Below are 144179 nucleotides of genomic sequence, written 5' to 3' on the forward strand. Positions count from 1 at the left end.
TCAACTTTTCTGGCTTGCACATATGAGTGAGAACATGGGGTATTTATCTTTTCTGGCAGTGATTTTAATGGGACAAGAGTCTAGTTCTAAAGAGAAATAAGTTAACGTAAACACCTGCCTTTAGAAACTGTTTTTCTTCAACCCCTTTCACAGACTGATCTGTCTCACAGAGAGCTGTTCCATAAAAAGAAAAAAAGGAAGAAATGTCTTAAAATATAATGTGCAACTTAAATGCTAAGGCAACAAAAATCCTTTTTTTTTCCTTTTTTTGAAAAACAAATTAGAGGACAAAAAAAGGTTGGATTCTTCTCACTGAATCATAACTTAGCTTGTATCAGAATCTAGAAGTCCTTGTCACCACCACCTTTTTTTTTTACAGATCATCTGCACAAGACTGCAATCCACAAAGCACTTTATCCTCTCCTGGGTTTCCTACACGACCTTGGTCAAACTGACTTCCTGCAGCCTTGACTTGGAACTAGCCAGAAACCCATCAGGAAGCATGAGGCTGGGACACTGCTGCCCATCCAACATAGCACACCCACATCCTAAATCCAAAGACTCCACTGCTTTTATTATTTGGGCAACAAAGTAGGATACATAATAATACAAACTAAAGAATAATGCTTAAGCATTATTCAGCCCAGAGGACATAGAAATGTGAGAGACTGGATCCAGTCAAATGGCATAATGCTTCTGTCACTATCCCCCTCACCCTGACATACACACACACTTTGCTTGCTTTGAAAACTTAACATTCTTGATCAATTAATTGTAAACCACAGGGAAAGAAAGGCCTCCAGAATGTCTGAAATAACTTTTTAGTGTAATACATTTACACACTATTGACAAAACCAGGCAAGATTGAGATGCCCCGAATAATATTCAGCTATATAGACAGATACATTGGAAAAAAAATGTTTAAAGAGCTTTATAGGTCAAGAGGGGGCTATCAAGTGGATGTGACTGATAGCTGATCACTAAGCAGATAATATTAGCAGTACCAGTGGTATGTTGAACTTATATGGAACTTTCTATTTAATATCATTTGTGGTAATTTATTAATAATTAAATACAAAGTGTACCTTGGTTTCCTATCTCTGTAAAATGCATGTTAAATTCATCCCAGATGTTCATCCACATTTGCCAACATACCTTCATCAATTCACATAGCAGAATAGTTTTGTTAGCAAAAGGGAAAGGGAGAAAAATATTTAAATTTTATTGTCAACCCAGTGCCAAGACATACTACGTACATTGCAACATTGAATCCCCACAATAATCATGTGAGTATTATATTACTATTTTCAATTTATAAATGAGAAGTCAGAGATTTAGAAAAGCCAAATAACATTTTTAATGTTTCACAACTAGGAAGCGCAAGAATCAGTACTTGAATTGTAGCCCATCTGGCTTCAAATCCCAGCAAGCTTTCTTTCCTCTGTGTTAAAACCCTCCCTAGTGAATGTCTTATGCAACTGTGAAGAGGTAGAATGGAAAAAATTTTTCCTATTCTCCAAATCTAACTTTGAGGATTATTTTTAATGGAGAAAAGTGACATCAGGCAGGGCGCGGTGGCTCACACTTGTAATCCCAGCACTTTGGGAGGCCGAGACGGGTGGATCACCTGAGATCAGGAGTTCGAGACCAGCCTGACCAACATGGTGAAACCCCATCTCTACTAAAAATACAAAAAATTAGCCAGACATGGTGGCCGGTGCCTGTAATCCCAGCTACTCAAGAGGCTGAGGCAGGAGAATCGCTTGAACCCGGGAGGCAGAGATTGCAGTGAGCTGAGATTGCATCATTGCACTCCAGCCTGGGCAACAAGAGTGAAACTCCGTCTCAAATAAAAAGTAAAAATAAAAATAAAACCGACATCAAGCCTCATACCAAAGGCTGCTAGTAGTGAAGGCCTTTGTGGAAACTTCTTGGAATACTAGTCCCTGTAGGTCATTAAGCAACATGGCTTTGCCTCCTACTACTAAGTCATTCACAGGAAATGCCTTTCACTAAAACGCTATTGATTGCAAGTGACTTCCAAATCCAAATATGCATTTTAGGTCTGTTTAATAGATCAATACAGTAATTCGCTCCTGGGCCCCTGAAATCATTTGTTTGGACCTGATGTCTATGTAGTCAGATTGAGGTATATATATTAGCATGTGCAGGGAATTACACAAATAACTTGCAATGAAAAATGTTAAACCAATTTAGATTGTGTGAAGGAGGGAGTACTCAACTCATTTCCAAGTGACTGGGATTAAATGGGTCATTATAAAGGCAATACCTTCAACAACCATCAAAAAGGAAAATAAACCTTTTGGCCAAAAACAAACAGACAAAAACACTCCATCATGTAGAGATGCTTTGGAGTTCAACTGAGCAGAGGTTAGAAAGAAACTAGTAAAGGAAACCTAATATAAGTTGAAGAGATTTTTTTTTCTTTTTCTTTCTTTTTAAAAAAATCACTTCCACTCAACAGTGAAAGACTTTCCCAAGGGAAATAGTAAAGGACCTGTTTCTTGATTCTCTTAAACTCAGTGGACAAAACACCAGAGGGGAACAATTTTGCCTTCACTCCCAGAGGCACAGGGTCTATGTGAAACTAATAATAATTTTCCATTTCTAATTTTGATGACACAAAAACCAGAGTTATGTGCTTATTTGATCGAGTTTTGGATTGGATTTGAGCAGCAACATTTCATAGCAACTGAAGTCTGCTCATTATGTGTGCTGGGACGCCAGCCAAAATATCGTTACAATAGTCCAAAGGGAGTAAAATAAAAAGTTTTAACATGGATCCTTCCATCAGGAACAGAGAATTGGCAGTAAAAGAAAAATTTCATTACAGTTGAGGTGTGACTCATTTGTCAGGTATTGAAATAAAAGAGGATTCTCCATAAAAGACACAAAAAGATACTTTCAAAATAGCATAAAAGGAATTTCTTTGCTGATCAATGAATGACTTGAATGTGTCCATTGATATAATGCTGTTTACACTGAAGTCATGTACACATTCGTTTATTCGATCACTCAACCAACCGTTGTTTTTACCACAAAGTACTTTTTAAGTTTTATTTTGTTTTTAATTGATGCCTAATAATCCTACATATTTATGGGGTACAATGTGATGTTTCAATTTATGTATACATTGCATAATCATCAAATCAGAATAATCAGCGTATCTATCACCTCAACATTTGTCATTTCTTTGTAGGAAGAACATTCAAAATTCTCTTTTCTAGCTATTTTTTAAATATACAGTACATTATTGTTAACTACAGTCACTGTACTGTGCAATAGAAACCAGAACTGATTCCTTCTATCTAACCGTAACTTTGTATTTGTTGATCAACTTCTTTCAATCTCCTCTCTCCTTTACCCTCCCCAGTGGTTACAGGGAACCACTGTCCCACTCTACTTCTATGAGATCAACTTTTTTAGATTCCACATATGAGTGACATTATGTGGTATTTGTCTTTCTGTGTCTGGCTTATTTCACTTAATAAAATGTCCTCTAAGTTCACCCGTGTTTTCACAAATGACAGGATTTCATCCATTTTTATGTCTGAATAGCATTTCATTGTGTATATATACCATTTTTTAAAAATCCATTCATCCATTGATGAGCACTTAGCTTAGCTACAACTACCATGTGATCCAACAATCCCACTTCTAGGTGTACATCCAAAGGAAATGAAATCAGTATGAGAGCTATCTTCATTCCCATGTTTATTGCAGCACTATTCACAATAGCTAAGATATGGAATCAATCAAAGTGTCTATCACCAGATGCCATCAATACAAAGAGGAGTAAGCCTCAGTCCATGTATGAAAAACAGAAAGAGAAAGCAAGGAAAGGAGATGTATATTGATAATTACGCTGTAATATTATGAAGCACAGGGTGTTATGGCAACACAGAGGAACAACATCTTACCTGCCACCCACTGAGACATGAGGACACCCTCCTGGAGGACAAGACCCCTGAAATAGATCTTGAAATATGAAAATAAAATTTGCCTGGCTAGAGAGGGTAATATTTATGAAATCATAGACAGCATGAGTTAAAAGAAGGAAACTAACACCAGAGTTATATTGAGAACTATGGGTAGTTCAGTGCTGATGAAGTAGAAAGAAAATTGAAGGATGAGGAACAGGCAGAGGCAGATTATGGTGGGCAGTATGAGCCTTCTCAAGGGGCATGGGCTTTATTCTGGAGACTGAGATGCTAATAGAAGACGATGGCAGCTGAGTAGAAAAGAGATTATGATGACACAAAAGTGGAGGCAAGGTGATCAGTAGAGAATCTCTTATTATAATTATAGCAAGAAATAATGATGGCCTGAATAAGGAACTGTATGGGTAGTGTAAGGAAGGGACAAGGGAACACTTCCCCTTTGCCCTTTGAAGGGTTGCTGAAGATCAACTGACAAAAGGCAGATTAAGAGGAGAAAAGGCATACACACTTATTTGATCATAGTTGTATGTGACACAGGAACCTTCAGAATGAAGCCCCAAAGATACAAAGGAAATTGTCCAGTTTTATGCTTAGATTCAACCAAGTATGAGCAGTCATGTAGAAATATGACTGGACAAACAGACTATGACCTAATGCAATAGACTGGATGGAAAACCCAGCCAGGCCTGTCTGTCTGGAATCTTCTTGGCCTCTCTGAGCATGCATTTCTTCCTTCTAGGTATGGGGCAGGAATCTATCCTGAAATGAGAGTTTTATGACCTACAATCAAAGAAAGCTTGTCAGATAATTTCTTTTTGGCCAGTTTTTTACACAGAAAGGTGGGGAGGGAAGAAGAGGGAAGTTAGAGTGATATTTTTAAGTTTTATGGCTGGTTTTGGGGAAAAGACATTCTGGTTTCTACGGCCCACCTTGGGGAGAGGGATTCTAGTTTCTATGGCTGGCCTCAGGGGATAATGAAGGGATAGAGACAGGAGAGCAGGAGAAGGTCAGAGAGAAACTTGTGCTTTTTTTTTTTTTTTTTTTTTTGAGATGGATTCTTGCTCTGTCACCAGACTGGAGTGCAGTGGTGCGATCTCGGCTCACTGCAACCTCTGCCTCCCGGGTTCAAGCGATTATCCTGCCTCAGCTTTCCGAGTAGCTGGGATTACAGGCATGTGCCACCACGCCCAGCTAATTTTTGTATTTTTAGTAGAGATGGGGTTTCACCATGTTGGCCAGGTGGTCTCGATCTCCTGACCTCATGATCTGCCCACCTTGGTCTCCCAAAATGCTGGGATTACAGGCCCGGCCCGAAACTTGTGCTTTGAAGCTGCTTCTGAGGCCTTCACGTGGAGCTATCATTGTCTGAGCCCCAAGGTAGAAAAGAGAAGGCAGTGTGAAAAATATTTAAAAATAAAATGGGTAGAGCCTGATGATTGGATGTAGAGGATGGTGAGGGAGAAGGACAAGTATCTGAAACCTCAGAATTTTAAATGAGAAAGGGGAAGGGGGTAAGAAAAGACATTAACACTTAGTCATAGGGCCAAAATGTAAGAAGCTCAAAGAAATGGTGATAAAGATGGCACCGAGAGAGATCTGAGTAATCCTTTGTAAATTATGTCATTTCCCTGGGGTAATGACCTCATTTTTACTTGGAGTACTTGATTAGATGCCTTCTAATAACATATCCAGGTCTATATTTGTTTTCTAGTTTTTATTTTTTACTAGATAACATATATCTGTATGCTATATATAAAAGTGCCTGAGTACATTTTGGTTGATTGAATTTCAATCTAAATCTGCTAGTACTGAACTGTACCATACCTACTTTAAAGTCAGTTGCCAAGCCTGTTTTATAATGCTCTCTTAGGCCCGTCATTTACTTCTCCTCATTTTTCTATCAGTGTCTTCTAAATAAAGAGGCACAACTGAAAGTTTGTGTTTCATCTGATCATCCTGAAGCACAATTCTGATATGAATCAGCATCTTCATTATATAAATCTCAATTTTCAGTTCAAACCACTAGTATATAAGGCATTACATTTTCTGCTTTTTGGAATCTCTGACTCAATCGAGTTTACCTGTAACTATGAGTTAAGAAAATGATAAAAATCAAAACATAATTTTGGTAGTTATTTGGACAGATAGAACAATGTCAACATGGCCTTTCTATTCTGATTGTTAGTAATCTGCCCTGACATATATATTTTTTTGTTCATTTAACAAATATTCGTTGATCACCATTTTGGGGCCCTTGTAAATGCTTCTGTTGGGAAAAAAATAGCAAGAATTTCTGCCATTATAGAACTTAATCCTAGTATGGGAAAATATTCAATTAAACATGTGTGTGAGTGTGTGTGTGTGTGTGTGTGTGTGTGTAAAGATAGATAGATTAGACAGATAGGTTAAAATTTGGACAGAGTAAAGGATATTGGACTGAGGGGTTTCCTGGGATGTGGGACTTTCAGTGTTAAAACCGGGAAAGTCTCAGGCAAACTAGGACAAGTTGGCCATCCTACAGTGTGGGGGAGGGAAGTGGTGAACAATTTTAAAGAGGAAGCTCGGTGTCAGCTTAATTGAGAATATATTATCTGAGCAAGTCGTGATGGAGGTGAGGAAGCTGGACATGTGGCTATCTGGGAGAAAAGCATTCTAGCTAGGGAAGGGCTAGAGAAAAGCACCTAAGGTGAGAGAACGCTTGGTGTGAATATATTAGGTCGGTGCAAAAGTAATTGTGCAAAACCACAATTACTTTTGCACCAATTTAATACATAGAAAGTAGATATTAAGAAGGATTATGTCTATAAGGCAGCAAAATAAAAAGAGTGAGGTATGAGTCAGAATAGCGTTCAAATCCAGGCTCTTCTATTTCCCAAGACTCATACTGGATTTCTCCAAATTCCTTAAGGGCACAATTATGCATTGTGAGAAATAATAAAAATAACAAGTTTGGATAGTCAGTGAATGGAAAGAGATTTAATAAAATTACATTTGTACCAAATCAACGAACCAGAAGAACTTTGGAACTAAAATTCATCGTACTTTTTCTTCAATATCCTTTGAGTCATTTAGACTTTGTCAATATAAATAAACCCAACATGAAACCAATCAATATAATTTTTTCATACATATTTCTGGCACTTAGTTTCTGCCTTGTCTTAATGACAAAATATGGGCATGAAGAATCCTGAAACGCTCAATAAATATTTGGTATGACCTTAATAACCCCGGTCTTAATCTGTACCAAGACTAAGTCAGCATTTCACAAGAAAAATAGAATCTTGCATTTTCCCAATTTTTTAATTCTTATTGACAGCTTCTCTGGATAATTCACACCAAAGAAAATCCTTAGCTGAGAAGGACTTTATTTGAATTAGTTAGAGCTATTTCAGTAAAGCATGCAATTGTATTAAATTTTAGATTCATTTTGCACATTGTGGACAGAGTGTACCTATTCAACTAGAGTGAATACTTCAAATAAAACCAGATTTACAAAGCCCAAATCTTTCCTCTTTGGTTATTTTCTACTCAAGGATACATTTTGGCCTAACATGTACCAGTTCACAACAGAAGTCCCTTTCTTTTCACTTTTTACCACATCCTAAGCAATTCCTCCAAGGACTTCCTCAGCATTATCTGCAGATGGGAAAAGCAATTCACAATGCAATAAAATTTATAGCTCATAAAATTATGAATAAGCCAAACGTTAAAAAAGAAAAGTTAAACTAGGTTTAAAATGATTTTTATAATATCAACCACATGAATTGACACAGAAAATGAATTGCAAATGGAAAAGAATGCAACAACTAAATGCTCTGTGCTCTCTGGGTGTTAAATGGAGACTGTCAGCATAGCATAAAGAGATTCAAGAAACAGTCAATGATTTCTCTCAGTAGAGGTGGCCAAAGTAAGGCCCAAAGTATATTTTTTAAAGTAGATTAACTGGATGTGACTAGATGTACACAAGCCTCAAAAAAGGAGGTATCTGGAAACGAGATGATGAAATGATGTGTCAACTCAAATCATTACTGTGGTTTTTATGTAAGAAACATAAAAATACAGCAAATAAAGAATTAAACAATCAAACCTTTTCTTCTCTCGGTAGTAGAAGAAGTTTCATTTTTAAAAGAAATATTAGACTACCTAGCAATGTTAGAACAGACTCGATTTTCCATTTCCCTTTGCTACTTACGAATACCTTTGGCCACAGTGACATCAGAATCGAAGGGTGAGTAATGAAAACTATTAGAAATATCTAACCCAAAATGTGTGGGTCTCTCACAAGGTTTCTTGTTGGTGGCCTTTCATTTCTTACTATACACATTTTTCCTGGATGACTTCACTTATTTCATTGGCTGTAATGATTATACATTGATGATTCCCAAATGAACATCATTATCATTCATATTCTTGTGCCCCAGGATGTATTTTTAACATGATCTGAATCTTTTTCAGTAACTTTAACCAGCATGCCTAAATTCAAGCTAAATATCCAACCTAAACCTGCTTTTTCCTCTGTATTCTCCATCCTGGTTAAACATCATTCACCCAAGTAAGTGTGGGATGGCAGAGGAGGCAGAGACAGGCGGAATACGCAGTCACTGTCTATACATCCCTCTGGGCCCAATATTCCTGGCCCAATCCATATAATTAGCATATTTAGACATTGATACCTACGACATGTTTGTTGAGTTTACCTTTTTCTCTTTATTTCCAGTATTACTTTCTCTCAGGTCTATTCCCAGTCTTTCCTCTACTTTGCTGTCTATAACTGGGAGGCTGACCTCTGCGAACTGATTCTGAAACTCTATTACCACTTCCTTCTACTTAACTTTGACCAATGGGGTACACATGGAAAATTGGAGGCTTGGAGAAAGGGGTAGGGTCAGGTTATTTCAAGCCAAACTTTGACTCGAATATACCACGTTTCTTAGGCTTAGGTCGTTTTTCTGGATGGAATTCACTTTTTACCTTTTCCACATAACAAATTCCCACTTTCTTCATGTCCAGCTCAAATATCACCTGATTGTCTCCTCATCTCAGGGGAATTAATCAACTTCTCCCTCTTCCTGAGTACTTTAAAAATACCTTGAGTGTAGTACTGAACGTACCAATGAAATTTATCCCTCACCAAAGACATCAATGTCCTGGTTATTATTAAATCAAATAAGTACATTTTAATTCTTATCAACCTCATGTTTGACTATTCAGTTCTTCCTAAGTCTACCTACCACTCCTGCCATTCTCATTTCTTCCTACATTCCCACATAAGCAATGCTTTTTCTGTCTTAAATATTGAAATCCTCCAAGAAGTCTTGCTTTTCCCTTGTCGTACTCTTCCCACCCTCCTTGAGTGACCTCAACCACTCTTATGGCTGGCTCCCTCTACCATCAGTAAACAGATGATTCTTATTTAATCTGTATCTCTGGCCCAGGTTGGTCTCCCCAACTTCAGACATGAACAGTATGGGCATCTCTTTCTCTGTGTCCCATAGGCTTCCCAAAGCAATATATCAACACTTGGTTCATTTTTTCCCTCACCCGCACCCAGTTTCCTACCACCCACCGTCTTCACTCATCTGCATCTCAGGGAATGGCACTGTGAAATTTCTCCAGCCAGAAATCTGGGAATCAAGATTGATTTTCCCTCCCCTAGGACAGATATTAAATCAGTCAGAAATTTTTGTAAATTTTCCCTCCTTAATGACTCACTAATCTGTACCATTTCCTATAATGCCTGTTAATAGGCTCCTATCACTTATCATTAAGATTAGTTCCATACTACCCGGTTACTATGACCTCCTGTCCATTCTTCCCATTGCTGCTAGAAAAATGTTCCCTTTGTTCTCTAGAATGTAGTTCTGACCCCATTAATCTTCAGCTGAAAACTTTTAATGGCTTCCCACTGAGCTGAGAATAAAATCTAAACTCTTCATCATGACTGGCAAGGCTCTCCACAATTTTGTCCCATCTAAATCATTTCTCACCACTCCTTCTCTTCACATTATGCTCGAGAACTAGCTAAAAGTATCTACAGTTCTCAATTTCTATTTGCTTTCACATATAATTGCCTTTGGTCCTTTCTCCCCTCTTCTTGGAATGTGCTTTACCTTCTTGTCCTAGACAACCGTTTGTTCTTCATTGAGATTTCATGCTGACATCACTTCCTCCAGAAAGTTTTTATTGTACAATCTCATTAAGGAGCACCTCATCCACTATCCCACAGTGCCCATGCGTACCTCCCTGAGAACAATTTTCACTGTTTTCTAATTGTATTTATGTGTACTTATTTCTGTCTCAACCCTGAGACTATGAATTCCTTGAAGGCAAAATCCGTGTGTTTCTCTTTGGGTCCTCCCTACTTAGTAAATTTTTTAGCATACAGCAGGTGTTAAATAAATATTTCTTGAATGAATGAAGTAATCTTATATGTATACATATGGCATATATAAAACATATAACAAACTTATTTAAATAAAATGAAAGTTAATCAGGTCTTATTCACCTTAGAAACCGCACCATCGAGCACAGGGTCTGACATAGCAGGTGCTAAAAAAATGTTGAATTTTGTTGGCTACAAATGGTTTCAATCAAAATGATTTGGTGCCTGAGTTTATTGGATAATCATGGTAGCTCTTTGCTCTCTTGTCCTATGCCAAACTATTAAGACAGTCTGTGCCTTCTGAGGACCTATACTGGGCTGAGTGAGCATGATGAAAAGCTTAAAAGTGGTACAAAGCTTGGTCTTTGTTCTCTTAGGATTTTACAATCTAAATATTTACATTCATGCATATGTAAATTTGCTGTCAGAGTCCATCATATGGATGGAATAGACAGGACCTTACTAGACCTATAAAATAGTTCACCACTCTTCCTGGCCCCCATAGATGCAGAGCCAACGTTGTTCCCATTCGTCTATGCTGTTTTACAACACACAAACTTCTCTAAAATCCATGTCAAGAGCTGGGAAATGAGTCAGAAAAAGACATCTCACTCTATGAGATAACTTACTCTAATTTCCTCATTAGTGAAAACGACATCATAAAGAGTATCTGCCAACAATCTGATATAAAAATGTACATGCATCATGGAAAATAATTGCTGTTCAATTACTACTGAATTATAAAGCTGTCGTCGTACAGGTGCAATAATGCAAGAGCCTTGAAAAGTATGAAAAATTGCTTAGCTCAGGTAATTACATGTGTGTGAATAAAGTCCCCAGAATAAAATGTGCAGAGTTTGAAGAAACAATGAAATCAGAACCAAAGAGCTATTTATAACTATATATTTTTAAATGTTCTGTTTTTTTTTTCTTCTGTATACATTTTGAAAGGCCAGGGATAATTTTTGAACTACGGGGTGCAGGAAGAGAGAAAGATGGAGTAGCTCTTCCTTTGCTTTCCTCTGTGTCCATCTCTCAAATTGGATCCACAGGGAGGGTACTACAAAGATAGAAATCTAGCGATAACCATGGTAATTGCGTCTTTCAAAATGGTTAAATCTTACTTATGTCCTGCGCATAGTTTACATATATGAAAAGTAAAATTTATAGGAAGATGATTCTATTACTACTGTGAAAAAGATTTATTTCTTGTAAATTTCCAGGGTCTTTAGAAAGGGAACTTAGAGAACTAGAGTGTTTTAAATATCATCTAATCCAAAGCCCTTAGTCACTGTATAAGAAACTGAGGTCCTATGAAGTTAATTGTGCGAATTTGTGTAGATAGTGGAAGAACTAAGTCTAAAAGCATTTCTATAGCATTATGGATTTGATTAGGCATACACTCTATTGGTCCAAGTCAATTTCTAATTTTTAAGATACTCAAACTTCAAAGCACTAGGACAGATTTTTATCCAATTACAATGTTGAGGAAAAAAATGGGATTAGCAGCCAAGGGGCGTGAATTTTATTGCAGGACAAGCTATTAATTAGTTAAGTTAGCTTAGACCAGTCAATTTACCTCTCAGGTCTTCAGCTGTATAACAATGTAACATTAAGGACTTGGCCAAAATGCCCTGTTTCAAGTCTAATGTTGTATAAATTTGAAATTAGGGGAGAATTTGTCTAAAATGATGAACTATAAAAATCAGATATCACCGTCCTAACTCTTTATCCATCTCACCAATCCTGCCCCCTTCCATGGTAAGATGCCTTCCTGAAGGTAGCCATTTCCTCAAAACATGTCTACTAACTCATATTCTAAGCAAATGATAGGTTTAAAAGTGGGGAGCTTAACATTCATCAACAATTGAATTTCCTCCTCCACATCGTCCCCAAAGTTTTTGCAAGCAAAACTCAAATCTCAGATGAATGACAAAGAATTAGTTTTATCTTGACACTAACAGTACATGATCCAAATGCTTATATTTTACTTATAATGAAAATATAATCTTGCATTAAAATAGTAGCCAAATTATTTAGTTCACTCCAAGAAATAAAAAAGACACTCAAATAAATTAAATTTGATTTAAAATTTAAATTTAATTTAGTTTAATTCAATAGCTTCTCGGTCTGTTGGCTAAGAAGAAGTGTAGAAATTAAAATTAAATTTTGATTAGTATTTTGCAATTAATTTCAAAATAACTAAAACCTGTCCATTTTCCTATTTTAATAAAAACTTTAATTTTTTCTCAAATTCATTGCTATTCTACAGTTTATGTTTAGCATTGTATAGCCTTTCCTAGGTACTTTGCAAAGGAATAGCACAGTGCCCCAGTAAATTTTCATGAAATCCAAATGGTATTCAGGAGAGGGTAATTAAATAGTAATGTTCTAAGCTGCTTTTGGCTTGGGAAGGTTTAACCTTGTTACATAAAATGTCATTTTGTTCTTTCTGCACAATGGGGGATATATTTCACCTCCACTCAAAGGAAAAAGTGACTTCCTATGAAAAAAAGAGAGGGGGAGAGAGACAGAGAGAAAGAGAGACAGAGAGAGAGAAAATGAATTTGATTCCCTTCTTTCATCAACTATTGGATATGCCCTAGGTGCCTCGAACTCAAAATGTCAAATGGTAAAGTCATGTTCCTTTGTCCTGGTCTGTTCCCTTATGTGAATAGCATCACCGTCCACCAGAATGCCTGTGCTAGAAACCTGCACAGCATTTTTGACGCTCTCACTTCTGTCATTAAGATTCTACCTCGAGGCCGGGCGTGGTGGCTCACGCCTGTAATCCCAGCACTCTGGGAGGCCAAGGGGGGTGGATCACGAGGTCAGGAGATCAAGACCATCCTGGATAACACGGTGAAACCCTGTCTCTACTAAAAACAAAAATAAATAAATAAAAATAACAAAAAACATAACAAAAAAAATTCCCGGGCGTGGTGGTGGGTGCCTGTAGTCCCAGCTACTTGGGAGGCTGAAGCAGGAGAATGGCGTGAACCCGGGAGGCAGAGCTGGCAGTGAGCTGACACCACGCCACTGCACTCCAGCCTGGGCGACAGAGCAAGACTCCATCTCAAAAAAAAAAGATTCTACCTCGAATTTTCTATCAAATTCTGGTACTTCTGCCAAATGCTAGTACGTCTGTTTCTGTACATTTTGCCTAGATGATGACAGCAGTAGAGTGGTGGTAATAGTAAAAGAAATAGCTAAAAATTATCAAATCTCACCAGTCCCTCTTAATTGGCACCCAGACTTTTGAACTTAAACAGGCAAAATTGCTTTGCATCAAAGACTTTAGCTTATTATACCTTGCCTTATTGTAGAAATTCACTCCATGTAGACAGGTCCAGGAATGACTTCAACAATGAGTCAAAATTCCGTCTTATAAAGCTGTGTATGATCTGGCTTTTCTTACTCTTCAGCCTCATTTCTCCCCCAACTCCTGCAGGTCCCTGATCCAGGATTTCCAAACCTGCTCCTGCCTTGAATCATAAAACGCTTTTTTTCTTAGATCCTTAAACAGTAACACGCTCGTTATCATAGAGAGCATACCCTCTGTTAAGAACAATCCTAGCCTTATATATCTTCCCCTAGCTGAATTCCATTCCTCCTTTAGATCCAAGCACAGATGTTATTTCCATGGAAAAGTTTATGTGGACTTTCTCAGGTTGAAATGCAAGCCTTGCTATATGCCTCCATGACATTTCCTTCTTCCTCCATCATAGCATTTAGCTCACTGGACTGTAGTTCTTGCTAATTGCTGGTATCCCTCACTAGATTGTAAGATCCATAAAACCAAGATAGGTATTTTGTCATCATAGCATTTTGGTGCCTGGCTTCTATTAGGTGGTCAATAAATATTTTTTAGTAGTCAGATACAGTCTACTTGCTGCATAGTAATACATTTACTCCATTCATAACATCCTGAGTGTCTAAACTTACACCATTCATTCATTCATTCAGAAAATCAACCAGGCATTCATTCATTCAAAATGTTTTAATATACAGGTGGCAAGTGGATTTCACCCAGTCATTAGAGTCAAGATCCTGGTAGTCAATTGGGAGGAAAACTTAGTAAGCAGCACTTCTTTAGAATTCTGTCTGAATGAAAGTAATTTATGTCTGGGTATGTCACATGGCACAGCCATGTAAGCCACTCGACGTGTACTGAAATAACTAGTTCATTCCAGGCACTGTACTAGGCTTATAAAGATAAATATGAAACTGCCCCCTGTTATCAAAAAAATTCATGGTAAGCAAGAAAAGGGGCATTCAAACTAATTAATATAATATACTATGTATTAGAAGAGAGAAATATAAGCAGTTTTAAGAGCCCAGAGAGACTATCTTTGAGAATCAAAGAAACATTTACTGAGACATGATATTTATGCTGAAGTTTAAAGAATGAAGAGAAGTTCCCAAAGTGAATGGAAAATGAAAGTGTCCCAAGAACAAGAAATAGCATGTGAAAAAGCAAGACAAGGTAAAAGAACACGGCATAGTCCTGGGACTGTGAGCATGTTATACAGCTCCATGGCAGAACAGCAAGGGAAGACTCTTATCACAAGGCAGGAACTTGATCATAAAGGGCCTTTTTTGCCAGCAAAGAATTTCTAACTTGATCTCACAGTTTAAAGGGATTATTTACAGACTGTAAGCAGGGGAGCATATTGAACAAGTTTAGATTAAACAAAAAAAAATTTCTGGAGGTTTAGGGAGGATTAAATAGAAAAATGTTTCCCAATATCTTGGAAATTGAAATGATTTTAAGTGATATGTGGTTTGGGCATTAGACAATGTAGAATCCTGCAGTAAAAAAAGTGGTTGTTTATGTACTATCTTTCAATCTTTTTCTTATATAAAGGAAAAAACATATGTTGAGTGGAGGTGGTGGCATCAGGCCACTTAAAGTCCCTGCTCTACTACTTGTAATTGACCTTGAATAAGTTATTCCCATTCTGTGCCCCAGTTTCCATAATGGTGAGATGGGGCTCATAAAAGTGGTATCTTCCTCATAAGATAGTTTCAAAGACAAATGAATTAATTCTTAGAACGGCCTGGCCAAAGAAAAGCAGTTAGTAAATGTTAATAATTATTTTTAAGTAGTAGTATTTTCTTTATCGTTACCTTCCATTTATGGCAAGTAATTTCATTTATGATAGTAAATTAAAGTTTTCTTGTTAAGGAGGTGAAAGATCTCTATAAGTAGAACTATAAAACACTGCTAAAAGGTATCACAGATGACACAAACAAATGAAAAATCATTCTATGCTCATGGTTTGAAAGAATCAATATTGTTAAAATAGCCATACTGCCCAAAGCAATCTACAGATTCAATGCTATTCCTATCAAACTATCAGTGTCATTTTTCACAGAACTAAAAAAAACTATTCTAAAATTCATATGGAACCAAAAAAGAGACCGAATATCCAAAGCAAACCTAAGCAAAAAGAACAAAGCTGAGGCACCACATTACCTGACTTCAAACTATACTATAAGCCTGCAGTAACAAAAACAGCATGGCACAGGTTTTTATATCATGGTATTAGTATAAAAACAGATACATAGACCAATGGGACAGAATAGAGAGCCCAGAAATGAAGCTACACACCTACAACCAACTTTGTTGATGTTCAATGAAGTCAACAAAAATAAGCAATGGGGAAACAACACCCTATTCAACAAATGGTGCTGGGATAACTGGCTGGCCATATGAAGAAGAATGAAACTAGACCCCTACAATTCACTATATTAAAAATGAACTCAAGATGGATTAAAGATTTAAATTTAGGACCTCGAACTATAAGAATCGTAGAAGAAAACCTAGGAAACACTATTCTGGGCATCAGCCTTGGGAAAGAATTTATGACTAAGTCCTCAAAAGCAATTGCAACAAAAACAAAAATTGACATTTGGGACCTAATTAAACCAAAGATCTTCTGCACAGCAAAATAAACTGTCAACACAGTAAACAGACAACCTACAGAATAGGAGAAAATATTCTCAAACTACGCATCTGACAAAGGTCTAGTATCCAGAATCTATAAGGAACTTAAGCAACTGAACAAGCAGAAAACAAACAACCCCATTAAAGAAAAGGCAAAAAGGCATGAACAGATACTTCTCAAAAGAAGACACACAAGTGGCCCCCCAAAAAAAACATTAAAAATGCTCATCATTAATCGTCAGATAAATGTAAATCAAAACCACAATGAGATATTTCACATGAGTCAGAATGGCTATTATTAAAAAGTCAAAAAATCAACAGCTGCTGGTGAGGCTGTGGAGAAAAGCGAATGCTTGTACACTGCTGGTGGGAATGTAAATTCATTCAGCCATTGTGGACAGCAGTTTGGAGATTCTTCAAAGAACTTAGAACTACTATTAAATCCAGCAATCTCATTACCGGGTATGTATCCAAAAGAAACCAAATCTTTCTACCAAAAAGACACATGCCCTCAGAAGTTCATCACAACACTATCCACAATAGCAAAGACATGGAATCAATCTAGGTGCCTATCAACAGTAGAGTGAATACAGAAAATGTGGTACATATATATATATCATGGAACTACGAAATCACAGTAAAGAATGAGAGCTTGGGAGGCCAAGGCAGGTGGATCACTTGAGGTCAGGAGTTCGAGACCAGTCTGGCCAACATGGTGAAATCCCATCTCTACTAAAAATACAAAAATTAGCCGGGCGTGGTGGCGCATGCCTATAATCCCAGCTACTAGGGAGGCTGAGGCAGGAGAAATGCTTGAGCCCAGGAGGTGGAGGTTGCAGTGAGCCAAGATAGCACCACTGCACTCCAGCCCGGGCAACAGAGTGAGACTTCGTCTTGGGAAAAATTAAAAATAAAAAAAAATAATGAAAGCATGTCCTTTCCAATAACATGGATGTAGCTAGAGGCCATTATCCCAAGCAAATTAACACAGAAACAGAAAACCATATACTGTGTGTTCTCGCTTGTAAGTGGGAGCTAAACACTGGGTACTCATGGATATAAAGACAGCAACAATAGAAACCGGGGACTACTGGGGAGTGGGAGGGAGAAGGCAAGGATTGAAAAACTATTGGGTACTATGCTCACTACCAGGGCAATGGGCTCATTTGTACCCCAAACCTCAGCATCATACAATATGGCCAGGTAGCAAACCAGCAGATGTGCCCCCTACATCTAAAATAAAAGTTTCCTTGTTAAATAAACTTACTTGATTTTTAAAAGTAAGCCATTTTAAATAACACTATTAAGAAAATAATATGAAATAAGGCAAAAAAAAGAAAACAATATAACATATGGCAAAAATCAGGCCAGTCAGAGGGACAAGAGGTAGGCAGCTGGGCAAACTGATGAAAATGATGTACAAGTGACTAAGGTATGAGAGAGATGGAAGCAATGCCTGAGACAGCAGTGCAAAGGAGACATGCTAAAGGACTCAAACTACAGCAGAGTAGAAGGCAAAGAAAAAGGACGGATTTGTAAAATATTAAGAATGTTGAATTGACAGCACTGCCCCTCCCTACCACCACCAAGTATAAAATAGCCTAGCACATGTTAGGAACCCAATAAATATTTTCCTGGAAAAGGTAAATATAATGGGCAAAGAAGTGACGAAAGAGCCTAGGCCATCTCAGTTTTTTACCTTGAATATGTGGATAAGTGGTGATGCCATGAACCATTAAGAGAAGGAAAACGAGGAGTAGGATCAGGCAAGAAGATGACGAGTTAAGCTTGGAACATGATGAGTTTGAATTTTCAACATGAAAGCTAGGTGGAAGTGTGTACCCACCTACGAAAAACTCAAGAAGAGCTCTCAGTTCCACACATCAATGTGAGAGCTACCAGTGTTGTATTTAAATCCTTCTTTTTCCCTTATGATCAAATAGAGAAAAAAAAAGAATGAATAATAGGGATGATATGGACAGTGTCCATATTTGTGTTCTCCAGAGAAACAACCAATAGAATATGCTTATGTGTATATATCAATGGATTTTAAGGAATTGGTTCATGTGATCGTGGAGGCTTGGCAAGTCCAAAATCTGATGTGAGTTTGACAGTATGGAGATTCAGGAAAGAGCAGCAGTTGAGTCCAAAGGCAGTCTGCTAGGAAACGAGGTAGAACTGATGTTGCAAAGGAAGTTTGCAGTCTGCTAGAGAATTTCCTCTTGCTGAAAGCGGGGGTATGGTCAGCCTCAGCCTCTTGTTCTATTCAGGCCTTCAATCAATTAGATGAGGCAATCTACTTTACTCAAAGTCCACTCACTTAAATGCAAATTTCATCCAAAAACACACAGAATCATCCAGAATAATATTTGACCAAATATATGGGCCCTATTGCCCAGCCAAGTTGATACATAAAATTAACCATTATGGTGTTCATGTGATGACTCATTCCCACTTTACTTACTTTATACTGATTTATCTTGCATGTAGAACTTAAAAAAATAGCAAGGTTTGTAATGGTCATTGCATAGTGTGGAAGGAAAAACAGGAAAAAAATATCCTTCATTCTTAGTTATCCCCAGAAAAAGGAAAAAACACAATATATTAGAGAAGAATTGAATATCTTATGTATTCTTGGGACTATATGAGTTATTTTCTGCTAGGGGCTTGCATTAGTCCATTTTCACAGTGCTACAAAAAACTACCTGAGAATGGGTAATTTATGAAGAAAAGAGATTTAATTGACTCACAGTTCTGCAGACTTAACGGGAAGCATGACTGGGAGGCCTCAGGAAACTTATAATCATGGCAGAAGGTGAAGGGGAAGCAAGCATATCTTCCCATTACAGAGTAGGAGAGAGAGAGAGAGAGAGAGAGAGAAGGGGGAAGTGCCACACTTTTAAAGCATCAGATCTCATGAGAACTCACTCACTGTCACAAGAAAGGCAAGGGGAAACCACCTCCATGATCCAATCACCTCCCAGCAGGTCCCTTCCCCAGCACTGGGGATTACAATTCAACAGAAAATTTGGATGGGAACAAAGAGCCAAACCATATCAGGGCTGAAGTAATTCTCTTTCACACTGGACAGAAGGATCAAGGTATAGATATCATACAATTGCCATAGCCTCTTTATAATGGAAGAGTAGAGGTTTACACAGAGAATATCTTCTTTACAAAGCAAAAAGGAAAGCCCAGTATGTTATCTCTTCATTTCTGCTTTATACCTTGAACAATGAAGCAAAAATTTCACTCCAAGTCTTTGATGTGCCATTTTTAACTATTAAATTCTAGGGAAGCCAATCCTCATGTTCTTGACTATGCTTCCAAACCAGCTACCAAACCTCATAGTCAATGGAATTAAATGGAATCGATAGGCCTAAAAGAATAAATATCTTCAAATGACCTTTGTGTATACCATTTACAGAGAATTATTGAGCTAGAAAAGCTCTTCCCTTAAAAATACTTACTGTTTAGAGGACCTATGAAAAGTTATTCTAAAAATACATACACAAATGGAAAAGCATTGCAGCAACCCACTGTACAAACATTTTAAAAGGCACCACCACTTTCTCAGAATTTATAATCATATTGGAGGTAGCTTATAGAGATTCTTTCTAATCCTGAATATTTAAAAATAGCCTCCTTAGAAGCAGGGCTTGCACTCCTAGTGTGTTCCCTAAACAATCCTTACAAGATCTGATGCATATATGCTCTGGGTCCTCAGAAAAAAACGTGGATGTCATCAGTTCATGAAATGAGCATCTGACTAATTTTCTCTATTAAACAAGATGCATTTGCCAACACATACAAGTATGGTCAACATTATTACTACCTATGTTTCATTTGTGACTTTGTCTTTCCAATGAAGAATTCTAGTGATAAGTATAGTCTTTGCCTTCCAACAACAATGTAGGCTTTCCAATTTTAAAAAATTTCTGAAGTTTATATTGTAATTTTGTATTATATATCAAGAAACCGAAACACTTTCTCATACTTTTAGCCAGTGACATTGCTTCTGAAAAACCAGCCTAAGGATATAATTAGGGAATGGGGAAAGCTTTATGCACAAATATTCATTTCAGCATTATTTATAAAGGTTTTCTTTTTTCTTTCAACTGTGGGTTCATGGTCAAATGTTTGAGAAAGGGTGGCTTATAACTGATCCGAAACAAATATAACTAACCAACGATGGAAGAATAGTTAAGTAAACTATGTCTGCATTAATGCAACCATAAAAAACTATGTTTACAAAGAGTTCATAATGTCACGTTAAAATGCTTTTTAACAGTACCTACAAATGGGGTAGAAAATGTATTGAACAATAATTTTATACAATTATACAATTTAAATATTATAAATCTACTAATAAAGAGAACGAGCCATGGGGAGAAAACATCCAACAAAATGCTTCAAAAACTTCCATGGTTTTTCTTCTATTTTTAGGTATTTTCCAAATTGTATCCAATTTACATACATTGCCTCTATAAAGGAGAAAAATATCACTTTATAACAGAGAGAAGAGGCAGGGACAGAGAACAAGCCTGGGTTGGAATGGGGGGGGCGGTGGTTTGCATAAAACTAAAGTATGCATAAGTCTTACTCAAGGGCCCAAGTTTGTTGATAAAGATGATGACATTCAATATTCCCTGCCAAGTATTATTCTCAAATGGAATTACTACTTGTCCTTTGAGCTCACTGTGAACTTTGTACTGAGAACTAGTAGGGATGTGACAAATAAAAAGGGGGTGGTTTCCCATTGCTTCAACTCTATTCCACATAATCCAGGCCTCCTAACGTCTGTCTCTTGTGCAAACTGGAATTTGGAAATGGTTCCATGACATTTCTTTATGGCTCATTGCTTAGAGTAGCTAGAAAATGCAGGAATATAGAAGCAAGTAATAACAAAGGCATTTCCATGTGCAATTCTTGACATTTCATAAGCCCTTTTTTATACCAAGCCTCAGAAATGATCTTCAGAGACAGGCTTTACTGTTTGTATTTTGCAGTTAATGTAATAGGCTCACAGACAGGAAGAAATTTGCCTTAAGTGATAAAGGGGCAGGAATATAACTTAGTTCTCTTAACTCCCACTTAAATGAATATCCTATTTGCTAACTATTATGTCCCTATTGAAGTCAGATTTTTTCCCCCTTACAGATAACTAAAATAAACTTTATTTCTGAGTAGGTGGCTCTCTTGGAGGGTTACCAAATATCCCCTCCAAAGGAGGCAAATGCTGTTGCTCTTACTGACTCAAGTGTCCCCAAACCTCAGGTTACCACCACCTGGAGCCTGATCTTAAGCAAGTATACAGAGAGGAGCCAAACAATTCAGATGGGATCATCATCAGGCCCTGGGAGAGAGCAGTGCTACTCTGCTTAGGAAGGAGCACTTTGTCAGGGGCTAAAGAAATCAGCCAGTGGCTAGAGAACAGCTTGCCCTTGCATCTAGGGTAAACAAAAAAGTAAAGTATCATTTAGGGTTCTTTGTAAGCCACAGAAGCCAAATGGAGCTAACTAAATCAAACCAAAATTAATGGGAATCCTTTGAGCCTTCTACAGAAGGAAAAAGTAATCGTGGCTTCAGAAGAAAAAGAACCAGGGAGGTGCTGAGTTCTCCATCAGGGCCTCATGGGCAGTCCCTTTTGGGTACTGCTGATATGATTTGACTGTGTCCCCACCCAAGTCTCATCTTGAATTGTAACTCCCATAATTCCCAAGTATTGTGGGAGGGACCTAGTGGGAGGTATTTTAATCATGGAGGCAGTTTCCCCCCATACTGTTCTCATGGTAGTAAGAAAGTCTCACTAGATCTGATGGTTTTTATAAGGGGTTTCCCTTTTCGCTTGGCTATGATTTTTCTCTCTTGCCTGCTGCCATGTAAGATATACCTTTTGCCTTGAATCATGATTGTAAGGCTGCCCCAGCCACATGAAACTGTGAGTCCATTAAACCTCTTTCCTTTATAATTACCCAGTCTCGGATGTGTCTTTATTAGCAGCGTGAAAACAGACTAACACGCTGCCATCTGAATAACCCAGCTGCCACCATGCCCATTCTTAAGTCATTCCACTCAAGATTAAAATTCCACAGGAGAAAAGTAAAAGGACTATCTTACACCAGGTGTTGACCCCCTTGGCTAGAAGAAAAGGGATAAATCCTGATCAACAGCCCCACCATGATCTCAGGTAATAGATCGGAGTCATTCTCCAAAGGTAGGGTGAACACATGTTAGAGTGTTGCCCTGGACAGCCCCAGTTTATAACTGTTTTTTTTTAGGAGTAACTATAAATAGCATCACTTTTCACCTGCACAAAACTGTCCAAGTTTGGATCATAAATTGCATGATCAATTTACACAAAGGAAGTTTAGGGCATTGTTATCAAAGTAGCAATGCTGAGCAGAGACAAATAGCTACCATTACAATGAGGCTATTAGAAGGTGTCAAAACGAGTATTTTGCCCCCAGTCTCTCAGAACCAAAAGATGAGAACCAGAGTCAAAAGTCCGTATCGGTCTTTAGGTTTTGACTCCAGCATGAACATAACATTCCTATACTCAAGTGTTGAATTATTATGACTGTGACCCAATAGTTCTGGTCCCTTTTCTTTCTATGTCCTTGCAGCTAAGCCACTAAATGTTAAGGTGTTCTCTTTCACTGCTGCTTTTTTAGCTTAATTGGCCCTCCTGCTTTCCAAAATAGAAGGCTAACACCCATTCACCCAGCTGAAGGGTCAGGGTGATACCAGATCCACTATTCCCCAAGCCTGTGTAGGCTGGTTGCTGTATCCCTGACTACTGATTAATAATAAAGGAGTCAAATAGCACCTTTTGATTCGATTTCCTCTGAGAGGCTGTTCTACAAGCATGGGGTCAACTTAAAGGAAGCAGGGTTTTGTTTAATATTTTCTCCTTTCATTAGTGCACTTAAATTACTTTCTTGTAAACTCTGCTTGTTACCTAAATGTACTAGCACTTTTGTTACCTAATTAAGTTTCTTATCAGAATTCCAACCAAAAATAACAAGAAATGTAATAATGATAAGATATCGTGCCCCCTCAAAACAGATTTTCTTTTGCGCTTTATCTCTTGGTAGTGTTCTGGCTTGTTTAATTAAAGTATCAGAAATTATTAGACTCAAATTATTTCTTGATCTAGTGCTCAAATTCTCCTGAAAAACTGCTTCTTCTGCCTCAATATTTAAACCTTTATCAGTATGAGGCAGATGAGTTTCCACATGTTTGCAACTGGATTCATGTAATTCAATATAATTTTGGAGGACAATCCTAATTTAGCCGCTAAGTAATTAAGCAAACAAATCAGATTTGGCTACCCTGAGCTGCCGTGAACATTTAAATACTCATGCTCTTGGATCAACAAAATGAACAACGTCCATGTGCAAAAAACAAATCTTATGAAATTCTAGCATGGAGATGTGAAATTCAAAGCAACGTTCTTACTTTTTCATCAGAGGGATGGGGTTCAAAATATCACCAAGTTCAAACCACTAACATAAGTTGTGTTCAAGGAGGGTAGTCATGTCTGTTACAGACTTTACCATAACTGATGAGAAAGTACAAGTACATCACAGCATTGAGAAGGAGAAAACTATAAGACACGTTGGCGATTTGTGTTCCTCACACTCTGTGAAAAAAATTCAGGTTGGAATCTGCTTGCTTCTGGTGGAGCTGTGTGAGAGGTTCACGTTCTTTGAAGTCGTCTGCAACATGATCCCCTTTTGCACTATCAAGCTTGGCTATCACAATTGCCAAGCAGCCATCTTAAACTTGTGTTTTATTGGAACTTCAATACTTACCCCTGTGTTTGTTGGATGGCTCACTGATGTCTATTTAGGAAGAAACAAACTGGTGTATATTTGCTTGTTTCTACATTTTCTAGGTGAGTGTCCTCTGCTGATTGGATAGTTTTGTGACTTAATTGGGTAGATTTTTGTTAGAATTTTTAGTTTATATTATTTTCACTCTGCTTTTAGCATAAAATGTGATAAATGAAGTAAGAATGTGGTTTCAATGTATTTCATTCTTTGTACTATTTGAAGAATGCTAGTAAGTGTGTGTGTGTGTGTGTGTGTTAGAGAATGCTTTGATGCCTATATCATTGCATTTATATTTTACAATAATTACTCCTTTACATATCTATCTTACTCCTCAGAATGCCCTCCTTTCCCAAAACCTTTTTACCTCAAGCCCAAATTCATGACAAATTCCCTCAGAAATGTGAAATGTATTTGCTTCACAACTAAGATGAAATGTGCTAAAAAAGGTTTTTGAAGTTCATGTAAAATAATTGAGAAATGTTTTTATCCAAAGGTGGTCGTTTAATTAGTCATATAGTAATTAAGATTGCATATGATGGCATGATTTCTATATTATTAACTATGATTATATGCTTTAGAAATGAGTAAATTAGACACTACAGTGTGTGTCTTTACATATGTATTAATATATATCTGCAAAAGTTTGGGACCGATTGCAAGAAATGCTGGGAAAATATCAAGATAGTTTAATAAGGAATAGAGAGCAACCTGAAGAACAGACTAGAATTTTAGACTGAAAAGTTCAAGTTATTCTTCCTAAACAACAAGAAGTCTCTGAAAATACCATGAAAACAACATTTGAGAAATGCTATTCTGCAATACAGGATGGACAACCACAGTGAGGGATTAAATAAAGAAAGATCAGAAAATCTCAGGATGATGGTTAAAGCAATAAAGTGCCAATTCAGGAGAGAACAAGTGAAAAGCTATAAGGCAACTAAATAAAGGTACAAATGTGATGGGGGTCAAAAATTAGCTCCAAGTTTCTGATCTGAGCAACTTGGGAATATAGCATGCTGTTCACCAATAATGAGAGGTGCAGCCGAAATGAGTGTTGGTAGGTGGACGGATGAGAAAGAGATGGATAGATATCAGGTACTCAACATATCACACAATCTCAGGCAGGTGGTAAATTACCATTCAGAGAATCCATTGGAGTTTCAGTAAAACCTGGAAACTTCACAGCTTTAGTTCTGTGGAATAAAAACTAAGTCACTGCATGGCAAATAATCACTCAACATTCAACAAATATTTCTTATTGACTACTCTTTACTAGACATTATTCCAGGTCTGTAAATGCAATAGAGAAGAAAGTAATCTGTTCCTGCTAAAGTTGACTTTTTGGTGCAGGGAGAGAGAAAATAAAAGAGGAAATAGGTATGATGTCATGTGGCAATGAGTTAGGATGAAAAAATAAAGCTGGGTAGGGGGACAGGATGGAATGGATGGTGATGAGGCTGCTACTTGGTACCGAGAAAAAGTTTTCTGATAAGAAGACATTTAAGCAAATCCCAGACTAATTTACTCTGCTTACCTTGGTAACAGGCCACACCAGTAGCATTTGTTGACTTCTTGTTTAACATGGTAATTTCTATCAGTCTAAATTCTGAGGTCAGTCATCAGACAGGATGGAAATCCCAACTTTGGAATTCGGCAAACAAAAGACTTAAGTCAACTCTACATCCATTCATTTTTTTACTAAAAGTTATTTCCTTGTTGCCCTCCACTTACAGCTGCCATCAAATTCCACCTGTCACTAAATGTCAGAGGTTATATATAAAAAAAGTCTTCTGTCTGAATTGCTACTACCCTAGCTGAAAAAATGCAGCTTTCTTCTTTTTGACCATTCCAATGGCCTACTTACTCGGCTGCCAGTTGTCAATCAGTCTCCAGTTCATACTCCATTCTACCAACAACACTGACTTCCTGAACAAATAAATCTCTATATTGGTTCTATTATCTAAAAAATTAAATCCAAATTTATTAATTTAGCATACAACAACCTTACCAACCTATTGTAAGTTCACCTCTCCAGACTAGTTCAACATGCAACCCCAACCTTGCTAACTTCTCCTGGCCTCCTTCCCTAGTTTTCTAATCTTATACATGTTCTTCTCTCTTTCTGAAATTGTCACCTTCCCTTATCTTTCCATCCCTTATCCATGATTGGAAAACTCCTGCTATTCTTTCAAAAACCAAATAGTGTTTGTCGCTAGCTTCTCTGTGTTCAACCACACCCATATAATGCTTATACGATTGCATCCATCACTTTATAATATAATTGTCCACCTGCATGGCTGACTTCTCTGACGGACTCAACATTTCCTGGAGAGAAGAGCCAGCGGACCCCCACCACCTGGCAGGGGGTATGACACATCATGGTGCTTCTATGGAGCTACTAAATGCAGGCATACTGATGATGAGATACACAATTGCACACATCACAGAGGAGACTTTTCTTCATGTATGTCATAGATTTGTCTCTTTACTGCGTCATTTTACAACAGATAGGGATAAAGTTTTGATTTAACACAATCAGCCTATTATGACATTTTCTCAAAAGATGGAAGTAAAGTGCCTTTCTAAGTTACACAAATATATCATTCAAACTTAAAGTGCCTTGTTCCTAAGTAAATAGTTGCTGCATGAAATAGTTGTCCTGTCCTTCCTCTTTGGACATCCCTTTGTCTAGCCAGGCCTCACATCATACCTACAGAAGAGAAGACTAAGTGGTAGAAAGAGAGCAGTTAGTTTCATATCTGGCTAACCTTAAAAGGGAACATTTCAAACTCAACAATTTAAAGGGCCCACCTCATGGTAAATGAATCTGTTGCGAAATAGCTATTAAGGACATATATTCTTTACATTGTGAAAGCCTCTGTAGGGGAGATGGAAGCATTAGACCAAATCTTTATCTGTAAGGAATTTATAATCTAATTGAGAAAACAAACCACATGAAATAACTGTATAAAAATTTATACCAAATAACATTAATGCCAAATTAATAAAATAAAGAGCAAAACGAACACGGAAGAGCCATTTTTCACTAACGGAATCATCAAAACAAAAAACTTAATGATGCTAACTAGTATGAATGAAGATCTTCTCATACAATGATGGTAGGAGATTAACTTGTTGCATTGTTAAAGAACATTTGCCAGTGGTATTAAGAAGCAATAAAAATAGGAATGCCTTTGACTGAGAACTTAGGCTAATAAAGATGTGCACAAAAATTATGTGTCAGGGTATTTTACAGTATTCATTTAAAATAACTGAAAAAGTATTTTAAAACACATTATGATTAGAATATCACATCATCACTAGAAATCATGTTGGAAAAGTATAAAGGTATTTTAAAAATCGTTCATATTATTTGGTTACATTAAAAAATCAACAGTGTAATCTCAATTTATTTAAGTAAAATAGATTTATAAAATATATTTATATATATTTAAGTAAAATATTTTTAAGTAAAATATAAATATCTATAAAATATTTTATTTTATAAAAGTAAAATATATATGGTAAAGATGATCTCTGAGTCATGAGATTATGGGCCTTTTGTATTATTCTGAGTGCTTTCCTCTATTTTTCAAATTTTCTGAAGTAAGAACGTATTACTTTTGTAATCTGATGGGGGGGGAATACTACTTCCAAAAAAAAAATTTATTTGACTACTTGATGGTAGGAGGTCCAAGAAGAGGGAGATTACAACTGGGTTACTTTATAACATTAGGCAAGCCACTTAATCTCACTGAACCTATTTCTTTAAAAAAATAAATTGAATAAGAAAATCTATCCACTCCCATCACAAAGTTTTTCCAAGATGAAACAATATAGTCCATGAACATGCTTTGCAAAATATAAAGAGCTTAGCAAAAGCATGGAATTGTATAGTAAGTTTTATTAGACAAGGAAAGTCAGCAAGTGTGGTCCCTGCAAGGTGGAAGAGAGAAGGATACTCGACCTTCTTTTGTCACTTTATGTCCCCTCTCCTTCCACTCACACTCCTCTGTCCCCAGCCTTCTCAACTCCGTTTGTGGCAAAGAAGGCTCCATCCAGCTGTGTGAGAAGTAAGAGAAATAAGAAAGACATTACAAGGAGAAACAGAAGTAGGAAAGAAAAAAAAAAAGGCTGTGTTCTCCTCTATGATAATACTCTTCTTAAAAGCTTTTAGGTAATAGGCTTCTGAGACGTCTGGGATCATGGTGTTTTCTGTCACTCGATTGATTAAGAACAAAAAACCTTTATTAACCGTGGTTTTCTCTGGAGGTGGGAATACTAACAGCTTCATTTTTTATACAATTCTTTCCTGAGCTATTTTAATTTTGGCAAAATAAACATGATTTGCTCATACATTCTGGGAGAAAACATAGCTCAAGCTTGAGGAGAAAAAAAAACCCTAAAACTCTGGATTAGTTAAGACACATATTGAAGGAAATTTTTACAATTAGAAAACATCAGGCTATCCCTGAAATTGCAATGACTACCATAAATGTTTGGATAAGACAATTACAAAATGATGCCACTGTCAGAGGAAAAACCCTGTTTAAAATGTGATTTGGTGATCCAATTGTTCTATGCTACATTTACTCTTTTTTTTTTCTCCACCTACAGGCACTGCTTTGTTATCTGTGGTGGCTTTTCCCTTGGAAGATTTCTATCTGGGCACTTACCATGCAGTTAACAACATACCAAAAACAGAGCAGCACAGGCTGTTTTATGTAGCACTGTTGACCATTTGCCTTGGCATTGGAGGCATAAGAGCCATTGTCTGTCCACTGGGTGCTTTTGGCCTTCAGGAGTATGGATCACAAAAAACAATGTCTTTTTTTAACTGGTAAGTAGCACTGGCTAGGAGAAAAAAGAGGCTTATGACCGTTCTCACTGTTTACTTTCTGATGCCATTTGGGTAGTAGTTGCTCAGTCTTTGTGATGAATTGGACTAAGTGACGACATGATGAATCTGTGATGATGATTCAGTCAGTAATCACAGGAGCTTCTAAGTCTCATGCAGACCAGTACAGCTCACCAGCACCTTCCCAACACACGCGGATACATTTATCATCCAGGTAAAAAGATTTGAAGTGCCTTGTCCTGCAGCATAGAACGTGGCTTTGGAACCAAAGAGACCTGGGTATTAGTCTGGACTCTGCTTAACACAAGCTGACTGACCTTGACCTAGTCATTTATTCTCTACTTCAGTTTATTCATTTCTGAAGAGGGATAATACCTCTTCTCCAGTTTTATTAGAGGTAACACCATGTGTATTGCTGTTAAAGAACTTGGCACATAGTAAGTGACCAAAAAATGGTAGCTGTTAGTATGTCTGTATTGTAATAGACTAATTTGGCAGAGATTATAAATTTCTAGGCCAACACAGAGAGAAGATGCAAAGATGAAAGAAGTATTTTACAATTTGTTAAAGCATCACCCAGCATCTCTGTTTCTCACCCAATTCGCTCCCAACACCTAAAAGAGTTTATATTCCATGAAAATCAAACAGCCTTCCTGTGAATCTTTGTCTCTCCCAATGAGTTCTTATGAAGTTCATCAGTTTTTGTGTTTTTTTTAGGAAACAATTTATATTACCAAATACAAATTCAAGAAAACAAATTAATATATGGATCTTAAGGGAGGGTAGTTAAGCATTTACTATAAAATTTATTTGCTATTGTTGTTATCTATCTATCAGTGGATGTCAAACAGATGTGAGCTACATTGTCCATTTTTAGAGTGAATAGTGTCTATATGTATATGTATATGTATATGTATATGTATATGTATATGTATATGTATAGGCATATGTAGCTATCCAAGGCAGTTCCTCTTTTCTCTCTCTTTCTTTTTCTTTCTCTTGCTCCCCTTTTTTCTTTCTCCAATTATATTAATATTACAAAGCACTCAGCCCTATTTTGGATTAAGTCCTAATGTCAGAGAACAATGCAGTCTTACCAAAGGTAGAAGGGACTCTTTACTTCCTTGCAGCAAATTCTGCCTCCTTGACCTGCCCAAAGGAGAAAGAAAAATCCTTCTTTTTTATTCTATTTGGAGGTTTTAATCCTTAATTAGCAACATCATTTTGATTAAATAAGACTCTGGAGGATTAAGACTGGAGAGCAATCAGTTGTTCTGAAAGATAGCTCTGGAGAATTTATTGTACTGTGGTCTTAGTCATTCAGAGTTGTGTTTAATCAAAGTGACATTTCTCAGTGTTGATTACAAAGGAGACATTATATGAATGAAATATTTCCTTTGGGAAACAGAGGGGACTCCCACTGGGTTTGTGCTTTAGGGCTTCAGGAAGGGGGATGGGGAATGGGGTGAAAATGAATTTCTGCAGCTGTAAGGAAGCAGGCCAAATTTAGGATGAACGTACTTAGATTTTTAAAAATTATTTTCTGATTTCACTAAATAGCTCAGTATTTTAAAAATTTAAAGTTAAAGCATCTAGAAATGTGTATAAAGAATCAGGCTGTTATTCTTTAATGTGATAAAAGAACTGGATGGTAAGATCCTTGAAGGCTGAATTTGGTTGTCTTACCTTTTTTTATTTTTCTAGTTTAAATACTAAACTACAGGCCAACTTTTATGAACGTTCACTTACCTTACTGCAGTTTATAGCAATGAATGCTGATTCCATTCCTGTACACAGTGCAGGAGCCAGTGACAAGATGGACAGAGACTCCACTGGGCAACCAGACAGCTGGCAGAATCCTGGCTCTGTCACTTAGGAGTTTTGTGGTCTTTGGCAAGTTCCTTAATTCCTCAGAGCCCCAGGTTCCTCATCCACGAAGTGGGAATATCTTGGAGAGCTATTGTATCACTTATATATAAAGTATCCTAGCATATTATAGGTATTCAAATTATGATAGCTATTGTTATGATTATTGCTAAATCATAGATAAGCATCAGCTGAAACCATTGTCTAAATACTGGGAAAGAGGGAACCCATTTAGGAGGAGGTCAACTTTGAAAGGAGCAGTTTATTAATGTGTAATCTATGTCTTCCAGTCAAAAATGCCTCTAGAAATTACAAGCCTGGTAAATATAATGAGTTTCAGCTGTGCCTTTAAAAAACAACATACCCCTTGAATCTGTAACCACTTGAAGGCTGCATTCAGTCCTATTTGCAGCACAGATGTCAGATGTTCATAGTTACGGGACCTTTAATGAGATGTGTCATTGCTTCTATACCACCTAAAGCTTCCCAATGATCATGTTAAGTAGCATAGACTGGAAGTCTCAGGCACTGAAAGCTCCACTTCCGAGTTAAGCTGCCAAATGTAGGTGAGAAAACCACTCCCAGCCAACATTACCATCTGGTACTGGATCTTCCTCAACTAATGCACCTCACTACAAAAATAAAGCTAAACTCCCTGAAATCAAGAGACATAATAATCTGCCAACATCCTTGTGTCATTATCCAGATCAGAGCCTGGCTTTCCACATATTGCAAAAGCTGAGGTGGACAATTAAGGATCGCCATACTGGAGATCACCTAGGTAAATACACCTGTGCAGATTCTTTTCTGGAAGCAAAAAGAAGGAGGATAATGAAGTCTGTTCCTGGCCACAATTTTAAATTCTACCACAATTAACCTCAAATCTTGCTTCTGCATTTCTCTACTTTCTTCACCTGATGATTTGCATCCTATCTGCATATCACAGTCTGTTGCTAAGGGGTTACTAGGGTGAATTATATACACAATTAAAAGCTCAAATAGAACATTGGTAAAGTTCTTGAAAAAAGTCTAGAGACTGACTTACTTCACCCCAGAATTGTTGACTATCTGGTACTCACATTGACTCTACATGGTATCTGAAATATTCTGATTTTAACACTTACTCAAATTAAATATATTTTATCTTAGGAAAGCACTAGAGGTAAAAATGTATTATCCCACAGCATTTTTCCAGAATCTATTTTAGTATTCACAAGAACATTGAGAACAATGATTGTTAATCCTAGGTGCACATTAAAGCCACCTGAGGATTCTTTTTTAAAAAGTACAAATGCCTGGGTCCTGCCACCAAAGATTCTGATTACATTGGTTAGAGGTTGGACCCAGGGACCAGGATTTTTTAAAGCTGCCCAGTTAGAGTTGAGAACCACTGTTCTAACGCAATGTTGCTGATTTTAATTATCACTTGAGAGCCTTGTTGAAAATGTTTCCCAGGTCCCACCTTGAACCTCCTGGATCAGAATTTTCTGGGAGGACAGGCGGGAAATGCATATTTTAAACAAGTATTGTCTTAGTCTATTCAGGCTGCAATAACAAATCAGCATAGATTGGCTGGCTTATAAACAATTGAAATTTATTTTTCACAGCTCTAGAGGCCAGAATTCTGAGATCAGGGTTCTGGTGGGGGTTCTCTTCCTGGCTGTAAGACTGCTGGCTTCTCACTGTGTCTTCAGAGAGTGGAAGGGGCAAAGGAGCTCTCAGAGGTCTCTTTTATAAGGGAACTAATCCCATTCAGAAGGGCTCCACCCCTATGATCAAAAGCCCCACCTCCCAAATACACTACTTCCTAATACCATTGTTACAGGAGGTATAACACTGAATACCAAGTTAAGACTTCAACATAAGAAATTTGAGGGGACACAAATATTCCTACCATATCAAGTACTTCAGGTGATTCAGAAGAACAACAAAGTTTGAAAACAATTCCAGAGCCATAAGGAAAGTCTAGTGATGCCTTTGAAAAGAAATGAAACTAATCATTGATTGAACCCACTACTGTGTTTCAGACTGCTTTGGAACTTTCTGACAATTTTATAGCAATTATCATCACATTTAGAAATCTACCTGATTGAGAAATTCAACATAATTCTGAAAAGAGAGAGGAAAAAAATACAAATCTACATATATTCTTCAATCATAAAATCATAATTTATAAGGTACATTTCAGCAAACAAAATCAAAGCAGTTCATGAAATAATCTTATTAATACTCAAAATGTCCTTTGAGTTGCATCCTGAGGAGTAATAGCTTGTAAATAGCTTTGAAAAAATCACCAGACCTTCCCAAATTCTATTTGCACTGGCTTTAGCCAAGTTTAACAAATGCTACCCTCTCACCCTAATAACAACAAGCACTTCCTTCTTTACCTTTGGTATCTGAGCTCAGTGCAACCTCCATCTCCCGGGTTCAAGCAATTCTCCTGCCTCAGCCTCCCAAGTAGCTGGGACTACAGGCGCATACCACCACACCAGCTAATTTTTTTGCATTTTTGTAGAGATAGGGTTTCACCATGTTGCCCAGGCTGGTCTTGAACCCCTGAGCTCAGGCAATCCACTCACGTTGGCCTCCAAAGTGCCGGGATTACAGGTGTGAGCCATGGCGCCCACCGCATGTTCTCTCTTAAGCTTGAAAGGTACGTAAGTCAGGACAACTGTTAAAATTAGAGCGTTGGCCAGGCACGGTGGCTCACACCTGAATCCCTAGGCTCTGGGAGGCCTAGGCAGGAGGATCACTCAAGGCCAGGGGTTTGAGACAAGCCTGAGTAACCCCATCTCTACCAAGAAAAATTTTTTTTTAATTAGCCAGGTATGGTGGGGTGAGCCTGTAGTCGCATGTACTTGAGAGGCTGAGGCAGAAGAATCGCTTGAGCTCAGGAGGCTATTACAGTGAGCTATGAACACCCTGCACCAGTTCAGCCTGGGTGACAGAGTGAGACCCTATCTCAAAAAAAAAAAAAAAAATGTGGGGGGTGAGCGGGGGTTGTTGGCAAAAGAATGAGGGAATGGGAAAGGAGGGAAAGGGAATGAAACGGGTTAAAGAGTAAGAGAGGTAGGGAGAGCTTGGGAGAGAGAGTAAAGCAGTACCCCAAATTTTTAAATTAAAAACTTCTTCAATCCTAATGTCTAGTTACCAAAATCAATATTTTATTAAATTGTCTTTAACAGCTCTGCTGGAAAAAAAAATATGTATTTACAGATAAAAAGGAACTCTAAAGTTTCTATTTTGCCCTTCTTTCTCCAAATATTTGGCTGCCAGAATATTCTTTGAAGTACTTCAGTGGCCAATGGTTATGCTAAAAGAAGCAATGATTGACAACAGCCATCCACCATGAAATCGGTGCCCAAATATTTTATTTCACTGACTCCTCTAAACAGTTCAGTTTTATCCCATTGAAGAGTCACAAATCCCCTGGAAAATTCTCTGAATATTGATCAATGTAGAATAAAATACTTTCTCTGGAATATTTAAATAGTCCACTAATGCTATGAAGACCTGAAACTTACAGAAAATTTGCCTCCTTCTTTGATACTGTCTCAGGTTAGGAAAGACCATTTTAAATAATTTCTCTTCAAATCACCAAAAGTAAACAAGAAGCACATCAAAATTGGCCAGTCTAAGAAATGACAAAATATTTGAGTAACTTAAATTTATTACTAAATTAAGTGAATGTTTAAAATAATCTCATAAGGATGGCTGAGTTTTGCAGCAACAATTTTTCTCATTTGTATTCAATACCATACAATCACGAAGACAAAAAAATTACCACTTATATATGCTCCCAATTATTTGCAGTTCCCAGTCTGTATTTAAAAGTAGACTAAAGAAACATATTTTTACTGCTGCTTTCAATTTTCCTTAATCACTGGTATTTGTTTTGCTTTAGTGCTTTGCTCTCTGACTTTTTGTGTGAGAGGTGCTTTATAAATTCAATTTTCTAGTGAGCTATGAGATGAAAGGAGTCTTAATGGTAAGTTTGAAGACTGTCGGTTTTTATTTCTTTTTTTTTATAGATGATATATATACAATTTCATCCTTAATTATCTGTGGCTTGTCCTGTCCATGGATCAACAAAGACATATATAAAACATGCCTGTACTAGGTAATTCTTTCAGAAAATTACGCAATCAAATATGTTGAGTGGCATTTGTTAAAATACATTTAGTACTTCATGTAAAATCTCTTCCTAGACATAGATATTCAGTACTATAATTTTTGGTTTCTAACTACGTTTCACAAGACTTAAGTCTTGGAATAGTTGTAATTTTCCTTGACCCTCTTTAGAGCAATGCAGTTTACATCACCATGTGGTACACTGAAGACTCACACGGTGTTCTCTGAGATTTTCTCAACAATGCTTAACATTTTGAAAAGAGTTTCCTAAAGACTGAAAGCACTGTAACAGTGCTTTTGGCTCCAGATTCTCTGTGTTGCTACAGCCACAAGTCAAGTGTACGGCTTGCAGCAGCATGAAAGGATAACCTGTGGCTGACCCTAGGGACTCCATACAGTTGTCCTAGAAAATTATAACTTTTTGTACCTCACCTACTTTATCATAAATACATTTAGTGGATCACAGTAAATCAGTTTGCTCAATGTGGTCATGTTCGATGTTCTATTACTTTCTAGGCCAATTACTGAGAGGTTTTAGTTTATTTATGTTGTGTTTGTTTGATTAATTGATTTTTATGAGATGCCATATTATTAATCTGTTATTTAATCTCCATTTATTTTGAACCTAGTACTGTGCTAGGTCTCATGGAGATAAAGAAATAAAGAATAAAATCTTACCATCAAAGAGCTTCACAATCTATAAATGAAAGGCAAAATTGATAAAAACGAAATAATTGAAGAATGAGTATTTGCTTTAGAAGTTCAGAGAAGAAGCGAGACTCTGTCTCAAAAAAAAAAAAAGAAGTTCAGAGAAGAAGCTGGGTGTAGTGGCTCATGTTTCTACTCCTAGCACTTGGGAGGCCAAGGCGGGTGGATTGCTTGAGCTCAGGAGTTCAAGACCAGCCCAGGCAAAATGGCAAAATCCCATCTCTACAAAAAATACAAAAAAAAAAATTAGCTAGGCATGGTGGTGTGCACCTGTGGTGCCAGCTACTCAGGAGGCTGAGGCAAGAGGATCACTTGAGCCCAAGAGATCAAGGCTGCAGTGGGTCAAGGTCATGCTACTGCACTCCAGCCTGGTCAACAGAGTGAGATAGTGTCTCAAAAAAAAAAAAAAGTTTACAGAAGAGAACAAGCAGAATATTCAAGAAAGTATTTAATGAAGGAAAAGAGACTGAATATAGGACTTTGAAAGTGAGAAAGGGCAAGCCAAGAAATAGGACAAGTTAAGGAGGCAAACATGAGTAGGTCTGTTTCTGGGACAGTGAAGAGACTAGCTCAACTTGACACATCTTCTTTCCAAACACATATCACATATCTATCCACTTCTATCTCTTTCCTTTGCTACCACCATGGCCCAGTTTGCTCTTAGCTCTCATCTAGACTTACAATAGCTGTGATTTTCTCCATACCTTGCAACAATAGCTGTGATTTTCTCCCTACCTTGCCACATCTACAATTCATGGAGCTGACACAATAATCTTTCCACTGAAAACAAGATCATATGAGCCCCCTGCTCAATTCCCTTCAAATGGCTTCCCAATGCACTGACAATATAATCCAAACTTCTTGCCATGAACTTCAAGGCCCTAAATGACCTGGACCACACTTGCTGCTTTATCTTTTCTTCTAATATTTCATCCCTTAATCACTATATTAGTCCATTTTCATGCTGCTGATAAAGACATACCCAAGACTGGGAAATTTACAAAAGAAAGAGGTTTAATTTGACTTACAGTTCCATGTTGCTGGAGAAGCCTCATAATCATGGTGGAAGGCAAGGAGGAGCAAATCATGTCTTACATAGATGGCAGCAAGCAAAGAGAGAGCTTGTGCAGAGAAACTCCCATTTTTAAAACCATCAGATCTTGTAAGACCTATTCACTATCACGAGAACAGCATGGGAAAGACCTGCCCCCATGATTCTATCATCTCCCACCTGGTCCCTCCCACAACATGTGGAAAATATGGGAGCTACAAGATGAAATTTGGATGGGGACACAGAGCCAAACCATATCATTCTGCCTCTGGCCCCTCCCAAATCTCATATCTTCACATTTCAAAACCAATGATGCCTTCCAAACAGTACCCCAAAGTATCAACTCATTTCAGCATTAACTCAAAAGTCCACAGTCCAAAGTCTCATCTGAGACAAAGCAAGTCCCTTCCATCTATGAGCCTGTAAAATCGAAAGCAAGTTAGTTACTTCCTAGATATAATGGGGTACAGGTATTGGGTAAATATAGCCATTCCAAATGGGAGAAATTAGCCAAAACAAAGGGGCTACAGGCCCAATGGAAGTCCAAAATGCAGCAGGGCAGTCAAATCTTAAATCTCCAAAATGATATCCTTTGACTCCATGTCTCACCTTTAGGTCATGCTAATGCAAGAGGTAGGATCCCATTGTCTTCAGCAGCTCTGCCCCTGTGGCTTTGCAGGGTACTGCTTCCCTCCCAGCTGCCTTCATGGGCTGGCATTCAGTGTCTGCTGCTTTTCCAGGCACACAGTGCAAGCTGTCAGTAGATCTACCATTCTGGGGTCTGGAGGCCAGTGGTTCTCTTCTCAGAGCTCCACTAGGCAGAGCCCCAGTAGGAACTCTGTGTGGGGGCTCTGACCCCACATTTCTGTTCCACACTGCCCCAGCAGAGGTTGTCCACTGTCCACGAGGGCCCCACCCCTGCAGCAAACTTCTGCCTGGACATCCAGGCATTTCCATACGTCTTCTGGAATCTAGGTGGAGGTTCCCAAACCCCAGTTCTTGACCTCTGTGCACCCACAGGCTCAACAACACATGGAAGCTGCCAAGGCTTAGGGTTTCCACCCTCTGAAACAGCAGCCCGAGCTGTACCTTGGCCCCTTTTAGTTATTGCTGGAGCAGCTGGGACACAGGGCACCAAGTCCCTAAACTACACACAGCACAGGGACCCTGGGCCTGGCCCACGAAACCATTTTTGCCTCTTAGAACTCTGGGCCTGTGATGGGAGGGGCTGCCATGAAGACCTCTGACATGCCCTGGAGACATTTTCCCCATTGTCTTGGGGATTAACATTCAGCTCCTTGTTACTTATGCAAATTTCTGCAGCGGGCTTGAATTTCTTCTCAGAAAATGGGATTTTCTTTTCTATTGCATTGTCAGGCTGCAAATTTTCCGAACTTTTATGCTCTGCTTCCCTTATAAAACTGAATGCCTTTAACAGCACCCAGGTCACTGCTTGAATGCTTTGCTGCTTAGAAATTTTTTCTGCCAGATGCCCTAAATCATCTCTCTCAAGTTCAAAGTTCCACAAATCTCTAGGGCAGGGGCAAAATGCTGCCAGTCTCTGCTAAAACATAACAAGAGTCACCTTTGCTCCAGTTTCCAAGTTTCTCATCTCCATCTGAGACCACCTCAACCTGGATTTCATTGTCCATGTCATTATCAGCATTTTGGTCAAAGCCATTCAACAAGTCTCCAGGGCATTCCAAACTTTCCCACATTTTCCTGTCTTCTGAGCCCTCCAAACTGTTCCAACCTCTGCCTGTTACCCAGTTCCAAAGTCACTTGCGCATTTGCAGGTATCTTTTCAGCTATGCCCCATGCTACTGGTACCAATTTACTGTATTATTCTGCTTTCACACTGCTGATAAAGACATACCTGAGACTGGGCAATTTACAAAAGAAAGAGGTTTAACTGGACTTACAGTTACACATGGCTGGAGAGACCTCACAATCATGGAAGAAGGCAAGGAGGAGCAAGTCACATCTTATATAGATGGCAGCAGGCAAACAGGGAGCTGTGCAGAGAAACTCCCATTTTTAAAAACATCATATCTTGTTAGACCCATTCGCTATCACAAGAGCATCACAGAAAAGACCCGCCCCCATGATTCAGTCATCTCCAATTGGGTCCCTCCCACAACATGTGGGAATTATGAGAGCTACAAGCTGAGATTTGGATGGGGACACACAGCCAAACCATATCATTCACTATGTTCCAACTTCACTGCTTTTTTTGTTCCTGAAATCAGGGTTGGAGAAAAATAAACATTTGATGATGACGATATTTGCTTAGCACCATGTAGTTATAATCCATGTTCTTCATTTAATGTTCTTCATTTCATGTTCTTCATTTCTTACCAAAAAACCTTGTTTAGAGGGTGTGATTCCAATTTTTAAAATTCCAGAGAGTAGAAAATCACAGACCATGTGATTTTCAGATTTTGTGACTCTAACTCATGTCTTTGGACTACCAGTCTGAAGAGGCAGGACAACATTTACAGTTAATGATTGATATATAAAATGTGATGAGAGGAATGAGAGGAATGAAAGGTAATTTCAAATGTTAAAGGCTGGATTAACAAGAAAATGATAGTGTCATGAAACCGATAACTGCAAAGATGCAGAAAGAAGTATTAACAGGATATTTAGCCCAATTAGCCCTGTACCAGGATGATGGCTTCTGCTCATGGCTCTACAAGCAACACAGCTGTGTGAATTTGGATGAGTCATTTCAGTTCTCCAAGTTCAGATTTCTTCTCTGAAAGAGAGGGAGAAAAGTTTTCTGACCTCAGTTTAGGCAATGATTTCTGAGAAACAATTCTAAAGGGACAATCCATGAAAAAAATTATAATAGGACTTCATCACAATTAAGAATTTCTGCTTTTCAAAAGACACTTTTAATAGAATGAAAAGACAAGCCACAGACTGGGAGAAAATACTTACAAATCACATAATTGAGAAAGGACTTATAGCCAGAATACATAAGGACAGAAATTTCACCAAAGAAGATATGCAGATGGTCAATAAGCACATGAAAAGATGCTCAATATCATTACTCATTAGGGAAATGCAAAATAAAACCACAATGATATATCAGTACACATGTACTATACCAAGTTTTGGGAGGGATATGAAGAGATTAGAACTCTCATACACATGTTGTGATGATGTAAAAATGTTACAACTACTTAAAAACTATTTGAAATTTTCTTAAAATATTAAATATACATCTATCTTATCACCCAGCCATTACACTCCTAGGTTTTAACCAAGAGAAATTAATGTCTATGTCTGTTCAAAGGCTTGTACATGAATGTTCTTAACAGCATTATTTGTAATAGCAATAAGCTGAAAAATGTCTATTAACAGATAAATGCATAAACAAACAGTGGTACATTTACGTAATGGAATAGTACTTGGCAATAGAGAGGAATGGGTACAGATAAATATACTAACATGGATGAATCTCAAAATAATTATGCTAAGTGAAAGAAGCCAGATTAAAAAATACAGATAATTTAATATTTTTTAAAAAATCTATGAATTGCAAACTAATTTATAGTGGCAGAAAAAAGATCAGTGGTTGCCTAGAGATGAGGAAGGGGAAATGAGAAGGGGTAAGGGGAAGGATGACAAAGGGATATGACTGAGCTTTAGAAGCAATGGATATATTCCTTATCTTGAATGTGGTAATTATTTTGTGTGTACATACATATTCAAAACTTATAAAATTGCACACTTCAAATATATGCAGTTTATTGCATCTCAATGATATCTCAATAAAGCTCTTTAAAAAAAAATAAAAAGAGAAAAGAAAGTAACAGTAACCAAGACAGTATTATATTGGCATAAGTGGAACAGAACTGAGAGTCAGAAAATACATTTACATTTGTATGGTCAATTGATTTTCAACAAAATGTCAAAAAATAATTGAGGAAAATATCATCTTCTCAATAAATGGTATTGTAATAACTGAATATCCATATAGGAAATAATTACCCCATGACACTCTACTAAAAATTAATTCAAATTAGATTATTAACTTCATATGATATCAAAACCCATAAAAGTGATTTTTTTGAAAAAAAACGGGAAAATACTTGTGACTTAGGCTTAGAAAGTATTCTTTACATGGGACACATGCGACATAAAAAGTATGAACCAATAAAGATAAAAATTGATAGACTAAAATTTATTAAAATTTTAAACTTTTGCTTATCAAAAGATATCATTGAGAAAATGAAAAGGAAAACCTCATAAGAAAACATTTGTAGAACATGTATCTGACAGATGACATGCACCCAAAATATATGAAGACCTTTGACACATCAATGATAGGAAAAGAAACTACCCGATAAAAAAAAAAAAAAAAAAAAAAAAAACAGAGGATTTCCAGTATTAGCCAATACGAGAAGAGCCCTGTTTCTCCCAGGTACTTCTTACATCGAAAAAACCCAAACCTAACACAACAAACGAACTTAGGGAGATTCCAAAAGGTGGAAAGAAGACAATCTCTTCCTAGGGGCCTTTGAACTTGAGGAAGGACAATAATGAATTTCCTGGGCTTTCTTTTTGTTATCAGTGGGGCTATGGAGAAACCTAGAACCTGGAACCAGGTACAGATGGGTAAGAACCGAGGTGTGGCAAGGAATGGGCAGCTCCAAAAAAAGTCCTGCTCCTCTTACACAAAGTACTAGGGAAAAGGTAGACTAATATAGGAGAAAATATTTTTGACAATATCTGTCCTTCTCTAACCAAACACTATTAAAAACACTGCCTCCCCTGCATATTGCTGGCCTAATAGTTTCAGCAGACATGAGCAAGATTTAATATTTTACATAAACACCCAGAGAATCAGACAGGAACACTCTGATTCCCAAGTCAGGTGGTGTTGCTGAGGCCAAGTGAGGAGCTTGTCTCTGATTTCCTGCCCAGCAGAAACTGGAAGTGCTCTAATTTACCCCCCTGGGTGGTGTCAGCTGGGTACAGCAGGGAGTTGAGCCTCCACTCCCAACCAGGAAGTATGCAGCAAGGCTAGTCTCCAATTAATTAGCAATAATATTCCATGTCTTCAATTATTTTCCCTCCCCCTCCCCCCAGCTTACTTTGTCATACTCTCCTGTGTGATGGAGGAAATAATCTTAGTTAAAATTCAACTCTCCACATATTCCATTATTGTACTAACACAGCAACAAGTCTGAGAAAAATGCAAAATTATACTATGATCACATTACGTTCATGACCACCAAACTGGTTCCTTATCATTGCCTAGCAAGTATATAATACCCAATTTCTCTCCTTCTCCTTCAGATTATTATTTCTAAACATTTTCTTTCTTCTCAAACCTTCAATATTCCCTTTCCATAGCCAGTTCTACCTGTTGTCTGTACTTCTCCTTTTACTTAGAAGAAATACAGGGAAATAAGGGAAGGAATGAGGGAGGAAGCGGGGGAGGGAGGGAGGAAGGAAGGAAGGAAGGAAGGAAGGAAGGAAGGAAGGAAGAGAGGGAGGGAGTGAGGGAGGAAAGGATGGAGGGAAAGAATGAAGGAAAGGAAAAAGAAAAGGAGGGGAGAGGGGAGGGGAGGGGGGAGAGGGGAGGGAGGGGAGGGGGAGGGGAGGGGAGGGACGGGAGGGGGAGGGGAAGGGATGGGAGGGGGAGGGGAGGGAGGGGAGGGGGGAGGGAGGGGACAGGAGGGAGAGGGGAAGGGATGGGAGGGGGAGGAGAGGGGAGGGGGGAGGGGAGAAGAGGGTAAGGGAGGGGGAGGGTAGGGGAGGGGGGAGGGTAGGGGGGAGGGGAGGGGAGAGGAAGGGAGGGGAGAGGAGAGGAGGGGAGGGGAGAGCAGGGGAGGGGAGGGGAGGGGAGAGCAGGGGAGGGGAGGGGAGAGGAGGGGAGGGGAGGGGAGGGGAGGGGAGAGTGGGGAGGGGAGGGGAGAGTGGGGAGGGGAGGGGAGGGGAGGAGAGGGGAGGGGAGGAGAGGGGAGGAGAGGAGAGGAGGGGAGGGGAGGAGAGGGGAGGGGAGGAGAGGGGAGGAGAGGAGAGGAGGGGAGGGGAGGGGAGGGGAGGAGAGGGGAGGACAGGAGAGGAGGGGAGGGGAGGGGAGGGACGGGGAGAGGAGAGGAGGGGAGGGGAGGGGAGAGCAGGGGAGGGGAGGGGAGGGGAGGGGAGAGTGGGGAGGGGAGGGGAGAGTGGGGAGGGGAGGGGAGAGTGGGGAGGGGAGGGGAGGGGAGGAGAGGGGAGGGGAGGAGAGGGGAGGGGAGGAGAGGGGAGGGGAGGAGAGGGGAGGAGAGGAGAGGAGGGGAGGGGAGGAGAGGAGAGGAGGGGAGGGGAGGGGAGGAGAGGGGAGGAGAGGAGAGGAGGGGAGGGGAGGGGAGGGGAGGGGAGGGAAGGGGAGAGGAGAGAGGAATCAGAAGATGTGCAGCCTGGGCAACACAGTGAGACCTCATCTCTACTAAAAATAATAAAAAAAAAAAATTACCAGGTATGGTAGTGCATGCTTGTGGTCCCAGCTACTTGAGAGAAGCTGAGGCAGTAGGATTGTTTCAGCCTGGGAGGTCAAAGCTGCAGTGAGCCATGATTGCACCACTGCTTTCCAGCCTGGGTGACACAGTAAGACACTGTAGCAAAAAAAAAAAAAAAAAAAAAAAAAAAATAGAAAAAGGAAAAAGAAAAAGAAGATGTAGTGGACATGCCCCAGGATGACCCCCAGTGGACCACACTCTTGTTTAGACCCATCCCCCGGAGTGTGGGCACAACCTGTAACCCAATTCTAACCAACAGAATATTGGAAAGATTATGGGATATTACTCCCCTAATTATGTTATATAGCAAAGGTGAAATGATTTTGCAGAGATAACTGAAGTTTCTCATCAGTTGATTTGAGTTGATCAGAGCCCGGATTATACTGGGTGGGTCTCATCTAATCACATAAGCCCTTTAAATTTTAATGATAGTGTAAGTGTACTAAGACTTATCTAAAATTCTAATGATAGTGTAAGTGTACTAAGGCTTATCTAAAATTCTAATGATAGTGTAAGTGTACTAAGGCTTGCACAACTGAAACACTTAAAAAAACTAATATGTATATGTTATATATGTAAATGAGTAAATTTTATTGTATTTAATTTTACCTCAATTTTTTAAGTAAAAGTTAAGATCTCTTCTTTGCAATGAGATTCTAATGGCAAGATTTATAACCAGTGAAAGGTTGAGAGGTAGGGATGATTTTCCCAGAACTTGCAAACCAGACTACTGGGGTAGGTACCTCTCTGTGATACTAATCATTGGGAAGAAAAATGGAAAGTTTTATTCAAATGTCAGTCATTTCTTCAGTTACATGCTATTCTAAGTATAACCCAGATATTCCTGAGTATTTGTGTTTTCCTATACTTTGAAAACTGGAATATACAAGAAGAAGTAACTTTTTAATCTTTCCAGTTTCATCAGGGGTATTTGAATGATTAAGTGTTGTCTATAGGTTGTTTAGCATCACAATGCTACAGAGACTGTATGGCCTGCAAAGCCCGAAATATTTATTATCTATCCAGCCCTTTATAGAAAAATTTTGCCAACCTCTGATTTAGATGAAAGAAAGCACCTTCTTTCTATATCGATTCTAAACAAGGATAAAACAAAGATAATGAAACTGGTAAGTCAGGGCTGATGTTTATATCCTTGTTAAGAAATCCGATAAAAAATATTTGCAAAATAGGGTTCAGTTAACATGCCATCATTTGGTAGTTTACATTTGATTAGAAGCATTAAAATTAGCAATAGTTATCGAAAGCAATTCAATGGTATTTTTATTTTTGTCTGTCTGTATACCCCAGGTTTTATTGGCTCATGAACCTAAATGCAACTATTGTGTTTCTGGGAATATCTTACATCCAGCACTCACAGGCCTGGGCCCTTGTTTTACTTATTCCTTTTATGTCTACGCTTATGGCTCTGATAACTCTTCATATGATATACTACAACCTAATTTATCAGTCAGAAAAATGTAAGTACATTATACGTTACATTAATTTCTGGGTTTATATTGTTTTCTTGACAGATCTCCTTTCTCTTTGATTCTTTATAACTTCTCTTTCAACTCAGAATTTGAAAATTGTGTCAGTTATTACCTTTGATAAAGCAATGGTCTGCAAGAATATTTTTAAGTAAAAATTAAGACTGCTTCTTTGCAATGGGATTCTAATGGCAAGATTTAGACCCAATGAAAAGTTGAGAGGTAGAGATTCCTCTTCTCCCCATCTTCCTTTTTTTCCGTGGTTGGAAAAGTTTTAATAATGGAATATCTTAAGCATAAACAAAAGTAGATAAAGATTATACATGAACCTCACCTAGGTAGCTCTGAGCTTAGCAATTATCAACTCATCTTCACTCACTTTTTCTTCTTCTCACCCGGGTAATTTTCAAGCAAAAACGAAATATTATAGCATTTCTTATTCTTGTATGTTGTTATATTTATTTATATGTAATATATTCTGTAGGTGTATGTATACATAAAAGTTAAATTCCATTTGAAAAACATAACCACAATGTCATTATCAATCTCTCTCTCTGTCACGCACACCCACATATGTGTTTGTAGAGGAAGAAAATTTCTTAACACCATCAAATATCTAGTCACTGTTAAAATCCCCCTGATTGTTTCCTTTTTGAAATTTTTTTGTTTGTTTTATAGTTTGTTCAAATCAAATCCAAAAAAGGTTTAAACATTCCAAATGCCAGATATGTCCATAAACTACATATATATATATATATATAATAAATTAAATAGAGATAGAGATGCATGGGGAATATATATATATATTCCCCATGCATCTCTATCTCTATTTAATTTATTATTATTATTAGTTTTTTTTTTTTTTTTTTGAGAAGGAGTCTTGCTCTGTCGCCCAGTCTGGAGTGCAGTGGAGCGATCTCAGCTCACTGCAAGCTCTGCCTCCCAGGTTCACATCATTCTCCTGCCTCAGCCTCCCGAGTAGCTGTGACTACAGGCACCCGCCACCACGCCCAGCTAATTTTTTGTATTTTTAGTAGAGACGGGGTTTCACCATGTTAGCCAGGATGGTCTCGATCTCCTGACCTCGTGATCCACCTGCCTCAGCCTCGAAAAGTGCTGGGGTTACAGGTGTGAGCCACCATGCCCGGCCCCTAATTTATTATTTTTTAAAAAGAAATCTTAACATTTCTTAGAGCATTTCCCATAGTCAGGATTTTGTGAATTGCATCCGCATAGTGCTTTCCCTCTGTATTTCCTGTAAATTTTCTAATAGACCTAGATACTTGCAGATTCAGATTTTATTTTGGTCAAATTTCTTTATAGGTGGCATTATGTACTTTAATTAAGAGGCATAATGTCTGTTTTTGCAGAGTTAGCATTCACTGATGATTTTTGCCCAAATCCAATATTTTATTGAGGATTGCAAGGTGATTATATTCTATATTTCTTCCTCTTTTACTAGCTGAAATAGTTTCATAAAAACAAATATCTCCCCATCAGCTAGTTACACTGAGGTATAGTTTATGTAATAAAAAGAAGATAAGCATTTAATTATTTCCTTCTATCTATAGATTTTCAAATTATTGAGTTGAATTGCAATATTCTGCTAAGGTAATTATTAGAATTTCTTTTAAAAAATTATAATTATGAATTTATGCTCTTAAGCATTTTTTATGTGTTTCAATCTACTACAGCTAGTGATTCTCAAATTTGTTTCCATATTTGGACAGTGAAGTTCCCTTCATGTTGGTACCTTAGTCATTCAGATACGCCTCTTGCTGTTTTTCATTGCTTCCTTTGTTTTGTGGATTATCCTTCAATTATTTAAATAAATGCAAATATTAAAATATGTGTGTGTGCATGTAGGCATATATATTGTCTGCCCTTTTGATGTAAGAAGTAACATATAATTCACACTTTTCTCACTTGCTTTCTTTTTTTTACTTAGTATACTTTAGGGATCATTTTATAATTGTATATTCATCGTGTAACAAACTATCATTTATTTTACCAGTCCCATATGGATAGACATTTGGGTTGTTTTTTTACATTTGCCATGTTACGTAGATTCTAACAAATAGCTTAGTGCATGTTTCTCTTTGCTTTTCTTTTTTGCCAGTGTATCTTTAGGATAGATTCCTAGAAGTAATATTGCCAAATCAAAAGTAAGTCCATATATACTTTTTCTATATGTTGCCAAATTCCTTTCTATAGTGGTTGTGGCACTATTTTGTATTTCTACCAAAAATGTACAAGAATGCCTTTTTCCCCACAGCGTCTCAAACAAAGTATATTGTCAAACTTTGGGATTTTTGCCAATTTGAGGGTGGAAATGGTATCTTGCTGTGGTTTAAATTTGCATTTTTCTTATTTTGAGAAGAGGTGAGCGTCTTTTCATTGCCTTAGAGCATTTTGAATTTCTTTTTCAGTGAATTACCTGTTCCTGTTTCTAATTCAACTTTTCTATAGGGTTGTGGTATTTATTGCGGTAAAAAAAACACATAATATAAAATTTACCATCTTTATCATTTTTTTCTGAGTGTATAAGATGAACATGTAATTTTCAGCTCAGGCATTTAGCTATCAGGACTATTTATTGTAGCTTTTAACTGATAATAATAATTGTACATATTTACAAGGTACATAGTGATGTTTCAATACATATAATGTATAGTAATCACATCAGGGTAATTGGCAGATCCATCATCACAAACATCATTTCTTTGTGTTGGAAAAATTCAATATCCTTCTTCTAGCTATCTAAAACTACTTAATATTTTATTGTTAACTATAGTCATCCTACAGTGGTATAGAACACTAATACGTATTCCTCCTACCTAGCTATAATTTTGTGTCACTTAATAAACCTCTCCCTTTCCCCTATGCTTCCCAGCCTCTAATATCCTCTGTTCTACGTTTTACTTCTTTGAGATCAGCTTTTTTTTGGCTTCCACATGTAAATGAGAACATGCAATGTTTAACTTTCTCTTGGCTTATTTCACTTAACATAATGTCTTCCAGTTTCATTCATTTATCCAAAGCAAGGAAAATCAATATATTAGAGACATTTGCACCCTCATATTTATTGCAGCACTACTCACAATAGCTGAGATATGGAATCAGTCTAGGTATCCAACAACAAATGAATGGATAAAGAAAATGTGGTTATCTATACATAATGGAATACTATTCAGCCATAAAAAGGAATGAAATCCTGTCATTTGCAGCAACACGAGTAGAACTGGAAGACATTGTGTTAAGTGAAATAAACCATCTTAATCATTTTAAGTGTACAGTTCAGTAGTGTGAAGTATATTCATATTGTTATGCAATGGATTTCTGGAACTTTTTCATCTTGCCGCAACACTAATTCCTACTCTCCACTCCTCCTAGCCCTTGGTAAATGCCTCTCTACTTTCTGTTTCTATATTTTGACTGCTTTAGATACTTCATATGAGTGGAATCATACAGTATTTGTCCTTTTATGACACTTAGCCTAATATACTCAAGGTTTATCCATGTTGTAGCATCCTGTCACATGCTACAACATGGATATACCTTGAGAATATTAGGATATTAATGCCACATAACATTCCATTGTATGTATATACCACATTTTCTCTATTCACTTGTCTAACAGTGGACATGTGGGATGCGTCTAGCTCTTGGAAAATATAAATAATGCTGAGATGAATGTGAGTATGTAAATATTTCCTCAGAATCTCACTTTGAATTCTTGTGGATATATACTCAGAAGTGGATTGCTGAATCATGTAGTAGTAATTCTACTTTAAAGTTTTTGAGAACTCTTTTTACTGCTTTCCGTAATGGCTGCACCATTTTACATTTCCAGCAACAGTGCACAAGGGTTACCCACAATTACTCCACATCCTCGTCAACACAGTATTTCTCTGATCTTTTAATATTGCCCACCTTGAATGATGGCTATGAAGTGATATCTTCTTCTTATTATTATTTCAAAGACAGGGTCTCCCCTGTTGCCTAGGCTGATCTCAAACTCCTGAGCTCAAAGGATTTTCCCACCTCATCCTCCCAAAGTGCTGGGATTAGAGGTGTGAGCCACGACACCCAGCCTCATTATGGTTTTGATTTGCATTTCCCTAATAATTAGTGATGTTGAGCATCTTTTCATGTGTGTATTGGCCATCTGTAAATCTTCTTTGAAGAAATGTCTATTCAAGTCCTTTGGTCATTTTTTAAACAGGTTATTTGAGGTTGGGGGGACTGTTATTAAGTTGTAGAAATTCATTATATATTCCGGATATTAGCCCCATATCAGACATATGTTTTGCAATTATTTTCCCCCATTCCATATGTTGCCTTTTCTCTCTGTGGATTGTTTTCTTTGAAATGCAGAATTTTTCATGTTTGATGTCATCCCATTTGTCTATTTTTAATTTTTTTGTTGCCTGTGTTTTATTGTCATGTCCAAGAAATCATTGCTAAATCAAGTCTACTGAAGCTGTTGCCCTACAGTTTCTTCCTGTAGGAGTTTAATAGTTTTAGGTCTTACTTTTAGGTCTTTAATTTATTTTGAGTTAATTTTTGTATATGGTCTAAAGCAAGGATCCAACTTCATTCTTCTGCATGTGGATATCCGATTTTTCCCGCCCTATTTGTTGAAGAGACTGTCCTTTCCCCCTTATATAGTCTTGGCACCCCTGATAAAAATTATTCGCCATCATATGCAAGGGTGTATTTCTGGGTTCTCTACTCTGTTTCATTGGTCTATATATCTATCTTCATATCAGAACCTTGTACTCTTAATTACTGTTACTTTGTAGTATGTTTTAAAATCAAGAAGTGTGGGACATCCAACTTCAATTTTCTTTTTCAAGTTTGTTTTCACTATCAATATTCCACATGAATTTCAGGAATTTTTTTTTATTTCTGCAAAAATGCCGTTGAGATTTTGACAGGGATTGCACTGAATCTATAGATCACTTTGGCTAGTATGGACATTTTAACAATATTAAGTCTTCCAATTCAGAAGCACAGGATATCTTTCCATTTATTTGTATATTCTTCATTTTTTTTTTTAGTAAAGTTTTACAGTTTCCACCATACAAGTCTTTCACCTTCTTGGTTAAGTTTATTTCTAAGTATTTATCTTTTCAATGCTATAGTATATGGGAATGTTTCCTTAATTTACTTTCAGATCAGTCATCGTTAATTATAGAAATGCAACTGATTGTTGAGTGCTGATCTTGTATTCTGAAACTGCTGAATTCCTTTATTAATTCCAATGACTTTTGTGTCGAATTCTTAGTGTTTGGTACATATAAGGTCATGCCGTCTGTGAACAGAGGCGCTTTTCCTTCTTCTATTCTGATTTGTATGCTTTTTAGTTCTTTTTCTCTTGTTATTTCTCTGTCTGAAACTTCCAGCACTATGTTCAATTATAGTAGCAAGAGTGGGCATCTTTGCCTTGCTCCTAATCTTAGAGGAAAAGCATTCAGTCTTTCCCATTGAGTATGGTGTCAGCTGTGGGATATTCATATATGACTTTTATTACGTTAAGGTAGTTTCCTGCTATTATTAGTTTGTCTAATGTTTTTATCATGAAAGGGTGTTGAATTTTGTCAAATGTTTTTCCTGCATCCATTGAGATGATCATGTGGTTTTTGTCTTTCATTTTGTTAGTGTGATGTATTACATTGATTGATTTTTGTATGTTGAACTATTTTTGAATTCCAGGTATAAATTCCACTTGTCTGTGGTCTATGATCCGTTTAATGTGCTATTGAACTTGGTTTGTTTCTATTTTATATCAATATTCATCAGAACTATTGGTCTGTACTTTTCTTGTTATGTCTTTGTCTGGTTTTGTTATCAAATTAATGCTGACCTCAGAATAGTTGGGAATGTTTTCTCTTTTTAGAGTCTTTGGAAGAGTTCAAGAAAAACAGGTGTTAATTCTTCTTTAAATGTTTAGTAGAATTCTCCAGTGGATCCATCTGGTCTTGGGCTTTTCATTGTTAGGGGTTTTTGATTACTGTTTAAGTCTTTTCACTAGTTTTAGGTCTTTTCAGATTTTTTGTCATGATTCAGTCTTAGTAGGTTGTATGTTTATAGAAAGCTATCCATTTCTTCTAGGTTATATAATTTGTTGGTGTATAATTGTTCCTCTATAATCCTTTTTATTTCTGTGACATCATTTGTAATGTCACCTTTCACTTCTGATTTTAATTATTTGAAGCTTTCTTCTATTTTTCTTAGTCTAGATAAGGGTTTGTTAATTTTTTTAATATTTCCAAAAATCAACATGCTTTCATTGAGTTTTTTCTATTGTTTTCCATTCTCTATTGTTTATCTCTGCTCTGATCTTTATTATTTCCTTCTTTCTTCTGACTTTGTGTTGTTTGTTCTTCTTTCTCTAGTTCCTTGAGGTGTAAGGTTAAGTTATTGATTTGAGATCATTCTTCTTTATTAATGTAAACATTTGCCATTATAAACTTTGCTCTTAGTATTTACCACTCCTGCTGCATCTCATAAGTTTTGGTATAGTGTGTTTTTGTTTTAATCTGTGTCCAGATATTTTCTAAATTCCCTTGTGTTTGCTTCTTTGTCCAATTTGTTAAGAGTAGGTTGTTTTGCTTTTCATTTCATGTCAATTTTTAGAGCATTATATTTTGGGAGTATTAACACTTTGTCCATGACAAAAGTTGCAAATATTATTCCTTATTTATCACACATATTTTTAACTTGCTTCCTGTGTTATTTTCTATGCACAGGTTTTTCCATGTGTTTGTTTTCTCTTTCATTGGGGCTTATGTTTGTAATAAAACTCATCACTATTCTCCCTTATTGCTTCTAAATTTTGAGTCATGGTCAAAAGTTTTCTCACTTTCAGGTTATAAAAGAATTAATCCACATTTTCTTTTAGTATTCATTTTATTGCCTCTTTTCTTTACCTCTCTGACCCTTTCATAAATTATATTAGAATATCTTTTAGGAATAAACCCAACTGTATCTTTTATCCATATTATTACCAACCTATCCTAACCTTACTTATTAAAAAGTCTATGTTTTTCAAACTGATTTTAGATGCCATCTTCCTTGTGTACTTTCGCTTGCACTTCTGGAGTTTCTATTCTGTTCCATTGTTAAGTCTCTCTATTCATCTTGTTTAACTCAGACCTTAATTCGTAACATATTTTTCTTTTCCTGCTATTTCTCTATACAGCTACTACCAATAGTAATGCAATGAGTTACATTTTTAAAAATGAAGCACATTCACCAATGTTATTTTATTTTTATCATATACCTACAAGGTAGATGGGAAGGACACCTTTTGCAGACTAGACTCTGGATGCTTTGCCTGTGCTCCTGTAGCACTCTGAACACATCTTTATCATTTTATTTACCACATATGTTGAAATTATCTATTTATAAACACAATTAGAAGTTCCTGTGTCTTATAAATACTTGAATATGGTAAGTATTCAATCAGTGTTTGTTATTGTTAAACTGAGCACAGAAACTGAGACATAATATAATTAAATGACTTGCTCAAGATGTCACAGAAAAGAGTTGAAGTGGAACCAGAACCCAAGCCTATTTTTCTTAGGCTGGGGCTCATGCTATTACACCATACACTGAGGCAGTGAAGCATTGAAAATACTATACACAGAAGTCTCTGCCCTGTTTCTGAGAGCTCTGTGGCCTGTGGACCACACTTAGCAGTACATGTCCTCCTAGTAGTCTATAGAATGGGGTCAATATGCAAAAAGTCCCCAATAGCAAAAAAAGAAGAAAATGTAAAGTATATGATTTTTCCTAAAAACCACTTTGGCACTTTCTCAAGTGTCTAATTATCAAATAATTTAGGGTTTTGTGAATACACACACACATATGCACACATATGTATACATATATTCATATATACTATTTTTTGATTCAAATTTTCTAAATAACTGTTCAGCATCCATTCATTTGCTTCTTAATTTACTATTTGAAAATATATTCATCTGAATCAAGAAATGCAATTCTCTTTCAACTAATACAGATCTATGTAATCAACTCTGTTTACTGCCAGCCTATTGTAGTCCATATATTACATATTTTAACATGTGATAAGGTAATCTGTTTTTGGATGTTAACAAGATAAAACTTTATTAGCTACAGGAACAATTAGCATAGAAAATGTTCTTGAGTGGCTGACTTTACACAAGTCTCTATAAAATGAATATTTGAGGGTTGTGCTTTGTTTTGCTTGTTTTGTTTACTACTTCTAAGCTCACCCAACTATGATGAAGTAAAACTCTGTCTTTCCTTTAGTGAAGTATATAATCCTTATTTTGGCTTCTTTCTCTCTGATGACTAAATTGGAAATTCCTCAAAGCTGTAATTCAAAGCCATAGGTGATCTTAAAGAAATGATTTTTGATATGCTACCTTTTATTTTAAGGTAACTTTTCAAATGTGGACCATGCATTCCATTATGTTTAGCTGTCAAGCATGGCATTCATTTGCATTTCTTCCCACTGCTATAATTTTGAAAACTGGCAGGTGACCAAAGAAGAAAAAATGTGCATCTACCATCTAGAGTGCAATGTAGGCTTTTTAAAAAAATTATAATTAAGTAGCATAGATATTCATGATTAGACCAAGGTCAGAAGAGTAGAACATTACAGCCAAGGACTTAAATGTACAAAGAATAGGAAAACTGCTTTCTAAAAGTTTTTTTAAAAAAATGGTAATAACTACAATCTTTAAGTTTTGCAATAAAACACTTAAAATAGCTCATCTGTTTTATTTTAAAATGTGCATGCCTGGTGTGTTTGCCATGCACATTTAAACCAGAGCTTGAAGTCTCAGTTGAATTTTTCATTTCAGTATTTTCGTCAACTTCCAATTTCTGCTCCTGGTACAGAAAACCAATTTGAGAACTGTAATGATAATGGACTTTTTTTAGAGGCTGAGCCTACATGACACCCAAAATTATTTGCATAGAAGGCGTGAGTTTTCTATTAAGTCTAGTGGATTAATCCAAGGAAGTGGTATGATGTTTAGATGTAAATGTTTTCAACAGGTATCCATCCTAACATTTAGTGGTAACTACAGTTTCATGGGACAAGGGCCACTCCCTTTGGGTAGACCGATTATTGTATAGTTCCTTTTCTTGGACTCTCTTGCTGACTTACTGGGTCTCTCTCAGTCCAGTTGATCTACTTAGGTTTATTACTTCACCACTTTCTTTCCCTCTTACAACTCATCTAGCACATTGTCTACCTCTTCTCAGTCTCCTTAACCAACCTTTCTCCTGTGATAATTTCCTAACTGATGTGCAGCCCTAGGATTCATTACAGGGACCCTGAATCTTCTCTTCCTGCCCTCTTTCCTTATCTCTAGACTCATGGCTTTTAATGCCATCTAATACACCACACAGTCAGTATTATATTGACCTCTCTCCTGACCTTGAAAAGCATATATTCTACTTCTTACTTGACATGTTGACTTGGTTATCATCTAATAATTCCTCAAACTTAATTTGACCAAAACACAACTCCTGATTCAGCTAACTACAGACTGGCTTCTTGTTTTCTCCCTCTCAATAAAGTCACCAACACCCAGTTGTTTAAGGGGGAAAAAAGTAGACATCTTCAAATTTTCTCACTTCTTTACCCCTTTCCCACATCAGAAAATTTTACTGATTGTTCAAAAACCATCCCATTCTCTTCATATCTCTTCATGGCTACTACTGTGCTAGTCTGGGTCACCACTATCTCTTGCTTGTTCCCCAGGTCCCTAAAATTCATTATCCATGCAGCTACCGGGGTTCCAGGGTAACTATTTTAAAATATACATCATAAGATCTCTCTAGTATACTTAAAACTTCTTAATGGTTTTCTATAATATTGTAGATAAACGTCAAGTTCCTTACTTTGACCTATATGATCTGACCCCCCTGACAACCTCCTAGACCTCATCTCCCCGCAATATTCCCTCTAACTGAGCTCCTACCTTATTGGCCTTTATGCTTTCTGAACCCCTCCTGGCTAATTTCTACTTCATGATAAGCCTGGCATATGTTTCCTAGGTCTCTTTGTCTATTTCTAGTCATTTAATCCTCAGTTCATATGTCAACACCTTAGGAGGTCTCCTCTACCCCACAATGGGTCTCTATCATAACAGCCCACTGTGTTTTCATCATAGAACTTGCCTAATATTTTCCTGCTTTTAGGGTCTCCCCCACCACAAAGAAGAATCAGGAGTTTGTAGGTACTGTTCACTGCTATATTCTCAGGGCCCAAAACAGTTTCCTGACTCCTAGTAGATTCTCAGTAAGTATGTGGAATAAATCAATGATTGTAATGACATTTCTTTGGCATCAATTATATGCCCTTGCTGTGTTAGCTAGAGTTTTAGACCTCATTCCTATGTTATCATGTCTTGTTTCTTGACCATTTTGTTTTGGTTGCTTCATATCACTATATCTGATACAATTTTATTTGTTTAAACAAGTTTATTTTTCAAAGTACATATTCAACTGAAGCCAGTGCTACACAAAGCATGGTTCATGGAGCAGTGCTGGTCTCTGAACTGTTTGTTGCCAGTATACAACAAAATAAATACAGACACTAAGAGAAAACATATAGAAATATTTATGGACAGTGACATCTTATGTCTGTTGAATCTAATAATAAAAATATCAGGGCTTATATTTTGTATGTCTTTATTTTATGTTTAGATATTTCATTTTGATTGGATTTCACAAATGAATTGACATGATAATTGAGAAATTTTTTTAAAAAACTCATTTTTAACACAGGTTGAGAAGCACTAATCTGAACTACCACTACCTCTCATTAGAAATAAAATGATGGCAATATTTAATGTTTAATAAGATTGCAGGTATCAATTTGTCATGTATTAGAAGCGGATTCAAGTTTATCTTGCAACAAATAGTGATTGTTTATACAAAAAAAGGGTTAGTGAGTTTAAAATATATTATATGTAATACAAATTCCTGAATTTTAAAAATTGGGAGGAAACTGGGGAAAATATCTTTGGAAATAATCTTTCATCCTGCAAGTACTTATCATTTAATAATAAAACCTATCTGGAAGCATAAAGTAATTTGGATCAGTGTTCATAATAACCCTACTATCTACACAGCACCACTTTGCAAGAGTTTAGCAGAGAACAGGTTGATGAGTAATAGAGACAAGATTGTAAGGAAATGTCAGGAAGTTAAGCCACCCAGCCCAGGCTTGTTCAAATTCAGTCTCCAGACTGTTCATCAACACATTCTCAGTTCTCATCTTACTTAAACCTTAAGTAAACTAATTGAAATAGCTAGAAATGTCTCATAATAGAGCAGTTCATTCTCTAATAATAAAGAGCAGTCCCTATTACTTCTTTCCTAAGAGAAACAAATCTTGGCCTCTCACAGGGGCTTCTGTCTTCCTGGCCTTACCAGTACCTGGGCCTTCACCTACTTCAGGCAATAGTGACTAGGAAGAGGCAAAAGTGACCACAGGTATAAGCCATCTCCCGTTAGCAAGTATCCCAACATACTCCCAGATGACCTAAACACACTTCACAAAGGCCACCAAAGAGCCACAGCTGTAATCATTCTTGATCACTACCAATTTGGGCTGGATTTGATTCAGTGACTTAGAGGTGAAAGGCTCCATATTCAATTACCAGGCCCCCAGCTTCCTCAATTAATCAAAGGCTGACATAATGGGTCTATTACAACTCTTGAAGAAAAGACCAGATCAAATCAATATAACCACTTTATAGCTATAAAAATAGATTAATACATATTTTTTATTTAAATATAAAAACCAAGACTCTATGGCATATAAATGAATTTCATTAGAATGCATTTTATCTAGAATTTTATTATAGGAAACTTGAACATAATCAAAATGACTTTCAAACTATACTTTGAGTTTCTATAGCAGCCTTCTTTGGAGAAACACAAACATTTTCACATTTATTATGCCATTTACCTGGCAACAGTAGTTTGGTGTCTACATAATTTCTGGGGGGATTTATCTGGTCAAAGGGAGTGCTATGAAAAATTGTAACTATCATGATAGCACAGCTGAACTGCTACCTAAATGGGGGTCTCTTATCTGTCATTGTATCAGGCAATCCTAATGGAGTCAAAGAAAAGGTAGGAACTGAAAGATCATAAAAGAAGCAACAATGAGGTTGCAAATCACTAGCAGTAAGTGACTGCTGCCATCTGAAGCAATGAAAGCACTTCTGATCGTAGAGCAACAGCCATGTAAACCTAGAAGAAACTACTGGAAAAGTCAAAAGCCAACTAATCTAATCTGAACTCTTAATGACACTATCACCATGCATAAAATCATTTAGAGAGTTCATAGTTTAACCTTATTTCTAAATCCAGGGATAAAGTCAAAGCAGAGATTACATTTCCCTTCATCTCCATGTCATAATAAGAAGCCACCCTCTACCTGCCAAGTAAAATGAGGATTATTTATATAATAATTTATACGAAAAAATAGTACTAGTTCTTTGTGTTAAGGATGTTAAAGAAAGTTCAGTTTATTGTATTCATTAATGCATTAAAATTAGAGACTTCTGAGAGATTCTGAAGTCCTTAACTTTGGTGTATTATTTTGTCACCTTTCTTTCCCTTTTAATATGTTTTCATTGATCTTACCTTTTACACTTTTGACATCAACTGCTAGGTGCCACCCTGGGCTGGTCATCAGGATGCCAGAATCACCATCAGAAGGGTAGTCCTTTGAATCCAACCCCTTGGGTGCTAAAAACTTTCTCACTTCACTGCCCTGCATCCTTGAATCGTTATCTTTCTGATCAGCATCTTGAAAAACTGAAGAACCATTCCTATACTAATACATAATATCTCCAATTACTTGCAGGTTGTTCTCTCCTGACAAGCGTTGGGGTGTTGGTTAGTGCACTGAAAACATGCCACCTGCAATACTGCCATCTTGGCAGAGACATGACAAGCCAGTTAGACCATGCCAAAGAAAAAAATGGTGGCTGCTACAGTGAGCTCCATGTAGAAGACACAACATTTTTCCTCACCCTTCTCCCTCTCTTCATTTTTCAGCTCCTATACAGAATGTGCATTATGCAGGTAAGGACAGGCGATGAGCACCACCCCAACAACAGGAAAGTGATTGCATGTCAACAGTACAAATCAAGGCGAATTTTCTCCCCAACGAGCGCTTTCCATATACATCGGCAGGCAGTTATCCCACAGAAGCTTCTCATCATTACAGGCTCTGATTTCCAGAGCTAAGCGGGGTCAGGCAAACGCATACCTGAGGAGACCCTGGGATGTGTTTCTTTTGTGGAGCTATAAATGTCTGTCAGTAGGTGCAGACAGTACTTCAGAGTGCGTAGTCGTAAGGCGTAAGAGCAGTGCACGAACATATCAGATCTGTAGGCAATTACCAAACTTCCCTCTAGCCAAAGGTTTTGCCTTCCTTCCTCATTAAACCTTTAGAAAGTGGTACTAACAAGTAGCTTAATTGACTGATTTGAGTACCACCTCCACTGTACTCTTAAATATAAGTACTAATGAGCAAGTGATTCTCTCCCCACCCACTCTATTAGTTCCTTGGGGAATTCGTTCCTGTGCTGTAAGAAAATCAAGGGAAGATACTAAGCCCAAAGTATCTTTTATAGATATATGTGATTTTAAATTTTTTTAATGTGGTTAGAGTTAAAGACTAACTTACTTACTGAGAAAAATAAATGATTACAAAAGTCTTTGAAAAAATCTGGGACTGTTCATTGCTAACCCCCAGCTTGGAATTTAGAAGACTCATGAATGAGTTACATTTAGAAATCACAGAATAATAGAGCTGCAACAAAATTTAGAGATTAACTTCATAAACTACTTTATTTGTTAAACAGGAACCTTAGGCTCAGAAAAATTAAGTGACTTTCTTTTGGTAGAGGTGAGGCGCCGTAGGTCACAGTTAATAGTAGTGAAAGGGAAAGTGGAATCTGTCCTCTGTCTCTCAGTACAGTGCCTGCCCCTCTAAACCGGGGGTTAGCCATCTACTATCTGAAGGCCAAATCCAGTCCACTATTTTTGTACATCCTGTAAGCTAAGAAGATTTTTATATGTTTGAAAAAAATTTAAAAAAGAATAGTATTTTCTGGCACATGAAAATTATATAAAATTTAGCCTAGCGTGGTGGCTCACACCTGTAATCCCAGCACTTTGGGAGGCCGAGGCAGGCAGATTACCTGAGGTCGAGCATTCGAAACCAGCTTTACCAAAATGGAGAAACCCCATCTCTACTAAAAATACAAAATTAGTCAGGTGTGGTGGCGCATGCCTGTAATCCCAGCTGCTTGAGAGGCTGAGGCAGGAGAATCGCTTGAACCCGGAAGGCGGAGGTTGTGGTGAGCAGAAATCATGCCATTGCACTCCAGCCTGGGCAACAAGAACGAAACTCCATCTCAAAAAAAAAAAAAAAAAAAGAAAAAAAAAAGAAAAAAAAAGAAAAAGAAAAAGAAAAGAAAAATATATAAAATTTAAATTTTAGTATCCATAAATGAAGTTTTATCAGAACATAGCCATGCTCTTTGTTTTGTCATATCTATGTCTGCTTATGCACAAAAATAGCAGAGTTGAGTAATTGCCATGGAACCCACATGTGGACATATTTACTATCTGGCCCTTTACAGAAAAGTTTCTTGACCTCTAGACTAAATAATGCATGAAAGCTAGTCTGATTCAGGAGATTCAAACTCCCTCTTGACTCTACAATAGCAGTAGGCACAAAAACAGAATACAGCAGAAATATTACTCATATATGTAAGCATTAATATAATAAAACATCTTAGATTGGAGGAACTGATAAACAGTACAAAATTACTACATGGCCCATAGCTAACCTCAAAAGCCTATGTGCAAGTAACACAGAATACCAGTTCCTTACCTTCATAATGCAATGACACCTGACATTTCTTTCCACTTAGTTCGACCCTTCTTTGCACACTGTCATATATTTTTTTAATTTAACATAAATTACAATAAATTTTGATAAACTAATTTTTTAGCATATCACCAAATCTAGATGCGCAATTTATTGCAAAGCACAGAAACTAATAGTTATTGATCACCTATTATGTGCCATAGCTTCTAAAAGATGGCTTCACAGTATGTAATTTAATCCCCACAGCAGGGCTACATGGCTATTACTTTCCTAAACCTGAGGCTCAGAAACTAAGTTGCAACTTGTTCCCAGTCACCTTGCTAATGTGTGGCAGAGCAACATCCCAACTCAAGAGCTATGCTTTATTATCCTCAGTATCACTCTTGCATTGGGTTAAAAATCCCTGATACAAACTACATAGATTCCAAAATTATATGCAGTAATGTTATGCTAGAAACTTCAAAGAAAATGCTTAGATCATACTTCGCCAGGGAGGCAGAGGAATTTCAAATAGGATAGGCTGGGATTAGATTTTTGCCCCCAGATGAAATAATCACCAGTACAAAGGCAATCAAAGTACCAAGAATAAAACATCATAGAATTTCATACATATTTTAAATTTAGTAGCCATTATTGACCTTCAGTTGCAAGACATACATCTAAAATATATTGATATTACGGCTGATGAGGTTGCCATTTGATATTACTGGCCAGTCAAAGGTGAGAATGAATCTCTATTGACAGCAATTATTTCTGAATACTCACAGGCTTGGATGAAATAAAAGTATTTAAAATTTTGCAGGGCGATGATTTCAGAACTTGAGGCAGAGGCAGAAATGATTTCAAGCTTTCAAGACACTGCAGCCTTTTCTAAGATTAGGCAATATATTAATATTGCTTCACTAAAGATTAATAGTACATTTGCCACATTATTAAGTTAACAGATTTCTGTGTCTGTGATTCACGCCGATAATAACTTTATTCCTATTAACAATAATTCTCATTTGAAATCAGTAACAGAAACTTTCAAGTTGTGCTGGGAGCCTTTCAGTCTTAGAGTTGTTCTGCTGCCAGCACTTTTTGTTAAAACACATCATTCATTTTCCTCCGATGGGGGATCCATGCTCAATAATTTTATTGAAGTAGGGCAGAACTAACTAATGTTCCTTTAACTCTTGCCATCTGTACTCAGCCAAAACAATCCTTGTTTAGTATGCTAAGGGTCAAATTAAAGATTGGAAGATAAATGATCACCAGGACACGTTTTCTATAGAAAGAATCTCAGTGAAAACGTGGTCTTGTCCTGCGTTTGGGCAGTTAACATGGCAATAGGCTCATTTTATAATTGGTGGACTTGGTAACAGCTGTACTGACACCATAACACTGATTCCCCATATATACCCTCTTGAATTGTACAGTTGAGTCTAGAGAACGGGTTAGCAAAGGTTTCAAATGAAAAGTTATCATCTGGATATTTGAGCGAGGCTGCTCTCCCAGGATGGTGGTGAAGCAGGGATCCTAATGCAGCTCTTGTACCATAAGAGTTTGGAGGATCCACTCCTCAAGAAGACTTGGTTGACTTTCTCTCCATCACACTCAATAGCCTTGTGTACCACTGGGAATTAAAGAAATACTATGCGCTACTAAAGATCATGATGGGCCGGGCGCGGTGGCTCACGCCTGTAATCCCAGCACTTTGAGAGGCCGAGGCAGGCAGATCACGAGGTCAGGAGATCGAGAACATCCTGACTAACACAATAAAACCCCATCTCTACTAAAAATATAAAAAAATTAGCCGGGTATGGTGGCGGGCGCCTGTAGTCCCAGCTACTCGGGTGGCTGAGGCAGGAGAATGGCTGAACCCGGGAGGCGGAGCTTGCAGTGAGCCGAGATCGCGCCACTGCACTCCAGCCTGGGAGACAGAGCGAGACTCCGTCTAAAAAAAAAAAAAAAAAGAAAACAAAAAAAAGATCATGATGAAGCTGTAACAAAGCTCATGTACTAGAAAAGTGAAGGGACACCTCTTTCATGTGACATCATCCCTTGGTTCTGATATCACACCTGGTTGCCAAGAGGATTGGAATACACTGAGAGTCTCCAAATTAGAGTTTTAGTTAGCATTGGGATTATTTTTAAAATGAAGAAATTCTAACAATACATTGAGGATTTGGGGTGGAGCACAGGGTTTAAAAAAAAAAAAAATTTTGTATCTTTCACTTTATCATGCAAACCTTTTTCATGTCTTTCCTTTATGGAATTCTAGTATCACATAATTAGTTTAAAGGGAGGGCACAGACACAAGAAGGTTTTTTTTTTTCTTCCCCATGTTACTTAGTTCACACTGGAAACAAAGCCTCTCTAAATAGCCCTCTCAAAGACAGCCTACAGCAATGAACATGTGTCCACATTGGGCCCCTCTTCTTAGGAAAAAGTCATTTCTATATTGCCACCAAAGTAGATGCTTTTTAAAGAATCTATTCTAGCCTCATTTTTTTCATCAGGATAAAACAGACATCTTTAGTATTTTTTACTGGTTTTGTATTAGTGTTCATGAAGAAAAGTCATTTTGCTTATCTGTGGAATTTAAGTTATTTGGGTTTTTATGTGTCATCTTAAGCACAAAATTGGGGCCATCATTACATTTCATAGAAAAATTAAGAGAGACTAAATGATGATAGAGTCCTTCATGAGGAATGAGTACTATTGTCAATAGACTAGACAGAGCTCCTACCACCACAGATGAAGACCCTTTATCAGCTCATAACTGGGACCTTGAAAAACTAGGGAACATCCAGCTCATCCATCACAGAGTACGTGCAAGAGGGAAGGCCTCTGGTGGACGATGCTTTGTTCAAAGTTAAACCACTGTCTTAATGTATGGATGTTTCCCTCTTGAATACAGATTCCTTCAGGATATTATCTGCAAACTATGAATTCCAACCTGAATTTGGGTGGATTTCTTCTGCCAATTGCAGTAATGAATGCCATCAGCAGCCTACCATTACTAATTCTGGCTCCTTTTCTGGAGTATTTCAGCACCTGCCTGTTTCCCTCTAAGAGAGTTGGATCATTTCTGTCAACATGCATCAGTAAGTACAATTGAACCATTTCGTGTGAATCGTTTGAAACTTTTTAAAACAACATTCTGCTAAGATCCAAACTAGCTATATGCTCATGAGTAGTGTCAGATTTTGACAAATTGGAAAACAGGTGAATTTGTGACTGATAACATTCATCTTCCAAAATCTCTAGCCAGACATGTGTCCCATCTTCTTCCCATCCTTTTATGTTTATGTCTCCTCAGAAGACACACCTGATATAAAGAGACAGTGAAATTTCCAGCACTACCAAATGACCTATCCTTAAAGCCAGGCAAGTCCTTACCCCTTAAGTCTATGTCAAATATGTTCTTAAAAATAAACACAGTTAATTCATTCCAAAAGATCATTTTAACTTCTGAATCAGTAACAAAATTGATTAAGGATTAGTATTGTAAGTTGCAGCTTCAATACAGTACTTTATCAAATAGTAAGTGGTATAGAAATAATGCTTTTTACTCATTTTTTAAAGTGAAACAATTTAGGATATCATTCTCAGAACATAATCAATAGGACATAAAATAAAAGTTACCTGATTGAAATGGGAGAGAAGGATGGAAGTCCATTCTGATCATACTCTCCTCTGCCTGTCTTCCTTCAATACCATCAGGGAACAAGAGAACAGTGCAGGTGCAGTAAAACAAGTTTCAATCTAAGAATCAGAGAACTCTGCCATTGAACTCCTCCTGGTGACTTTGAAAAAGCCACTGAAACTTTCTTGTTTTAGTTTGCTTATTTTTTTCATTGAGGGACATACCCGAGATAAATTTTGGATCATTTTGTTCTGTAAAACTTTTGAAATCACTCAGGATGACATCAGTGCCCAGAACGTAGTCCAGACACATAGCAAAAGCTCTGTAAATGTTAGCTATTATTATGAGTCATTATGTGCAGGGGACACATTTACTTGTTTGGTGAGCATAAACAGAAAGCAAAGGAAGTTTGAAATTCTTAAGTAATATCATGCAATGGTAACCTAATGTCTTATCCTCTACCTGAGAAACAATTTTATTGAAATAGTCAAGGTCAGGCATATAGAAGATTCTCTTCTCTCGGTTAACCTGTTCTTAATTTTTTTTTTTTTTTTGAGACGGAGTCTCGCTCTGTCGCCCAGGCTGGAGTGCAGTGGCGCAATCTCGGCTCACTGCAACCTCCGCCTCCTGGGTTCACGCCATTCTCCTGCCTCAGCTTCCCGAGTGCCTGGGACTACAAGCACCTGCCAGCACACCCGGCTAATTTTTTTTTGCATTTTTAGTAGAGACGGGATTTCACTGTGTTAGCCAGGATGGTCTCGATCTCCTGACCTCATGATCCGCCTGCCTCGGCCTCTCAAAGTGCTGGGATTACGGGCGTGAGCCACCGCGCCCCGCCCACCTGTTCTTATTCTTAAGAGAGTTAGGAGACTATGGCGGAGTCTTCTAGTCACAGATACTTTTTGTTGCTTCTCTGCTTAGAGAAGTTACATTTCATTGTGTGTGTTTCCTGTTCTTTATCTACCAGATCACTCAAGATCACATCATGGAGTGGGTTTATTTCTGGTTAGAACTAAAAGTGACTAAACTCACCTTAGTTTATTTTATCATCTTCAATTATAGAGGAGGACTTTAGTACATAACCTTTTGTGATGTATTTCTTAAGCCAGTAACCCCATCTTTATTTATTGCAATAGGCTTTAGCAAACTATAAATCTTTAGGTTTTGACAATCCTTAAGTCTTAAAAAGTGCTTATCTGTCTGCCAATGTAGAAATCTAAAAGCAGCACATATTTGGTGAATGTCTAGGATTAGCAGTACACTAAAGATAAAAAAGGAAAAGTAAGACATGGTTTGTATATACCTTCAGCAAGTCCATGATTGAAACATAATGCATGCAGGACAAAATAGGAGTAAAATCATACTGTGAAATGCCAAAAATCTCAGCAGTTTTGTACAGTATCATGAAACATCCCAATCTGAGCTTCCAAATCATGCTTAATTATCACAAATTTTAAAATTTTGGGTACCCTAGAAAAATATTCTACACAACAAGGCTAAAATAAATTCTTCCTGAGAAAAAGAAATCTTAAATTCACTTTAAAGTTAAGCAACTTTCTTTTGGACAATTCTCCACTCCCGCATATTTGAAATCATATCTATTCCTAAAGAAGAGTATTTTTTTTCTGGATTTAGAAAAGTTGGACAGAGTTATTTAGTATATTGTTTGATGTTGTTAATGAATTAAATATTCCCCTTCAAGATTGGTAACAAGACCTATTGCACAGGAAAAAGGAAAAACTAGACTCACTTCAAAAGAAACTAAGCTACGTTCCACTGGGTACAGAATACTGATTTCAGTTGTTTCTGAACCCCACTCCATTCATTCACTGATTTGCATACTTGTATGTTTATTTGCATAATGTTTTGCTATGGGAATATAAAAGTGTGATGATATGGGTCTTTTAGACTAGATATTTGCTTAAGTTTTCCATATTCTGGTTATGATTATGAAAGATTAGCAAGTTTTATCAGGACATAAAAGTACCAACCTGGGGTACTTTTTGATACTAATTTACATAATTGAATTAGTCTAATATTAAAGTTACCTTTCACTTTGAACTCAAGTGCCTGAAAATGTGGGTGAAGTATATAGGTATATGAATTATGAATGAACATATATTTATGAGTTCCTAATTTGAATTTGGGTACCTTCATACACATATTACACTTAATCTCATGATAAACCATCATTTAATAGATCAGGGTCACAAAGATAGTGTCATTTGAACAGGTTTTCTAATTTTAAGCGTATAACTTTATTATTATTATTACTATTACTATTCTGCTTAGCGGCTAAATGTTAGCTGTTAGATTATAGAAGTTAATGTATTGATGTTAGCTTGGCATCCTTATTGATATTTCCAGTTAGCGCTATGAAGTATCTGAAAAACTCCTTTTGTCATCACAATGGGCAGTTACTCCTTATACTGTCACACGCCCTTCCACATTCAGGCATTCTCCTTCCAGGGACTGTCATGTTTAAGGAGGCAGATGGTAAAGTCGATGACAATGCCTAATGTTTTACGTGCACAATCACAGCCCAGACCAAGAGTGAGAGATGGGGAAATCTTACCCAGCTGGTCAAACTAGAAATTTATAAAGAAAAAATAAACTTACTTTTTTTATCTAGCTCATAGACAATGCAATAACAAAGGTGTTTCTGATTCAAGATACAACATTCCTGAGTTCATCACCTATGGAGGTCAAGAAGTATGTCAGAGTCTCCAACTATTAAAAAAAAAAATCTCGAAGTCTTCTAAGACTGTGAAAGGCAAAGACTTCATAGGCTCAGAGTGTTTTATCAAGGGCTGCATTTTCTTAATATTACACTTGTGTGGATTTATCTATTTAAGTCAACCTTAATTCACTAAAAATCCAGAATTAATGATATTATTGTAATTTATCCTCTGTCATAATTGGGTTTACTTCATTTTATCTTTTTTTTAGTTCAAAAATGTTTACACTATGAGTATTTCCTTTCCTTAGCATTAATTAAAATCCTGCAGTATGGAGCATTCAGTAGTTAGTGCTGACACACACAAGTATTAATCTGACTAAAATTAGCCTAATTAAGATTGTTATTAAGGCTTACACAAAGCAGAAGTGTACAACACAGTAGGTAGCAATTATCTTGGCTTTTAAATAACATTTAAATTGAAATGTAGATGAAATATATTCACATAACTGCAATACCTTTTTCTTTAAAATAAAAACATGAAAATTCAAGTTCCAGCTAAAAGTCTTTTATGATGTAGTCACAGTCAGTGTAGGTCCCTGTATATATAACCAGTAACTTCAACTAGTTCTAATAATTTGCAGTCGTTTAAAGTTCTTTTTGTGATTGAAACCAAAGTGGTTACTAAGCTAAAAACCAAGTCAAGGATCCAGTTATTTTCATTGCAAGTACAATTATCTCAGGGAAAATTATTTTTTGATATAGCTTTCAAACTGATACATTTTCCCAAGAAACATCATGGTATGCACCCATTGTAAAATACTTGATAGGAGGAACTGTGTAAACACCAAAAGAAGTAAACCATGAATTGTAAACATCTAGCCTGAATAAGTCATTCATTCGGCTGCACATTTGTTTGATATAAGCACATTAGTGTTCTCAATTCTTAAATGTAACATCAAGTTGGAATTAAATCAGAGGTGAGGTAGATCATCTAATATGTAATCTGAAGCAAATAACTGATGCCTTATAGAGATACATTTGTGTATTTTATCTCTATGTAAATGAATACCTGTTCTACATTCAGAAATAAAACATGAACTGAAGCTGGGTCTTCTGAAATTAATTCCAATGGTCTACAGAGAAACAAAAGATAGAAGGTCATATATATATACACACATATATATACATGTATGTGTATATATGTATATATATATATGAACATGTCACATGTTTTGTATATATTATATATAGAAACATGCCACAAATAGGGGAAAACAATAAAAATAAAAAACATATGCCAGCCTAAAAAGTGAGTGAGAAATATCTTCCCCAAAGGCAGCAGATACATAAGACAATAAAATTATAGCTGTCTTTATGAGAGTACTTCATGAACACTGAATGATATATTAATAGTCATCAAATTTCCTATCCTGGGAATTTGCCAAAATAATGGATCCAAGGGGAATTTCTCAAGGACTCAATAGAATTCCATACTTAAGGTTGTGAGCTTACATATCAGAAACTCAAACATCACACTACCCATAGAAACCCATAGTTTTCTCAGCAAATAAATTTAAACCTAAAGAATCTTATACCAATACCTAAAGAATCTTAACATGCCCAATTTTTAGTGTAAGTTCAGCTTCATTAGGAAATCACAAGTGCAACCCTAATGTTTCAATAAATTCGGAATGTCTTTTATTTCATTGTAGACTAATTTGGAAAATTATTACATGGTTCAATAATAGCAAAAATTATAAGAACTTCAAGACTCTTGTGGACTTGTCTGCAACCACACAGGCAATATTAAAACACCCATGATTTATCTGAATATAGTATCCCCTATGGAACCATTGTGCTTTATCTTGTAAGTACAGATCTGCTAGAGGTTTAAAATGTGTGCATTCTGATAAACTGCACTCGGCTTTGGGTGTGTTATTATCTCATACAAGTTAAGAATTAAAAATGGAGTGGATTAAATTGAGGTTGGAATCAAAGTTTGCTTTAAATTTTAAGAAAGTTAGTTTTCATTGGCACCAGAGTGCAGTAGCAAATAAGAAGCAAACATAGATCCTTAAATACGCTAAAATATGCCTTGCCCTAAAATACCTAGGTGAATGAGTGCTATGGTTTGTATGTTTTTGTTCCCTCCAAAATTCATGTTGAAATGTATCCCCAACACAACAGTATTGGGAGGTGCTGGCTTTGGGAGGTGAGTGAGTCATCAGTGTTCCACTGTCGTAAATGGAATTAGGTGCTCTTATAAAAGGGCTTGATAGAGTTCATTCCATTTGCTCTTCTACCTTCTGCCATGTGGAACGTGCCATCTTGGAAGCAGAAAGCAGCCCTCCCCAGACAACCAAGCCTACCAGCACCTTGTCCTTGAATTTTCCAGCTTTTAGAACTGTGAGAAAAGAAATTTCTGTTCTTTATAAATTACTCAGTCTCAGACTTTTTTTGAATAACAGCACAAGCAAACTAAGACAATAAACTAAATATGTGTGCTTTGCTTGAAATCTTCGGGAGAACAGTCTTTCCTTGGATTTTGCTAGATCAGGCCTGATAGTGTATATGCTTGAGCAGTGCCTCTCATAGTTTAATTTGTATAAGAATCATCTAGAGACCTAGTTTAAACGCAGATTCTGAGTCAGTGGTTCTGGAGCAGAGCCTGAGATTCTGCATGTCTAACAAGCTCCCAGGTGATACCTACACTACTCGTCAGGAAGGACACTTTCAGTATCAAAGACAAAGAAAGTGGCCAAAAGACTGCTCCCTCAAGTTTCATGCATGTGTATAGGCAGCAGTGGCCCAGGTAAAATGCCACAATTTCTCACTAGGCCAGAACGAAAGTTCAGTAACAGGCAATAAAAGCTGACGACTAAACCAGGGGTTAGCCAATCACTACAGCTCATGGGCCAAATCTGGCCCACAGTCTGTTTTTGTATGACCTGCATGGTAAGAATGGTTTACACAGATGAACATTTGCAACTGATTTGATGATAGAAAACACCTTTGAACCCCAATTAAGTGAAATTGCATCACCCTTCCAAAAGAGTTTTAAATTTTATCAATTTAAAAAGTCATAGAAATTTATTTTGTCTCTTGTTACATAAGTACCTACTTATCCTCAATTTTGTTGTTTCTCTCACAAAGTCTGAAATATTTATTACTGGTCTTTTACAGAGAAAAGAATAGTGACCCTTGTCTAAACTTTTGCTGATAATGCCATAAACTTTCCTTTATTTTTACATAGCACAAGTAACAATCAAAAAAATAAAAGTGCATGATAGTTTTAAAATCTAAATTACCTCAAATTAGTTAGGATAAGGGGTGTCTTAGAAGATACTCACAGAATTCAAATTCCAAAAGGAAGCCAAAGAAAGCAACTTAAATTACTGTTGAGAAGTCTAGTGCTTTTCTTTCTTTCTTTCTTTCTTTCTTTCTTTCTTTCTTTCTTTCTTTCTTTCTTTCTTTCTTTCTTTCTTTCTCTTTCTTTCTTTCTTTCTCTTTCTTTCTCTTTCTTTCTTTCTTTTCTCTCTTTCTTTCTTTTCTCTTTCTTTCTCTTCTTTCTTTTTCCTTTCTTTCTTTCTCTTTCTTTTTCTTTCTTCCTCTCTCTCTCTTTCTTTTTTTCTTTTTTAGACAGAGTCTAGCTCTGTAGCTCAGGCTAAAGTGCAGTGGCGCAATTTTGGCTCACTGCAACCTCCACCTCCTTGGTTCAAGCAATTCTTGTGCCTCAGCCTCCCAAGTAGCTGGGATTACAGTTATGTGCCACCACGCCCAGCTAATTTTGGTATTTTTAGTAGAGATGGGGTTTTGTCATGTTGCCCAGGCTGGTCTTGAACTCCTGGCCTCAAGTGATCCTCCCACCTCGGCCTCCCAAAGTGCTGGGATTACAGCTACAAGCTGCTGCACCTGGCCAGAAGTCCATTGCTTTTCTGATGCTCATCCTTGTGTTACAATCTCTTTTTCTAAACGGAAAGCTCTTCTCTCTTTTCATGCTGTTCTAAAATTTCATGTTATTGTACCTTGGTAAAGGTCTTTTTCAACCATTGTACTTTTGACCCAGGTGGGCTCTTTCAATTAGAAAAATTTTATTTTTTAAAAAAAGTTTCCTTTCTTCCATTTTCTTTGTATTTCCTTTTGAACTCCTATTGATCAGATGTTGGACCTTCCTAAAATAACTCAATAAGTCTCAATATTTTTTCTTCGAATGTTTATAAGTGTATTTGTTTGATTTTTATTGTTATTGCCTTTTTTGCTTTGTTGTTTCTCTATTTTTTTGGAAATTTCTTTGACTTCATCCTGCAAATTTTCTGCTGAGTTTTGTATTTCAGCAGTCATATTTGGTTTCTAAGATTCCTTATTATTCTTTTTTCATAGCTACTTATTATTGATTGCATTAACTACAGATTACCCCCACTTGCTTTTTGCTTGTCTCCTTGTTTTTCACATAGGAAGCTTTTCTCAAATGTCTGGTGATCTTTGGATATCTATTCTTATAGACTGTAAAATAATAGTATTAGTGAGGATGATATGAAGTGAGACTTACAGGGTTTCCCTATAGAATCATTTGGCAAGGAATCAGTCATATTATTATGAGGATCTCCCCCCAGCTACTATATGCAGCAATCTTTTAATGGAGTTATTCAGTTTATTAAGAGAAGATTTCTTCAGCCTCCTGCTTTGAGGCATATTTCCTAGTGCTGAAAGTGAGGTGTGGCTGTGTGCAGAGAGGAATGGAGGATGTCTCATCATTCAAAATCCTAGTTTTTACCCATTTTCCATTTTCAGCCTCAGCCTTCTCTGAATCCAAAGTCACACCTATTTAAATTCTGCAAAGTAATCTCCAGTCTCTTACCGGAGGAGGAGATGGAACACATACTCACCTTGTTTCATGGGGATAGAATTGGAGACTTGACAATTTCACTGTTCAGAGCACAGACTTTCAACCAGTCCTTGCAGTTTCCTTCTGAGTCTAACCCCACCTTCTGAAATACCCGGTGCCTTCAAGTCATGAGCTTCTAGATGATTCCTCAGGGGATTAGGAGGATTAGGGTCATGCTTCTTCAGTCTCTCACTCAGCTGTCAGTTTAGATTATAGCTCCCTCATTTATTTTTCTAAATCAGTTATCAATTCTCTTTTCAATTTCTAAATTTTTTTTCAATTTTTGTCCACCAATATTTTTCTCTTTCTCTGGCTTTTTACCTTTTCCAAATTTCTTTGCCATCATTTAACCAGAACTATGAGAAAGAAAAGTAAAATTGTGTGGTCAATCAGCCACCTTAACTGGAAGTCCCTAAACTGCTCTAGATATTGGAATGTAGATAAAAATCTTCTTTTAGTGGAATAGGATCTTAAAAGTATTCTAAATCTGCATAGTTCTTTCCAACTTGCAAAGAATTTGCACCATTATGCATTATCTATACCAAATTTTGTACAAAAGATACTTGAGAATTTTTAAGGTAAAGTGACTGGCCCACAGTTACATAACTAATAAGAATCATACTGGTGGAGACTATTAAATTAGAAAAATACTTGGCCATTATCTAGGTCCTAAACCTTGAAGAACATAATTATGTAAATTTTTTTGTCTTTTTTTTTTTTTTTTTTTTTTTTTTTTTTTTTTTTTTTTTTTTTTTTTTTTTTTTTTTTGAGACGGAGTCTTGCTCTGTAGCCCAGGCTGGAGTGCAGTGGCACAATCTCGGCTCACCGCAAGCTCTGCCTCCTGGGTTCACGCCATTCTCCTGCCTCAGCCTCCCGAGTAGCTGGGACTACAGGCGCCACCACCACGCCTGGCTATTTTTTTTTTTTTTTTTTGTATTTTTAGTAGAGATGGGGTTTCACAGTGTTAGCCAGGATGGTCTCGATCTCCTGACCTCGTGACCTGCCCACCTCGGCCTCCCAAAATGCTGGGATTATAGGCATGAGCCACCGCACCTGGTCTTGTCTTTTTTAAGAATTAAAAAATAAAAATACTCAAGTGCCTTATTCTCTTGGTGTAAATATTTAAAAATTCATCTAAATTTTGTAAACAAATTTAATAATTCAACATAATTCTTAATGTTCACTGTAATGTCAAAAGCAACGCCTATGGAACAAGTATTAAATTGTGCCTCTATTGTCTGGGATAGTTCAGCTCTTGCACTATTAGGACAAAAAAGGAGCTCAGTAAAATAAGCTGCAAACCTCAGCAACCAGCTCTAATTTTACAGTAGACGCTATCTTTAGTTTAAACTCATCAACAGTGGGTTGCTGAAACTCACCTCTCTATCCTCTCAATTTCATTCCCATCTACTCATTCTCACCAAGTGACTAGCCTCCCTAAGTTGCAAGAATAAGATTATACGGTAAATATGTCCTCAAATTCACTTTTCTATTTGTCAATATTCTCCGTATTCTAAACATTCTATACATTTCTTTTCCTTTAGAGGATAACTTTTTTCTTTCCTTTCTGGGATTAAACTTGGGCCCCTAATCATTTTCTCTCTCTCACCTACTTCAGGATGTTTCTATATTATTTATTTTTTCCTCATATATCATTAATTTTTCCCATCTCCATTGACTCCTCTTCCATCTATACAAACATTACTAAGCCTTTCACATCTTATAAAAGAGCTTCCTGTGATCCTGCTAACTTCTTAAGCAATTTGTGTAGCTTTCTCCTTTTCTGCACACCAAACTTCTTAGAAGATTAGATGACACTACTTACACATACTCACCACCCACTCATTGTTCAACCCCTTGCTTTCTGATTTCATCATGGGAGTCCTGTTGAGTGTAAAAGATAACTGATAATCCATTCTTCAATACAGTTGACTTGTCACATGTTTCATTATCCTCTATCTCTTAAAATATTAAACGTGATCATTTATTTAAGAGTGTGTGTGTGTGTGTGTGTGTGTTGCTTACTGTGAACCTGGGCCCTTTTCTTGGTAGTAAAGAGTAATAAACAAAACAAACTTAGATCCAATTCTTGTGAATCTTCCAGTGAAGTAATTGAAACACATGGTACAAATGAACACACTAAAAATATTTAATTTCAAAGTGTAGTAAGTATAGTGAAAAAAATGGATGTTATGGGATCTAATTTAGATTATAAAGTGCATACCTAAAAGACAAAGAGGCATTAGACAGGACAGTTTCAGACAGAGTGAAGAGCAAATCAAAGTCCCTAACGTGGAAAAGAAAGAGTTTAAGATATTCAAGAAAGACGAAGATTACTGTGGCTGAAACCTGGTCAGACAGTAGAAAGTAGCAGGCAATTAGACTGAAGTAACGAGCATAGGCAAGATCACACAGGCCATGTTAAAAATTATGGATTTCTTCTTAACTGTGTGGACACCCATAGAAGGAATTAAGCTGAAGAGTAATATTCAATTTACATTTACATAAGGTCAATCTGGCTGCTGGGTGCTTAATAGGTTAGAAGTGGACAAGAGTGGAAACAAGAAGACCAGTTAATATGCTACTGCACATCATCTGAGTTAAAAATGAGAATGGCTTGGCTTGGAATGATGGCAGTGGCTATGGATAGAAACAAACTGATTTATAATACACAGTTGATCCTTGAACAACGCAGGGGTTGGGAGCATCAAGCCCCACACAGTCAAAAATTTACATGTAACTTTCGACCCCCTGCAAACTTAACTACTAATAGCCTACTGTTGATGGAAAGCCATATTAATAACATAAACAATCAATATACATTTTATGTTATATGTATTACATAGTGTATTCTTACAATAAAGTCAGCTACAGAGAAGAAAATGTTATTAAGAAAATCATATAGAAGAGAAAATATATTTACTCTGTATTAAGTGGAAGTGGATCATCACAGAGGTCTTTAATCTCACTGTCTTCACACTGAGTAAGCTGAGGAGGAGGAGCAGGAGGAGAGGTTGGCCTTGCTGTCTTGCTGTCTCAGAGGTGGCAGAAGTAGAGGAAAACCCACATGTAAGTGTACCTGAGCAGTTCAAACCCATGTTGTTCAAGGGTCAAGTGTATTTTGGAAACCAAATCTACAGAACTTAATGATGTATTTGGAGGTAGGGGGAAGAGAGGAGACCACAGATGTGGAAGAGATCAGAACAGTGAAGGAGAAGAATTAGAGAGAAAGATCAAAAGTTCTACTTTGTATATCCTCCTTCTTGAAGCCTTTTCTTACACATGACCTATCTTTCTGACCTTGCTTTCAGCACTTTTACTTCATTGTCTTGCCCCAAATGCAAACATGCTTGAAGGCACTGCTTAGATATTCTCTACTGTCCCTCCCCAATCCTCTTTCAGTTTCACCTGGCCCTAAACTCTGACTCTAAGCAGATGACTCACGATTTTTTCTCTCTTGATTCACCCAGTTTCCTGAGCTATAACACATTTTCAATTGTTTTCTGATCATTTCTCTTTAGATGACCCCTTTATACCTCCAACTCAACTCAAAATTAAATTCATGTTATTCGCATATCTACTATGGTTCTTACTTATATTACCACTGCCATCTTTCCAGTCATCTGGATTCATATTCATAACTAACTTTTGCTTCCTCCTTGCTCTTTGCTTCAGTTGCTATGGTTTTATCAGTGCACTCTAATGCATTTTATGTTTCTACCTTCCTTATATTTTCCTGAAGTGGAAGCCCTGATTGTAACTTAAGCCCCCATTATACTTTACCAGATTATTTTTATCACTTCTATCTTCCTACCTCCAATATCTTTCCTATTCTACCAACCAGCACATGACCTTTAGAGTAATCATCCTAAATAACAATTGTAATCATTTCACTTGTGTCTAAAATCTTCAATGATTCTATTATCTTCATTCTCTTATCTTCAGAGTAATTTTCAAATTTATTAAAAATGTATTAAATGCTTCTTATGATCTGACCCCAATCTATCGTCTACCTTGATTCCCAAATAACTTGAACATCTCGTCATCCTGAAAATCTGTCTGATGCTTTCACAACGCTGTCCCTTTGCTCATGCCACATGTGCTGCCTTCACCTTTTCATACTGAAACCCTTCTTTCTTAAAAGCATAAAATGATGTCTCTCACCTCTCCAACTAGCAATAAGTTCTTCTCCTGATACTCCCCAACAGAACATGAGTCTGCAATGGAACAGACTTTCTTCATCTTTTATCCCCCATAGTGCTGAGCATACTATCTTGCATATAGCAGGAACAGAGCAAATATTAAATTGAATTGACATATTAGCACTCTTTCTGATGAGTTTGTAATGTGTCCAATAATCTTGATAAATGTGATTATACGATGAATTTGGCCTTAAAGTCAGATAATATGTGAAATGTATATTTTTTATGTGAGCCGTTTACAGAACCAAAATCTCTACTTTACTATGAATAAGCCTTTATAGGCCTTAATTTAAAATAGTAATAAATTAAAAATTCCTTAAATTTTTGAACTGAGGTTTATTGAGGTTTCCTCCTTTTTTACACCTTTGATTTCTTGGGGACCCTGGAAAGAGCAGTCTTTATGAATATATTTAAATTCTGAGATATAATCAAAAAAATTACCTACCAGTTTCTCTATCAACCAAAACAAACACTAAGCTATTTAAACATTAGATTGATTTTTCTGAATTGAAAGCTTTGCCTTATCTAAAATTTTATGCAAGTTAGCAAAATGTGACTATCTGAAAATTTCAAATAAATTCCATCAAGCTAAAGTTTGCCTCCACTCTAACGATAGGATTAAGTTCAGTAATATGAATGCTAAATGGAGAAATGGAATGGTTAGAGTAGATATAGACTGGGTAACAAAATCCTACTCAATTTCAACAAAAAACTTCTAGATAATTCCTTAAAAGTAAAAGGAAGAGAGAGTTTGACCACTATAATTGTTGGCATTTACACTCTTCACTTAGCTAATTTATCTCTTAAAGAAATTTTTTTCTAAATGAAAGTTTCAGTCCTTAATTCTCTAATAGCTGTTTTACCTTCTCTGTGAAATTAGAGAAATGACAGACAACTGAGGACCAACAATACTTTAAGTTTATTTCAAAAACATGTTTAAAATAATAATTAAAGCTATATATAAAGATAATTTTATATTTGAACTTCCTCCAAATCATTTTTGACTCATATATCTTTTTTATGAAACTTATCTAGGATGATATCTCTTATCTGGGAAAAAAAGTTTTAAAACATTGCTTTATCTTCAATAATAATTGCTACTAATTCAAGGGATCCGCACCTGCAGATTCAACCAACCTTGAATAAAAAGTAGTTGGTTGCATCTGTATTGAACATGTATAGACTTTTTTCTTGTCATTATTCCCTAAACAATATAGTATAACAACTGTTTACATACTATTTGCGTTGTATTAGGGATTATAAGTAACCTAGAAATGATTTAAAGAATAGGGGAAAAGGAGCATAGGTTATGTGCAAATAAATACAAAGCCGTTTTATACAATGGACTTGAGCAGCAGGAATTTCGGTGTCTTTGGGGTCTTGGAACCAATCCCCAGCAGATATCAGTTGTCTTATTTAAATGTCACAAGCACCCTACAAAGTAAGCGTCATTAACCCCACCTTAGAGCTGAGGAAAGTGATTATGAGGTTACATTACTGGCTCGAGGTCCTATATGTAGGAAGTCAGGGAAGAGGAAGTCAACTCAGCCCTTTGTGAGGCCAGAGCCTAAGCACTGGATGGCCAGACAGCACAGTTCACTGGCGTCTGGATATCCCGAGGGCAAACAAATGTTGAGGAAACATCTAATGTCCAGCACCTGTTGTTTCCTGACTTTTTAATGATGGCAATTCTAACTGGTGTGAGATGGTATCTCATTGTGGTTTTGATTTGCATTTCTCTGATGGCCAGTGATGATGAGCATTTTTTCATGTGTCTGTTGGCTGCATAAATGTCTTCTTTTGAGAAGTGTCTGTTCACATCCTTCACCCACTTTTTGATGGGGTTGTTTGTTTTTTTCTTGTAAATTTGTTTGAGTTCTTTGTAGATTCTGGATATTAGCCCTTTGTCAGATGGGTAGATTGCAAAAATTTCCTTCCATTCTGTAGGTTGTCTGTTTACTCTGATGGTAGTTTCTTTTGCTGTGCAGAAGCTCTTTAGTTTAATTAGATCCCATTTGTCAATTTTGGCTTTTGTTGCCATTGCTTTTGGTGTTTTAGACATGAAGTCCTTGCCCATGCCTATGTCCTGAATGGTATTGCCTACAGGAACACTCTTCCACTGTTGGTGGGACTGTAAATTAGTTCAACCATTGTGGAAGACAATGTGGCAATTCCTCAGGGATCTAGAACTAGAAAATACCATTTGACCCAGCCATCCCATTACTGGGTATATACCCAAAGGAATATAAATCATGCTGCTATAAATACACATGCACATGTATGTTTATTGCAGCACTACTCACAATAGCAAGACTTGGAACCAACCCAAACGTCCAACAATGATAGACTGGATTAAGAAAATGTGGCACATATACGCCATGGAATACTATGTGGCCATAAAAAATCATGAGTTCATGTCCTTTGTAGGGACATGGATGAAGCTGGAAACCATCATTCTCAGAAAACTATCACAAGGACAAAAAACCAAACACCGCATGTTCTCACTCATAGGTGAGAATTGAACAGTGAGAACACTTGGACACAGGAAGGGGAACATCACACATCAGGGCCTGTTGCGGGGTCGGGGGAGGGAGGAGGGATAGCATTAGGAGATATACCTATTGTAAATGACGAGTTAATGGGTGCAGCACACCAACATGGCAAATGTATACATATGTAACAAATCTGCACATTGTACACATGTACCCTAGAACTTAAAGTATAATAAAAAAAAAGAAACATCTAATGTTAATGAATAAGAAATGTTATGGCCTATTAAATGAATCTCTAGCTCTTCCTTTAACTTCTTTTTCTTTTGCATCATTTTCCTTCAGTTGCTGGAAATCTTTTTGCTGCATTGTCTGTGATGATAGCTGGCTTCTTTGAAATACACCGTAAACATTTCCCTCCAGTGGAGCAGCCCCTTTCAGGAAAAGTTCTCACTGTTTCCTCCATGCCCTGTTTCTACCTGATTCTTCAGTATCTTTTACTTGGAGTGGCGGAAACGTTGGTAAACCCAGCCCGTGAGTAAACACCTTCTCAACTAATGTTAGAACATACTGAAACTTTACACAGAACACATCACTTCAACCAGAACAATTAAAGTGGTATGTCATCTATTCACCCCCTAGAGAGTTCCAACAATACTTCAAGCAAATTTATTTATTACTTTTTTACAGACATCTCATTTCTCCTCATGCCTCTACCATGCACAGAACAATGATCAATTCTGCCTGGATGCAGATGGAACAAAAGATTTTTAACCTGGTTAAAGGCAATAACCATTTTGTCAGACACACCACAGGAGGAAAACCTCTGCTAAAACCCAGAAGACAACTCCAGAACACTAAGATGAAAAGTCTCTTCTCTTCTCCCTTCCCTCCTCTCACCTCCCCCACTCTCACTCATAGATAAACTCACAGGCCGGGTGCGGCGGCTCACACCTGTAATCCCAGCACTTTGGGAGGCCGAGGCGGGTGGATCACGAGGTCAAGAGATCAAGACCATCCTGGCCAACATGGTGAAACCCCGTCTCTATTTAAAATACAAAAAATTAGCCGGGTGTGGTGGTGGGCGCTTGTAGTCCCAGCTACTCAGGAGGCTGAGGCAGGAGAATCACTTGAACCTGGGAGGCGGAGGTTGCAGTGAGCCGAGATTGCGCCACTGCACTCCAGCCTGGCGACAGAGTGAGACTCCATCTAAAAAAAAAAAAAAGCTCATTTATACCCCTCCAAAAATGACACTTAATGTTCTTTGAGAGTATATAAACATGCAAATGAAATGAAAATTTAAGCCAATTTTCCAGATAACTCGATGTCTTTGAATTAAATTACACTAGATTAAATGAGATCACTAATGTTTCATAAGACAGGTTCAAAATAAGTTTATTAAATTTCAAGGGTTTCTGAATTATCTAGATTGCTTATATTAATTAAACTACCCACTTTACAATTTATCACAATATTTCAGTGACTTCTTGCAATACAGTAATGTGTGTGTACATCTATTTATCAATGTAATTGATTACATCTTATGTTTCTATCCTCCTTAAATTTTCATGTAGTAGGAGTCCTGACTGTAACTCAAGCTCCCATTATACTTTATGGATAATATTTTTATAACTTCTAACTATCTTCCGACCTCCAATATCTCTCCCATTCTATCAACTGGCACATGGATTTTAGAGTAATCATCCTAAATAACAATTCTAACCATTCCATCTGTGTCTACAATCTTCAATGATCCTATTATCTTCAAAGTTGTTTCCAAACTCCTTAAAGATAAATATTTAAATATTTAAGAAATATGTATTTATACACGTACATACTTACGATACCAAGGCAATTCATTAAACAATGAAAATAAAATTAAGTTGGAGTATATTCATATATATATGTGCCAGACTTCTTTTTTTTATAATTGTATATCATTTCATTCCATATATTTTGCATACATAAATTAAGAGATTTTATACTGGGGACCTCACTGTTTAACATTGCAAAGAAGACAAAAGAAGTGTAAAGCAATGCTACTACACAAATATTTGTGATCTTCTCTGATGTTATTCCCAAAAATGGGTGGAAGTAGTCAGCCAAAATTTTCTGGGTTGGTATAGAGTAAATAATGAGTAAAGGTAATGAGTGAATATGTGGAGGAAATTGCTAGCCAGCTTAGCAATAGTGGTTCAGCATACAGAAGCCAGAGAGGTACAGAAAACCAGTGACTGTGAAAAAGGCAGATCATGTGCTACACATCACTGACTCCACCACTCCTTGATTTACTCTTCAGGAAATCAGGCCTAACTGAGGTCTCACTAAGTCACTTGACTCATCTGCTATCGGGATCATGGACCAGGGACTGAAAGAATTTGGTCTGATATCTAGCTTTTCCATTACTACCTACATAAACTTGGGAACTCATTTAACCTCTAATCCTCACTTTCTGATATTTAAAATAGAAATAATTGTATTCTTCTTTATATCACAGCATTGATAGGGTAAGAGTCAATGGGAATGAGAGACTACTCCTTGAAAATCAAATGACATAAAATATGAAAGGGTATTTCAAACTATAAAATCAAGTACTACCCTTCTGGGAGACAGTACAGCATAGAGGTTAGGGTCTATGGTCTGAAAGTCAGACACACCTGAATTCAAACCCAGTTCTGTCACTGACTAACTCTGTGACATTGGGAAAAATTATTCCTCATTTCTGGGCTTTTCTCATCATCTATAAAACAAGGAGTTGTTCAAAGGACTAAGTGGAAGATTTTATGTAAAGCAAAAACCACGGTGCCCCGTATATAGACAACATTCAATAATTAGCAGTTATAATGTGTTGTTGTTATCATTACTAAAAGTAATGGCAAAAACCGCAATTACTTTTTCACCAACCTAATATTATTATCATGTTTCACATGAATTAATAGTGTCAGACTCAGAACAGAAGCACAGGTGTTCTGTTCCCAGCTCTTTCTGCCATTAACCACCTGAACAGCTGGGAGACCTGGAAGCATAAGCAAAACTGTCTCTCACTGGATTCATCCTAGATCTGTCTCTTTCCTCTCACCTTTCCCCTCCAATCCAACAGCAAGTCCTTGTTTTTACTCTGAAATAGAACTTAAATCTGGCCACATCTCACTATCCCCTTTGTTCTCCTCCTGGCGTACAACACCATCATCTCCAGCCCCAATTCGACCAGAGCCTCTGAACTTTTCTCCCTGCTTCCTCTCCTGCCCCATGAGTCCATTCTCTTCAAAACAGCTGTGGTGTTCTTCTCAAAACATAAGTTCTATCATTCCCCTGATTGAAATTCCACAGTACAGTTTTAGAGATAAATTATTCACAATGGTGAATAATGTTCCACACGATTTGGTCTCCGCGTGTTGTTCCATCTACATTTGGTTATATTCTGCCCCTTGACCACATCCCCAGAAACGTGTGTGTTTCTAAGATGCTAGATTTCTGTCTACCCCAAGGCCTTTGTACTTGCTTTATCCTTTATTCAGAATTCCCTTTCCTCTGTTTTCAAATGACTGGCTTCTTCTCATTATTGAGCTTTCTCAAAGGTCATCTCTTTGGAGGGGCTTCCTTGACCATTCCATCGCTTTCCACTTAATTACCCTGGTTTTTTAAATAGCACTTGTCAGAATCTGAAATTACTTTATTTATATTTGTATTGCATGCCTCTCACTGTAAGAATATACACTCCTGACATCAATGTATGTTTCTCCTTTCCAAAAAGTACATACACAAAATAGGTGGTCAATAAATACATTTTGATTGAAGAAACAAAAGAATTAAATCTATGGTTATTTCTATATGGTACAATAAAAATATATTATTCAAACTTTTGACAGTGTCCTACATTGATGGCATTGAGCAAGGAAACACAGTGAATCACTCCATAAATGACAGTAGACATAGTCTACCCTACTAAGACATGTTATACGTTGGAGAAGAGCTAGAAAAAAAAAAGCAGTAGAAAACTTTTCAAATTATGTTTTACTTTTAGCAGTGTACACCTCAGCTGTCTCATACCCTATGTTTGTTTATTCAAAAAATACTGTGTGGGTGTCTACAATGTGCCTAATACTGCTCTCGAAGCTTTAGACACATCAGTTAAAAAAAAAAAAAAGATAAAAATTTCTGCCATTGTAGAGCTTATAGGATTTCTGTGGTTGAGTAGTAGAGAGTAAGTTGGGAAGATAGAAGGCCCTAATCAGAGGATGGTGCACAAAATTGTGATTATGGAGTAGGTGTACAGTTACTGATCCAAGACATGGTTTTGCAGGCCAGTCTCTGTTACAATTACTCAACTATGCCATTGTGGTATGAATGCAGCCATAGACAACATATAATAAATGAGTGTGGCTGTGTTCCAATAAAACTTTATTAAAATAGGTGGCAAGCTGAATATTACTTGACCATAGTTGGCCAACCACTGGTCTGAGGTACAAGGCATAGGCCATGACCTTGGGTGTGAGTGGAGTGGAAACTAAGGTAGATTGGAGATCAAGGACATTGGAGGTCAAGGAAACGGACAACCAAGATTGAAAGGATGGAAGGTGGGAAGGATGATCTATATGTATAGTAAAATTGCCAAGTATTAAGGCAGCAGTAGTACCAGAGAGTGTGACCATGAAAGAGGAACTGACAACTCTGAGAAAAAGAGGAAAATGTCCTGTAGATTGGCAGATGACAGCATGAAAGGGAAGTAGATGATATAATCTGATAACATGAGCTTCAAAGCTGAAGTTTTTTAGGGTTAAAGGAGATATAATGGTCTAAAAATGGCAACAGGATAAAGTTCCATTTTCTGAGACTGTGGTACTTCTTCTCCACATGTTCAAAATAACTTTTCACCAAACACAAGAAACACATTTTAACTGTTTGAGAACAACTAGAGTAAAAAAAAAATTTCCAGCAATAAGTCCCCAGTACCAGGTGTCTTAGGAAGGTGGTTATGGCCCTGTGTTTTGAAGACTCCTCATATGCTGTGATGTGGCATCTTCGCAAGCACTAACCAGCTACTACCTGGAGGCACATTTTTAGTGCTCATTGGCAACAAGACCAGCTTTCATGTACACATTGAATATTTTTTATTGTGTCTTCATAGTAAAATGGGAACTTTAGAATAGTGACAGACTTATTGATATTATCTACATTGTAATGGGCTAAAAGAAGTATCTCGGAGCCTAAAAAAAATCAAATTAATGATCACTAAAGTTTCAAAAGATCAGAACACGCAAGTAGATGCCTAAAAATGAAGATTCGAGGACTTGAAAAGCTAAGTCCTATAAAAGGGAACTGGAGGTTTTCAAAAACGACTAAAATGACACCAAAGAGAGATTAACCAGCAGGCAGAGAGCTGGCAAAGTGTGTTCATGAATTATACACCGTACCAGAAGTTCTAGCAAGAGAAAAGCATAGGATTAATAATTAACTAGCAGAGTAATAATGGGCTTGTATGTTCTGCTTTTTCTTAGTGAAAGAAATAGGCCTACTTACTCTTTCTGCTCATTGCTTGTCTCCTTGTACTTATGGAAAGGAAAGTTTATAAGCCAAATCCTTTTTATAACTGTGAATCATTTATTCCCAAAGCCTATTCAGGCTTCCTCTCATACTCCCATTTGGACCTTTCTGAAAATACTCCAAGGCTCCTGCTGGTGACTGGTACTACACAAAGAGCTGTGTTACCTTGCCACCAATATTTGAAGCCCTTCTCCACAGTATTTTACCTGTCACCATTATTATCTTCATCTCCAATCAGCGTTTATGGGAAAAGTGCACATTTAGCACTGCCCTTTGTACTAAATAATGTGCTGTTTGTGCTCCAGAGTTTAAAGTCCAGGAAAGATAAACTGATGCCTTTTCCCACCTCTCAGTTCCAGCACTGAGCACTTTCCTGAAGCACAAAACGGGACTCCTTTAAATCTTTATGGGATAAATAAATCAAGACATGTGCAGGACACACTGAAAGTAAAACAGAAACTTTACATTAAGGAAGGAGCATTAATACATTTACATCATGTGTTAGTAAGATCATGGGAAAGTTCTGGTAAATGCAGAGTTTTGCTGCGGCAAAGTATGAAAAACAAACAAACAAACAAGCAAACAAAAAACCAGGGGTAAATATTCCCAAGAGGAGAGGGAGGAGATAATAAGATCTCTCACTTCTCATAGAGAAGGAAACTAAAGGTTTAATGTTTACAGTACAGTCATGCAACACGTAACAACATTTTGATCAATGATGGATCACATGTATGACGGTGGTTTCATAAGATTATAATATCATATTTTACTGTACTATTTCTGTGTTTAGATGTGTTCAGATTCACAAATACTTACCACTGTGCTCTAATTGCCAACAGTATTCAGTACAGTCACATGCCGTACAGATTCGTTGCCTAGGAGTGATAGGCTACCCATATAGCCTAGGTGTGTAGTAGGCTAGACCATATAGGGTTGTGTAAGTATACTCCATGATGTTTGCACAATGGCAAAATCACCTAATGACACATTTCTCTGGACATGTCTCCATCATTAAGCCACACATGACTGCACATTTGTTTTCTATCATCACTTTTCTTTTTAAAATGAGCTGTAATATTTATTTATGATTTCATTGTGGAAAGATTTGCAAAGCACAAAAGAGTAAGAGGAATATTAGAAATCCAGTAATTCAACCACTCAAAGCTAAGACTGTTAATATTATTTAGTGTATTTCCTTACGATTTTTTGGCAAACATATATAATAGAGATTAATATAATAAACTCCCCTGTATCCATCTTCTAGCATCAATAATTTTCAACTCATAGCCAAAACTTGTTTCATCTCTACTCTCATTCACATCTTTTTTCCTTCTTGTTGTATAATTTTGAAGCAATCACAAATATCATATTATAATAAACATCAAATATTTTAACACATATCCCTAAGATTGTCATGCATTTTAATGTATTATGTTTATATGGCATGTACAAAATCTCATATACTTATTTTCATCTATTTCTGATTCCAAAAGAAAGTAATTTTTAATTGAAAATTTAAAAAATTTTTTTTCGTGGTTTTTTTAACCTCTTGTTACTATCATTACTGGCACCCAAAAAATGACTTGGGAAGGCAAGATAACCACTTTGGAGATCCAATGCTTAAGCTATTGTCTCTCTCTCTGAGCACCTCTCCTGAAATGAGATAATGCATATTAAGGGCTTTGTACAGTGCCTGCACAAGTAGGAGCTACTCAATTTGATAAGATTAATACTGTCAAAAATACCTAACCCTTATTCAGGACCTACAAGTCAGCATTGTACTAAGCACTTTACATGTAGTATTGCAGGTAAGTGTCCCAGCACCTCTGCAAGTGAATAATGATATTATTCCCATTTCATAGAGGAGGACATTGAGGCTGGAAAGTTTAAGTCACCTATCTAAAATCACAGAGATAGTAGATGGCTGACATGGTATTTTAATACTATCTTGTCTAACTCCAGAGCCCATGCTCTTAACCTTGATGCAAATTTTATACAATACAAGTATTCTATAAGGAACCTAATGAATTACACAGAATCACAGAATTGATAGATTGTCATGATATTATCTAATAGAGGCCATACCTCTATCCAAAATTTATCAGAAATACTCAATTTGGAGTGAAATTAGGGCGAATACATTAGGACACTCAACTACTAAGTAATCAAATTCTCCTTGTAGCTGAGTCAAGGTATATTTTTGTCTTATTTTATTCCTTGAAGACATCTGTAAATTGTATCACAGTATATCTTACTATAGTAACCTTAACAAAGTCCAACCCAAATTTTTACTGTATCAGTAAATTTTCTTTGATATATGATCAACATCAATTTGAACAGTCTCTATGAAAGCATTTTCAGGAGAAAGTTCTAAATTCTGACCTCTCTTTTTCTCTCAGTCTCTGTAATATCATACAGATTTGTTCCAAGCACCGTCAGAGGAACCTCCATGAATTTTCTGACACTGTTCAATGGATTTGGCTGTTTCACAGGGGCACCGCTGGTGGAGTTGGTGTATCTCATCTCAGAAGGTAAAAATAGGTTCGTGGCATGCTTATATACATTGAGTTGATGACTAGGGAACGGGGAGACCAAACCTTAAGAGAGGGGCTTTGCCAGTGCAGTCTTTTTTTTTAATTGATCCACTTTTGCAATTAAGATAGAATTAAGATAGGAAATACACTCCTGCTGTATTCATTAATTTCTGGGAATTGTTTCTCTTTTGATAGGAGGAGGTAATTACAGAATGTCATGCTGTCCTTAGTGTATTTTAAAACAAACTGGTCATTATATTCTTCTTAGATCTTTCAATGAGGCCATATGCAGTAATGCCTCACAGCTGGCATAGACAATCCTCAGAAAAAGTAAGACCTGTGTAAATATAGGGGATAGGGTACCGGAATGATCTTTTTTTTTCGTCATGATTTGCCACAATTCTTGTCTATGCAATCCAAGAGAAATTGTGAATTGAATAATAAATATTTTAAAATTTTCCCAGTAGAGATTTTGGTCAGGAGAAACAACTAATCTGAAAAATTCAAATATTATTTGAAATATTAAAGTACCTACTAAAGCAAATATTAGATTAAAGCAAATTTTAAATAACTACTCTTTGGTTGCACGTGTTGGTAAAAACAACAGCCAGACAGGATGACAATATTTAAATCCGGACTTTTGAAATTTTGTTCTAAAATGTTGATATATATTTAATTTAATTTCAATGCACTTTTGCTTATTTTATGGAAATGATCACAAGTGTGTTCTCTACTTTCAAAAATACTTATTGTTGTGCACTGAAAATGATGTAAAGAAAGTGTTAGTTTCTATTCTGTTATAACAGACAAATTTAATGTACCTGCTTTCGAACTATGGAAAAAAATCAACTTCTATGAATGAGACACTCCTTTTAATACTAAACCTCCACTCAAAAAATATTTATCAAGGACCCATTCTGTTCCAGGCACCATATTTGGCACTGGTGATACCAAGGCAAGCAAAATAAACACTTGCAAGCCCTCAGAAAATTTCCAGGGGTACAAGGAAGCAATGAAATTAAAAGTGAAAAAGCCAATGATAGATACAGTAGCAGAGTTCTTGGGAAGAAACCTACTAATCCTTAATTGATGACTGACAAGGTCAAACTCTGCCCTTTCCTTAGTTATCTGAGAAAATTAAGCTGAAGTGTGTGTTGAATATTTACTATGTACTAGGCCATGTGCTACGTGGAATTGTGTGAGATATGGTCCAGTTCTCAAAGAACTCAAATTCAAACTGCGATAGCTAACTGTGTGAACGGCAGCAAGTTGCTGACTTCTCTAGTGCTCAGATTCTTCATACATAAGCTAGAGACAAAGCACTGGTATTAAGGTTTTGTAAGATAACCTTGAAAAGTCTTACCTATACTCACACCTGAAACATTTTCAGTGTTGAACGTGTTTCCTTTCTTTGCATTACTCAGTGAAGATATTTCCAAAAATTTACTAAAATAAAATTTCTAGAATCAAATCACATTTGACATATACATGAAGAACTGCAAAGTCAAATATTACTACCAGTTTATCTTTTATATAAATCTAAATGTTTCATATGCATGCTTAAGCAACTTATCTAGAGTTAGACCAAACAACCTTGGCTAAGTTCTCCCCAAGACTATCCTCACTTTATTTATTTTATTTATTTTTTTTGAGAAAGAGTCTCACTCTGTCACCCAGGCTGGAATGCAGTGGCATGATCTCGGCCCACTGCAACCTCCACTCCCCAGGTTCAAGCAATTCTCCTGCCTCAGCCTCCCAAGTAGCTGGGACTACAGGCACACACCACCACACCCAGCTAATTTTTGTATTTTTAGTAGAGATGAGATTTCACCATATTAGCCAGGATGGTCTCGATCTCTTGACCTCGTGATCTGCCTGCCTCAGCCTCCCAAAGTGCTGGGATTACAGGCATGAGCCACTGCACCCGGCCAAGACTACCCTCACTGTAGATACGAGCCACAAGTTTGGAGATTCCTAGGGCTGTCATCACCTCTGACAAGCTGCCTATAAATGTGGGGATCCCCACAGACTCCCTCAGGTATGATAATTTGCTAGAATAATTCACAGAACTTAGAAAAGTACAATACTTATAATTACTGTTTATTATGGCAAAAGAATACAAATCAGAATGAGCTAAAGGGAGAGGCACATGGAACAAGGTCTGGGAGGGTTCCAAAAGTGGAGCTTCTTTCATCCCCAGGTATGTGCTAACCACATCAATATAAGAATAATGCCAACCAGGTGAGCTCACCTGAGCTTCAGTGCCCAGTGTTTCTATTGAGACTTTATCACATAGGCATCATTGATTGAATCATTGTGAGCTCAATCTCCATCCTCCTTCTGCTCCCCAGAAGTTGGGCTGGTATATGTGGCTCAAAGCTTGAAGTCTGATCATGTGGTTGGTCTTCCTGGCTGCCCACTCTCCATTCCGGGTCATCTGATTAGCATAAATTATCTATGGGCCCCTCTCCATTCTGAGTTGCCTCATTAGCATAAACTATCAGGTGGGGACTGAGGGTCCCACCATGAATAACAGACATTCCAACCACTCAAGAAGTTGAAAGGATTTAGATTACCACCCAGGAATCAGTCCAGGCAAATTTTTTAATCACACACTATTCTTACAAAAGCATTTCACTGAAAATCTAAATTTTTATTGGGAATCTATATAGTATAGTAGGAACTTTTGCCTGCATTATTGCGTTTATTACAACAACCTTATATTATTATTCTAATTTTTTTAATGTAACGATTAAGGCAGAAAAAATAAAGTCAAGTTCTCTAGTCATCACAACTGGTAGCTGACAGAGATCTAATCCTCTTAGCATTCTGAAACCAGTTCCAACATTGATTTCAATACACCAAGCAACTTGTAGAAATCCCCAGATGTAAGGGTTTTTAAAGACATTTGTTACTTTTGCAATATAACCTCTTTGGATAGAGGTCTGTATAATACTGATAATATTCTAGATACAGTACAAAGGTAGAGAAACAAAAGTTTATGTAATTCTGGCACAATTTGGTGTGCATCAAAGGAAATTTACCAAGGACACATGGTGAGGACATCTTAGCAAGATGGGTTGTGGGGTGCGGCACTTTCTAAACTGTGCTCAAGAGAACACCATTTAAATTACCACTAATCAATTTAAGCTACATTTTCTTTTAAGTGTATTCTTTCCAGTTTATAATAATACTGTGTTATATCAAATTATAATCCCAATAAATTACAATCATAGAGTTGAATGTTGCCTTAGATCTCAACTAGTCTAACATTGTACAAAAAATACAAGATATAGTAGCATAATCTAGTGCCCAGAAAAATTCTCTACTTTGAGATATAACCTGAGTGTGCCCATCTATTGATCACTATGTTCTACAGAGTAAGTCCGAGTCTCCATTCACATAGCAGCTCTTCAAACATTTGATAAATACTTACAGAAATAATATGGTATAGTGGTTAAGAGAATAGGTTCTGGAGTCAGACCACCTGAATTTGAATCCAGGTAGTCTAGCTATGTGTTCTCAGTTTCTATTTCAGTAATGATAATAAATAATTCATTATGTTGTTCTGAAGATTAAGCAATTAATATGCATAGTAAGTGTTCAATAAAGATGGCAGTCATGACCCCTTCTATTTTATAGACAAACCACTCCAGTCTTTTCATATTGCATGATTCCTTGATTTTTCTCTATCAAGGCCCCTCCATCCATTAAACAAACAGCAACTTGTCAGTATCTTTCTTAAAAAATGACTTCCAAAATCAAACACAATATGGGTACAACCAGGGTACAAAATGGGTACAATCAGGATAAGTATGTTACTTTTATCAATCTGGACTCTCTCTCTCTGAATGCCCACAGAGATTTTGTTGACTTTCTCACAGTTAAATCCTGCTTATGGTCAATTAAAATTTGAAACATTTTTTAATTTTCAGGAGTTGCTTTCAGCTCAGTTCTACTCATCACAGTTCTTTTTTCTAATTAGATGCAGCACTTTATTTTTATCTTTAATAAATGTCAACCCATCATCCTAAGTAATAGACATTTTTGAAAATTGATTCTGTGTCATCCAGGGAATTACTAATCTTTACTTCTTTACTTGCTTTGTGTCATCTGCAAATTTGGTAAGCAAGTTCCTAGACTTCTTCCAGGTAATTGATAAAATTTTTGAATTGGACATGACCAAAAAAGAGTCTTACAGAAAATTCCTAGACCTCATTGCAAGTTAATGACAATCCATTAATCCTCTCCTTTTGAATATAATCAGTTCCCAATTCACCTAATTACTATCATTCAGCCCACAAACTTCTCCATCATTCACTAAATGACATCACAGGAGACTTTTCATATGTTTTTCTGGAAATAGGATAAGTCTCTTTGTGACAATCCCTTTAGCCATCAGAATAGTATTCCTCAATGAAAGAAATGAGGTTCATTTAGATGTTTTGGTTAGAGTAATCCTATACTGGTATAATAAATAAAGGCCCTAAAAGAGAGTGACCATAAGCATGGCTTTGGGTAGGTCAGTATCCCTCTAAAACTGGTTTTTCTTAATAAAAAACAGAAATTGTACTTCACTTTTCTCAGACAGGATGAGAGAATAAAACCAAATAAGATATTCGAAAATTTTCTATGCCAGAGATTATTTTTAAATATAAAATTGCCATACGTTATAATGGTTCATTTGGCCAAAAACAAGATCAGTCCACTCAAACAATCAGACAAATTTTTTTGACATAAGTGACCATAATGAAACAAACACTATAATTATACATTTAGGCACCCTACATCCTTCAGCATTTCATTTAGTATATAGGATATTTTCAACCTTTAAGGATTCATGTCAGCTGAGCATGTGTGCATGTGAGTGTGTGAGAGTGTTAGTATACCCGATTGGAAAAGAAGATCAGCTATCACAGTCTTCCAGTCTCCAAGCTGCATTAGTCATTTTTAGCACCATAATGGAGAATGGTGTGAATGCGGTAAATTCAAAAGATTTCTCAAAACTTGACTGTGCAGACAGATAACTGTTAGAGTGACATTTTCGGTACAAGTGAGAAAACTGATCCTTCTGGGATCTCTAACTCTGAGTGCTTTAAAGGAGAAGATACAAGACTAAACTCATCCTCCTACACTAATCATTTCAGGAATAGTTTATCTAAAAGTAGCAATGCTAATATAAGGGAATGAAGAAGTCAGTCAGACTGCTTATTTCAACTCTATCCCATTAGCAGCAAGATCAATTTCCTCACACTAACGAATTCGAACTTAAACCTTTTCATAAAAATAACAAAACAGAATTCAGTAAAAAATGACATCTTAGTTATAGACATGCAGGCGATTGAAAGATCCGAAGCAAAATATTTAAGAAAAAAAGGGATAACTGGGCAGAATCAAGAGGTCAAATGGTATATCTTCTTGTCCCTACAAGTTCCTTCTCCTCAAAATTAGGGAAAGGGGCAAAGAATGTAGCTGTTTGATTTCCATCAAGATTATTTTAAATTAAAAATGAGATCTCCTAAAAGACTCATTTAAATATCTATGATTATTGAGGCCACTGACAGTTATGTCAGCATGAATCACTGAGTCACTCTTGAAACAGGAATTTGCAGTTGCAGTAAATTTGAAGAAAATATTTATGCATCTGGAAAAGTATTCCAACTGCATTTCATGGGCTCATGCCTATTATCTAAGAGATATGCTTCTTCAAATTCAGATCTATGTCTCGGGTCCAACTTCATATGGGATTTGGGCTTACAGATTTTTAGATTCAGAGGGGAAAATAAGTGGCCTACTGCCATAATTCACCCTTAGCCAGGCCCATACTCTACTTGTCAACTGGTTTAGTGCCTTTGTTCCTGCGGCTAAGTCAGCAGGGCCCCCAAAACTCCCATAGACAAACCCTGCTCATGGTCCTCAGTCAGAATTAGATGCAAAGCCTCCCTCATACAATGGTTTTATGTATTTCAGATACAATTTATTCTATATCATTAACCTTTTACTCCACAGTTAATGCTGCACAGAGGACTTTGAGTTTATAACAGCATCAAGAAAGAGCCAGCTTCAGACTGCGGAAAGCAACAGTCCATTGCTATTGGCTCACGAGAGATAGAAAAGGCAGACATTTGAGTCAGATGAACCTGAATTCAAACTCAACTCAGCTCTCAATGAGCTCCTAGATCTTGAGCTCATTACTTAACCATACTGAGTCCCAGTTTCTCCTTCTCTAAAATGGAGTCTGTTTCTCTTTCTAGTCTTCACTAGTAACTTATCTTTCAAGCTTTTATGAGGACTAGAAGAAATAGATAAAAATCACCAGCTAAATGTAGGTGCACAAAATATAATGATTTTGCTGTTATCTTAATTTGAGTGGGACCTCAGCATCTTCCAGGTTGACTAGATGTATTATAGATATGATGTTTCGGTATGGCACTTAATTCTCCAGAAAAGAATAGATTCCATATTTGCAGAGTTCAGTTGTCCTGTTCAGCTTCAATTCCAGGTGGAGATTAGAAGAAGATGAAATTAGAAAGTGCTCTGAGATTCTTCTTGGCCTCATGAACCCATGTAATTAATGAAGCCTCCTATGCATGGCAAATTTATAAGTCTAGGTAGAGTTAGACACACATACACATGCATACTAGGAGTACCTGGAAATGGTATTGAAGCTGAAACTAGAAAGATGAGTGCAATTTAGCTTGGTAAGCCTCGGAATGAGGTTTTTCTGGTAGAGAGCACATATATCAAGGCCCACAAACAAAGAACTGGTAGGTGCATAAGAGGAACCCAGAGAAGGCCAGTAAGACGAAAATATTCAAAAAAGGAGGAAATGGCATGAAGTCACATTGGAGAGTTAGATGGGGCAAAATCACGTGGGATCTTTGAATGCAGGGATTTTACTTTTACTTGAATGTGATAAGAATGGTAACATTCAAAACACCAATGATCTACTGGTGTTTTGGGAAGATCATTATGGATCCAGTATGATTTTTGAGGGAAGAAAGAATAATTTGGGAGAAACAAGGAGGTAGAATTGAAGTAATCCAGGAAAGTCTGCAATAGTAATGAACTAGAGAGGAAGTAGGCAGATGGAGTGAAGTGAATGGATATAAGCTATATTTTAGATGTAGAATCAACGTCTTAGCAATGGTTTTGAGAAAGTCAGGAGACAGTAGGATGCAAGAGGGAGGAGGTAGTGTCAGGAAAGCATTCCAGTTTCTGCCATGAGCTACTGGGTGGGCAAAGATTCCATTTACTAAATGGAAAAAGCTGGAAGAAGAATAGACTTTAAAAGTTGCCATCCATTTGCTTTTTAACACATTGTTTGACATACCTGTGAGACATCCAAATAGAAATATCTGGAGGCCAGAAAAAAAGGTCTTTCTTAGATATATAACTATGAAATTCTATGGCACAAAAATAATGTTTGAAACTGTGGAAGTGAATGAAATTACGTAGTGTGAGTACTAAGAATGAGGAGAAAAAGGAGCCCCAACATTAGAGGTTGGATGGAAAGGAACTAGTTTGCCACAGAAAATACATAGCAGCCAGAAAGCTGGAAGGAGGGAATTATATATGTATATATACACACATATATGTGTGTATATGTATGTATATATGTATATGCATATATGTGTATTCACTGAAGATAAGAAAGAAGATGGTTTCAAGCAGAGAATAGTAAATTGTGTCAAATGCTACTATAGAATCAAGTAGGATGGAGAATGGAAGGTATTCATAAAATTTAGCAACACTATGATCACTGATACCTTTAATAAGAGCCATTTCAGTGGTGAAATGAAAACTAGATTGGATTAGGGTGATGAATGTCCAGTACATGAAAAAAAAAAAAGGCATCATGTTTAAAGAACTCTTTTGAAGAACATGAAACTGAAGATTTAAGAGATAGCATGATGGCTAGAAGGGGATGTGGGTGGAGTTGCCAGATTTAGCGAATAAAAATACAAGATATATAGTTAAATTTGAATTTCAGGTAAACAAATAACTTTTTGGTCTTTAAGAATGTCCTATGCAATATTGAGGACATACCTCCTTATACTAAAAAATGCATACACCTTCTTATACGAAAAAATAATTCCTCATTCTAAAATTCAAATTTAAGTGGGAACCCTGTATTTAAAACCTTAGGTGTGGGTTCAAGATACTCTTTTATTATTTTATTTATTTTGGGGAGGTTTTTTAGAGATGGGATCTTGCCCTGTTATCCAGGGTGGAGTGCAGTGGCATGATCATAGCTCACTGCAGCCTTAAACTCCTGGGCCCAAAGGATCCTCCTGCCTCAGTCTCCAGAGTAGGACCATAGGCACACACCACTGAGTGGCTAATTTTTTTTTTTTTCATTGTTTTAGAGATGTGGGTCTCACTATGTTGCCCAAGCTGGTCTCGGACTCCTTGCTTCAAAAGATCTTCCCACCTCAGTCTCCCCAGTAGATGGGAATATAGCAAAAGCCACCACACCTAATACTTCATTTCTGAGAGACATTTGAGTGTATTTTTGTGATAAGAATACCTGGTGTAAATGGAGAAGTTAAAAATGCAAGAGAAAGAACAGAGAATTGATGGAGCTAATGCCCTGAGGAAAGGAATGTTGGACTCGGTCAGGGACAACCCAGAGAGTGTGACTTCTTATTGGAAAGTGAATACTTCTTTCCTGAACTGAAACAGAAGACAGAAAGGAGAAGATAGGCACAGGTGCACACAGATGCATAGTTCTGATACTGGAAAGATCCTGGAGCCTTCCTTTGGCACACCCCATTTTTTTAATGAGGTATGCAGTGAGCCATCTGTGAGAGCAAAGGGAATAGGATGAGAATGGGGAGTTGGAAGAGCAAGGATTACAAACTTATTATGAAGGTATGAAAAGATGATTTAGAAGACAAGTGTTAAGATCGCTGGTGGTGGCTGGGCGCAGTGACTCATGCCTATAATCCCAGCACTTTGGGAGGCTGAGGTGGGCGGATCACCTGAGGTCAGGAGTTCGAGACCAGCCTGGCCAACATTGTGAAACCTGTCTCTACTAAAAATACAAAGATTAGCCAGGAGTGGTGGCATGCACCTGTAATCCCTGCTACTCGGGAGGATGAGAAAGAAGAATCGCTTGAACCCTGGAGGCGGAGGTTGCAGTGAGCCGAGATTACACCACTGCACTCCAGCCTGGGGCCTAGGCAACAAAAGCAAAACTCCGTCTCAAAAAAAAAAACTGCTGGTGGTGTTGAAAAGGCCCCAATTGATGTTGGTGATCATGAAGAGTGATCCCAAACTACCTAAAGCATGAATTTGCCCAGTGATATTCAGAAGCTCAATGCAGGCATAAAGATGTCTGATAGATTTTTAAATAGCCTAAAGAGCACAAGACACAGGATGAAAGGCACAAACTCTACTCTTAAAGTTTATTTTCCTCCAAATATGCAAAAGATAAGAAAGGCTTTCTTCTAAAATTATGAAATTATTATATCTACACTATTAGTAGAGTTGCAAATGAAGAACAGACTATACAAATAAGCAGGTTCTGGGCAAAAATCAGTTTTGTTATATCCATAAAATTATTTAAATTCAACATTTTACTATTTTAAATAACCCCACTTATAGACTGATTTATTAATTCAGTCGCAAATACACATTGGTTTCCTACTATGTGCAAGCACTGCTAGATGCTGAATTAATAATGTCAAGTCTGATGTTTAATTAATAAGAAGAACCTTATAGAAATATTTGACACTCAAATTAATATCAAATATATTCATTTGACTAATGCTATTACAATTACAGTTCATAGCTAATGGCATTATCGGGCTATTATCACAAAGCATTACCTCTCTTCTAAAACTCATTTCCATGATAATTCATTGAAATCATCATGAGAACACACTATCTTGATGGGTTTTTACCTCCCAATGCTCTTCAAGAGAATGAACTCACCCTTATAAGAAAGCTAGTTATGCCAAATACCACCCATGCCTGTTCTCTCTGCAGTTCAGGTGAACAATGCCTAGCAATTTCCCTACAATTTTGAAAGACACAGTGTTCCTTCCTGGAAACAGCAACCTGACTTCATTTTTATTCACAATTCCCAAGATCTGGAAATGCAAATTAAAGTCGTGATGCAGGCATTATTATCTAGAGCAAAGTATTGAGCATGTGCAGATCTGAGGCCCAATCTCAGTTCATCCAGTCACTCAACAAATATTTATTCTGTCCCCTTTCCATGACTTTAGGCAAACAGTTCAGCTGCTCTGTGCCTTTGTTTCTTGTTTATAAATTGAGGGTAATAAAAATTTGAGTCCTTATTAGATAAATATGAAAAACTGGTAGAAAAGTCAAAGTTAGAATAAAGTGGTTAGGTATTATTTCCTTCAGGCATCATGAAAATTAATGTGTTTTAAAAATTAACTCAGGTAGGAGAGCTATGAATCTCAAATGAAGCATTTAAATCAGGTTACTGAAAGGAGGAAGGAAAGAAATTAACATTTATTAAGTGTCAGTTATATGCAGATCTTGCTATATGCATTTCACGAAGACATTATTTCATTACATCTTCACAACAATTCTTTGGAGGTAGATATTTGTAGCCCCATCATATATAAGACGAAAATGAGGTCAGAGAGTTGCATAAGTTGTCCAAATCACATGGCAATGGTGGATTCCTGATTCCAAAGCTCTTTTTACTACACTAGTTTTATTTCCTGTGGTACAGAAGCACATCCACCCTAGAGACAGACTGTTACATCTTTTTAATTGCACCCTTTTTCGCTCCCAAGCAAAAAGCACATAGTGAAGTAGAAGGCGTGCCTCAGATAAAGCAGAGTATAAAATCCATTTCAGTTTTGTCTCGACAATTTTGGACTTTTGCTAGAACATCAGCACTACAAAATAACTTAAAAAAATCTAATGAAGTCTGAGGGAAATAATTGCTCACTGTCTCCAACTATCTTTTCAAGAGATTCCAAAAGGCACATTTTAAGACTTTCATAATTCCATTACATTCAGAATAAAACAGTAGTTTGTAAAGAGGGGAAATATTGCATCTTTCTCCAAAGAGAGATAACAGAAATCTGCCTTGAATCAAAAGCAATATGCTATAGCACTTAATGTCACATATGCTTGAAGTATCTGGTAAACCTCTGATTTTGGTGGGAGATGGAGTGACATATTGCTGAAGTGAGGAAAGGTGCATATATATGTGTATATATGTGTGTATATATATGTGTGTATATGTGTGTGTGTGTATATATATATATATTTATATATGCACCTTTCCCTTCTTATGGAATATTTAGGTTATTTCAAATTTTTCATGCTATAAATATTACTAAGGTAAGCATCCTTTTCTGTAATCATTAAGTACATAACTTATTCCCTCCTTAGACTAGAATCCTGGAAATGGGATTATTCCTTCAATGAGGATAAATATTTTAAAGACTATTGAGAATTAAAGCAAAATTGACTTCTAAAAGACTGCATCAATTATGTGCCATTGTGAAATGATAATACTTGCCTCAAGATATTTTCAGCCCTTAGCATAATATTTTGATCTTTGTCTATTTGAGTGGAAAAAATTATATTCCATTGCTACTTTAATTTGCATTTTTAGAGTGTAAAATTGAAATGTTTAATGTTTATAGAACATTTTTATCTTTTTTATGATGTGCTTAGTCATATTCTTGGCCTATTTTTCTTTTGGTCTTTTTTTGTCAGTTTATATATGCTCATGATACTGTAAGAATATTGTGATTTATGTCATATTTATTGCTAGTATTTTCCCAGTTTTAACTCAGCATTTTATTTCATAAATTTATTTTATACAAGTTTTGCTGCTATATGTAATCAAATCTCTCCATCTTTTTCATTATGATTAATTTCATTGCATTTATCTATGGTTGTATAGTTTTAATGGTTTCACATTTTGGATTAATTTTATTATTCATGTGGATTTCATTTTGGCTTTATTAAAGAAAATACTTATTTGCTTCAAACAACCAACATTCACAACAGTATTTAATATACGTTGTGAAAAGTTGGTTAAACTTTAAATATTTCACAACCATACAGTAAGTGAAATGAAACTAATCAGTTTTACATATTTTAACATATTTTTAGATGATCTTGGGACTGTTTCAGGGCTATCTTTCTGTCCTGTTCCATTCAGCTGCCTCTTTATTTTAGCTTAGTATCACTCTCCTTTTAATTATTATAATTTTATGATATATAGTTTATATCAGTTATTACTCATACTTTTTGGTTATCTTTTATTTATGAAAACCACATTCTCCATGGCTTATACTTCTAGATGAATTTCACATTTTTACTATTTTTTCTCCAATTTTTTTTTTTTTTGAGATAGTATCTTGCTCTGTTGCCTAGGTTGGAGTGCTGCAACCTCTGCCTCCCAGGTTCAAGCAATTCTCGCGCCTCAGCCTCCCAACTAGCTGGGATTACAGGCTTCTGCCACCATGCCAGGCTAATTTTTGTATTTTGTATTTTAAAAAATGTATTTTTTAGTAGAGACGGGGTTTCACCATGCCAGCCAGGCTAGTCTCGAACTCCTGACCTCAAGTGATCAGCTCACTTTGGCTTCCCAAAGTGATGGGATTACCAGCGTGAGCTATTGCACCCGGACCCCAATCCTATTTTTATTTTAATAAAATGAGTAAAACTTGTAAGTTAATTTTAGAAAAACTAAAGTTTTTGCAACAGGTAGTGGTCCAAGTATATAACATACTTTTTAAATTTAATATTTCAAAATTGAGTTCAGTAAGGCTTTTTCTTCTTCATATATATCCTGATCATTTCTTGTTGAAAGTATCATAGACATTTTATACATTTTTCCTTTTTGCTATTTGAACTGAATCATTTTCCCTCATTACAACTCACTGAGGTGATCATTGTTATACAGGGAGATTATTACTGTTTATTAATGTGTATGTCTTCATCTGCATCCAATTTCATAAACTTAGTAAATTTATAAGAGTATTTCAGTTGACCCTTTTACTTATTCAGCAAAATTAATCTTCAAGTACATGTAATTTTTATCCTTATTTCCAATATTTACTCCTATGCTTTGCATCTTTCTCAGGACCCAGAGCTTACAGGGCAATGGTAATACCAGAAGACAGTCACATTATATCTTGCTCATGATCTTAATGAGGATATCTTATTTTTTTATTAAGTATATTTGTAGAATATTCCTTCTCATTCAAAAACTTTATTCTTGTTTTCTAAGAGGTAAACAAATCAGTTTAAATTGTATCAAATGTTTCTTAAGTAGCTATTAAGATCACCTTATGATATTTCTTAATCATAAGAAAGTGGACCTATCAGTAGGGTGCATTTAATTAATAAATTTTTCAATATTAAATCATCTTTATATATGTGCAATAAACAATACTTGTTGGCAATTATGATTCTTTTGCTATGTTCTGGAAAGATCCAGAGAAAAGATCTATTTTTTTCCGTGAAAATTAAAAAATGCCTAATATCTCTCTTTTTTTCTTAAATTGCATGTTATTTTTAATTGACAAATAGTAATTGTATATATCTATGGGGTACAATGTAATGTTTCAATACCTGCATACATTGCGGAATGATCAAATCAGTCTAATTAGCATATCCACCACCTCACATAATTATCATTTCTTAGTGGTGAAAACATTTAAAATCTACTCTTTTAGCAATTTTGATATATACAATGCATTATTATTGACTATAGTCACCATGCTGTATAATAGATCCCCAGAACTAATTCCTCCTGTCTAACTCAAACTTCGTACCTGTTGGCCAATATTTCCCCTTCCCCTACCCACTCCCCTTCCCCACTTCAGCCTTTGGTAATATCACCATTACTCTCTGCTTCTGTGAGTTTGACTTTCCTACATTCCACATATAAGTGAGATGATATGGTATTCGTCTTTCTGTGTCTTGCTTATTTCACTTAGCATAATGTACTCTAGGTTCATCCATGTTGTCACAAATGACAGAATTTTCTTCTTTTTTAAGGCTGAATATTCCATTGTGTATATATACCACTTTTTAAAATGCATTAATCCATTGATGGGCACTTCAGTTGGGTTCATATCTTAGCTATTGTGAACAGTACTGCAACAAACTGAGAGTATCCTAAAATTTACAAACGTTTCTTTGATATACTGATTTCAACTCCTTTGGATATATATCCAGTAGTAGCATTGCTGGATCATGTGGTAATGCTATGGTAATGCTATTTTTAGTTTACTGAGGTACCGCCATACTGCTTTCCATAATAGATGTACTAATTTGCATTCTCACCAATAGTGTACTAAGGTTTCGTTTTCTCCACATCCTCATCAACACTTATCTTTCATCTTTTTTGTAACATTCTAACTGGTGTGAGGTGATATCTCATTGTGGTTTTAATGTGCATTTCCCTGATGATCAGTGATATTGAACAGTTTTTTATATACCTGTTGCCCATTTGTATGTCTTCTAGGAAATGTCTATTCAGGTCATTTGCCCAATTTTCGATTAGCTATTTGGGTTTTTTCTTACTGAGTATCTTGAATTCCTTACATGTTTTGGATATTAGGCCCTTACTTGATATATAATTTGCAAATATCTTTCCCAATCTGTGGGTTATCTCTTCACTCTGTTATTTCCTTTGCTGTGCAGAAACATTTTAGTCTGACACATTCTCATTTGTCTATTTTTCCTTTTATTGTCAATGCTTCTGTTGTCATATTCCAGAAATCATTACTTAGACCAATGTCAGAAGTTTTACAGTTCTAGTAGTTTTACAGTTTCATGTCTTGCATTGAGGCCTTTAATCTATTTTGAGTTTATTTGTTCGTATCTGGTATAAGCATCCAATTTCATTCTTCTGCATGTAGATATACAGTTTTCCCAGCACCATTTATTGAAGAGATTGTACTTTCTCCTTTGTTTGTGTTTTAGTCCGTTTTCATATTGCTATAAACAGCTGCCCAAGACTGGATAATTTATAAAGGAAAGAGGTTTAATTGACTCACAGTTCAGCATGGCTGGGGAGGCCTCAGGAAGCTTACAATTGTGGTGAAGGGTGAAGGGGAAGCAAGGCACCTTCTTCAAAGGCAGCAGGAAGGAGAATACTGAGTGAAGAGGGAAGAACCCCTTATTAAACCATCAGATCTCCTGAGAACTCACTCACTATCATGAGAACAGCATGGGGAAACCACCCCCATGATTCAAATACCTCCACCTGCTCTCTCCCTTGACACATGGGGATTGTGGGGATTACAATTCAAGATGAGATTTGGATGGGGACACAAAGCCTAAACATATCAGCTTGTTCTTGGCACCTCTGTCAAAAATCAGTTGTCTGTAAATGCACAGATTTATTTCTGGACTCTACTCTGGTCCATTTGTCTATGTGTCTGTTTTTATGCCATGCTATTTTGATACTATAGCTTTGTAGTATATTTTGAAGTCAGGTAGTGTGATGCCTCCATCTTTGTTTTTTGCTCAAGATTACTTTGTCTATTTGTGGTGCTTTGTGGTTCCATATAAATTTTAGGATTGTTTTTTCTATTTCTGTGAAAAGTGTCATTGGAATTTTGGTAGGGATCTTAATGTCTCTTTTTAAAAAGTAATTCTTCGTAAGTTTTTCCTACCATTATTGGTCATTAAGTATTTCCATTTCTTCTTGGTTCAACTTTGGCAATTAATGTTTACCTAAGTACTCATCTCATTTCCATAAGAGTTTTGACTGTAAAATAGCGTACGCATAACTAAACATTGTTATCTCCTCTGTATCTCTTGTTATATATTCTGATTAGATTTGCCAGTTTTATTTATTTTGTCATATTTTCTCCAATGAATCATCTCTTTGAACTATTAAATCTAAAAATGTTTAATATATTGATTTCCTGTTCTCATCTCTATTTCCTTACTCCTACTTTCCTTAGATTTGTTTTATGCATTTCCTAATTTTTTGTCTTGAATGTTTATCTGATTTATTTTAATTCTGACTTTAAAAATGAAAACTTTTGTGCCTTTAAATGTGCTTCTGGGTAGAGTTTATATCTGTATCTCTAAATGTGTAAATGCAATTTCCTCATTCTCTTCATTTTCTAAATACTTTGGTATTGTGGGTTTCATTTTTTCATTGACCAGTTAGTTATCCAAGAGGCATATCTTCAATTTCTTGGAGGTTTAGTTTATTACTAATGTTATTGAAACTTCTGTAAGAGGGTGAAATATTCTTTCTCCATACTAAACAATGTTGTGATCTTTATTAAACACTTATCAATCACATTTATTTAATTCTCTACATCCCTTCTTTGACAATTTGATCAAAAACTGACAAGAATATGTTATAGTCATTGATAAGAATTACCTATATATCATTTTTTCCAAAAGACAACAAATTTTTTTATGATTTCATTACTTAAGGGAAATCCACTAGCATATCTTCAATTTGAATTGTGTTTTTTATCAATATAAAAAAATTTTCAGTGTCCCTTTAAAATGTTTTTTCCTTTGAATTCAACTTCGCTGAGATTAGTATTTTCCAGTATTTTTTGTCTTTGTCTTATGAGTTTCTCGTTCATTATTATATTATTATTATTATTATTATTATTATTATTTTAAGCTTTGTCATTCTGTGTTCAGGGTGTTTCCTGTAAGCAACAGTTATAACATGTATCGTAGTCACTTTTCCTTACCCATATTGTCCCTTTTTCTGTTTAGTCATCCTCAAAAGAGATTTGCTGAAAGGTAGTGTTTACTAACTGAGAGTGTATGTGGATATTTTTGCTAAAGTCTACAGTTAAAGTGACCCATTAAACCCAAGACTGCTAGGCTACAATGAGAACTTTATAGCATTTTTAGGTTTTCTAACACTGACTAGATAGAGTGATTACAGACTACAGTGTCAAGCATACATGGCTATCTGGCACCCCCCAGAACTCATACTCACCTATAATGTTTTATTTTTGGTCAGGCAGGTTGCACTGCATCCCATACTTCTTGGATGACTATGTCTTATTGCCATTACTTCTTTTATTTGTTTATTATTTTTAAAAAATTTTTATTGATACATATTAGGTGTACTTGTTTTCAGGATACGTGTGATCATTTGATAAATTGATATAGTCAAATCAAGGTAATTTGTATATCTATTACCTTAAATATCTGTTCCCATTACTTCTTGTCCTGTGATTCTATGGGAGTTGCACTCCGTGATGTAGTTTAGAAGCAGAGGTACTTGGTTCTGAGTAGTGGTAGAGAAGGATGAATGGGAGGGTTCCTTTCTCTTTTCTCCTCCTTCCAAAAGAAAAATAAACAGTAATTATGCATTAAAGCAAAAGTTATTACTATTTTCTCTAGAACTGACCTTGATTTCTGTGGTGAGGGCCTGTTCTGATCATCTCTTATTCACCACATTGGTGACCTGGGGGTGCCTCTTACTCTAAATAGCATGAGATTATGGAAAACATGCATCCTTTTTTTTTGAGAGAGAGAGTCTACACATGAGACTGACAGCAGTTTATTAGTCACATACACTCACAGCCTGGGAAAGGAAAATACCCTGATATGTGCAGGGTCACCTGGGGTTGCACGCAGGCATACAGTGAACAAGCAGGGTCTGTGGGGGGCAGGCTTTGTAGTGACAAAGGGTTGTGGTGACAGGTTGGTTCCTGTAGGCTGGATGTCATTGGTTGCTTTGAATAATGTTGAGAGCTAGCAGGGAAGTGAAACCTCTTAGGTTGAGACCTGGGTGGAGTGCAGCTGGTCTGGCTAATAGGGAAACTAGCCAGGTCGGGAGCTCTTCCCTCTGGGTGAGGAGCATATCTAATGAAAGCAGAGGAACACATGGTTAGACCCTTGGGGCCTGTGAGGCTCAAAGGCATCAAGGCAGCAAATGAAATTTTGAGCCTTACAATGTAGGGCATTACATAGAAGAGAAATAAACTGTATTTCTCTTTCATATTAGCAAATTTGTGTAGTTTATAGTGTTATAGCATGTGTGCATCACCATATATGTTTCTCAATCCAGTTTCAAAAGCCTTAAATTTAGTGTAAATTGCTCTAAGGATCTCACGGTAGATTGAATGCCAGTCTCAGGACCAGAGTAGAAATGTTGTCCTTAGGTATTTTAGAAAGAATTTGGGGTAAGTGATTTCAAAGACTGAAATCCAGACATTTTAAAACTGTTCAGAAGATGTTAAAGAAAGTCATAAAAGTGGTAGTTGCATTAAACACCAAGAGGTGGACTACAGCAGTGCATTTGATATAACAGCAGGAAGATGAGGGTTCTGCTGAGTGATGTTTCACTTGACCTCTCTGTTCCTTCACTCATTAATACATAAAATAAAGAACGAGTCTAGATGATTCTACAATCTTTTATTACTAAAATGACTGTGATAATTTTGGATAAATAGAAACATTTTATTTAGTGTCTACAAGGCCTAATGCTCCAGAATAATTATCCTATGCCTGTCCCCTACTAATTTATTAATTCATTTTCTTAAGCAGCATGGAATACACATTTCCTGGTACAAAAAAAAATTCTAAAAAATGACTTTCAAATGAACAAATACATCTAGCTAAGCAAGAGATATTTGGGGAATTCTGAACAATGCTAAATATTTTGAGTCCTTTACTACTTCAGCAGTTGAACACTATTACTAACTGGCTGGTTATATCATGAAAATAATAACTAGGGTGCACTGTGGGCATTACAAATGGCAGGGAATGAATGACCCGTCAGACTCTAGGTGGCACACTATTTCTCATGCTCCTGTTCAGCTATCCTGTGATCTGCAGAAGTTTAGTTAGTCTCATTCTAGACCTCAAGTCTTCACTATGTCTCTTTTGCGAGGATGCTCCTGATTTCAATCAGCTACTGGAAATGTCAGATGAAAAATGGCACAAATGTGAATTACAACAATAAAAGTTTATAAGCTACTAAAATAAAGTTATAGTACCTAAGAGCTGAGTCAACTGACAATGTTAAATGGAACATTTTACAACCAGTCCTGGGATAATGATAAAAAAAAAAAAAAGGCACACAGAACATGAAGAAATATCTGACAGGAGACAGACCCAAGATCAAGCTCAGGCTACATGATGATGTGTGAGCTACCTGGAAAGGGGGCAGGAGGAGGTGATAATCTAAGGTTTGTGGAGTGTCTCCTCTGTGTCCGGCCCTTGACAACCATTATCTCTTTAACTTCTCATGACAACTCAGTAAGGGAGATTCTGTTATCATCATTTCATAGAAGAGAAACTGAGGCTTAAGTGGTCCAGTTATTTGCCCAACGACTACACTGTTAAGGCAAGATTTAACTTTAAAAGTCTACCTGACTCCAAAGCCCGTGCTCTTTCTATATCTTTTTATACCCAATTCTGTCTCTTCACATAGACAATCTCCACATAAATAAAGTAAATTTTAGGTGTCCTGAAGAATCTTTCTGTCAGACTTGATACAAGTGTTTGTCCCATGCTATCAATTCAGGCGATGCTTCTCTTTACCATGTAAATTAGCTAAGCAGAGAATGTTAAATGAATCTAAATATGGCAAAAATGTGGGACTAGAATGAAGATGAGCATTAGAAAGAAAGCCACATGCTAAAAATGATATTTAAGAATGAATACAGGAGCATTATAGAAAGTTTGAACACGTGATATGGCAATCTTTGGTTTGGGGTTTTCTTTTCTTTTTTTTTTAAGATAATCCCACTCACAAAATGTTTTGTCCATATCCACAGATTTATATTATCTTTCTCTAACTTTTCCAGTACAAATGTCCTTCTCTCCTGTCACCCCCAAATCCCAAATACCAAGTCACAGTACTTCTCATTTCTGTTTTCCACAGCATCCCCAGTGATGAGAGTGCTCTAGTGTGCCCAGGGGGATCTAGTGGTATCTCCTAAAAGGCTGGTATTTGCCATAATGAAACAATTTTTTAAAAATATTATGTTTTACCTTTAAAGATCTTAGGAAATTTATATTCTTCTTCCTCATCTGACTCTCTTATAATATAAAGATAGTCTTTTCAATTACTTATTATGGACCAGAATTCATGCTCCAAGAAGAATTAATGTCATGTTAATTCTGGGGCTTCACATACTCTGTGCAAACTCCTCTTACACTAGCCAGAGAAACATGGTGATAAAAAGGTATAATCGCATGACATGCAAAGTGCTGATGTGAAATGAAAAGGACAGAAATACGATTGGGATATTAATTCAAGAGGGGAAAAAATAGCACTGTTTGAATAGGCTTAGAAGGTTTAGTTCTTCCTGAAAATAAGTAGGATGTTATTGCACCTTATCTTGACCTCTACCTCAACTCTCCCCATTCAAGTACAATCAAATGTTTAGTTCCTGTGTGCACACACGCATGGGCACACACACACACGCACACACACAAAAGCACACATATACACATCAAAAAGGCTACACAATATCCAACAGACAAGACTTATAGAGAAACATTCAGTGAACTTCGTTTACACATCTAAACACCAGATAAAGGCATCATGTAACTGTAGCAATAAAACCATAAATTTTCATTATAATAGAACCCAAATAAAATGGTAAAGTGGAACTTACAAAATAGGTATGATAATACTTAATTTATACCTATCATAATACCTGTTTTGGTATTATTTTGCCAAATAATCCCTATTTGTCAGGCACTGATCTAAATACTAAAAATATAAGGATAAATAAGACACACACAGCTCCTGCAAATTAATAGCATAATCAGGATTACCTTTACAACCCAGTTCTTTTGACAAAATAATACCTATTTTGTGAGTTGCACTTTACAGTTTTATTTATTTGTCCTATAATTTATTTAGGCTAGCTTTCACATATAGGTCCAAGAATATAATAGACAGCTAATTTTCATTGTTGATCCATAGTAATAATCATTGAGTAGGTAAAAGACAAAAGACAAACAGCTTTAAATGGGAAGTGACACAACTAATCACAATTGTCATACTTATGCACTTGCTGACTGTGATCAGAATATTTAAGTTAAATCCTATCTAAAAGTATGCATTGTCAAGGGAGAGGCCAAGAACCACTTTCTACTGCAGGAAGCAACCCTACACCCCATGTGCCAAAGATGGTACTGAAGCCCAGTCCTACTGGGTCATAGACTGATTGCTCTGGTCCCACACCCTCTTCACCTCCCATTGTAGGAGTTGTTCCTATAAAAAGGCAAGGAAATGATGAAACCTTGGCATTTGTGTGTTCAAAGATGATCATTTCCTGTTCTCATAATGCATAACATTAAAAAAATTCAACCCATTCAGAGCTACAGTTAAATTAAATTCTCTCTGTTAAGTTAGATTTTTCCCTTTTAAGCATTCTGTAGTGCTATGTAAATACATTTGGTAATACTAGTTCTCCTTGCTGTTTTTAAAGTATTGCCTAAAATTAAGTATCACATATATAATATGTATAAAATAGTGCATTATATTTTATATATTAAACAATACCCCAAAATTTACTGAAGAAATAAAAAGTATGTATGCGGATAGAGACAGAGGCAGAGGCAGAGGCAGAGGCAGAGACAGAGACAGAGACAGAGATATAGTTATATCACAGACCCAAAGCAAAAGTCTAAACTCAGAAGCAAATTAATTACCTTGAATCTTGAATACTTTCATATATACCCAGTATGACATCATAATGAAGTAGAGATCCTTTATTTGGTGGTATTAAATTGAAGAATTTACTTATTAGGCGAAAAGAGAATCTCCATGTTAACCAGAGATTGCAAGTAATTTGACCAGTGAGGTCTGTGATATTATCATAAGGTAGCCCTGGATTTATTAAAGTTGTGAAAATAATTTAACATCTATCACCTACATATATTATCTCACTATCCTTACAATTAGCATACGAAACAGACTATCTGGTCATAGAAAATATTTTTTCATTCATTCACTATATATTTGCCAAATAATCCCTACATGCCAGGCACTGTTCTAAATACTAGAAATATAAGGATAAATAAGATACACACATGTCTCCTGCAAGTTAATGGAACAGTCAAGATTACCTTTACAACCCAGTTCTTCTGACACCTATATTGTGTGATGCAAATTAAGAGTGTTTTGTGACCTTCAAAATATTTGGGGTGCGTTGCTTATCATTTTACTATTAATTACAGAATTAAATAAATTTTGACAATGAAGTTTCAGATGAGCTTTTTTGCTTTGTGGATATTACTGAAGCGAACAAAGCTCTATGAATTGTGGAATGATAAAATATTCACAGAAACTTACAACTCTGCAGTTGAATAACAATTACATTTGTTCCAAACAGGCAATTGGTTTCCAAACACATTAAACAAAGGCAATTTAGAAAGCTTCTTCTTCTTCCTGGCATCATTAACATTGTTGAACGTCCTGGGATTCTGGAGTGTTTCACAAAGGTAAGTAAGAGTGTGGTAAGATGAAAAATTTCTGAGTCCATGAAATATTGGTCTGGGAACCATCACTGAGCCAGCGGGAATTCTGTACACCATGACTGGACAAATTAGCATATTAGAGAAATTCAACAGATTATTCAGGGCAAGAAATTTCTATTTAGACTTCACTTTTTCCATCGATCCTCATAATAAAATAGTGCTTTACAAATTCTAAAACATGTCCTAACACAAGATCTTTCTCCCCACTATGTAGCATCACTTTAGAATTAGAAATAAGTGTATTGATAATAAGAACAAGTGAATCATTACCATTAAAAGCAAATATCATTAAACAAATAGCTAGAAATCTAATGATGTTTGAGATTTGGATCCTATTCAGGCTTTTAAATCAGCAGTGACCATTTCAAGGTCAATTTAAAAAACTACAAAATCCCTTAGCTTGTCACCTGAGATCACCTGAGAGTGGCTTAATATGTACCATCTACCACCCATCCACTCATCCATTGCCAGCCTCTCTCTCTCTCTCTCTCCCCTTGACATGTTCTTGGACAGCTGCATACTTTTGGGACAAATATTGATAAAGGGCTAATCACAATGTCTGTCACAAAGCAGAAGATAAGCAGATTTTCATTTTCCTCACTTCCTTCCATCCATTTATCTCTTTAGTCATTTAGTCATATATTATCTCATCCATTGTCACTTCACCTTTACCTAGGTCATTATTTTATTAACCTAACAAATCTCTTTTTGAACATCAGCCATGTGATAGGTGGTGTCATAAACTAGAAAGATGCAAATTCAGTATGTCAATAAAGGTTTATTTTCACCAGTGTTCTGCTCTCATTGGGCTTATGGTCCAGTATAAGAAAGAATCAAATCTCATGCAAGGCAGAATTGATAACAAAATTAAAAGCCTTAATGGCTCTCTGAATTTTTATATTTCTTACACCCCAAAGTGTATAAATTATCAAACTAATCCTTCACAGTGTATACTTTTCCTAAATGCTGATCTCATTCTTAGATCGAAAATCAAATTAGAGAACCAGAAAGTTTTGCAGAAAGGTCCAACATGAATGTTCTCAACATTGTAGCAAAATAGATTTCACAATCAAAATGGAAGCTGGAGGCATGGCCTCATTCCCCTCCATCTACTGCCTCCAGACACATAAGTGGTGCTCACCCAGCAATTCTCAAAAACTGGCACCATCTCTCAATTTTTATTTTGTATCCTATGGTAAGGTTTGGTCCTTGTCTTTCATAAAGTAGTTTAGTCACCCAAGTTGAGTCCAGTTTCACAATTTACATGCTATACAAACTTCAGCAAGCTGTTTAACCTTGCTAAACCTCAGTTACTTCATTTGAAAAATGGAAATGATAAAAATAGTAACTGTGTCATAAGGCTTTTGTGAGGATGAGTAAATGCTCCAAAGTGTTAGCAATTATAATTATAATGGTCTCATGCCTAGCCATATGCTCTCTTCTTCCTCCTTTTTATTATTCTCCTAGACTTACGTTGAGGTGTAGTCAAGATGACTGCAGTCATGGACAGAGTTCAGGTAGAACTGGCACTGGACCCAGAATCCATTAGCCCAGGGATTGACTCATTAATATATCCACTCAACCAACATGCTAAGCATTGTTCCAGGCAATAGAGAAATAGAGTTGAACAGGCAAACTTGTAGTCTACATGGAGCTAACATCTAGGGCCCAAATTAAAATATTCAAGTGTGATTCTTTCTCTCTGATTGTGGAACTAGTGAGTTCCTGTAAAGAAGTGAGAAATAGTGGTGTGGAGTGCAGAGGAGGAGGTAAGAATAAAAATATACAACACACCAGAGATTGGAGGAACCAAAGATGAGAAGTGACTAAGTAAAAATGTAAAGTTCATTCAGAAATAAATCTGATTCTTACCAAATCTTCTTCATCTCCTATCTACTTTCTCTTCTCCTGCATACTTTCATAGGGAGGGAATAAAGATAGAGAGAGAGGAAGAAACAAAGCAGAAAGGAAAGAAATTAATTTTCTATGTGTTGAGCAGCCTGTGTGTCTTGGGTGGCATGCTATACACACACAAACAACTGCACTTACTCCCCACCACCTTCTTGGCATATAGATCTTATCATTCTACGTTATAAATCAAAAAACTAAAGTGCAAAGCTAGTTAAATAAATTGACCAAGTTCACACAACTAGGATTCAACCCCAAATTTGTCTCTGAAGCCCATGCTTCTACACTTCTATACTCTGCTGCCTCCAAGTGCCATAGAAGAGCCGTCTTCTTGCTCTCTGACAATTCCTAACTTGGCTTGGGAGAAAACTATTTCCTTCAGTTAAAGTAACTCTACCCACTACCACCTGTTGACAAGCACCCCACAGGAAAAGAATGGATGTCACATGTCAGAAGTAAGGAGATTCTGGAAAATTTGCCTCCAGAGATTAAGCAGCTAGAACCAATGACATCAATGCCAAAGCACATGCTGCCTTGGGGACCTACTGGCCATTGGGATTGGACAGGCCAAGTCAGAAGAGTTAAGCAAGACACAATATGAAACCTGAGAGAGAAAGACCAGTGTCTGCAGTGAGGAGCGCATGATTCCGATTTTTTTCTATACTGATTGTTTTTGTCAAACACTAATGAACAATAAGCATGCAAAGAAATGGGGAAAAGCACCGATGTCCCAGGGACAGCATTATTGAAACATATTACTTACAAGTCAAATCGTATTTAATCTCAGCACATATGCAAGCACAATCCCATTTTTTACCAAAGGTGTATCTGTTCAGAGCCAGGTAATAGTGGCAAATCTATCAAAAACAAGGCAGTCACAACTTATTCTTGTCCTCAAGATCTTGAGGACAGTGTATTAATTATGAAACAACATCCTCACCAAAATACAGGCAGGATGAGGTCTGTTTTAGCACCCTAGACACCCCCACAGCCAAGTTCATATTAGTCTGATACAATCTTATTGTTAAGTCCTAGAACCAAACCAATCTTGTGAGGGTTACTGGGACATTATCTCAAATCCCCAGCTGCATAAAGCTAGGAATTATCCATAAATATAAGGCCAGACTTACCTGTCACATGTACCAAATCAAACAAACTGAAAACAACCCCTCCACAATCAAATTTGAAATACTGCATTGATGACATGTCATACTAGAGGCTTTCCAGTTTAGGGGTGAAGGAAGTAGGTAGATGAAAGTAAATACGTCTACAGTGCTTTATATAAATATGTATCCTAACCCACATTGGGTGCTAAAATAAAAAGAAATTTCAGGTGTTTTGATGGAGGGGGAGCAGAGAGTGTTTGTTTTTATAACTAACACCACTGTCCTTCCTGTGTTGTGAAACACATCTCATAAAGTTGATATTGCACTTGTTTTGTCAAATATTCCAGTAATCTTTTGTGTCTATGCTGTAAGAATTATTGAAAGTGACATAAATCAGAGACAAATGACCAGAGTTGTTCAGGCAGTATTCATTCTCTTAGAGTTACAGTTACAGTTATTTTTAGCAATGTATTGAGAAGGAATAGAAGGTAAAATCAACTTTTGAAACCACAAATCAAAAATAGATGACTGACCCCATCTATTTTTGAAACTTATGTGTTATGTGATAAAATTAAACTTATAGCAGATATTCATTTGTTCATTTGACAAATATTTATTGAACATCTACTATGTATCAATCACTGGGAATAAAGCAGTGAATAAAGCAATTTGAAGTTCCTATTTTGCTGGAACTTACCCAAAAGTGTTTAAGAAAGTAATTTGTCTTTAGAGGCAGTATGCCACAGAGGAAAAGGGCCAGGATTCAGAATAATCAAGTTCTGGTTCCAAATCCAAACTCTGCAAACTGCTATTTCTATGAACCTTAAGCAAGTTATTTAACCTCTTGGAAACTTCAGTTTCTCAATCTGCGAAATGGGATGATTCTATCCCACCCTTGCATGGGGCTGGTACTTAGAAGATACTAGAAAGGCAGGTTTTTCTGGAGGCTGGGGATAGAGAGTGCACATTCTAGAAATATATTCACAGATTCCTTCTTTGACAATGGCGCTTCCCACATAATCTCAGCACTGAATTTACAAATCCCCAGTAAACCTCTTATGCATCCTGTCTGCCATGAAATCTGTCAAGTCAATAGGCTTTCAGCCTTCTCACAATCTCTCCGTCAGCATTGAAGACAACATAGCAGGTTGTAAAAAAGCGCCACCTAAAGGTCCTTATGAGATACTTTACTAAGTCACAAAAACTCATGTCCTTTTAAAAAGACTGTTTTGGTGAGCAGCGCTCTTAAATAATCGTCACTGTTCTGCCAGTATCTATGAGCCCATCATAAAAGGCAGACAAGCGCAGGAGGGAAGCAAATGATTTATCAATTCATCTACATCTGGTCCTAAGAAAAGCTTTCTTTCTTTCTTTTTTAGATATTGTAATCTAAATCATTTTAATGCCCAGAACATCCGTGGAAGTAATCTTGAAGAAACACTTCTCCTCCACGAAAAGTCTCTGAAATTTTATGGCAGTACACAGGAATTTTCTTCAAGTATTGATCTTTGGGAGACAGCCCTATGAAACTGTGTTTGAGTCTACCTGTCTTATGAGAACAGTATTCATTGTTTTCTTCTTCAGTTGAGCATTTTATGTGTTTTAGTGTAAAAGCCAATATATATGGAGGTGATTTTATAAATATCATTTGTATACCTTATTTACAAAGACTAATTATGACCTTTCTAGTAAACGGTCATGCTTTTGCATTAACATGTTACAGCATTAGAATTAATAAAATAATTTCAAAGTCTAGGTGATTGCTCTATGACAAAAAAAATGACAGTTTTCTATACACCAATAATACCTTACAGCTTTCTACAATGGTTCAGCCATTGAAAGCATATGACCTTTTTTTTGGAGTTTTAATGAGTCATTAGAAGCAAAATGACAGTATTTTAATATACTCTCTTTCAATACACTTAGTGAGCCCTTATTACATGCCAAGCATTGTGACCATATACTGTATATAGCTGAGAAAATAATAAACATATACATGATTTTCTATATTTGCTGTTACTATTATGCTATCACAGTATGACTTCATTAAGGACATTTTCTCTGAATTTAAAAGCAGTATTACTAAAATAGATGTCCTTAACAAAGAGAATGTCCACATACTAAAAAAGTTGAAAAATAAATGTAAGTTATGGAATTCTTGGAATTAAAAGAAAGAAGGAAATTAGGGAAGATAAAATGAGGGCTGAGAGGAGGATAAGTGACCAAACCAAATAGAGATGCTTAAAGAAATTATATGAATAACATCTTTCGGTCTCCACTGCTAATTCAGATGCATTCAGAAAATTATCTTCTAAGAGTTTCTTCTTTTATAAGCAAAAATATGTGGAAACACATTTTTTAAGAAATCAAATAAAATTAAGTCTGTTTCTTAGTAGCAGTATTTGTCAAAATTTGGTTGAGGACAACTTGCTACAGGTGAATCTTTCTGGCCCCTACACAGACTGCCTTAACTCAAATCTTTTTTCAGATTGGGGTCCAGCAACTGGTGGTTTTAATAAGCACACCCAAATCATTCTCGTGTTCCCTAAAGTTTAAAAGCCATTGCTTTCCAGGACAATTCATGTTGGATAGGACAGGTGAGTTTATCAGCTGACTGCAAATTATTCTGCAATTATGCACCTCCCTTGTGTATACATAAAATATTTTAGGTCTGTAGAATAAAAGATTTACTCAACTTGATTAGGCATGCTACGCATTTTTAATTGCAAAAGAGGAGCTGTAAAGCACCAGGTGTTTCTGTTACTCAAACTATTTTTTGTTTGAGGACAAATGAAAAGGCTTGCTGGTATAGGCATAAATTCTTTTCCTGCAACTTTTTCAAATCCTTTCTGTTTAGCAATTGTTTCCTAGCAAAACAGTGAGGCAGACCCCTGATATTCCTTAGAAGCTTTCCTTGCTGCAAAAGGTTAAATGCCAAGTTTGCAATTTGGGTTTAATGAACACCCAAAAGAGCAAGAAATCTTTAAACACTTCACCTCAGTACAAGTGAGAAGCTCTAGTCCCTCTTACTGTTAGAAAAGGAGCCTGCTTTATTTTGTTCTCCCCCTCCCCACAAATTTGTCTTCATCTCCTTAATTTCTACATCGTAATAGGAAAAGGTGCTCATTATGCTTTCACTTGTCCTTAGAGCTGAAAGATCTACAGAATTATAAAGTTGACCCAAAGCAAACACCAAAAGAGCTTAGAATCCTCACGTTGGCGTTGACACTCGTGATTAGCTAAATTGCAGTAACTACACAGGCTTCCATTCAGAACAGGATGCATTCACACAGCCGTTTCTTCTCTACTGCCTAGCAACATTATCATTGAGCACCTGGAATAGTTTAGGCATTAAGTGTAATTGGTTTTGCTTTACATAAATCTGTAGCTTTGTAAATAAGCGGAGCATTTCAGCTTCTATATAACACCAATTAACTTAAAGGGATGCGTTGTTTGCAGAAGCCTGCTGGGTTTCGTACTGTATTTCTCCAGTAATATGCTCAGTGGCGGGCGAAGTTCTGTGTCCCTGCAGTGTTCCATTTACTCCAGCCACTTGGTGCCAAGGGTCTGTACCCAGCCACTCATTTGCTCCATTTTTCACTTGTGGCAAAAGGTTGGAAAAGTGAAGACTTCCCTAAGAAGCACCTTCTGTGCTCTATTTCTGTCCATGATCAAGGCCCGAAACGCAAGGTATTTGAAAATGTTTTCTGTGACCTGCAGAGCACAGGTCTGACCCCATCTGATTCTGTTCACAACTGACAGTAACATCTCATTTCTCTTCCTTTTTTTTCTTGTAACACTTCAATCCATTGTAGCCAAAAGTCACTACATTGACCCTATATACAAAATTAAGAAAACTATACTCTCATTACATAAATTTATAAGTGAAGATTGTTTTCATCAGAGTGACTTCTTTAATAGCACAAAATAACATTCAGAGATCCGCTCCTGAAAGTAGGTAAATGTTCCCAAGCTCCGTGGGTATTTCTCCTTATTTCCTCTTTATTCAGTTTAATCCCTTATCTCTCATACATATCCCCTTCAGGTAATCTTGATTTATAGCATTCATTCCACCCTAGCCAACCTTTAATTCTCTTGGTTTCTGAAAGTGTTTTATCAACTATCAGAGTAACAATATCACCAAATAACAGCTCATAATTCAAAAAGTTTCCTATTATAATATTGCACGATTTACAAATTGAAGTAGAGAAAATAATCCTTTCTGAAAACTGTCAGGATCCCTTGTTCTACGAAAACAAAGCTTCCACACTGGTACTCTAAGCCAGTCGGGTGATAGGCATCCACCATCTACCATTCTCTCACTACAAGAGAAGCCAGCGTACAATTATTGGTCCCAGACTTATGAGTAAAGCTTTCAAATAAAATCAGCAGCCAAGTGATGACAGCACACAGGTGCTGCTAGAATTCAGGTCTGCTTGTAGGGAGCAGGGAAATTAAAAGAACCACTAATAGTAACAACTCACATCTATGTCACCTTTTATAGTTTACAAGTTGCTGTCACACATATTATCACATTTGATTAGCACCACCACTCTGGGAGGTAGGCACATTTTAGCATGCCCATTTTGTAAATGAGAAATTGCAACTCTTGACACCTTAAGTGATTTATCAAGAGTAACAGAGATAGTAGGTGGCACAGACAGGACTTGAACCTTGGTCTGTCTGTCGCTAAAGTGCTAGCTCCTTCTACAGCAATACTCACAATGTCACCAACACTGGATCATTCCCCAGCCACTGAGGTGAAACACTCTCTACATCATTCAAACGGGAACAAGAATGGGAGGAAAGATTATGTCAAGGTTACAGACTCTGACAAAATGGGTAACAAAAAGCAAACATCTTTTTAGCATCTCTTCTCCCTCACTCAGCTTTCCCTGTGGAGCCATACGGTTTCCCGACATGGACCTCAGGATGTCAGAAACGGTCCCGGAAAAGACCTACCCAGATTGAACGCAATGGCAGGGGAGGTGTTCTCAATGTCAAAACCATCCTTTATTTCTCTTTTCATTAAACTGACTTGGCTGTGCTACAGTCAGTTACAAACTGCCTTAGAAAAGGCAATTTGAGGGCCAGGCACAGTGGCTCATGCCTGTAATCCCAGCACTTTGGGAGGCTGAGGTGGGTGGATCATGAGGTCAAGAGTTCAAGACCAGCCTGGCCAATATGGTAAAACCCCGTCTCTACTAAAAATACAAAACTTAGTCGGGCGTGGTGGCACACGCCTGTAGTCCCAGCTACTCTGGAGGCTGAGGCAGAAGAATCACTTGAACCCGGGAGGCGGAGGTTGCAGTGAGCCAAGATCACGTCACTGCACTCCACCCTGGGAGACAGAGCAAGACTCCATCTCAAAAAAAAAAAAAAAAAAAAAGAAAAGAAAAGGCAATTTGAGAAAAACAAATGTACCCTGAAAAGTAGTATTAATAATTACGAAGACTTCTGTAGTACTTGTTAAGTTGAAGCCATTGTTCTAAGTGTTTTCAAGGCATTTGCTCATTTAATCATCACAGTAACTTCATAAGTTAAATACAATGGTTAATTTTATCTTATAGATAAGAAATATGAAACATACAGGAGCTAATAACTTTCCAAGGGTTATGCAGACAGTATGGGCAGAGTCAAGGTTTGGACCCAGGACATTTGTCTACAAAATCTGGGGGCCATTCCTCTCTATGTAACTGTCTCTCAGTACAGCTGTTATCTATAGGAGGTTTTTCTATACTCCCAGGGGAACTGAATTCCAGGGAAGACAGTGCCTAAGCTTAATGGATCTCAGTCTTTTTCTGTCTCAACACATAAGAATATGACCTCTTCCACTGGTAATTACCAGGTTGAAACAACATTGATTTTCAACATTCCTATATTGTCCCCCTTCCTCCCCTTTCAAAAATAATTACCATCTCCTGCTTACATGTGAAAGTAGACAGATATTCTGAGAAGAAATATTTTACCAGCAACATTCAGTAAGATGAGAGAAGACACATGGTTGGGTGATCTGAGGTGGGAATTGTTACTGTAAGGCAAGGAAAAGAGTTTGTTAAATGGTGTGTACAGTGAGGAAGTTAAAGGAGGGATCCAAAGGCATGGCCCTTGGGGCAAAATGTCAAGTTCTGTGGCAGCGAGTGGGCACATCTATTTAAGAATTGTTGTAGGCATACTTTTCTACTGTTCCTCAAATCACAATGTAAGCCCTCTGTTTCTCATCTGAAACAGTCACAGTTAGATCAAGAGGTCAACTAGGTTCTCTGCTTCCATAACATCTATGCAGACATTCCTGACATTTCCTGGATTCCTCCAGACCTGTCCTCCCGCCCTGTTCTCCAGGCATATTCAAAGATAGTGATAAGACTTTCTCTTTCTCTTTCCCTCTCTCTCTCTCACTCCCTCTCTCTCCCCTTCTCTCTGGCTGTGTGCTCCACTAAGGCTGTCTACAGTAGAATAGATGCTGTGTGACAGCCAGGACCATTTCCCCAGGCAATGCGCTGTCCCTAGTCCACTCAGAGACTTTACTATTAAATAATAATAGCACCCAAACCCTAATCTATCATTCATCACAGACAGGTTCGAATCCATTTCCTGGCTGAGAGTCAGTTTGTTTCTTAAGCTTGCTAAACCACGAGTGACCAAATCTCATATAAATACAGTAGTGAGTCAATAGCCTATGACAAGCGCCTATTACCATGGTAGCAGGAAATCAGGAGCACATTTAATGACATTTATGCAATGAGAAAGGCAGTGGTTCTACCAGGGAAACAAAATAGAGAAGAATGAGATCAATGGGAGGCAGAGATTTGGCAAAAATCGGGGGGAAGACACCAGAACATTAAAGATATTACCAGGAAAACCTACATCTCCTCATCATGGTCAGTTTTTATTTTCCCAAAGCAATCAATAGAAGCAAAATGAGGAGAGTGGAGAAGACATGCCGAATTTTAAAATAAGTGAAAGAGCTCTCTGTCAGAAATGCCAGAGGGGAAGTGAGAACTTCCAAAGTAAGAGCAGTGAGAACTTCAAAAGTAAGAGCAGTGAGTAGCCATCTGGAAATACTGATTTCCCATTTTGGCATAAGGCATAACACATAGTAGGTGTCTTGCTTCGTCTGAGTTGACTATGACTGGCTCCACCTTGAGCACGCCATACTGCTTTTTACCATTTTCCCAAGCATCTCTTCCACGAGCTAACCCTGCCTGACCAGTTTCCACTGTGTCTCCTGAAATACAGATTTTTGTTTCTAGTGCAGCTTGTGCAGTTCTGCCTTATTTCATTGCAGCCAACCGTGCCTGAAAGACAGGAACAAACAAGATGGACAAGCATGGCAGTGAATAAACCATTTTACTGCAATTAGAAGTTCACGGAGAATAAATTATCCTCCAGTTCAAGCTGTCCGGCAGTAATTCTCATTAATAATAACACTTCAACAACAGTCTGCTTCCCACATCGACAGTGAGTGCTAGAAACTTTCATTGCTCTTGAAGCAGGAGTCACATCCCAGACGGCTAGCCCAGATTGCCATATGCAACACACAAGAGAACGTTTAAATTACCAAGAAGCTTGAATGTAGAACTGGCCGCGAAGTTCACCGGCTAGATAAGCAGGTGGAACAATTCAAAGGGACCCTCTCGTTCAAGCTTTCTCTTCTAATTCATGCTAAATAGCAAGTGGATTTTCACATTAGTGAGTAAGTCTACCTAACAGTACAGTTTCCTGAGGTATGTCCTCTTGCCTCATCAGAGATGTCTCTTTCACTACCTTTCCAATACATGGCCACAAGGCTACAGAGAATATGGGGTCTATGAAAGCAGAGATTTTTATGAAGATACACACACACACACATACACACACATGTGTGTGTATATATATATATATATATATATCCATATATACACACAAATACAGATACACACACATGTATAAATATGAAGTCCCAGCCAGCAATTGATGCTGGCTGTCATCTAGAAGACTCTCCACATGGCAGTTGCATCCCAGATGTTCTCTTCATGTTGTCTCCCTAGATGGGCTGCTTTGAGCTTCTTCCAAGCTTGGTGGTTGGTATGCAAGGGCAAGCATCCCAATAAAAAAAGAAAGCCAGGCTGAAATCCCATTGCCTCTTATGTCCTAGCCTCAGGGGCTAAACAGTATCACTACCACTGCATTTCATTTGCTGAGGCAAGCTGAAAGCTCTATCTAGATTTAAAGGGAGACAAAATAGGTTCCATCTCTTCAGAGTAGTAGCAAGATTCTAGAAATTCATCTGGGACCAGAAACATTATTTAAGTTGAAAGACGAATAGATATCTGCTAGCCAAACAAAGGGCAGTGGCAAGAGCACTCCGGGTCATCTTAGGAAATAACAAAGCAAAATACCAAAGCGTGAAGTAGCACAGCTTCTTCTGGGAACTTCAAGTCATTTGCTGTCACTGAACCACAAGACTCAAGGGCAGAGTAATATGACAGAACTTGTTTCAAAAAGATCACCCAGTCAAAAATACAAAGGATAAAGTGGGAGGGACTAGACAAGAGTTAGAGAGCCCAATTAGGTGACTATTGCAATATCAGTAAGAGATAATGAGGTCCGGGTTAGGATGGTATTACTCTGGATGGAGAAGAGGGGAAGAGCGTAAGAGATTTAAAGATAGAATAATAGGAAGGAACCATTTATTGAATTTCCATTCTACATGTGATTATCTCTTGTGTAATTTTCACAATAAATGTATATCTTGGAATTATTGTATGCATTTTATGTATAAAGAATCTGAGACACAGAGAAGTCAAGTTGCTTTCTAATTTTCCTACAAGTAGAGCCAGGATTTGTAGTCTCTAGTACTGAAGCCCACACATTTAATTGCTAAACTATACTGATTGGATGTGATGGTGACAAAGGAAAAAGGAGTCCAGGATCACTACTAGGTTTCTGGATTAAACAACTTAAGTGACTGGTAATGTGACAGAGATAAAGAAATACAGGAGGATGGGGAAGTGGAATGGATAAGAACATGTTTGTACATAATGAATTTGAGATGTCTGTAGGAAATTGAGTGGAGAGTTCAGGTATCTTGTTGGTAATCTAAACAAAGCATAATGGGTTTTGTTCATATGGAAATGGGTTGGAGTCATCAAGCATTTATACTCAAGAAGGATCTTAGAAAATATCTAGCCAGAGTTTTATTTTATAAATGTCGAATTGTAGGCCCAGAGAGGTAATGTAACTTATCTACAGGTAAATAGTTTTACCTACTTAGCTGGTAAAGTGTCCAGAACCACTGATTCTCAGTCCAGCTCAGTAAAGTATGTATTTCTGAAAGAATTATAAGGAAAAGAGAAAAGTTTTCATAATCCAATGCTGGATTTAACAAACTTAATTTAGTTTAATTTCTATAGTACTTCTCAGAAACTTTATTATATGCATTGGGAATTTGCTAAGAAAGGGGTTTGCTATTCAGAGTCTTCTCAATTCATAAGGTGACATAATCCTTTACTCAGGGAGCATTTCTCAGCACTGGCCTTCTCTAGACACTTTGGAAAAGCTGGTAGGGTGGAAAGTGCATAGGCTTGGGAATCAGATAGCTTCGGATTTCAACTAAGTCTCTACCAGGTAGTAGCTGGGAAGACTTTGGCATGTTATTTAATCTCTGAACTGTAGTTTCCCTATCTGCAAAATACAAGTAAGAATCTAGCCATCCAGGAGAATGGTGTGAACCCAGGAGGCGGAGCTTGCAGTGAGCCGAGATCGCGCCACTGCACTCCAACCTGGGCGACAGAGCAAGACTTCGTCTCAAGAAAAAAAAAAAAAAAAAAATCTACCCATCACAGCACTTTGTAGATATTAACATACATAACACATGTGGCAAAGACCCTCAGACATAGAGACTGGCAATACAAATTAGTCACTTACTATTTTTCCTTCTCCTAAATCAGCAAATATTTATTTGATATTTTCTATGCTTCCAAACCATTCATGGATATATGTTAATTATTAATATATTTCTTACTACTATTTAAGAAAAACTGGCTGGGCGTGGTGGATCATGCCTGTAATCCCAGCACTTTGGGAGGCCGAGGCAGGTGGATCACGAGGTCAGGAGATCGAGACCATCTTGGCTAACACGGTGAAACCCCATCTGTACTAAAAATACAAAAAATTAGCCAGGCGTGGTGGCGGGCACCTGCAGTCCCAGCTACTCGGGAGGCTGAGGCAGGAGAATGGCGTGAACCCGGGAGGCAGAGCTTGCCGTGAGCCGAGATCATGCCACTGCACTCTAGCCTGGGTGACAGAGCGAGACTCCGTCTCAAAAAAAAGAAAAAAAAAGAAAAGCTAAAAGCATCTGTCTTTTCTATTTATTTTACTCCAAACAAAATTTTTATCCATCAGTACCAATCACTTTGATACCAGACCCTAAGTGCATCCAATTGTGGGGCTAAAAGAGATGAAGCAGCAGAAATCTTATTTGTCAGAACAAAAAGGTCTGGTCAATTCATCACAGTCAGTCTTCAGTCCATGGAATTTGGAATTTCTCCAAATACACAAATAACAAGTCTCTTCTTCATTGGCACTGATAATTAAATTTAAAATGGAGTTAGAGCATCATACAGTCACCACATATAGAAGCAAAGAAACAAATAAGGTCTCAATTGCACATTGAATGCTTGCAGAATAGTTGTTCTTTAAAAGAGTGCAAGGTTTGGTAGCATTCACTTTGCTCCTCTTTAGTGAACAGCAGTTGTTGAATTCATCTGTCTTCCTGCTTAAGCCTCTTAATAATGAGTGAAATTAAGTCCACTTCTCTGCCATGTTTGCCAATAGTTATGCCCCATTCTTGTTTGGAAGGCATGCAGCAAGTCAATAAACAGAATTTAGCCCACATTCTGTGAGTCTAACCTTAGAAAAGCACTACACAGGATATCAAAGAAACCAATCTCACCCTAAAGGCACTTAAAATCTCCTTTGCCAGATTGAATATTCATTAATGAAATAAATAAAAAATAAGTTGTATGATCAAGTGTTAAAATGCATGCTATAACAAAAGAAAGAAAACTAGACATTAGGCGTCACTTAATAGAAGCACACACCACCATCTAAGAAGTAGATTAAGCCTCCTCCAGATCCAACTACCAATTTACAGGAAAGACAGGGGAGGTAGGAACATGTTAAATGACACTGCAGGGATGCAGTAAGCAAAATCAAGACTAAGGGGGACTCACAAGATGAAAAACTCAATTTCTGTCACAAATACATTTTTTAAAAAAGAGAATAGCCATGTTTAGATTAAAAGAAATTTAAAATTATATCAACCAATTCCAATATTTGGATTTATTTAGATCTTTATTTAATAAATGAAATGTTTTTAAAAATGGGTAAATCTGAAGAGATCATATTTGATAATATTAAGGAATTACTGATAATTGTAGGTGTGATGATGATGTGGTGATTATGGCTTTTTAAAAGGAATCTTATCTTTTGTATATCTACATAGAAACACTGATGAAAGAAATACCACAATGTCTAGGATCTGCTTCAAAATAATTTAACCTAAGGGGAAGTGGGTGAGAGTTTAGACAAATTAAAATTGGCTGTGAATTGATAAGTGAAATTAGGACTTGGATGCACAAAAGTTCACTGTGAAATCCTCAGTCCTTTTTGCATATTTTAGATATTTTATAATAGAGACATTTTTAATGTGCTATAAATGCAGTCAGTATGTCAATGACATAGGAATTAGTTGTTTAACAGACTTTTTTTGATAATCCAATTTCTCATCGAATGTTTGGAAGATACACTGTCAAAACTAACGGAAAAGGAAGAAGAAATAAAAAAACACATTGAATATATGCTTGCCCCAGATTTCAAAACTTTAGTTAAATAATCTTCCCCAAATCTAAGATAAAGGAACAACATCTAACACTCACCCTTCCTATTGACCGTGCTATCTTGAAGTGATGAATCCAAGTTAATAAAGATCAAATATTGCATGCGCCAGATGAATTTTGGTTTTTACTCTGAGGACATATAATAACTCTTTGGTGTCTGATGAAAGGAAGGCATGTATCCAGAGGAAGTCCCATATTATTAAGTATATTTCTTGGATTTTATTCTTTATCCTGAAAAGAATTTTGCTCCTATGTATAGCTGAATTGGATATGGATGAGGTTTAAACAACCAGAAATAAGTATTCTTCTCACCCCCACATATGCCAATCATAAAAACAACTACTTCTATGCAAATCTAGTTGAAGGTTAAAGACATGTTGGCTTAGAAATATAGGGGATGAGCTGGGGTGGTGGCTCATGCCTGTAATCCCAACACTTTAGGAGGCCAAAGTGGGAGGATCATTTGAGGTTGGGGAGTTTAAGACCAGCCTGGCCAACGTGGCAAAACCCCGCCTCTACTAAAAATACAAAAATCAGCCGGGTGTGGTGGCACATTCCTGTAATCTCAGCTACTTGGGAGTCTGAGGCATGAGAATCACTTGAACTTGGAAGGCGGAAGTTGCAGTGAGCTGAGATAGCCCCACTGAACTGCAGCCTGGGTGACAGAGCAAGACTCCGTCTCCAAAAAACAAAACAAACAAACAAACAAAAAAACAAAAAAAAAAAAAAAAGAAATATTACAGGTAAAATAGAAAGAACGAAAAGGTAGGAAGGAAGGAAGTGACAGAAGAAGGGAGGGTAAAAGGAAAGAAAAGTTGACCCTTCTCAGCAGAATACAGAACATTTTAATTTAGTAAGTTTGGTGCAGCTGTTCTCATAAACCCATGAAGAATAAAGCCAATTGTCCATTAAAGATTTACCAGCCATTTCTAATCTTCACTTTGCAAAGTGTCCATTGGAGATTTCCCTGTACTAGTTGGTGACGAGTACTCTTCCTTTCAAAGTCATTTATGGTCACTGAGGAATCCGAATTGTAAGAAATGGACTGTTGGTTATACAACCAAAAATTTACATATGATTACTGACTTTGTTAGATCTCAACTTCTCCCAAAGCACTCTAACAAGACATTTAATACGTGCAAAAAAAGTTTAAGAAACTATCTGAAAAGTTAAATAAATGGCATTTATTTAACCAGATTACCTCCCTTAGTTTATAAAACCAGATTACCTCCCTCAGTTTTTGATAGCATAAAGGATGTTTACTTGGGAATTGTGACTTTTCCCTTTTAACCCACTATCTCCAGGTTTGCAAAAATGAAGACAGTAAAAAAAAATTATTTCCAGTCTTCTGAGATAGCCAAACTAGCAAAATCTAGAAAACTTTAGTAACACTCAGAAATACCAAGCCTAGCTCAAATAATTCAATTATTCATATTCACATTAATTATTTCAAAGATATCAATTGAGTGTGGTGGCTCATACCTATAATCCCAGCACTATGGGAGGCTAAAGCAGAACTGCTTAAGACCAGGAGTTTGAGACCAGCCTGGACAGTACAGTAAGATCCTATCTGTACAAAAATAAAAATTAAAAAATTAGCCAGGCATAGTGGTATGCCTGTATTGCTAGCTACTCAGGAGGCTGAAGCAGGGTTGCTCGAGCCCAGGAGTTCAATGCTGCAGTGAGCTATGATCACACCACTGCATTCCAGCCTGGGCAACAGGTAAGGTCATCTCAAAAAACAAACAAACAAAGAAAAATATTGACAACCTGATATGCCAAGCACAGTACCTAGTAATAAAATGGTGATGAGGACAGAACAGAAAAGACTCCTCATGGAGCACACAGTCTAAAGGAAATTCAAGGTGGTCTCATCTGACACTTAAAAGATGAGCATAATTTAACCAAATGAGGTGGGACACTTGTCAGCCTCCTTACATGACTACAGAAACTCTTCAGAGATCTAGAGTTATTCTTGCAGGGTCCCTGTGAAGGGGCCTTATCCTCTTCTCTCCACCCCATCCAGGATGAGTTTCAATGAGAGTAGAGAAGATTATAGAATCCTTACGTTATTTGGAGAATGTAATAGAAGAGAAAACATACACCCTATGGAACTCTGGGAAATAGCATTTGCATTCATTCAGTCAGCCAGCCAATCAATCAATAAATATTCAGAGAGATCCTGTTGTGTGCCAGGCATACCTTTATAGGGTTGCTGTTGTTTTTTCTACACCACTAAAGCAAGGTAGCAATAGAGCCAAATGGCTTCAAGAAATGTCTGGGGCAGAGGATCCAAGAGTTCCCTAAGCCTCCAGCACCTCTAAAAGCTGTGGGAGATACACTGATCCTTCCCTCTTTCCCACATTTTTGTGAAACAGAAGTTACCTCTAAAAGAGAGAGGAGAGTGGGAGTGAGAGCAAGAGAGAGAAAGAGAACAAGTGACCCCAAATGGGCTTGTAGTCATGACACACGGGCAAGGCAGCAGGGAGCAGCATGGAGGACCAAATGGAAGAATTGTGTATCTCAGGAGAGACCAGTGCAGGACAGGTAATGACCAAGGACTAGATACTAACTCTCCTCTTCACTTGTTTGAGACTGAAAACCTCACAGCTTAGATCAGCCCCAGGAAAAAGGAGAAATTAATGACGATGGAGCTTAAATCAGAAACAGAGCAAACTCAGAATTCACTTGGCTGGTATTATTTATAACTGTGGAATAATAGCGTCTCTGAATGTGTATTTAGTAGAGCTACATAAAATAAAGCTACACAGGTATCTTTTTACACAACAAAGATACTTGAAAACACTGCAATCTGTACACAAGCTGGTATGTGTGCATGTGTGTGTGTGTATTTTACAAGCATAACCAAATGTTCCTGAATATTGGAACCTTCAGAATAGTTACCTTGGGAGCCTCTATTTATGATGTTGTCATTTTTCACTCTTTCTTACACTTTCCGCATCAATTTATAAACCATACAAGGTCAATTCTAGTAGTTTATACTGAGTCTCCATTTTTGATTACCAATTGTGGACAGAAGGAAAGAAGGAAGGAAGGAAGGAAGGAAGGAAGGAAGGAAGGAAGGAAGGAAGGAAGGAAGGAAGGAGAGACGGAGGGAGGGAGGCGTGGGGGAGGGACTCAAATAATAGCTTTAGTCACCAAACTTGACACTTGTAGGCTTCTGTCAGTTCCCAAAACTCAACTGACAAATGTTTATTAGCTCTGAATATATTAAAAGAATAAAAGCGATCCCAAAGGTATTTAAGCAATGGCTACTGTGTTGCAATACATGTACTGTTAAGATGACTATTCTGAATGAAAACACTCATTTGGATTTGTTAGTACATTTGTGGGAAAATAAGGAACAACTCAGAAACAGCCACATCACAGTCATGTGTATTTAGGGCAGCAGCAAACATCTCATCTCCGACTGAATGGTTATTTCCCTTGAAGTCTCCTGCTCTCTGTCACTGTCTCTATCTGCACTTTGCTTTCTATTTCTCCATACTTTGAAAGGAGCCTTTTCCAAGGGCCTGCAACATTGGGACTGTCAGGCAAGAAGAGAAGACAGCTTAAGAGGGCCCGGGTCACACAGCCCCTGCTGTCTCTCAAGCAGGTATCTTTGCATTTTTACAAGCATTACTCTTAATCTCATTTTTCATTCCCATCTTGCAACTTTATGCCTTCCTATTGATCTTAGTTCTGCTGCTTAGAGACACCAATGAGAAATGCTAAGAAGATTCAATAAATAAAAAATATCCATCCCCCTGTACGTGATTCCTCTTTAAAAATCTGTGCAAGTAAAATAGTGTTATTTCTGCTCCCTGTTAGTTCTTCAGACTAAAAGTTTATGCCCTGAATGTGGAATTAACATTAGGGGATGGGTAAAAGGTGTTCTAAATTTCAAATCCCAATCCTGGTTCTGAGGTCCGTTGTTGCCTTTGAGAAGCTGCCTTCTATAATTATTGATTACCTCATACATACTATAATTGAAGTCACATCTACAAAGATCTCAGTTTAGATTGTAGCATATGTGATTTTTCCAGAATGAGACATGCATTTATTTGCATCACTTCTATTTTTTAAAAGTTGTTTAAATGAAAAAACACTCTTCTACTCCACTTATTTTGCTAGTTTGGACTTAACAGAGGATCTTGGTAGATTGGTGCATATTTTATTTAAATGGCCTTTTGTTTAAAAAATACACAAAAACAACTTCAGAGGAGTTTTTATCAAACAGGTGAACCAACTCAGAGATTAAAATTATACCCCTCATCTCTGTACTATGAAAAATTCAGGTAAGAACCATGAAGTAGAATGAAAAGAATCCTGACGTAGCCATTGGGGCTGTGGATTCTGGTATTAGTTTCCCGAGCTATGCAGATTTTATTTTACTCCTCCACATTCTAATTCTATAAACTGTGAAAATAAAGGGGCTGATCTTCACTGGCACTAATATTTTCTAGGCTTCATGAATAAAGAGTGAATATACATTTTCACAAGCATCTTGTTCCATTTCCTGACAACTTTAGCTATCTCTTTTCCTCATTTCTGAGTTGCTTAAGAAGGTTAAAAATATCCTGTCCACGGGTAGCAGAATACTGAGGAGTAGATGCTGAGGGGTTACACTATGAAGCTGTGGCAATTGGGTTCTTTAAAGTTCTAAGGGATTAAAAAAAAAAATACAATCTAATCTGGCGTAAAGAAAAATGGAATTTATTTGTTCACGCCGTTGAAAATAACATTCGGGCTGAATTGTGCCCCCCTCTCAAATTTATACGTTGAAGCCCTAATCCTCCCTCATTCACAAGTATGTGATTATATTTGGAGATCAGGTCTTTAAGGAGATTATTAAAGTTAAATGAGGTTATATGGAGGGGCCCCAATGCCATCTGACTGGGGTGCTTAAAGAAGAGGAAACTTGGACACACAGAGAGACATCAGAGGCACGCACGCGCAGAGAAACGACCATGGTAAGAGGTAGAAAGAAGGTAACCACCTGCAAACCAATGACAGAGGCCTCAGAGGAAACCAACCCTGCCAGAACTTTAACCTTGGACTTCTAAGCCTCCAGAAGTGTGAAAAAGTAAATTTCTGTTGTTTAAGTCACCTATTCTGTGGTATTTTTATGGCAGCCCTAGCAAATCAATACAAGTCCCTTGTAGGGCTGGCTGTATAATTTACAGAATCCAGTGAAAAATGAAAATGTGGTTCTCTGACTTCAAAAAGTAGGAGAAAAGTGTGACTCATGATACTGAAATATAAGGCTTTTTTTTTCCTTCTGTGGTCTCACTCTTACTTGTAATGGTGGTTTTGTTGTGCGGGTTTTCTGGAGTTTAGGGATGATTTTGGTTTTGCTACTTGTGTTTCTAAGCAAAGAAAAACTAAAATTTTTAGTTATCAGCATGAATTTTAACATTTATCTGTATATTGTGCAAAATCAGTTTTAAATGTAAATACAAGAGCTCTTAAGTCATGTGTAGAACACCAAAATTGTAGAATTTACATTTCATAGCTCATACCTGCATATGTACATATATATATCATTTTTACCTGAATAGTGGAAAAGCTTCAAAAACTAACTCAACTGTGATGTTATTTCACTTCTTGATACACATTCTGCCAACATCTTCTATTCTACATTCATCAGTGAATGAAGAAAGACTTAAAAGGATAAGCAACTCTGGGTTTTTCTTTCTTTCTCTTTCCATCTGTGTCATTATTATTTCCAGTGTAAATGACTGAGTAATACAGAGAAGTGATATAAAAGAAAAGTTCTAACAGGGCTCTTTGGCCATTTGTTTTTCTTAAAATGTCATGGCCTTCTTTCTGCATTTGAAGCAAGTTCTGATTCTAAGGGAAAGCGTGGCTTTCCAGGTTGTCAGCACACCACTTACCCAGCCATCAACATACCTCATACTCACTTTGAGTCACTGAACCTCTGCACACTGGGGGGCTGTAGGGGGCTGGCTGGAAGTCTGTGCTCGTGGGTCACTATATGCAAGTGGCACAGCAAGCAATGGCAGGCATGCTGATTGCATGTGCTCCTCTGTTCACACACATGCTCCATTATCTCACTGGACTTTATTTACACAATACAAGTTCAAAGATAAAATGTATTAAGATTTTCAACATAGCAACAGCAGAGCATTGAACAAAGCACAAGGCCCTTCTGATCATGGAGCCCTGTGCAAACTGCACAGGATGTATGACGGTGAAGCCAATCCCAGTCCCTTGAGTTATGGAAAACTCGGGATAATGTCAGGACCCAATGCCTCATTTTCCATTATCTGCCTCTACTCTCCTCCATGTTGGCTTCACGCTGAGCCAGGCTCTTATTTCATGGTCACCAGATGGCTGCAGAAAACAAGCTAAAGAGAGCTTCTTTCTCACAAGTTCCAGCAACTGTCTCAGTACCTCTCATTGATTCCAGTGGGTCATGGGAATATTTCTGAGCCAATCACTGTGATCAGAGCAGTATAATTCTCTAATTACACAGGGTTCTATCCCGCTGCCTGTCTCTGAAGCTGGAGATGGAGACGACTACAGAGGAATGAAGACTGTGAATAGAAAGTTGAATAGAGTAGTTTACCAGAGGAAAATTGGAGTACAGTTGCCAAAAATAGGGTAAATGGATGCCAGAAAGCAAAATAAAATAAATATTGGAGACCATTACACAGGTCCAGATCTGGAATGTAAGGGTAGGAAGCTTAGTGCAATTAAGCAATTGCACTTGATTTTGGAACTGGAAAAGTCATAGAATTTATGCTAATTATTTGTCTATTCCAAGCTAGGACCACCAGGTAAGGTTGGTAGCACAACGTATGCTGTGGCTGTTTTCCAAGAAGTTGTGGTATGTGTGCAAATTCTGCTCCAAGATGTTCCATTTGGGTGCTCCTTTTAGCATTTTCCCTGTATTCTAGATATTATCATTCCAAATTGCCATCAAATTATCCTGAAACCCCTCAAAATCATTTCTATTTCCAACTTTTATACAAGAATTGCTTTCAAACTTTGCGGTACCCAGCACAGCAATGGTTTTAGCTCTGTTCTACTCAGACTTTCCATGAGATGTTACCTCTGATGGAATGGTTTTTAGGACACCAGCCTGGGGATGGAGATGGTTAGCAGAAGGAGGTTGAGGGTGGAATTACAGCAGAGGAGAAAGAGTGAAAACAGGAGGCCACATTTACAGTTACGCACTGTGTTTGTTAGATTCTCCCCTGGACCTACTGTAATGGGAGCTTTGGTCCCACTCCGACATCCCACCCAAGGGTGCTTTACAAGTTCTCAAGGAAGAGCTTTCTCCACTCCAAGTGAAATACATCGTTGTTGCGTCACATCTCCCCCCCAACACATACACTCCCTAAAAAGCCACTCAAGAGAGTCCTGTTAGCACAGCTGCAGCATGCACCCACATTGAGACCACAGACCATCCCAGGTATTACCACTGCCAGAGACCCTTGTCAGAACCCCTAGATATCTTGACTGCAAACAATGTTACTCTGCTGGAGTCTTTTTGATGCTATATTCTGAAGCCCTCAATTTCCCAAAGCCATACTTTGCTCCCTGCTGAAGGGTTTCCTCATTTTATGCTCTACTCTGCCACACAAATACCAATGCATAGCAGCCAGGCACTCTCAGGTCTTGTGAGATATTAGTGGAAAGAGGAAAATAGAAATAGTGGACACTACTGGGTATGTACTCGAAGCTCTTTCAACTACCAAGGCTAGTAGTTAGAGCAAGCTTGGGTGCCTAGCACTCTCTTCTCCAAGAATTTCTTCCCTGGACAGAGAATGCACAGAGTTCATAGGTCTCTTGTACAAATAGGTTCCTGGTGAGTGACCTCACCGGCTTGGCCTTGCCAACAGGAGCAGATGTGACCAATGGCCTGAGGTGACAGCAGCGTAGGCTCAAGCTTGGACCACTAGCAGTAAATTAATTCTGGTGATATATTTGGCCAGGATAAGATCTGAGTTTGAAATCTTGTTCAGATTGAGGAGTTCCAGGATTGTAGATCACAGAAATGTTATTCCGTTTCTCATAGAAACTTCTGTCATAGGCCGGGTGCAGTGGCTCATGCCTGTAATCCCAACACTTTGGGAGGCCAAGTCAGGTAGATCACTTGAGTCCAGGTGTTTGAGACCAACCTGGCCAACATGGTGAAACCCCATCTCCACAAAAAATACAAAAATTAGCCTCCCAGCTACTCGGAGAGGCTGAGGCAGGAGAATGGCGTGAACCTGGGAGGCGGAGCTTGCAGTGAGCCGAAATTGCGCCACTGCACTCCAGCCTGGGCGACAGAGCGAGACTCCGTCTCAAAAAAAAAAAAAAAAAAAAAAAAAAAAAAAAATTAGCCTAGCTTGGTGACATGTATCTGTAGCGCCAGCTACTCAGGAGGCTGAGGTGGGAGGATCACTTGAGCCCAGGAGGGAGAGGTTGCAGTCAGTCTAGATTACACCACTGCATTCCAGCCTGGGTGACAGAGCAAGACATAAAAAAAAAAAAAAAAAGATACTTCTATTATAGAAAGTTGTTTTGGATTGAATTTAGTGTTCTTGAAACATCATGGAGCTGAGTTTATAGAAATGTAATTCAGAACAGGAAGTTAAATGTCATCTGGTTCAATTCCTTCTTCTTGGCATATAAAGAAACTTTTTTTTTTTTTTAGGTAGTGGCAAGGTTGGAACTAGAATCCAGATAATTCTTTCTTTTCTCTTCTCATGGAAAAATCCCAAGAACAACAAGGTGAAGATTACTAACACTCATAAATTTGGCATCTGCCACATTTAGTCCTGGATTATGGAAAATTTGCCCCTGTGCAATCTAGATCACTCCTTATTCTATACTCTCAGCAGAAAGATTAGAGAGAAACTGTCAAAATCCTGCAAACTTTCACTGGCTTCTATTCCCTAGGTCTGTACGACAAAGCTAAGGTCTAAACAGTGTACACCTTATTTCCAAAGCAGGCCTCTTCCAGTTTTTTCACTGAATTTTTCCTAATCTGTGATCCATCTAAAAGGAATTTTTTTCATGATTTTCTTTCTCACACTCACTCTATTTATCCCACAAACTAGGATATAACTCTAGAAAGTTAATGAACTCACAGCTCTTTAAATTACACAGCCCTCTGTGATATAGCCTCACCTTCAAATGTAGTTCTCCAGAGGTAAGGAAGGGCTTCCATAGAACAGAAAATAATAAAGGTTTAGGCCATTTTAATGATGAAGAGACTGTAGAAAAGTTAAGTGAGAGTCACAGGAAGACACTCTAGGGACACAACTGGGACCCATGTGATCTTGTCCCCAGGCTACTAGACAGAACCTATATATTATTCAAAGAATAATCCTGCTGGCTCTTGATCTCTCTATATAATGAGATAAAGATCAGACTCTTCTTGAGAGAAGTGTGTATATGTGTGTGTATGTGTATGTGTGTGTTTCGTTCACAGCATTTAGCTCAAATAAATATTTTGCTAATTGTTTATAACAAATGTAATCCTTCCCGAAAACTTACTAATGTCATTCAATTCTGCCTCCCTCTTTCTGACTAAATGAGGACCTGTGAGACTAGTCCCCTGGGTCACCACTATGAGTGATTTAGTTGTCAGCCTTTCTACTTAAGCTGCCTACCTGGATCTCAATTACTGCTAATTATTATAGGGACTTCATTACCCACATGAGGAAATGTCTCCTCTGATAAAGTCTACGCTACAGAAAAAGAATTTAAGTGTGTCTGCTTCTGAATCAAACATCCAAATTTTCAGTGAGCCTGACATCTGATCCATGAATAGAGTAAATGGTGAGACTCAACATGGTAAGACTGTACCCCTGTAGTACCAAGTCATGAAGACCCAAAGAGGGTCCTGGTAGGAGTATCTCCTACATTCACCAAGATAAGTTGCCATTGGCATCTGGCATAGCACTGACAGGAAGCCCATGCCACTGCTCATGGAATAATGATCTCTCTTGTCCCCAGCTCTGCTACTCCGCCCCCTCTAAGTGCTCAGCTTCACCAGACCTGCCCCCAGTCTTCAGTTGGACTTCTGCTGATGTTACCTCTAAGGTAGGGCTTCTCAACCTCAACAACACTGACCTTTTAGACTGGATAATTCGTTGTTGGGGGTGGTTGTCCTGTGCACTTTAAGATTTTTTTGTAGTATCTCTGTCTTCTACTCAACTGGATGCCACTAGCACTACCTAGTTGTGATAACAAACATATCTCAAGACATGGCCAAATGATTCCAGAGGAGAGGGGGTCAAGACTACCCTTGTTTGAGTACCAGCTCTCTGGAGTCATAGAAAGTGGGGTCAGAAAGAAGCCACAAAGAAGCTGGTTCCTAGAGGATGATTTTTAACCTTTTGGTGTCCCAGCACTCTTACAGAATTTGATGGGGAAAATATTTTTACTTAAGATCCATAAACGCACTTAAATATCTAGTATAAGTAAATTTTTATTTCAGAAATCCTCTGAAGCCCAAGAATTAGTGATCTGGGGCATTAGTTCCTTTATATTAATGCTGATATTTTTCATACGGGCTTCCCCAAGAAGCAAAGCAAAACCAAAATCCAAAACAAAGTCTGAAAATGCAGAGGTTCGAATACAAAGAAGTTTATAAGATAGAGATATTTTTAAATAACTAAAGTCTAGTCACAAAATGGCTTGGCAAAATTTAAGGCCTCACAAGCTCTACATTTTTCCTTCTTTTCAGAGTGACCTCATCCCCTTTGCCTCATTTTCCAGCTTTACCTGCATTCTCATCCTTCCCAGACAAGCATCGATTAAAAGAGTAGTAACGGCTCACCTTTATCTAGCACTTTCTAAGCAGACACTGTTCTGAGCACTTTTACTTATATTCATTCATTTCATTTTCACAACTCTATGAGACAAATACTATTACCATTCCCATTTTACAGATGAGGGGAACAAAACCACTTGGCGATTAAATCATTTTGCCAGAGTCACACAGCTAATAAATGGCAGAGCCAAAAGTCAAACTTAGGCTGGTCCTAGAGTTCATGCTCTTGGCCCCTCTAACCTCCAAACTATGTGTGGCCCACAGTCCTAAATGCACACTGGGTAGTCGTTATCTGGTGGTGAAAGGAAATTTTCATATATTTCCCAGGATGTGTGAATACAGCAAACAATACTACAGACACTTAGCCAATTTTGTTTCCACGCTGCCTCTCTCTACCCCCAGTATCCCTGTCTCATCACCTCTCTTCCCTTAGGAGGAATGTAAAGCTTTGTTTCCTCACAGCACCCTGACTAGTCTCCTCTAGTTAATTCAAATGACTCAGACATCATTCACCAATGTTACTCAAAGTTTGTTCCAAGAACCATCTGAGTATAAGCCACAGGTAGTGATTATTAAAAGTACAGATTCTTGAGTCCTACCTTAGATCAACTGAATCAAAATCTCTAGGAATGAGGCCCAAGATGCTGTACTGTAAACAAGCTCTGTGAATGAATTTGCTGCACAAAAAATGAGCTCAATTGAGACTTTTGTGGTGGGTAATCCAACTGATTAGGGCCAATTAGGTTGAAGTTCAATTCTCAGACAGAAGAGCCAACTTTGCTTGGCAGTTTTATTCTGGCCCTTTCCTTATTTATTTATTTAGCCATCTTCCAAATTATAAGCAACTAGAATACATAAGGACATGAAGAGACAGTTTGGACAGACAAAGTCAAGCTAGTACTCAAACTGAAAAACTAATTTCAACTGCATCATTTTTATTGCAATGGGAAATATTCTTTTCCCATTGGCAGTTATTGAATGAGTGAAAGGGCTTAACTATAATCAGGACATAGGATAAGTTTCCAAAAAAGGACAACCTCAATGAGACTTTATCCCAGTTCTTGGTAAACTCATGTCTTTGTCTTGGGTACAAGGATCTTAAAGGCAGCAGAGCTTGCACTTTCCTGCATGCAGAACCCTGCATGGTTACATTGCGAGGATACTATTTTCCCAGCAGGAACTGAGTGCCGGACTGCTCCTTGTTACAAACAAGCTTTATTGTTTTCCCCAAACAAAAATAAAATAGTCTAGTGGTAGAATGGAATTAGAAAAACAAAACGTCAATGAAAGCTCTCAATAGGCTAGCTAAGCCCAATTTACAAAAGTTATGCCTTGGCCATGGATCCCAATTGGATGATTTCTTTATCCACCCAACTCCTGATCTACCAAATCTCTTAGCAGTTTAGACTCAACTGAGCCAAAGCTAAAGATTTAGAAACTTACTCTCAGTTATTTAAATCAGACCATATCTCTAAGTTAACTTTTATTTAAGTGCCAATGCCAGAAGTACTATCTGATTTTTTTTGGCGGGGAGGTTGTGGTCGGGGTGTGTTGTTGCTGTTAAATTGCTAATCTATATAGAGATATTGGTGCTGTTGTAGAGAATACATAGCCATAAAACAAAGTTAGCTTCCTCCTTTGAGAAATATTAATTAGGAGCCTGGCAGTCAGTGCTTAGAAGGGAGCATGAGTACTCTCCCAGTAGATGAGCCCTCGTACTGTTTTCCCAGCAGGAACTGAGTGCCGGGACTGCTCCTCAGTTACAAGCAAGTTTTATTGTTTTCCCCAAACGAAAATAAAATAGTCTAGGGGTAGAATGGAATTAGAGAAACAAAACTTCATTTGAGAGCCTGATGGAGTCTTTTAGGAGAAGAAAATCCTCAGTTTTCCATATTCTGTGAATGTTTCAGACCCTAGGTGAAGAAGAAATGATCCAGATTCTACTGCACTTTGCCCTCTCCCTTTGACTTCTACGCTGCCAAGAGACTGATAGTGCAAAGTCACTTTGTCTCAACTTTGCACAGAGTTCTGTACTTCAGCTAGTCACCAGTAAAGAAATTCATTTCATTCGCACTCTCCTTCCTTTTCTCTAAATCCTAAGAATTAGCTAAGTATCTGTAGTGCTTTTCTTTTAAGAAGGTTCCACTTTCCAAGGCTTTGGGATTTTTTTCCTTTCTAGGTGAGGCATTCACTAGCTATGTATAATTCTCCCTTTGGGACAATTGCAAAGGGGGAGCTGATGTAGTTAAATAATTTTTATTAACTCTGAATAGATAATAAAATATATTGTAAGTAACACTAAATCCTTCTATTTCCATTGTAACTAAACCAAAGATCTTTGAAGTTATAAAATCCTTATTTAACTTTTAATTGCCTCCCAAATTCTCAAGAAATTTGACAGTTATTCTGTAACCACTGTGTCCTAGGTTCTTTCATATAAAAAATATAGTTTAAGTTTCTCAAGAAATCTGAGGAAAGCACTATATCACCCCATTTTACAGACAAGGGTCCAAGGTTCAGAGACACAAAGTGTACTTGTCACATGTTATGAAATAAGTAACAGAAATGAGATTCAAATCCTGGTCTTAACTCTTAAGTCCAGTGTTCAGTCAATTGCTGCACTGCTATTACTGACCAGGTACAATTGCTGAGAATAAAAGAGTGATCAAAATTCAGACCTTATACCATGCTAAAGAATATCATATACGTTTTATCCTTCATTCCCAGGAAGTAGTTTCTCATGTATGTTGCAAAGTTGTCATGCTCATTCTCCCATGTTCTCACCTTTTCCAACTCATACTTGTTTCACCTCTGATGATTACAGTAGAAGTATCCTCAAAGCTAACCCCTTTTAGAGCTTTTTAGGGAAAAACAAAAAAAGCAATTGGAGAGGATTATAGAAGTAAATCTGCAATGACACAGAGTGACATGAGCCAAATAATTCCTCTCACTGAACTCAGTCTCTTAAGTCACCCATTTCTAATCAGTCCTGCTATTGCCAGGGACAAACAATCCTGCCAAGCACACCCAGAACTCTTACAGGATGTTTCTGAAGGTTCCCTGGAAAATGCATTGTTTTTCTAACTGCCAGTTAAGTGATGCCTTAGCTGCATTTGAGGAAGAGTGGAGACATCCAGTGGCCATGTGGGTTGATAACAACTGAATTATCAGTACAAAGATACGTTGTGGTTTTGATAGAGACTCCTATATTGCAAAAAGCCTTAAAAGATTTCTGGTTTTAATAATTTTTAAAATTATTATACATGGGACTCTTTGGTAACCAGTGTACCTTCATCTAGAGTTCAGTTGGCAGGTATAGCTCCCCAAATAATCTAATTTGTGGACACCTGGGTCACAGTCTACTGCTCAAAATTATCTACCACATCAAACCAAGTACAAGGTAATGTTAATTTCATCCCCCACCCCCCCACCAAAAAAAATCTGATCATAACAGGCTGTTTACATGGCTCATTTACATGGATGACCTTCCGGCCTCGGGCACAAAGAATACATCAGTATTGAAAGAAGTCTCATTTTTGTCAATATAAAGAAAAATGAAAAAGTTTCAGAGGGTCAAGAGGTCACATTGACTGGCTAGCACAATTTGGGAACTGAAATCTTTCAGGGAGGAAAGAATACACGTGTCTTTTAGTCTCCCTAGAACAATGTTATTGAAAGATATTTGGTGGTCCCCTGATATGAGATGAAATACTTAGTCAATATAAAACAGTATATAAATGCTATTCCCCCGGAATGTAATTTAATTGTTATGCTTGTGATTTTTTCCCATTACAAGGGAAATTTTAAAACTATTCTAAACCCAATATTCAGATTCTTATGTGAATAGGTCGGGTAAAGGACAAGCAGAACAGGTTAAGAACAAGAGAATATAAATTGATCTATCTGCTCTCCAAATGACTTAACTCAGGGAGTTAACTCAAACAAGTTGTGAATAGAGGTATCTAGCTTTAAGGCTTTCTCAGTTTTGGTCCTTCCCCTTGCTCTCTGCAACACCTCACTGCAGAACCTAATAGTCTTGCCCTGGACACCATTCTCTAACTTTCCTTATCCTTCCCATTAATTATCAAAATTTAGCATCATATACAATCACAGTATTGTAGCAACACCTTGCTTGCAGTAAGGTGTTCCTAATCAAAAAGGAAATCAGTGAATCTTTTGAAATTAAAGGGTAAAGAACAGATGCTGGTTCCACAGGGTTATTGCACCAGAGGAATTTCTCCCTAATAGAAGACCATGCCTTATCACCTGAAAATAACTTGCAATGTTGGAATTTCAGGTATAATGGCAGGTGTTCAAGAAGTCTGTCTCAGAGTTTTGCAAATCCCATCATGTAGACTCTCAGCTATAAATAAAACCAATCCCAATTCTTATCCCATTAAAAGCAATCAGTAGAAATCTGCACCCTGGCATTCCATAAATCCCTAGATTTTTTCTTGAAAACAATATTTTGAGATTCAGACACAGTACCTAACCCTATTGTCACACTCACCTTGAATACAAAGTCCATGGTGACAGTTTGCCACTTAATAATTCTTCTAGAATATATTTACTTTAAGTTCTGCCACCTCTGTTGCAACGCATCTCTGTGGTAACACAATGTGATATTTTAATATTTCTTTGGAAAGACTAAGGATCCAGAAACCAGTGTTCCAGCTCTGACTCTCCCACTCATTGACCATCTGACCCCATGTTAGTCAATGCACATTTTGTGCTTGGCTTTCTCATCTGGAAAATGAGTAAATTAGAAGATCTATAAGAGTGTACCATTATAAAACATTTTCTTATCACATTCCCTTGTTTGTAATTGATTTGTATCTGAACAGCATTAAGACTGTACAAGAAGTTATCTGATGCCTTGAGGTCTTTGTAAGAGTCTCTTTCTAAAAGAAAGAACTGCAGAAGTTTCACTATCAGAAAGATCCTCTGTAATTAGGAAATCATATGTCAATATTTAGGATAAATATATTTAGCACAGAAATGCCTCATGGTACATCCTCCTCTAAACTTCCAAAATACTGTATTATGCCTCCTATTTTATGTGGAAAAAAGGTCAAAATGAGAACCCAGGAATCTTGCATCCTCATTTTCTACTGTAAACACTATGAAAGCAAAAAAAAAAAAAAAAAAAAAAGAGCAGTGATACTGCTCATGCCATGGTTCTCAACAGTTTGCCATAGCATGCATTTGAAGATTGTTCCTATTTCTCTCCTGCCAATACAGGAACGGGAGGCAAATCAGCAATAAGGGATATCACAAGAATTTGCTTTCTCTGTCTTAAGAAGAGCCATTCCATTTCTTGCCTGAAGTTTAACTTGATTATGCATTCATTAAAGACGAGTGATGGCGATGATTAAACAAAAACATCTTTAAAATGCAGAGTTCATTTCAGCCCATTTGGTTTTGTTACACACAAATTGGATTTGCATTGCATTCTGCACAGCAGGTACTCCACTTGAAATCAAAGACAGATGCTTTTATGGGATTAAAAGGAAAACCTAGAGGAGGGGGAGTGTGTTAGAGATTGAGATATTTTGCATTTCAGTAATAATGGCTCCAAAACGAAATAGTGATCATATTGCTGCATTATCCATATAAGTGTTTGGGCTATAATTAAAAGGAAACAAGAATCCCCATCATAACTTGAATCATTGTCAAAGAAGAACATTTAATTTGCAGGGGGAAAAATGATTTTTCCCATAAATGTCTAATAATACCTTAGCATATTTGAAATTTAATCATAAGTGGCTTAGAATTAAACCATTTGAATTATTACTGAAACATTTCAAGTGGTAACATTAAATGCTTTGTTTGAAATTAGCCATTAATTCAAAAGTCTTCTCTAGAGCTGCTTTGAGAGTTTAACTCCTTGTCTGTAAACAGTAGTCCCTGGTTCTCACACTATCATTAATCTTCATGCCTCTAGAATATTCACATTGCTGACTGTTTACTCTGGCACCCTTGGTTAAATTATTCTGAATGCTACAATTTTATAATTGATATCATCTGCTGTTTTAAAAGTATAATACAATTGTCAGCTTGTTGGATATATGTTGGGAATACTGACCAGTTTTCTTAGAAAAAAGTCAGAACTGATCGATCCCCAGTGTAATTCTTCTTTCCATTGCCTCCAACAAGCTTTATATGGTAAATCTGGTTCCTCTCTTTCAGAGTGTCTGACTCTAACAGGATTTTGCTAGTATTTTTCATCTATTTGATGATTGTATCTCATAGATTGATTGTACTGATGGCCCCAATTATTGACCTCCCTATACCCATGCTCTTTGCAATGTGAATTTGTCAATCCTCTCATGAAGTAGTATCATATCTTTCCCCACCTCTTGGCTAGGTTTGTGACTTACTGTGGTCAACAGAGCTTGGTGAAAAGGATGGTATGCTGGGTCAAATGGTATTTCTAGTTCTAGATCCCTGAGGAATCGCCACACTGACTTCCACAATGGTTGAACTAGTTTACAGTCCCACCAACAGTGTAAAAGTGTTCCTATTTCTCCACATCCTCTCCAGCACCTGTTGTTTCCTGATTTTTTAATGATGGCCATTCTAACTGGTGTGAGATGGTATCTCACTGTGGTTTTGATTTGCATTTCTCTGATGGCCAGTGATGAGGAGCATTTCTTCATGTGTTTTTTGGCTGCATAAATGTCTTCTTTTGAGAAGTGTCTGTTCATGTCCTCTGCCCACTTTTTGATGGGGTTGTTTGTTTTTTTCTTGTAAATTTGTTTGAGTTCATTGTAGATTCTGGATATTAGCCCTTTGTCAGATGAGTAGGTTGCAAAAATTTTCTCCCATTGTGTAGGTTGCCTGTTCACTCTGATGATAGTTTCTTTTGCTGTGCAGAAGCTCTTTAGTTTAATGAGATCCCATTTGTCGATTTTGGCTTTTGTTGCCATTGCTTTTGGTGTTTTAGACATGAAGTCCTTGCCCACGCCTATGTCCTGAATGGTATTGCCTAGGTTTTCTTGTAGGATTTTAATGGTTTTAGGTCTAACATATAAGTCTTTAATCCATCTTGAATTAATTTTTGTATAAGGTGTAAGGAAGGGATCCAGTTGCAGCTTTCTACATATGGCTAGCCAGTTTTCCCAGCACCATTTATTAAATAGGGAATCCTTTCCCCATTTCTTGTTTTTGTCAGGTTTGTCAAAGATCAGATAGTTGTAGCTATGCGGCATCATTTCTGAGGGCTCTGTTCTGTTCCATTGATCTATGTCTCTGTTGTGGTACCAGTACCATGCTGTTTTGGTTACTGTAGCCTTGTAGTATAGTTTAAAGTCAGGTAGCGTGATGCCTCCAGCTTTGTTCTTTTGGCTTAGGATTGACTTGGCGATGCGGGCTCTTTTTTGGTTCCATATGAACTTTAAAGTAGTTTTTTCCAATTCTGTGAAGAAAGTCATTGGTAGCTTGATGGGAATGGCATTGAATCTATAAATTACCTTGGGCAGTATGGCCATTTTCAAGATATTGATTCTTCCAACCCATGAGCATGGAATGTTCTTCCATTTGTTTGTATCCTCTTTTATTTCATTGAGCAGTGGTTTGTAGTTCTCCTTGAAGAGGTCCTTCACATCCCTGGTAAGTTGGATTCCTAGGTATTTTATTCTCTTTGAAGCAATTGTGAATGGGAGTTCACTCATGATTTGGCTCTCTGTTTGTCTGTTATTGGTGTACAAGAATGCTTGTGATTTTTGTACATTAATTTTGTATCCTGAGACTTTGCTGAAGTTGTTAATCAGCTTAAGCAGATTTTGGGCTGAGACAATGGGGCTTTCTAGATATACAATCATGTCATCTGCAAACAGGGACAATTTGACTTCCTCTTTTCCTAATTGAATACCCTTTATTTCCTTCTCCTGCCTGATTGCTCTGGCCAGAACTTCCAGCACTATGTTGAATAGTAGCGGTGAGAGAGGGCATCCCTGTCTTGTGCCAGTTTTCAGAGGGAATGCTTCCAGTTTTTGCCCATTCAGTATGATATTGGCTGTGGGTTTGTTGTAGATAGCTCTTATTATTTTGAGATACGTCCCATCAATACCTAATTTATTGAGAGTTTTTAGCATGAAGGGTTGTTGAATTTTGTCAAAGGCCTTTTCTGCATCTATTGAGATAATCATGTGGTTTTTGTCTTTGGTTCTGTTTATATGCTGGATTACATTTATTGATTTGCGTATGTTGAACCAGCCTTGCATCCCAGGGATGAAGCCCACTTGATCATGGTGGATAAGCTTTTTGATGTGCTGCTGGATTCAGTTTGCCAGTATTTTATTGAGGATTTTTGCATCAATGTTCATCAAGGACCCATTACTGGGTATATACCCAAAGGACTATAAATCATGCTGCTATAAAGACACATGCACACGTATGTTTATTGCGGCACTATTCACAATAGCAAAGAGTTGGAACCAACCCAAATGTCCAACAACGATAGACTGGATTAAGAAAATGTGGCACATATACACCATGGAATACTATGCAGCCATAAAAAATGATGAGTTCGTGTCCTTTGTAGGGACATGGATGAAACTGGAAAACATCATTCTCAGTAAACTATCGCAAGGAAAAAAACCAAACACCGCATGTTCTCACTCATAGGTGGGAATTGAACAATGAGAACTCATGGACACAGGAAGGGGAACATCACGCTCTGGGGACTGTTGTGGGGTGGGGGGAGGGGGGAGGGGGGAGGGACAGCATTAGGAGATACACCTAATGCTAAATGACGAATTAATGGGTGCAGGAAATCAACATGGCACATGGATACATATGTAACAAACCTGCACATTGTGCACATGTACCCTAAAACCCTAAAGTATAATAAAAAAAAAAAAAAAAAAAAAAAAGGATGGTATGCTAGTTCTAAACCTAGGCTCTAGAGGGCTTGTACATTCAGTTCTTTCTCTTGAACTCCTGCTTCTGCAAACAAGCCCAAGTTAGCTTGATGAAAACTGAGAGCTATCTGGCCCCATCACCCCATAACTCCTGCCAATATCCAACCTAGCCCCTAGGAGCAGAGATGCCCAGCTAAGGTGCAGCTGACCATAACCAAGACCAGAAGAACTGCCTGGCTGAGTCCAACACACACACAAAAAATCATTAATGTGAGTGGTGCTTTACCATAAAGCAATGGGTAATGATACTTACATAGGTCAGATTTTTTTAAGTAGTATTCGATTTGGACTTTAAATGATAAATATCATTTTCAATGCTGAGCACAATGCCTATGTTATAAATGTGTTCAATAAATATTTATTGATGTATAGGTGGGTAGAGATTTATTTACCTATTTTAGGCTGTTAATATGTTCTAATAAACTCTCATGGCATGTAACTGTGTCCTCCACGCTTTAGAAGAATGCTTAGGAGAAAATAGAAAAGAACATTGCTTCCCCCCTTTTTTTTCCTCACTGAGAATATCACATGAAAGGTGACCCAGCAACACAGATAAAGAACTTGTTGGAAAGAAAAGTCAGCCTCATCTTACAACATTTTAGCCTGAAAAATTTACACAAAATCATAACTAGATGAAGCTTATCACCATTTCAAAATTCATATGGAAGATAATCCCACAATCGAGGCTGGGTATCACCTTCCAGTGATGTGCAAATCCCTGAAAAGTATACTTCCCAAAATGTTGAACCTACTGAAAGACAGAAGCGGATAAAATTTTAGAGATCATCTTGACCAAACTCTCACTTCACACAGAAATCTCCACTTCAGTTCCCCTGGAAGGTAATAATTGTAAGTGGTAACTAACATATAATGTGCACCTACTAATTTCTAAGTCCTTTTCTAAGTATCATCTATGTATTGATTATTCACAAAATTCTTATGCAGTAAGTACCATTTTAAGTTGGGGAAATGGCTTGGAGAGTTTCAGCAACATGTCCAAAGTCACATAGCTAGTACATGGCAGAGATGGAATTCAAACTCTTAAGACTCTATTATCTTAACTATGATAGAGTTTCTCACTGTCAACAACTAGAGCCATTTATTGAAGAAATTAGGAACCCTTTGCTGAGGTAAGTTCTCCCCTTCCTTATAAATACTTCAGCAGAGGCAAAACCTCTGAGAACCCATATAATATAATGGCTCATGCCCAGATCTCCCACATTGTCATTTCCACCCATTGGATTTATTTCTAGCCTTTAGAGCAGCAAAGGAAAATTCTGTTTTCTCTTACACATGACAGACCTTGAAAGAGGTGACCTTTCCTTCTCATTCATTCTTTATCCAACATAGTTTTCATGTTCTTCACTAACTTGATTAGCCTCCTAATGAAATTTCTACAGCCTCCCACTACCTAGTTCACCATTTCAGTACAGGAGACTGGCCATCTTTGCAGCCTAA

General features: G+C 37.2%; 1 protein-coding gene and 1 long non-coding RNA gene across 2 annotated transcripts; one reads left to right on the forward strand and one right to left on the reverse strand.

The window, feature by feature from the left end:
• The first annotated feature begins 23833 nt into the window (after nucleotides 1-23833).
• Nucleotides 23834-113817, forward strand: SLC15A5 (solute carrier family 15 member 5). The gene is made up of 9 exons (XM_055280509.2): nucleotides 23834-24194; nucleotides 28750-28972; nucleotides 44573-44742; nucleotides 57641-57861; nucleotides 62583-62769; nucleotides 77913-78101; nucleotides 85511-85642; nucleotides 107959-108067; nucleotides 112497-113817. Exons 1-9 carry the CDS (start codon nucleotides 23834-23836, stop codon nucleotides 112642-112644), a joined length of 1740 nt encoding a protein of 579 aa, XP_055136484.2. The 3' UTR covers nucleotides 112645-113817.
• LOC129483303 (uncharacterized) lies at nucleotides 27763-33436 on the reverse strand. Its single transcript, XR_010120862.1, has 3 exons — nucleotides 30088-33436; nucleotides 28828-29247; nucleotides 27763-28194 (listed from the first exon to the last, which is right to left on the reverse strand). It is a non-coding gene; the product is annotated as an uncharacterized lncRNA (long non-coding RNA).
• Nucleotides 113818-144179: the final 30362 nt, after the last annotated feature.

The sequence above is a fragment of the Symphalangus syndactylus genome, chromosome 5, assembly GCF_028878055.3.
Source record: "Symphalangus syndactylus isolate Jambi chromosome 5, NHGRI_mSymSyn1-v2.1_pri, whole genome shotgun sequence".
Taxonomy (NCBI): Eukaryota; Metazoa; Chordata; class Mammalia; order Primates; family Hylobatidae; genus Symphalangus; species Symphalangus syndactylus.

Excerpts from the sequence above, each read along its gene's own strand:
- SLC15A5 (XM_055280509.2), top strand. The coding sequence starts at position 23,834 with ATGTCTGTTACAGACTTTACCATAACTGATGAGAAAGTACAAGTACAT. Across the intron at positions 62,770-77,912 it reads ATTTCTGTCAACATGCATCA|TTGCTGGAAATCTTTTTGCT; the intron begins GTAAGTACAATT and ends ATTTTCCTTCAG. Across the intron at positions 108,068-112,496 it reads TTCTGGAGTGTTTCACAAAG|ATATTGTAATCTAAATCATT; the intron begins GTAAGTAAGAGT and ends TTTCTTTTTTAG.